Source organism: Dendropsophus ebraccatus, chromosome 11 (assembly GCF_027789765.1).
Source record: "Dendropsophus ebraccatus isolate aDenEbr1 chromosome 11, aDenEbr1.pat, whole genome shotgun sequence".
Taxonomy (NCBI): domain Eukaryota; kingdom Metazoa; phylum Chordata; class Amphibia; order Anura; family Hylidae; genus Dendropsophus; species Dendropsophus ebraccatus.
Window position 1 is genome coordinate 23573708 of NC_091464.1, and position 144179 is coordinate 23717886.

A 144179-nucleotide genomic window follows, 5' to 3' on the forward strand; every position below is an offset into this window, starting at 1 on the left:
CTCACACACTAACCCACCTGACTCCCATCCCCTCACACACTAACCCACCTGACTCCCATCCCCACACACACTAGCCCACCTGACCCCCATCCCCACACACACACTAGCCCACCTGACCCGCATACCTCCCCACACACACTAACCCACCTGACCCTCATCCCCCCACACACACACTAGCCCACCTGACCCTCATCCCCCACACACACATTAGCCCACCTGACCCTCATCCCCCCACACACACTAGCCCACCTGACCCTCATCCCCCCCACACACATTAGCCCACCTGACCCTCATCCCCCCACACACACTAGCCCACCTGACCCCTCATCCCTCCCCCCACACACTGCTCCCCAGGTTTACAATTCAATACAGTAGAGCATGCAAGGAGCAAGGCAGGGCTAAAGTGTGGTGCCGCTGCGGCTGGCTGCATCCAATGAAAGTGTGCGGGGCGACATCACAGCAGCATTCGGCCTGTCCGTGGAACAGGCAACACGGCGTGGGGTCAGGCCAGAGTGCGTTCTCGCTTCTGTAGTTTTCGCAGCGCCAGGGCTGTGATGGAGTCGGCATGCGGCAGCATACTTTTTTGTATGCAGCCGCGTGTCAGTGAACATGGCTACGCGTATCAGTGTCATAGGTTCGCCATCAGGGCCCTGGAGAGTCCTCGAAAACATGGATAGAGCCTAGTGAATGCACCCATTCAGACGACCCATGCCACGACCCCCCACCGTGCCGCGAGCCGCACTAGGTCATGTCTTATTTTTTGCGGTGCGGATCGTGGCAGGAATCCCCCACCACCACCCAGCAGCAGAGATGACAGGAGCACAGAAGACAACTACCCGCTTACTTCCCCATGCCAGCCAGCCCACATGATCACCGGTATGGGGGGAGTAGGCGAGTAGTTGTCTTCTGCGCTCCTCCGTTCATCGTGGCACGGATTGTGTGAATGAGGCCTAGGGCTGCATCCATCTTCTTCAGACACCAGTAATGAAATGTTGCACACCCGAGTTTGGACATCTCTTAGGCTGCATTCCCACGTTCCGTGATCCTGACGGATCACGGACGTGGAATGCATGTACTGGAGCCCCCCCCGCGCGCCCGGACAGCATCTGTAATTAGATGCTGGGAGCGGGGGAGACTGTATTCATAAGCGCCGCGCTGTAATGAATCAGCCGCACGGTGCTGTTACTACAGCGCGCCGCTTATGAATACAGTCTCCCCCGCTCACAGCATCTAATTACAGATGCTGTCCAGGCGCGGGGGGACTCCGGTACATGCATTCTACGTCTGTGATCCATCAGGATCACGGAACGTGGGAATGCAGCCTTATTGTTGCATTTCTTTCCTCTTTTTTTATTCAAGGGTGGGCGATGATCGCAGAGACTTGAGATATCTTGATCTGGGAATCCAGAAGCAGCACTAAGTTCAGTCTGGTAAATTAGTCACATTTAAAAGTAGAATATCTTTAGGGACAGGTGTTTACCCCAGAGACCTCCAGAAACACAGCTGGATATCAGACCAGGGCTGAGCAACTGATAACAAACAGAAACAGGAGTACCTGATGAATGATACTTTCCAGACATTTCCAGGTATTCAGGAGTGATGGCAAGGCTACGTGTCTTCTCTGATACTGTTTCGGCACCTGCGGTATCATGTCATGGCAATCATGACACAGCCTCCGTGTCATACCGGCAGTCTATGGGAGGACAAGTGCGCCTTCTCTCTCTGCCCCTCTCTGCTAGGAAGAATTGATATGTCAATTCTAACGAGTGGAGAAGCACAGAGAGAGGAGGCGCACAAGCCCTCGCATAGACTGCCTGTAGGACATGAAGGCTGGTGGGATTCCGTGGCAGAACTCTCCGTTTTACTCTGTGTGAACTGGCCCTTAGAATGGGAAGATCAGAGATTTTAATCAACAAAGTAAATCAATAAGCATGTACTCACCAGTGATGATAGGTGTACGGCGGCGCGGCTTTATTCCAGTCCTGCAGCGCCTTTCAAATCCCGCGCGCAATAACGTCACCACTCTTCTGATCTCTCTCCTGTCTCCATGTCTATTGAAGGCCGGAAGTCAGGCTCACCAATGGATCGGGTATGTGAAAATAAGGCCTTAGTTCCAATATATTAAAGAGGATAAGGCTAGAACGGTGCTGTCACGGGAAGCCTGTGCCTCGGTCCGTTTTTGCACCGTGGCCCAGTTTCTGTGTACGGCGCTATTCTATCCACGGGTACCAGGCCGGGGCTGAAGCACTTATTCTAAAGGAGCCGCATCATAGAGGGGAGGGAATTCCCTCCCACTGGGGGTGGGCCGGCCCGGTTCCGTGTAAAGCGCCGTTCTATCCACGGGTACCGTGAATCAGCATTTCTCCACTCCAATAATCCTCAAGTATCCCTCACAGGTCAGAATTTAAAGGGGTTATCTAGGATTACGAAACTGGAGCTTGCCTCCACTTTGGGTGTCACATTGCAATTAAGCTCCATTCACTTCAATGGAACTGATTTGCAGAAGCACACCTAAACTTAAAACAAGACAGATGCTATTTCTGGGGGGAAAAAAAAGTGACCATGTTTTTCTAACCTGCATAAACCATACAGAGAACACCTATGGTGGCCCGAGTTGGTGGGTTTCTCATGTTTTGGAGGCTACTTGTCACAGTGGCCAGGAGCGGTAACACTTACCTCCAGACACGGCAACCGGACCTTGGCTAGGACTAAGGCTACATTCACACGTTCCGTGCACCACACGGAAAACGGATGTAGAATGCCTATAAAGGAGTCTCCCCCGTCCAGGCGGAATCTGTAATTAGATGCTAGGAACGGGGGAACTGTACAGATATGTGCTGCGCTGTAATGACAGAGCCACGTGGCTGATTCATTACAGCGTGGCGCATATGAATACAGTTCCCCCGCTCCCAACATATCACAGATGCTGCCCGGGCGGGGGGAGAGTCTGTTACAGGCATTCCACATCTATGTTTCGTGCGGAACACGAAACGTGTGAATGAAGACTAAGATGAGTCCCACTTTAACCCCTTAAGGTCAAAGCCTATTTTCGTTTTTGCGCTTTTGCTTATTCCATTTTAAGTTTAAAAGTCCATAGCGCTTGCATTTTTTCACCTAGAGACGTATATGAGCGCTTATTTTTTGCGAAACCAATTGTACTTTGCAATGACAGGCATTATTTTTCCATAACATATGCTGCAAAACCGGAAAAAAATCATTTGCGCTGTCAAATTGAAAAAAAAACGAATTTGTTTTGATTTCGGGGAGTTTTGCATTTACGCCGTCCGTCCTATGGTAAAACTGACTTGTTATGCATGTTCCTCAAGTCGTTACGATTACTATGATATATAACACGTATAACTTATATTGTATCGGATGGCCTGTAAAAAATTCAAACCATTGTTAACAAATATACGTTCCTTAAAATCGCTCCATTCCCAGGCTTATAGCGCTTTTATCCTTTGGTCTATGGGGCTGTGTGAGGTGTCAGTTTCTGCGCCATGATGTGTTCTTTCTATCGGTACCTTTATTGCGCATATACGACTTTTTGATTGTTTTTTATTACATTTTTTCTGGATTTGATGCGACCAAAAATGCGCAATTTTGCACTTTGGAATTTTTTTCCGCTGACGCCGTTTACCGTGCGAGATCAGGAATGTGATTAATTAATAGTTCGGGCGATTATGCGCGCGGCGATACTAAATATGTTTATTTATTTATTTATATTTATAAAATGGGAAAAGGGGGGTGATTTGGACTTTTATTAGGGGAGGGGATTTTTTATTAATAAAAACACTTTTTTACTTTTTTTTTTTACTGTAACTAGAAGCCCCCCTGGGGGACTTGTATATAGACAGCACTGATCTCTCATAGAGATCAATGCTGTGTATATACACAGCAAAGATCGATTAGATCGGTCATAGATTACTATGGCCTGCTGCAGGCCATAGCAATCTATTGCCGAGCCGGGATCAGCGTCATTCCGACGCTGAGGCCCGGCACGGGCAGAAGAACGGATCTCCCCCCCGCGATCGCATCGCAGGGGGGAAATCCGTCCCACTAGACACCAGGGACGTGAGGTCTGAAGCCTCTAAGTGCAGCTGTCAGGTTTGACAGATGCACTTAGAGGCTTAATTAGCCGGCGCGGCAACGGGACCCGCGGCGGCTAATAGAGGCACTGCCCGGCTGCACGTGCCGGGACCCCGCTCTGAACACCCCGAGCGGCACCATGACGTATCAGATATGTCATGGGTCGCTAAGGGGTTAAACAACTTGTAAACTTTACTTAAAAAAGGTTTCTTAGTGCAAAACAGTTACAAACAGTGCTCAGGTACTTAGTGCAAAAATAATCAGCAATAATACTCCAACAGGTAGGTGAGTTAATCGAAGAAACAGTAAGGTAACAGGTGTCGGGCACCACATAGGAGGTCCCTTGCCTAAAGTACTATGTACTCTGCCGGGATGTTGTGAAGCCTCTCTAGAGTGTTGAAGAATCCTCGTTCTCACACATGGATGAGTCCCGGTTATCTCACCTAACCGCCTTCTGCCCCACAGTGTCGGGTTTCTGTCCTACTGGGGTAGTACGAGTCCCAGGTCCCTGCTCTGGATGGAGCTGGCTTGTAGTGTCCTTCCTACAAAGCTGAGCGTCTTGTTGGTAGAGAGCGGATTGCTGGCACTGTGCTCTACTGCAGGTCCAGTCCTGAATAATCCATCCCTTTTCTAAGGTGATCTACAGTCCTGTTTTGCAAGTATAATCCACGGTGTAGGCAAGAGTGAAGGCTTCCTTGTCTCCAGTTTCCCTAGGGGTCTACTCTAGCAACCCATGAAGGCTGGGTAACTAGTTGAAGGAATAACTATATACATGTCCTGCATGGCCTGTAGCCAGGAGCTAACTAACTAACTATAAAAGGGAAGTTGTTACTATAAGGCCGGGTTCACACTGAGCAAAACTAGTGGAATTGTCCGCCACGGAATGCCGTTAGCCTCCCTCTCATAATGTGAGTCTATGGGAGGCGCGCGCTGCTGTTCTCACAGCGCCTCTCCGCGCTGAAGAATGAACATGTTCATTCTTCAGTGCGGACAGAGCAGGAGCGTGCGCCTCCCATAGACTCCTATTATGAGAGGGAGGCTAACGGAATTGTCCACCGCGGAATTCCGCTAGTTTTGCTCAGTGTGAACCCGGCCTAAAGGGAAGTGTGTGTGTGTGCAGCTAGACCTAGTGTTAGCTGCAGCTGTGCTGTGGGAGTGTGGCATCTAGTGGTTGGACTAAGGAACAGCAGCCTCCTGTCCTAACCTGTGACACTAAAGTGATACACTTTTACCAAGGTGTAAGAAGGAAAAGAAAACACGTAGTGGGACACTACACACTGACTTTGATTGTATCACCTGTGAAATACATGACCTGTTGGGGGTACTTGAGGACTGGAGCTGAGACGCACTGTTCTAAATGGTTGGTAAAAGAAATTATTGGTTTAAGAAAAGTCTATGTGACCACTAAAGCCAGGAAATATGCACAGTGTTGGGTTTTGGGTAGTGTTCTCAGCAGTTGGATGCCAACCTAGGAAGTCCTGGATGTTTTCTTGGCCGTCCTAGGGTTGCAATCAACTTCTGCAGCTGTGGGCAATCGTATGCTGAGCGTTCAGGTTTGGAGAACGTTGCTGAACCCGAACAGTTTGACAGGTCTGCTCAACACTAGTATTCTGCCAAGAATTCTGGAGCAGGAGTGAAGGGAGGGGTGAGTATAATTTTTTTTAATTTCCTCTCCCAATCCCTACCCCTGCCATTTTCCCCTTTAACATCTCTAGTTTCCATAGTTCCCTTGCATTTGATTCTTCCCCACTTGACAATGGCCTAGCTGTAATACTTGCACAAATTAAACTCGCTCGCTGGAACTTCTACTAAAAGGGTGAATTCCTGTGAACCTGAGCATCTCTAGAATAACATTTCACAGCAGCGTTACTTTTGAAGCATTGTGCTTTTCACTTGTTTCCAGGAATACATACTTAAGGTACAATGGCTCAGCACGTTCTGCTATTTGAAGTCATTTTTTTTGGTGCAGTTTTACTCAGCTTGAGAAGATGTGTATTTTTCTTATTTGTGAACTGTACAAAAGAAAAGCCAAAATTATAAACCACTTACCCACAATTGAACCAGTAATAATAGCCAAGTACCTGTCAAACTGCTGGAAGAATTCTCTTCTGCATCAGGGCAGAAGAGGTGGTTCCAGTATAGGCTTATAAATGCAATGTATAGTTAGCATATACAAGAAACAATATTAACCCCTTAACGACATCGGGCGTAAACTTACGCCCTCGCGCCCTGGTACTTGGCGCATCAGGGCGTAAATTTACGCCCGATGTTTCCCCGATCGCTGCGTGTTCACACACAGCGGTCGGGGAAGATGGCCTGCTATAAATCATAGCAGGCCATCTTAGCTTCACGGCACGGGGGGTGGTTAACACCCCCCGTGCTTACGATCGCCGCTATAGGCTGATCAATTCAGATCAGCCAATAGCGGCGATCGGAACCTTTCCGGGTCATCGGCGAGCCGATGACCCGGAAAAAAATGGCGGTCGGTGCTGTCCGAGGACGGCACCGACCGCCATTACTGTAAAAAGTAATGGTGATCGCCGTGCCACCGGCCCGATCGCCGTGAACGGCCGGCCGTTCACGGCGATCGGGCCGGTGGCACGGCGATCAGGGTCCCACAAAATAGTAAATACCTGCCCTGGACACCTCAGCTAGGTAGCCGAGGGGTCCAGAGCAGGTATTTGTACATTACTCACCTGTCCCGGGCTCCTGATCGGCGTCTTCCGGGTTCGCGGCGTCCTCGTCTTCGTTCGGGTCTTCGGCTTCTTCCGTGACGTCACGTTCGGCTTCTCTCGGCTATTTTCGGCTCCAGCGTCGGCTTTTTCCGTATTTTGCGCTCTGCTGCCCTCTAGCGGCTGATATGTGTAATACACTTATCAGCAGCTACAGGGATGTTCAGAATGTAGAAATTTATTTATTTTTTTTTCAAATTTTTTTTTTTCTATTTTCCGCACCCTATCGCCGCTGAGTGTTGATCAGCATCGCACGAAAGTGCGTTGCTAATCAGCAACTCCTCCTTTTTGGCGTAGGGTGTTTTTTTTCTATATTCTACTGCCACAGTCTGCTAATAAGTGCCGCACATAAGTGCGGCATTTATCAGCAACTCCTTTGTTGGCGTAGGTTTTTTTTTTATACTTACTGTAAAAAAACACGTAAAAAACACTACATTACACCACACTACATTGAATAAAGTTTGACACTACACCACTACATACCCCATATACCAATCCCCGTATAAAGATGGCCCCCAGGGTGTTTTCGGCGTCAGAGGGATACGTTATTATTGCCTCCGACACCGAAACAGCCAGTGAGGATGAATGGGGGGGATCCTTCTTTCCTCCATTCATCCTCATCATCCTCATCATCCAGTGACATGTCTGGGGGTAGCGTAGCGTACGCTGCCCCCCAGACACGTCTTTTCCTCCAGTACCGTCCCAATAAGAGATGACGGTATGGAGTGAAATTCCTCTAGCTCTGTGAGCGTACCTCAGGGTACAGTTACAGATTTAGGGTACGTGCACACTGCGGAATGGCGAAGGATAACCCTTCGTGCATTCCCCAGCTGGCACCCGCCGGCGGACTGATGCGGGCGCATGTCTCTACCCGTGTCATAGACTCCATTCTATGCACAGGCGGAATCCGTCGTCCATCCAAAGAATGAACACGTTGGACGGAGAGCGGAATCCGCCTGTGCATAGAATGGAGTCTATGACACGTGTGGAGACATGCGCCTGCATCAGTCCGCCGGTGGGTGCCAGCTGCGGAATGCACGAAGGGTTATCTGTCGCGATTCCGCAGTGTGCACGTACCCTTAGAGTGTATGTAGGAAGGGACACCCAAATGCAGCCCCCAGATGCCCCTTCCCCCCCCCCATCCTCGGAACAAGTGGGAAGATCGTCCGGGAACTGATCTTCCCACTGCTGGATAAAGGTCACCACCTGTACGGGGATAACTTTTATACCAGCACCCCCCTCTTCCAGTCCCTCGCTGCCCTGTAGCTTGCGGCACGATATGAAAATATCAGTAGTAGTAATAGAGCCCTAATATTTAGCAGCCATGGAGCGGCCCCAGCGCTTCTGGATATGTGGGACCCCGTATCGCACCAGGACAACATTTTCCAGGTGACGTCCCCCACACTGGAGAACAGGAGACCCCAGAAGAAGTGCAGAGTGTGGTGTAACAGGGGGATCAGGAAGGACACCATTTTCCAGTGTGACACCTGTCCTGATCCCCCCGGCCTCTGCATACTGGATCGCTCCAAGGCGCACCACACGTCACTGGGGTTCTACATTATCTAAATTCTGTCCCTTATTCCTATTTCAGGGGTCACGTTGATCCAGGGATTATTCTGATTGCCATTATGGAGTCGGGAAGGAATTTTTCCCCTGTGATGCTGCTACTGTCGTCTGCCTCACGAGGGTTTTTTGCCTTCCTCTGGATCAACACAGGTTGAATTTGATGGACACCTGTCATTTCCAACCTTATAAACTAATAATTGGCCTATTATCCCCAAATAAATTAGAATGGTCCCTTTTCCCCAGCTAAGTAGGTATGGCCGCCATTCCCATTAGAGGAGGCCATGATGCAATTACAAAGCCTCTGTGCGGCCAGGACAGTAGAAACCCCCCACAAGTGACCCCATTCTGGAAACTACACCCCATAAGGAATCTAACAAGTGGGGCAGCGGGGATATGTCCCCCTGGTGACGGCCACATTTGGGACGTGAAAATGAAAAAAATTGTATTTTTTATTTTCTCGGCACATGTTCTACGTAAGTGACTGTCACCAGTGGGGTCCATATCCTCACTGCACCCCTTGTTAGATTCCTTATGGGGTGTAGTTTCCAGAATGGGGTCACTTGTCGGGGGTTTCTACTGTCCTGGCAGCACAGGAGCTTTGTAATTGCGACGTGGCCTCCATCCTCCATTCCAGCCTCTAAATGGCGCTCTGTCCCTTTGGTGACTTGCCCTGTGCCCATATGGCACATTATGCCCACATGTGGGGTATTTTCGTACTCAGGGGACACTACCCTACACGTTTTGTGTTCATTTTCTTTTTTAACCCCTTGTGGAAATGGAAAAAAATCAAGGCTAGACCAACATTTAGTGTAATTTTTGTAAAATTTTTACTCTAAATCATTAATCTTGTCATGATTTTTTCATTTTCACAAGGGGTTAAAAGATAAAAAAAAAACATTTAATATGTAGAGCAATTTCCCCTGAGTACGGAAATACCCCACATGTGGACATAAATAGCCATGCGGGTGCAGGGTAAGCCTCCAAAGGGAAGGAGCGCCATTTGGTTTTTGAAGGCTGGATTTGGATGGAATGGATTTCGAGGGGCCATGTTGCATTCAAAAGGCCCCTGTGTTGCCAAGACAGTTGAAACCCCCCACAAGTGACCCCATTATGGAAACTGCACCCCTCAAGGAATTTAACAAGGGGTGTAGTGAGCATATGGACCCCACTGGTGACGGACACAAATGTGGAACAATGTGGCGTGAAAATGAAATATTACATTTTTTACACTATAATGTTGGTTTAGCCTTGAATTTATCATTTTCACAAGGGGTTAAAAGAGGAAAAAAAAACTAAATGTGTAGAGCAATTTCCCCCGAGTCCGTAAATACCCCACATGTGGACATAAAGCGCCGTGCGGGTGCAGGGCAAGCCTCCGAAGGGAAGGAGCACCATTTCGTTTTTGAAGGCTGGATTTGGATGGAATGGATTTTGAGGGGCCATGTTGCATTCAAAAGGCCTCTGTGTTGCCAAGACAGTTGAAACCCCCCACAAGTGACCCCATTATGGAAACTACACCCCTCAAGGAATGTAACAAGGGGTGTAGTGAGCATATGGACCCCACTGGTGACGGGCACAAATGTGGAACAATGTGGCGTGAAAATGAAATATTACATTTTTTACACTATAATGTTGGTTTAGCCTTGAATTTATCATTTTCACAAGGGGTTAAAAGAGAAAAAAACACACAATATGTGTAGAGCAATTTCCCCCGTTTCCGTAAATACCCCACATGTGGACATAAAGCGCCATGTGGGCGCAGGGCAAGCCTCCGAAGGGAAGGAGCGCCATTTGGATTTTGGAGGTTGGATTTGGCTAGAATGGATGATGAACGCCATGTCGCATTTACAGAGCCCTCGTGCTGCCAAAACACTGGAAACCCCCCACAAGTGACCCCATTCTGGAAACTGCACCCCTCAAGGAATCTAACAGGGGGTGCAGTGAGGATATGGACCCCTTGATGACGGGCACATTTGTGCCATGAAAGTGAAAAAATGACATTTTTCCCTTTCACGTCACATTGTTCCACATTTGTGCCCGTCACCAGTGGGGTCCATATGCTCACTGCACCCCTTGTTAGATTCCTTGAGGGGTGTAGTTTCCAGAATGGAGTCACTTGTGGGGGGTTTCCAGTGTCTTGGCAGCACGAGGGCTCTGTAAATGCGACATGGCGCTTGAAATCCTTTTCAGTGAAATTCAGCTTCCAAAAGCCAATTGGCGCTCCTTCCCTTTGGAGGCTCGTCCTGCGCCCGCTTGGCACTTTATGTCCACATGTGGGGTATTTCCGTACTCGGGAGAAACTGCGCTACACATTTTTTGTCTGTTTTTGCCTCTTATCCCTTTAAGAAAATGAAAAATTGAAGGCTAGAACAACGTTTTAGTGTAAAAAATAAATTTTTCTTTTTTCACGCCATATTGTTCGGAAAATCTGTGAAGCACCTGTGGGGTCCAGATGCTCACCGCACCCCTTGTTACATTCCTTGAGGGGTGTAGTTTTCTAAATGGTGTCCCTTTAGGGGTGTTTTTTAGGTTTTGGCACCCCAGAGCCTCTGCCAACCTGAAGTGGTACAGTCAGAAATGACCAAATATAACGGAGGCGTTGAAATTCACTAGGCGCTCCTTTATATCTGAGGCTTGTGGTTGCGTCAAATAGCGCAATAGGGTCACATATGGGGTATTTCTATAAACTGCAGAAACGGGACAATAATTATTGGGGTGCATTTCTCAGGTAATAGGTTTATAATTATGAAAAATATTGGATTACAATAAAATCTCTGCACAGAAAATTAAAATTTTCAAATTCCTTACACACTTGGCTTTTATTTCTGTGACTCCCCTAAAGGGTTAAAACACTTTCTGGATATGCTTTTGCAGAGTTTGGGGGGTGCAGTTTCTGAAATGGGGTGCTTTGTGGGGCTTTCTAACATACAGGCCCCTCAAATACACTTTAAACCTGAACAGGTCCCTAAAAATATCTGATTTTGAAATTTTACTGAAAATTTGGAAATTTGCTGCTAATGTTTTAAGCTCCCTATTGTCTAAAAAAAATGAAAGATAGTTTAATAAATGCCGCCAACATAAAGTAGACATGTTGCTAATGCTATTTAATATATAATTTATGTGGTATAACCACTTTCTGTATACGCAAAAAAGTTTCAAAGTTGGAAAAATGCATTTTTTCACATTATTTGGGTTTTTTTCATAAAGATTTGTTATGAGTATCGACTCCAATTTACCAGAAATGTAAAGTACAATATGTCACGAGAAAACAATCCCAGAATCGGCCGGATAGGTAAAAGCATCCCGAAGTTATTAATGAATAAAGTGACACTGGTCATATTCATAAAATTTGTCTCTGTCATTAAGGCCATTTCAGGCTCTGTCCTTAAGGGGTTAAACGGGGTGTTCACCAAAATGTTTTTCATTTCAAATCAATCAAAATGTGCCAGAGATTTGTAATTTACTTCTATATAAAATTCTCAAGGATTCCAGTACTTATCAGCTGCTGTATGTCATGCAGAAAGTGGTGTATGTCCTGCAGGAAATGGTGTATTCTTTCAAATCTGGAGAGCAGGAGAGGTTCTCTATCGGGATTTGATACAGCTCTGGACAGTTCTTGACATGGACAGAGGAGGCAGCAGAGAGCACTGTGTCAGACTGGAAAGAAAACACCACTTCCTGCAGGACATACAGCAGCAGATAAGTACTGGAAGACTTGAGATTTTTTTTATAGAAGTAAATGACAAATCTCTGGCACTTTCTGGTCAAGCATCTACTACTCTTTCATGTTGCTTCTGATCTTTCCCTAACTAACCTCTGTGTCCTCTTGTTCTTGTGTTCAGTTTACTATTAAATACACCTTCTTGCTGAACCCCATTTCTTACTTAAGGTGGCCAATAAATGGTGGCTGACAGTTATCGCTCCTGTCTTCTCCATGTCCTCCCTATACATAAAAGCGTTCATCGCGCCCAATCATTCCTGTGTTCTCTATAGGGAGGGGAGGGTTAAGCTGCAGCCAGACTGCTCTGGCTGCATCTTATCACTCCAAGAACAAAGGGGTCAGGCAGTGATTTTCCATAAAGCCCCTATGGGTTGAGCGAGCTCCATACACTCTATACCAATGGCCGAACCAGCAGCTCAGGCAAGATGGCCATCCCAATAATCATGCACAGGAAATAAAATATCAGAAAATAAGAACAGAATAGAAAAGAAATATGTACATTATCAATATCTGGTTTTAAAGGAGAAGTCCAGCGTCTGAAATTTTTTTCAAAAGAGCTGGGGAGAAGGTGGCTGAACAGAACATGTAGGGTCCAGCCGCGGCTGCTGACTGGCTGAGCAGGCCTGACACATCCCGGCCCAGGTCCCGACTCAGACCAGAAAGCGGCCAGGGACAGCGGACCCCAGCACTGGAGCCGGGGAGGTAGGTGCATGCTGTTCTGTTTAGCCACCTCCTCCCCTGACTCTTTTGATAAAAAAAAAAAAATGGTGGATGCCAGACTTCACCTTTAGGCTATGTTCACACAACGTATATTTTCGTAAAATCACGGCCGTTGTTGCACAATGCAACAATGGCTGTGATTATTATGAAAATATACGTTGCCTTGCAGTCTATGGGATCCCGGCCGGAGCGTATACACATAGTTTACGCTCCGGCTGGGATCTCGTAGCGGCACCGCAAACAACTGACATGTCAGTTTTTTGCGGCCGCTATTCATTGAATAGTGGCCGCAGAAAACCATGTCAGTGCTCACTGTGGAGCAAGCCGCTGCGGCTGCTCGCTCCATAGTGTGCAGTGGGGAGTTCTAATGTGGACGTGCATGGATGCTCCTGCATCAGAACTCTGCGGGGCTAAAGATCATCCGGCCGGGACTGCAGTACCGGCCAGGATGATCTTTTCAGAGACCGTCCGTTCCATGACCCGGCCGGGTCACAGAACGGTTGGCCTAATACTGCGTCTGAGCATAGCCTTAAATAGTAACCAAAAAATAAGTGGAACGTTTCCTTTTTGCCGCACAATTTACTGTTTATGGGGCCGGGCATATATTTCCTTGTTGCTACGACTTTCGGCATCATGCTCACTGCCTTGGACTTGCCGATATTGGTGACTCATATGAAGTGTAAAATGGAAATGGATGAATTCCATATTGGATTAAGTCATACGAATCCTTTCTTACCCTGATTCACATGACTGTGTGCATTTACCACTGGATATATTGAATAGTTATTAACATAGGGATCGTATAGCTGGAAAAAGAAATGCCATAGATGTAACAGTTACAAAAACCATATAACAGTGAATGTACAAGCACACAGATTTTACAACGACCAAACAAATGCAGATACATAGTAACAAGCAATGCAAACAATTCTTAAGCTGACAAGAGCAGACAATCTATGAATAAATAGGAGTGCACAAAAGCTAAAACGGGCTGGGGTAGAACAATGGGTGAGCAATCTTTGGAAAATGAAAAGTGGAATCTGATTGGCTGCTGGGGGCAACTGAGCCAGCTTCACTTTACACCATGTTTGATAAATCTTCACCATGGTTCAAAACCCTATTGCACATTCTGTCCACCTACTTTTGAACCACCCTGTGTGTGTGTATATACAGTATATATATATATATATATATATATATATATATATATATATATATGATTAAGTCTAAAATTTCTGTATGTCTGTGGCCATTTACAGGAAGCAGAAGCAAAAAAACAAACATAAGTGTGAACATAGCCGAAAGGAAAACTAAATACAGAATATTAAAGGGGTTGTCCAGTGTAGTGTTTTCGATCAACAACTCTGTGAATTTTATCTTCTTGCTTCTGTTCCGCCATACAAAGCTGCACACGGTAGCTCAATACACAGCTGTAGTCCTTTATATCTGTACATACACTACACACTAATGTTTGCCATCTACATTTACACTTTTTATCCATGATCACTGTGCAGAATCTCATGTAGGCGAATGCTGGACAATCCATTACCCTCTACAGATTTGGTTGATCTCAGTAGGATCCGTGAACTTTAATGGAAATCTAATGTTGGGCTTTTAAACTCTCAGCAACTAAAGAAGTGACAGGATAGAGTTTTCCTGCTTGATCCTTTTGTTTCCCCTCGAGATAAGAGGCACCATAAACGTCTGGCAGCAGATTTCTTTTCTCACTGAAATAACCTACATACTCATTTAAAGAGGAAGTCCCATGATTACTAAAATCGGCAGGAGGGGGGTGAGAGAAAATAATAAAATAGTAAACTCACCCCCTGCCCTGTGCCTCCATTGCGCCGCCCCCAAGTCCTGTTCAAAGTCATTTTCTGATGGAAATGGGGTATGTCACGTCCCCGGCTCTTCCAGCAGCAACGTCAGCAGCGATTGCCCAGCCAGCCAGTCAGTGACTGTGGCGGTGTCTTACCCCAGTCACTGATTGGCTGAGCAGGCAATCACTCAGCCGGGGATGTGACGTTGCAGCTAGCAGAGCTGCAGGACCCTGGTTAATGTCAACAGGACCTGGGAGCGGTGCTACGAGGCACGAGGCAAGTTTACTTGTTTATCAGGAGTGGGGGCTGCCCAAACCATCAGACCGTCACTGTTGTGATCATGATTTTTCAAAATGTTCAAAGACCACGATCAGCCGACATTGTGGAAGTCGGCTGATAGTGGTCTTATAATATGAGATATTACACCAAACAATTATCGGCCGGCAATGGCTTGGTGTAATAGGGCCTTTAGAGTTGTATGGGCCTGTAATACAGCGCCCTAATCTATAGGGTGCTATTATTGTACTGTAGTGCTGTATCTACACCATATACCGGCCCATTAACAAATAGTATCGGTTATCTGTCCTGATGGCCTTATGCACAGCAGCATTCTGTATCCATATAACATGGACCCCAAATAATATGCCTGTAGCTTACTATAGGACACTATTGTTCTTCTTTGTACCTCTGATCATACCAGGCTCCAGTGGAGAACTGTGAGAATATCTCTGTAATATAAAAATGACAGAAGCCTCATACAGTGTCCTACAGAGGCACCATATGGCAGTATGGAAAGTATATGGAACACATGACACTATTATTAAAGGGGTACTCCGGAGAAAAAGTTATCATATCAACTAGTGTCAGAAAGTTATACAGATTTGTAAATTACTTCTATTTGAAAATATCAAGTCTTCTAGTACTTATCAGCTGCTGTATGTCATGCAGGAAGTGATGTATGCTTTCCAGTCGAACACAGTGCTCTCTGCTGCCACCTCTGTCCATGGCAGGAACTGTCTAAAGCACAAAAGGGTTTTCTATGGGGATTTGCTACTGCTCTGGACAGTTCCTGTAATGGACAGAGGTGGCAGCAGAGAACACTGTGTCAGACTGGAAAGAATACACCACTTCCTGCAGGACATGCAACAGCAGATAAGTACTGGAAGACTGGACATGTTTAAATAGAAGTAATTTACAAATCTTTATAACTTTTTGTCACCAGTTAAAATAACTAGAGATGAGCGAACCTGCCGAGGTTCGGGTTCGTATGAACCTGAACTATCGTCTTCTGACTGCCGCTGTCTGGCCGCTCCGTGGAGAGGGTGGATACAGCCGGAGGACCGCCTGGAAAACTGAGATACATACAAAACTGGCTGTATCCCAGTTTTCTAGGCAGTCCTCCGGCTGTATCCACCCTCTCCACGGAGCGGCCAGACAGCGGGAATCAGAAGCCGATAGTTCAGGTCCATACGAACCCGAACCTCGGCAGGTTCGCTCATCTCTAAAAATAACCCCCCCTCCGGGGTACCCCTTTAAACCCTTATGCACATAGCAGAACATAGCACATAGCACAATGAATACAGTGTAGAGAAGCTACATGCGCCCATTATAGAGATAGCCAATGTAAACATAAAAACAATATATACTTTATTTTGACATTTGGTGGTTTAGTGATGAGACTTTTTTATAATCTTTTTTGGTCACCACCTTTAAACTATTTCAGTAAAAGGGTTAGAACATTTGTCCCTAAAATGCTTTTTTTTTTATTATCGACCAAATGATCTTCTAACAATAGTTATTTAATGGCCGTCCTTTATATATCTCCCAAGGGAGCCATTTATTGGTGTCTCTTTTGTCTCCAGTTTACCTCCGTCTTACTATCTAAGATGATGGCAGCTCAGGTCATTACACCATTGCTTTTCTATGTGATAAATTTGCCACATTCTTCTGTTGGGAAAGTTAGCAGAGGGACAACCAGAGAGAAAATAAAACCCTCACTCTCTGGAAACGACATTATGAGGTGAAGACAATGGGTGGTCTCTACAAACAGGGCTCGGAAGATTGAATGAGAGATCAGGAAGGTCAGCGTTCACAAATTAATGGGAAGACACCGTACCAGCTCTCTGTTTATTCACTTCTCCGACACAAAGCCAGTGTTTTCTTTCTTACATTGTGCGGCGCTTCATTTAAATGTGAATAGAAATTATTATTTTTTTATGGGGGGGGGGGTTAACTTTTTTTTTATACGTTAGATATTTTTCTTTAAAGAAAATGGACTGAAAATTGTAGGATATAAAGGCGATGGAAATCTAACCTTCTCACAGTTTGCGTTTTCTAATACATTGATAGGAGTGTAGAACAATGTATACCTCCCTGGTGGATGTCATATGGACACTCTTTGGCCATTCATTGGACCCATTCAGTGTATGCATCAGAAGCCATCTATGATTTCTGTTAGGGTGAGTGCACATTATTAATAATAAAGAAGATTCTTAGCGGCACTCACCATATATCCACCTTTATTGATTAAAACGCATAACAGGACACATGTGGAGTGCTCCTTCACCTGCCGGTGAAGAAGCGCTCCTCATGTGTCCTGCTATGCGTTTTAATGAATAAAGGTGGATATATGGTGAGTGCCGCTAAGAGTCTTCTTTATGATTTATACTATGGACTGGTATGACAAGCTGAGCACTACCTACACCGCTATATCTGTGGACTGGAATTAACTCCTGATCTGAAAACAACTTATCGTATCCTGTGACTCCTGTTCGTGAATGCATGGATCTACTATACAACAGAATGCAAAAATTGTATCATATGTCATAGTGGCAATAAGAGATGAGTGAACCGAATCTTACGAACCAAGATTTTTTGAACTTTACGATAAGTTCAGTACCGAACCGAACTTTTTGCAAAGTTTGTTAATAGTTCTTAAAGATGGCGGATGCACAAATTATTAAACATAAAAAAAAGGTTAATGTTCACCTGTTTGCGCTCCTATGGGTCTCCGGTGAAACCCATTGTCTTCTACTTTTTTAATGTAATAAATTGGCACTTTAAGATCTATATGATCTGGTCGCTTTATTTTAGTATCATGATCACAACACCCTGTTTGCAAGAAGAAGTTTGGCTTTTGTGATTATTTTGTGTGTACTGAAGTACCTTCACCCCGCAGGACTGGTGGAGAGGGTTCAGCTCTAACGCAGGTGCACCAGTTTTCCATATTGACATATGTGCATAGGGTTGTGCCTACGTTCAAGCACTCCATAAGTGTGGGTAGTGTTAAGCGAATCTGTCAAAGTATTTGGGTTCAACAACTTTTTACAAACCCGACTACTCTGCGTTTGATTCCCTGCTGCTGCAGATGTTGGATGCAGCTGTCGAATACAGCTGCAGGTAATACCATGATGAATTTGCAGGAGAACATTGCCGAACCCAAAGTTTTTGACAGGTCCGCTAAACACTATTAGCAGCTGAAAGTTTCTTCTTTAGATGGTCTCCCCAAGATCAGTGATCTGTTTACTTTATTGGTCTACTAGCCATTGCTCCCGTTAGCCAGAATCCTACTCCACACTGATGAGGGGCAACACAGTGAAACAGCTGTCTGTTAATGGATACCTGGCTTTGGCATTTCTCTTGTCATATTTTCAGACTTGTAGCTGAATTGAATATTGACTGAAAGGGCCACTTAATATGGTGGTTTCCCTACTGGAGCCGCACCTTGGCCGGGTCCTTCCCTGGAGAGATATCTGACTAGTCCTGTGTTTTGAGACTCGTGACTGAAGCTCTGTGGACTTTTTTGCTACACTACGAGAGGGCCTCCAGCTATCTTTTACTGTTCTGTACCCTTATAGGATGCCCCTTTTGTGTAAAGGATTAACATATTCTTTTATACGTATAAACCTGCCAGCCCAGTGTATTGGTTACTCTGTCCTCCTAAATATTGTTTTACTGGCTTTTAACACCTGCATTTGAATTGGTGGACTGAGGTTTACATTTTCAGTTGTCTTCACATTAGAAGTTTCTTCTTCTTCTTCTACATGTCAGGCAGCAAAACAGAGAGCTAAGAAAAGCAAACACACCCCATGACAAAATTAATTGCATATCAATGAGTCCTCAAGTGATAGCTCTGCAGCTGCTACAAGGAGGACCCTCCCGGGAGTCATGTTTAAATTCACTCCCTCGACCCAAGGAATGAAAGCTCTTCAAGAATATCAACTATCCACATTACCAAGAATATTTGTAGAAATAACAATCAGCACATATAGTATATTAGCAATACAGAAAACCGTAGGCAGCTTTTTACCGTTGGATTGAAGCTCGAGTCCATGCAATTCTTCTATGTTTTATTCTTTTCTAACTACAGTGGTACCTTGGTTTAAGAGTAACTTGGTTTAAGAGCTCACAGTTTTTCAAAATTGTGACTTGGTTTAAGAGCATTGCTTTGGTTTAAGAGCTTCCTGTACTGGGTGGGAGGGGGAGTGGGGGAGGGGCATGGTCTGCATAGTGGGGTCTACAGCCCTGTACTTTGACCCAGGAAGTCTCCCTCACCTTCCAAATCATGGCAGATCCACTTCAGGCTGGGGCTTACATCAGGGGACAGGACTGTGGGGGTAATCTCTTCATAGCTGTAACCCCTCTCTCCCCGGACAGAGAGTGCTGCATGTATGTACCCACATCTGTCCTGCTCATTCCTTTATGCTCCCTGCAGTCTCTGTCAGCCCTTGTGTTTCCCATCCTCTCCATTACTGTACAGTAAGTTATAATATCACATATTCTGTTGTTTCTGAATGTTTGTTTCATTTGTTTTACATGTTATTCAGAATAATAAATCATTATTTTTGGGGTGTGGAACCAATTGTCTGCATTTCTATAATTTCCTATGGGAAAATTTGCTTTGGTTTAAGAGTGGATTTGGATTACAAGCTCGGTCCCAGAACGAATTATGCTCGTAATCCAAGGCATCACTGTATATACTAAAGTTCCCAGTACAAATTATAGTGTCAGCATAAGTCTGGGTTCACACTATGTTTTTGCAATCCATTTTTATTTAATCCGTTTTTGTAAAAAAATGGCTGAAAAATATGGATGGCAAAAGAGATGCATATGTTGGCATCCGCTTGGATCCATTTTATCATCGACTTCCACTATAAAAAATGGATCAAAACGCATCAGATATTTTTTAACGTACACAAAAATGTAGCTGACCTTATTTTTGTGTATGTTAAAAAAAAAAACATGCATATTGATCTGTTTTTTTTTTTTTTTTAATAATGGAAGTCAATAGAAAAATGGATCAAAATGGATGCACACGAATGCATCAGTTTTTTTTTGTTTAAAAGCGGGTAAAATAAACGGATTGCAAAAACGTAGTGTGAACCCAGCCTAACAAATATGACAAAAATAAATAAATAAAACCTTTTAGGTATTTTCATGACTTGCAAAATGGAGCCGTAACAGAGCCATAAGAATGAGGAGTTTAGAGGGGTATCTAGCCTTATAAATTTGATGGCTTTGATATGGTAAGGGCGATTATCATGTGAAAAATAATGTACCCTACTTGTATTACACATCCCAAATTCTACTTAAGAAGAGAAGCTTTATCTGAATCACTGAATTCTTACCCCAGGTCTGGTAACGGACAATAGGTAAACAACATTTAAAAAAGAAATAATATTTTGCAGCAGCCTATGAGCATTGTTAAAAGACAATGGGGGACATTTATCTAACTAATTGCGCCTGTTTTTAGTCTAATATATCGAGCTCAAAATAAATCTAATATGAATTTATGTAGCTTTTTTAGACAAGACTATCCAAATTAGATGTGACTTTTTGAATAAGATTTTTTGTTGTTAATTAGATCGAAAGTGCGCCAGAATTCTTTTTTAGCTAAAAGGAGGTTGGATGCAGCCCTAGGGACTCCTAAACATGGATATAGTGTTATAGGGGGAGATTTATTAAACATGGTGTAAAGTAAAACTGGCTCATTTGTCCCTAGCAACCAATCAGATTCCATCTTTCATTTTCCAAGGAGTCTGTGAGGAATGAAAGGTGGAATCTGATTGGTTGCTAGGGGCAACTGAGCCAGTTTTACTTTATACCATGTTTGATAAATCTCCCCTATTGTGTTCCCACTTTGGGCAAAGACGGCCGTATTGTTACATAGACTGCCGCTAATAAATCCTAAATTGTACAAATGGAAAAGCTGCTGGATTTTTAGAACATGACTCTTTGCATGCAGGACAAATCTTTCCGTTTTATAATTTGTTCATTGCCCTTGGAACTAAATAAACCACTAAGTTAATTCAGTTTGCTAACTAAGATCTGTCCTGGGGTCCGTTCAGCAGGTGATGCAGTTATTGTCCTAAAAAAGAACTTTCAAACTTGCAGCCCTGTGTCAAATTGGCGTGGCCTATATTACCCATGCTCTAGGATTGCACCGCCTCTTCTTTGCTCCTCCTCGCCCTCTTCATCATTAGGAATGCCCCTAGAACAATTTCTTCTAATCATTACCTGTGTGAACACGGAATGAGGAAACAGATGAGGAATAGGAAAAATCCTGCCTAGTAACATTCCTAATGAGGAGGGTGGGGAGTAGGGTCGGAGAGGCGGTGTAATCCTAGGGCATTGGTTCTATAGGCCATGCCAATTTGACACAGGGCTGCAAGTTTAAAAGTAGTTTTTAAGGACAATAACTGCATCACTTGCCAAATGGACCCCAGGACAGATCTTGGATTAAAAGCAGCTATCCAAAGGTACAAGTGGGTTGGGGGGGCAGATTGTGGGTACAGATTGTGAGTCTGATGGTCCATCCAAAGGAAAAGCTATCAATATTTGATTAGTGCAGGTCCAACCGGTGACAAGGTAGTGGCGGTGCAAGGTACTGTACCAAGGGTTCAGTGAATGTGACAATATTACACTACTTACAGCATCTGCAGGATGCTCACTACTCAACTATTGATGGCCCATCCTGAAGATAGGCCATCAGGTTTTTTTTAAGCTTAATAACCCTTTAAAGTTGTATTCCCATCTCAACAACACAGGTAAACTTGTAGAACTTGTCAAGATAAATAATTTTGCAAACTGGCCTACTTCTCCTGAAACGCTGCTCTTTCCCCGAGTTAAAGCGACTCTGTACCCACAATCTGTCCCCCCCAAACCACTTGTACCTTCAGATAGCTGCTTTTAATCCAAGATCTGTCCTGGGGTCCGTTCGGCAGGTGATGCAGTTATTGTCCTAAAAAACAACTTTTAAACTTGCAGCCCGTGCCAAACGGGAGTATCTGTGCCCTAACTTTTTACCACCCCTCCGTCCCTCCTCCCCACCCATTTCATCATTAGGAATGCCACTGAAACATTTACTCCTGTCTGACCATTGCACAGGTATCTTAACGATCCAGCCAATGTGCCGGGCTGACACAGGTGATGAATAGGAGAAAATCTGCCTGAAGCATTCCTAATGATGAGGAGGGTGGGGAGGAGGGACAGAGGTTGTGCCAGCCTAATGCATCCAAAAATTAGAGTCGTGGATCCACTGAACCGTCACTAGCGATGGCACTAACCTCACCAGGGAGCGGAGTCTAAGGGGCCGCTGGTTTACACCAGAGCCCGCCGCAAGGCGGGATGGGCTTGCTGCGGCAGGCGACCCCCAGGTCGCTACCCCTGGCTTGGTTGCTAGTGACGGCAGGCGAGGCGTGGCAGGAGCAGTAGGCAGGAGATAGTGCAGGCAGAGGTCTGTAGGCGTAATCGCAGGTGGCAGACGGTACTCAGGGACAATAGGAAGGCAGCGGACAGGGACTAGGGAACGAGTAGCGAACAGAAACAAGGAACAAGGACTGAGGTCAGGAACAACAGGGAGCTGGGCCAAACGCTATAGGAAGCATGTAGAGGCTCCAACACGAGGGACAGGGCATGCTGGGATTTATAGGGAGTGATTTAGGGCCCTATTCCACCGGACGATTATCGTTCGCATAATCGTTAACGATTAACGATCTCAAACGACCGCTATTGCGAAAGACCTGAAAACGTTCACTCATTTCCATGGAACGATAATCGTTACTTATGATCGTAATTGCGATCGTTTCTTCTTCCGTATTTATTCGCTATTGCGTTCGTATCTATTGCGAACGACCGAACGATGTCTTATTCAATGCGAACGATTTGCGAACGTTTTGCGAACGAGCAACGATAAAAATAGGTCCAGGTCTTATAAAGCGATCAACGATTTCTCGTTCGGTCGTTAATCGTTACTGCATTTCAACCGAACGATTATCGTTTAGATTCGAATGATTTTACGATAATCTGAACGATAATCGTCCAGTGGAATAGGGCCCTTAGTGTAACTTCCAATTAGGGGCGGACTGGCTCTTTAAATCTGAGACAGCCGGCACGCGCCCTAGGAGGCGGGGACGCTGCTGCAGCCGTGACAGTCTATAAATCGCCTATATATATATATATATATATATATATATATATATATATATAAAAATATATACATACATTAGATAGATAGATAGAAAGAAAATAGGTAGATAGATTGATTAGTTAACTATATTAGTTAAAATAGGAATACAAGGGGTTAGCCAGGTTCCTGCACTTACTGCCAGTCATTGCTGTTATCATACTGAGCGAGAAATTAAAAGTATCATGTTATTGTTATATGTTGTTCTATGAATGGCACAATATGGCAAAAAAAAAAAAGAAGCGAAAATCCTTTGGGCAATAAAGGGTTAAAAAAAATGACAACATAAAAAAAGTTGATTGAACCACTTTATGGATCTAGTTATGTTTCTTCTTTTTGTTTCTAAACAAATCCACCATCTGGGATTGTGCTGATACTCGCTGCGTCCATTGTGTGCAGGTCACAGGTAACCTGATTGTGAATAGTGAGGTAAATTATGGGCGGCGGGGGATGGGGAGAAAAGAGCTCCAGTATGTATAACATGTCATCTGGCCATAGGCAAATACAAAGTGGAGCATCATTTGTCTGTTCTCCTTTATACAATGTGACATATTGTTCGTTTCATACTTGAGCTTTTATAAGACATGCAAATAATCTATCTATACTGTACATCAAAGGGGAGGATAAAAATAGCTTTCAAATCAACTGGTGTCAGAAAGTTAGATAGATTTGTAATTTACTATTATTTAAAAATGTTAAGTCTTCCAGTATTTATCAGCTGCTGTATGTCCTGCAGGAAGTGGTGTATTCTTTCCAGTCTGACACAGCGCTCTCTGCTGCCACCTCTGTCTATGTCAGGAACTGTCCAGAGCAGCAGAAAATCCCCATAGAAAACCTCTCCTGCTCTGGACAGTTCCTGTCTTGGACAGAGGTGGCAGCAGAAAGCACTGTGTCAGACTGAAAACATTTCCTGCAGGACAAACAGCAGCTGATAAGTACTGGAATTTTATAAAAATAGAAATACACTCGGACCTGGTTTCCATACTAGTTAATGTGATCGCCCATTGTTTATTGTTTAATTGCTGTGTATTATGGAAGGGACTCTCAGGAGCTCAATAACATCAGTGAGAGCACTGGGGGTAAATATAGGCCTGTTTATTGTTGTATTGTTCAGGGAGACATGACGCCTTTGTATGTTTGCCCAGAAAACCCCTTTAAATAATGCTGATAATAACAATATTTATTTGTATAGCGCCAACAGATTCCGCAGGACTTACCAACAGATTCCACCGCGCTTTATATAGGTTGGTAAAATACTTCTATTAAAAAAAAATCTCAAGTCTTCCAGTACTTATCAGCTGCTGTATGTCCTGCAGGAAGTGGTGTATTTTTTCCAGTCTGACACAGTCCTCTCTGCTGCCACCTCTGTCCATGACAGGAACTGTCCAGTGCAAAAGAGGTTTAGTATGGTGCTCTGGACAGTTCCTGACATGGACTGTGGTGGCAACAGAGAGCAAGATTTTTTTTAACCCCCTCCCCTTCGCAGGACGAACCGCCGCAATCCCGGCTGCTTACTACAGCAAAGCACAGGACCACAGCGATCGGCGGCACCCGCTGATTAGGACAGTAAGATGCAGCTGTCAAACATGACAGCTGCCTCTAACTGCCTTGTGTGCCCCTCTCCCTGGTGTCTAGTGGCCGGATCTCCCCCCGCGATGCGATCGCGGGTTGGAGATCCGGTGTACTGAGCCGGCCGGGGCTCAGTGTCGGAATGACGCTGATCCCGGCTCGGCACTCCATGTATGTGGTCTGCAGCAGACCATTATAATAGAACACCGATCTGATGGATCGGTGCTCTATTATATATACAGCATTGATCTCAATGGGAGATCAGTGCTGTGTATATAGAAGTCCCCCAGGGGGATCAGTGCTGTGTATATAGAAGTCCCCCAGGGGGATCAGTGCTGTGTATATAGAAGTTCCCCAGGGGGATCAGTGCTGTGTATATAGAAGTCCCCCAGGGGGATCAGTGCTGTGTATATAGAAGTCCCCCAGGGGGATCAGTGCTGTGTATATAGAAGTCCCCCTGAGGGCTTCTAATTACTGTGAGTGAAAATAAAAAAAAATGTTTTTATTAATAAAAAGCCCCCTCCCTAATAAAAGTTTAAATAACCCCCTTTTCCCATTTTGTAAATAAAATAAATAAACATATTTAACATCGCCTCGTCCGTAATCACCCGAAATATTAATCACATTCCTGATCTCGCACAGTAAACGGCGTAAGCGCAGAAAAATCCCAAAGTTCAAAATTGCGCATTTTTGTTTGCATCAAATTCAGAAAAATTGTGATAAAAACCGATCAAGAAGTCGCATATATGCAAGTAAGGTACCGATAGAAAGAACACATCATGGCGCAAAAAATGACACCTCACACAGCCCCATAGACCAAAGGATAATAGCGTTATAAGCCTGGGAATGGAGTGATTTTAAGGAACATTTAGTTTTTTTGAAAGGTTTTTATTTTTTATAAGCCATCAAATAATGTAAAAGTCATACATGTTACATATCGTTGTAATTAGGTCTTAATTTGAATTCAAAATTCAAAGTCATGTCATTTCTTTGGGTGGAACATTCCGTGCATAAACTCTGCTGTGTGTACGAGAGAGGAGAAATCCCATAGAACTCAATGGGACATTGCACTTTTCATATTTTTCAGGCGGAATTTAAAGTGGAAAACATGTAAGATTAAGCATGGATTCAGCTTGAAATTCCTCGCCTATTCCTCAGTGTGAACATACCCCATAAAATCGGTGTGCCAGGTGTAATAAATCACTGGAATTCTACTGCATAATACATCTGTGGGCCAAGAACAACGGTCCGGTGTGACATGGTCGTTGTAGGAGACGGATACTGGCCTACATGCCGGATCAGAACCTGCCTGGAGGAAACCCAGGCAAACACAGAGAGAACATACAAACTCTTTGCAGATGTCGCCCTTGCTGGGATATGTACCCAGGCTCCCAGTGCTAACCACTGAGCCACCGTGCTGCCCATCAGTCCTTCTTTGCCATTTTCTTCCTCTCAGAGTGTGGCAAAGTGGTGCGGTTTTAGGCTATGTTCACACAAAGTATAAACATCGGCCATGTCAAACAACGGCCGCTGCTTGGCACGTTCCTGCGGCTGATATTACCACATTGGCCGCAGGAACATTGCGCTCACCAGAGATGAGCCCGACGCCCATAGAGAATGACGGCTCCGACGGGGATTTCTCGCCGGCAGGATGGGGACCGAGACTTGGAGAGGGGGTAAGTATAAGGGTCTCCACCGGGGGTCGGGCGAGCTTCACCCCAGCAGCCAGGGTGACAGGTCCCCTTTAACAGGTTTGCGGTTTCCCTGCGCTCCGATAACAATCGAAGTCTACACAATGTACGGCCGTCAGAACAGCCATACATTGTGTGAACGAAGTGGGAACAACGGCCACAGATAACTGACAATTAAAAAGTCAATTATTTGTTCGGCCGTACGGGAACAACAGACGTTGTTCAATACGGCCGTTGTCTCCTATAGAGTTTAATGCAGTGCATTATTTTAAGGCAAGAGTGTGTTTTTTTTAATGGCCAAACGGCCGTTCTTCTCTTTAAAATTACGCTGTGTGAACACAGCCTTACAGCCATTATGTAAGTCACAGTAAAATAATGCATTGTTACCATTAGTTACGTAATTCCAGTAAAAGAACATTTTTTTATGCAATTTCGTAAAAACCGCAGCAAACCCACAGTGTGAACGCAGCCTTTACCATAAACAACCTGGCCTTGCTACTAACACAGCAAAGACTGGCTTGGCTCTAATCATGTGAGCAAAGAAACGCAGCAAAAACGCAAATGTGGGGGGAGAGAAGGTTTTCATGGCCTCTGAAGCACAGTCATCTCTCTCTGTCTCCCCCATTGACCTCCATGGAGCTGACCTCCTAACACCATCACACTATGAGACTGTACAGTCCACAGAACTTGGCCGGGCCCGCGCGCATGCGCACTCTCCCTCCACGCCGTGTCCGTTCACGTCATTCAGCGCGCTCCGAGTCTGCTCGCTCGTGACGTCACCGGGAAAGTTCCATTAGCAAAAAAAAAAAAAAAAAAAAAAAAAGGCTCAGCCTCCTGTGCATCGATTGGTAACGCCTGCGCCGCTGCCTCCGGCTTCCATTGGTCGGGGCTGGCTGTGTCGCTGGCCGTAGAAGCTTCCCGGCGTCTCGGTTCTTTCTTGTCTTCCAGAAACCGACCCTCATCCCCCGGGAACCGTCACTCGGGGCCGGCACACCGACTGTGGCGCGTTGTGTGGGAGTCCGGCAGCTTTCCTGGCCCAGTAACGGAGACCGGGGGAGAGGGGAGGTGATAGCAGAGGAGCCTGATAGAAGAGTCGGGGACGGGAGGTGACGAGAGTCGGACCACAGAGAGAGCAGGCCTGAACCATTCGGCTGCGGGGGACGCCGCTCATCCATCCCGGAGCTCCGCTGTTCTTCGGCCTGATCTCGGAGGTGCCGGGGCGGCGAGACACAAGGCTTCCTCCCCGGGGTCTGATGATGAACCCGCGGCGGGGGTCCGGACCTTCCCCGGCAGCTCCTCACACCAGCGGCTGAGACTACCACCACACCAGCGGTCAGTATCCCCCCCCCCCGGGTCTGTCTGTAGGGGGCGCCGCATCGGACGATAGGGATCGCTCCTTTGTTACCGGCGGAGGTCGCACTGTCTGATCGCTGCTGTGATGTGGGGGGTGACACGTCCCGGGGATGGATCGGGCTGTGTCCTTGTGTCACCCGGTGCTGCCCTCCTATAGGCCCCCATAGGAGATGTGTGAGGTGGGAGAGAGGGGGAACACAGGAGCAGCCGCCACATCTGTCTGGGGGGTCTGTGGGGTCCTGTCTGGGGGATCTGTGGGGTCCTGTCTGGGGGATCTGTGGGGTCCTGTCTGGGGGATCTGTGGGGTCCTGTCTGGGGGATCTGTGGGGTCCTGGCTGTGAGATCCTTGGGGGGGGTCCTGGCTGTGAGATCCTTGGGGGGGGGGGGGTGTCCTGGCTGTGAGATCCTTGGGGGGGGTCCTGGCTGTGAGATCTGTAGTGTTGTAGTCTTGTGGCTGTGGGATCCTTGGGGGGTCCTGGCTGTGGGATCCGTGATCAGTGGGATCCTTGGGGTCCTGTCTGGGGGATCTGTGGGGTCCTGTCTGGGGGATCTGTGGGGTCCTGTCTGGGGGATCTGTGGGGTCCTGTCTGGGGGATCTGTGGGGTCCTGTCTGGGGGATCTGTGGGGTCCTGTCTGGGGCATCTGTGGGGTCCTGTCTGGGGGATCTGTGGGGTCCCGGCTGTGAGATCCTTGGGGGGGGGGGTCCTGGCTGTGAGATCCTTGGGGGGGTCCTGGCTGTGAGATCCTTGGGGGGGTCCTGGCTGTGAGATCCTTGGGGGGGTCCTGGCTGTGAGATCCTTGGGGGGGTCCCGGTTGTGAGATCCTTGGGGGGGTCCCGGTTGTGAGATCCTTGGGGGGGTCCTGGCTGTGAGATCCTTGGGGGGGTCCTGGCTGTGAGATCCTTGGGGGGGTCCCGGTTGTGAGATCCTTGGGGGGGTCCCGGCTGTGAGATCCTTGGGGGGGTCCCGGCTGTGAGATCCTTGGGGGGGTCCCGGTTGTGAGATCCTTGGGGGGGTCCCGGCTGTGAGATCCTTGGGGGGGTCCCGGCTGTGGGATCCTTGGGGGGGTCCCGGCTGTGAGATCCTTGGGGGGGGTCCTGGCTGTGAGATCCTTGGGGGGGTCCCGGCTGTGAGATCTTGGGGGGGTCCCGGCTGTGAGATCTTGGGGGGGTCCCGGCTGTGAGATCCTTGGGGAGGGGGGGGGGGGGTCCCGGCTGTGAGATCCTTGGGGGGGTCCCGGCTGTGAGATCCTTGGGGGGGTCCCGGCTGTGAGATCCTTGGGGGGGTCCCGGCTGTGAGATCCTTGGGGGGGGTCCCGGCTGTGAGATCCTTGGGGGGGGGTCCCGGCTGTGAGATCCCTGGGGGGGGTCCCGGCTGTGAGATCCTTGGGGGGGGTCCCGGCTGTGAGATCCCTGGGGGGGGTCCCGGCTGTGAGATCCTTGGGGGGGGTCCCGGCTGTGAGATCCTTGGGGGGGGTCCCGGCTGTGAGATCCCTGGGGGGGGTCCTGGCTGTGAGATCCCTGGGGGGGGGGGGTCCTGGCTGTGAGATCCGTGGGGGGGGGGGGGGTTCCTGGCTGTGGGATCTGTGATCAGTGGGGTCCCGGCTGTGGGATCCTTGGGGGGGTCCCGGCTGTGAGATCCTTGGGGGGGTCCCGGCTGTGAGATCCTTGGGGGGGTCCCGGCTGTGAGATCCTTGGGGGGGTCCCGGCTGTGAGATCCTTGGGGGGGTCCTGGCTGTGAGATCCGGTCCTGGCCTCGTGGTAGCACTATAATACAATACTATAACAAAGCCTTTCTCAATGTGTGACTGAGCAGACATGCTGGGAGTTGTAGTTGCACTGAGCACAGGTTGGGGATAACATTATACTGTATTGTTTGTTCCTGAGAAAGCTGTGTACCACTACCCCCAGCATGGCGCACATTACAGCTCCCAGCCCTATTACCCAGCTGTGTAGCATCATAGAGTGAAGCCGGGGATCACCGGTGTGCTGCTCCTCCGCAGCCCCCCCAACTATGCAAAAACTATCCCATAGGCTCAGTGATGGGGGACACAATTCCTTCTTTATTTAGTGATCCATAATAACAACGGACACAGTCACGGCCAGTCAGTTATGATGCAGTCTACATTGTTATTATGCAATTACCCAACTTTCCTTAGAGGGCAGATGTGCTGTAATCCCTCCTGGAAAGCTGTGTGACGTCTCCAGCCGGATCAGTGGACGTTCTTGTCTCTCTGATGTTGTAGACTTTGTGGTGGTCAGTGATATGCCTTCTAGGTGGATAGCCAGAAATAGACTGCTAACCCAGCGGAGGAGGAAGGTGTTGTGGCAGCGGGGTGCATTACCTCCCAATATTACATTGCGGCCCTGCAGAATGAATTAGTCACTTTGTCCTATGTGCTGGATCATTCCAGTCTATGGAAACTTCTTATCAGCGTCTGCTATGATGCGTGTGGCTTCCTTAGATCATGAGCTGCTTCGGTGCCAGGCGGGGAGCGCTGCAGCTGGGGTTGGCATTTCATAATTCAGCTCCTGTGTGGTATTTCACACTCAGGTGATTGCATAGATAGAGGCTTCCTGTGTTGCTGTTATTTGTGGCTATTGCTATGCTTGTTGGTATAGCCCTGAGCTCTGTGAATAGCCCATTACTCAGTGGCCTTGTATACCCCCCGGGGTGATGGAAGATCAGGGTATGTGACTTATAGTGCATGCATACTAATGGGTTGTATTGCTGTGTGCGGGAGAGACGGGGAGGGCTGGATGAAATGCACAACTTTTTGGAAACTTTTAAAAGCTCTTGTAAGATTTTGTACATTCACATTGCTAAACAGTCACAGGAGCAGCGTCCTCTATACCCTGGGATTAGATGGTGATCTGAACCCCCTTTCTTAGCTGCCATTCAGGGTGATGCCCAGAGAGAACCCTGTTTTTTAGCCTAATCCCCCCCCCGCAGTATTATACTTTTACTGAAAGAGTAGTAGATGCTTGGAACAAACTTCCAGCAGATGTGGTTGATAGGCAGGCCTACAATAAACCTATGATAAACATATATCTATCCTAAGATAAGAAGGGAAATACTAGATGGGCCAGGTGGTCTTTTTTGGCTGACAATCTTCTATGTTTCTGTGTTACTATATCACTAGGAAAAGCTGCCGTTCAGAAGCCAGGTAAAGCTGGACAACAAAATCAGGTGAAGCTCCTGACTGTCTCTTGTGTATGGGGCCTGCAGAATTGCCCTTTTAAAGGGATAGTTCACAGTTTTCTTTTAAATCATCTGGTATCTGAAAGTGCCAGAGGTTTATAATTTACTTCTATTAAAAATCTCCAATCTTCCAGTACATATCAGCTGCTGTTTGTCCTGCAGGAAGTGGTGTATTCTTTCCAGTCTGACACAGTGCTCTCTGCTGACACCTCTGTCCATGTCAGGAACTGTCCAGAGCAGCAACAAATCCTTATAGAAAACCTCTCCTGCTCCCCAGACTGGAAAGAAGTCACCACTTCCTGCAGGACATACAGCAGCTGGTAAGTACAGGAAGACTGGAGATTTTTAAATAGAAGTAAATTACAAATCTATATAACTTTCTGGCACCAGTTGATTTGAAAGAATTTTTTTCTTGGTGAACAACTCCTTTAAGTCATGTTGGATTCCATTGTGCTCCAGTCCTATGTAGTAGTATATAGACTTCCTTGGGATCGGCCTCTATTTCCATATCTCCTGACGCGGCCGGCTGTATATAGCTTTCTCATTGTGTGTCAGGTTCTGTACGGGTGGCAATGTCTCACAGCCCTCCTCAGTAACCTCCAGTCCTCTCAGTTATAGTTCAGGGAGTTTAGCTCTGAAGCCAGAGGTCGTGACTCTCCTTGGTGCTTGTTTGTCAGAGGCGGCTGTAATCTCTCGGTATCAGTCATCTGCAGGAATGATTGACAGCCCGGCGGGGTGAATAACATTTTATCTGCAGGATTGTAGTCACAAATATGACATTTATTATTTATCCCCCCCCCCCTTCTTGTTTTCTTTGAATAGACATTTCAAGTTCTATGTCGGGAATAGTCATTTCCTTGGCAACCTCTACTCTGGGTGGTGTTACTTCTTACAGGAATCTGCTGTCGGCACATTGTCTTATGGCACTTAGGGGGTTAACAGCTCATTTCTTAAGGGCGAGAGCATTTTTTTTAGCCATATTAGGGAGGCAAGTCCTGGCCAATCCTGAGGGCCATCACTTCTGGCCAGGGCTTGCGGCCGTCATACAGGCCCTCATGTACACATAGGGCTTGCTCACAGTTATAGAGTGGGGTGTGCATATATATATATATGTCACCTTGTTATAGAAACCTGGTACTAATGTACTTAGATCATACAGGTTAGAGGGTTCCTGACATGGACATGGACAGACGTGGCAACAGAGAGCAAATTGTAGTTTACTTCTATTAAAGGGGTAGTGCGGCGCTAAACAATTATTCACAAAATAACACACATTACAAATTTATACAACTTTGTAATGTATGTGAGTGGCCCCCTTTCCCGTGCTCCCCCCCCACCCACGCCGCCACCGGAAGTGTGGTGCATTATACTCACCACATTTCGCGTCGACCCCCGTCCGGCATCTTGGGACAATGACGTGGTCTTCGGGAGGCCGTCCGAACCGCTCCATCCGTCCCTCATGCCGGCCCCTCTGCCGCGTCATCAGCAGCTCAGCCACAGTTATGACGCGACAGAGTTGGGGGCGGCATGAGGGACAGATGGAGCGGTTCGGCCGGCCTCCCGAAGACCACGTCATTGTCCCAAGATGGCGGACGGGGGTCGACGTGAAATGCGGTGAGTATAATGCACCACACTTCCGGGGGCGGCGTGGGTGGGGGGCAACACAGGCAAGCAGGCCATTCCCATGCATAACATACATTACAAAGTTGTATAACTTTGTAATGTGTGTTATTTGGTGAATAATTGTTTAGCACCGCACTACCCCTTTAAAAAATGTCCAGCCTTCCAGTACTTATCAGCTGCTGTGTGCCCTGCAGGAAGTGGTGTGACACAATGATCTCTGCTGCCACCTCTGTCCAGAGCAGTAGCAAATCCCCATAGAAAACCTCTCCAGCTTTGGAAAGAATACACCACTTCCTGCAGGACATACAGCAGCTGGAAGTACTGGAAGACTGGAAATTTTTAAATAGAAGTAAATTACAAATCTATATAACTTTCTGATACCAGTTGATCTGGAATTTTTTTTTTGCCGGCGTTCTCCATTAGGTGCCAAAAATACAATTTTTTATAAGGATTTGCATTTTAGACAAATTTGCTGCCGATTTTCCACACGGAAGTTTGGGTGGCAAATCCACCAGTAAAGTAGATGTGGTCCTGGAAATCTCATCTACATCCAGTGAAGGTTTGTTGCACCTTTGTCATGAGTTTTTGCCATTGAAATAAATAGGAAATATAAAATCGTCGAGTCTTCCATCAGGTGTGCGTGTACCCCGCTCCTTCCCGTGGGCGGACACCAGGACGTCTACGCCGCAGACAGTGGGGGAGATTTATCAAACATGGTGTAAAGTGAATCTGGCTCAGTTGCCCCTAGCAACCAATCAGATTCCACCTTTCATTCCTCACTGACTCTTTGGAAAATGTAAGGTGGAATCTGATTGGTTGCTAGGGACAACTCACTTTACACCATGTTTGATAAATCCCCCCCAGTGACTTCATGACGCTGTCCTGTCAGTAAAGCTATATATTGATTCCTTATAGCCGTTACATAAGTTGTAAAGCACACGCCAATAAATGGTATGGAGCCACCCATATGCATTACATTCTGGAAGCGTAATCCATTGATCATCATGGGGGATGGGGGCTCATTAAATCGGACATGAAAAACAAACATGGCCGCCATGCCTTTGTCAATGGTAAGGTGGTTGGTTGGTAGGTAGCAGCTGCCATAGAGCCTGTATGTTCTCCCCCATCTTCTGATAGATTCCTATTAACATACTAATAAGGGAAAACTAGGGAAAGCTTTGAATAAAAGGCCCCTTTAAATAAGCTATGTATACATAGGAGAAGGTACTTGACACAAAGGGCTCGGTCAGCCAAAGAGGTGCTTGGCTGGAAGCTTATAGAGCTTGGGGAACGACATACTTTTTTTTTTTTTTTTCTTTCATTGACGTACGGATCTGACATTGGGCTCGGAGAGCTGCGACTGCATGTCAGACACTCGGGTTGCCAAAGCAACTAAACAATGCCCAGTGAGTATCATACACGAGTGATGGGACCCGATGGCAGGTAGGGAGGGGTATACCCGCCAAGTCCGAAACAATTCATATAATAGGTTGAGGACTCTTTAACCTAGGAATAGGGAACCTTGGCTCTCCGGCTGTTGCAAAACTACAACTCCCATCATGCCTGGACAGCCTTCGGCTGTCCAGGCATGATGGGAGTTGTAGTTTTGCAACAGGTGGAGAGGCAAGGTTCCCTACCCCTGCTACCTGTTGAGTGCTCGGCCACCAGATCGGTCACCAGATTTGCTGGTATCTGAGCTTCAAGGGATTTCTCATCTCTGTGGATGTTAGGAGTCACAGCTGGAGAGCGGCTAATATCAGGAGCGTCGGAGTGACGTTCAGCTCGCTACCAATGAAATATACCGCAGATTTATTAGTCTCCACAGAAGATTAGAATCCAGATTAGTCATGGAGTCTGTGGGTCAGGTCACTTCTTGTATAAAAGGGTGGCGGTTTTTTTTTTTTTTTTTTTTTGAGCATCAAGAATGCAGCCTTCTTCTAGGAAGTCGACTTCTCCTCCTAGCAGGACATTCCTGGCTCTTGTATTTAAAGTGGCTTTGAGAACATCCCCCCCCCACCCCCCCGAGCTCTAAACCCCCACCGCCTTCCAATTGTTTATAGTGAAACCTTTTCACCGACGGAATAATTGTTTGTGAAACTGTAGCAGCCGCACTGAATCTCTGGGTTTATTGCCAAAATGTCAGGAGCTTGGATTGTGAGTGTTGGTAGCCGCCATGAGTCAAACCACATCTTCTAATGTTTACCTGGATATTGTAAATGGGCATGCTACTTTATGGGTCTGTGAACTAGAACTTTAGCATGGCTTTAGTGATTCGCCTCCTCCGGACAGTGGGAGAGCCGGCCGCGTCTTGCGGGCTTGTCCCTTCGCCAGGCGCCTAGTAAGATACTCGTATCCTCATATTCTTTCACACTGTTTAAACGCCATCATTTGCGTCTTCTTTTTCTTTTGGTTTTATAATTCATTTGAAGGGGAACTCCAACAATTTTTTTTCTTTCAAATCCACTGGTGTCAGAAAGTTGTAAAGATTTGTAATTTACTTTCTTCCGGTACTTATCAGCTGCTGTGTGTTCTGCAGAAAGTGGTGTATTCTCTCCAGTCTGACACAGTGCTCTCTGCTGCCTCCTCTGTCCATTGCAGTCAATAGCAAATCCATATAACAAGGGTAGGGAACATTGGCTCTTCAGCTGCTGCAAAACTACAATTCCCAGCATGCCTGGAGAGCCAAAGCTTTAGCTTTGGCTGTCTAAGCATGGTGGGAGTTGTAGTTTTGCAACACCTGAAGAGCCAAGGTTCCCCACCCCTGTCCTATAGGGAACAGTTCTTGCTTTGGACAGTTCCTGACATGGACACTGTCCAAAGCAAGAACTGTTCCCCATAGGGCAGGGGTACGGAACCTTGGCTCTCCAGGCATGGTGGGAATTGTAGTTTTGCAGCAGCTGAAGAGCCAAGGTTCCCTACCCTTGTTATAGGGATTTGCTATTTACTGCAATGGACAGAGGTGGCAACAGAGAGCACTGTGTCAGACTGCAGAGAATACACCACTTTCTGCAGGACATACATCAGATGATAAGTACTGGAAGACTCATCATTTTTAAATAAAAGTAAATTAGCATTCAGCTACCAGTGGATTAAAAAAAAAAATCACTGCAGTACCCCTTCAATATGAAACCTGACTGTGTAATCCACTTTTCTAGCTCATCTCTAGCATAGACAAGCAGCCAAATAATCTATATATTGACATTCGCCCTAGCTAGTTCACACAGCTAATTGTTAGCAGACAATAGGGTTAAAGGGGTTGAGCGCACTGATGACAATGTGATGGGACGTGACCGTCATCGATCACCTGTGGTCAGATCCCCTGCAGGGTATGAAGCATTACTACAATCCTGTATACTGATGTGGGGCGAGCCTAATGCTTTCTGGGGTGCCCTGCCCTATGTTCCCATAGAGGTAAGTTACTGCATTTATTGATATTAGGACAGCATGGTTCATACTAGTGTATTCCCAGGGGCTCCCAGCTCTATAACATGTTACTAGAACAATGCATTCATCTTGCAGTAGGTGGGCTTTCACTGCCTTAGAGGGGGGTCTCTCTCCTTTGAGTTTCATATATATATTCATTATTGCAGAGTGTTTGGGTATTGAAGGTGTAAATTGGCTCCGGTAAAACCACTTGCTATGCACATATTTTGCAGGCGACATTTCCATGATTACATCTGACCTGAGCTCGGGCGCTCTGCCTTCCTTTCAGTTCCTTTGTTTTCGTCTCTTGGGTGATTCATTTAGTTCAGGTTTTATTAGCTAAAATAAAGTTGTGTTTATACGGTGTCTCTTGGCCTAGGAATGCATAGTGGGCCATAGGTTCCCAAAGAGAGAGACATGCTTTATTGAGGGTTTTTTATAAAAAAAACAAAAAACAAAAATATATATATATATATATATATTTGTGTGTGTGTGTGTATATGTATGTGTGTATATTATATATATATATATATATATATATATATATAATATTATAATATGCAAAAAGTGTCCAGTGGATAGTGGCAGGCAAGGGTTTATTCAGGATTAGAAAAACATAGCTGCTTTCTTCCAGAAACAGCATCACCCCTGCCCTCTGTGTGTGTTTTGTTATAGCTCAGGTACACTGAATGAGTGGAACAGAGTTGTAATACCACACTCAACCTGAGGACAGGGGTGGTGCTGTTTTTGGAACAAGTAGTTATGTTTTTTCTTATTCTAAAGAATCCCTTAATTTTTATTATTTTTTGAATCTAAGCAGCACCCTGGTTGGAGGTCTTGGGCTACTGCTTAGCTTTTTCTTTGTATCACCTTTCCTAAAGGGGAACTATGATGAACTTTTAATTCAAATCAGCTGGTTTCATAAAGTTATATAGAGTTTTGATTTACTTCTATTCCAAAATCTCAAGTCTTCCAGTACTTATCAGCTGCTATTTGTCCTGCAGGAAGTGGTGTATTCTTTCCAGTCTGACACAGTGCTCTCTGCTGCCTCCTCTGTCCATGTCAGGAGAGGTTTTCTATGGGGATTTTCTACTGTTCTGGACAGTTCCTGATGTGGACAGAGGTGGCAGCAGAGAGCACTGTGTCAGACTGGAAAGAATACACCACTCCCTGCAGCACATACAGCAGCTGATAAGTATGGGAAGACTGGAGATTTTTAAATAGAAGTACATTGCAAATCTATATAACTTTCTGGTACCATGTGATTTAAAAGAAAAAATAATAAATTGCGGGAGTACCCCTATAAGTCTTGAGCGGACATGGCTCATTCATTTGGGCAAGGATTGTAGTAGTTTTTGCATCTCCTGCCAGCTGTAGTGGGCATACTACGTCACAGAACGCGTTTACAAGGCCGTGTCGGCAGTGTGGTACTAGCAGGGCTATGCTGGTGGAACATGTTCTGGATGTATTCCTTAGTTTGGAGTTTCTCAGGAATCTGGGTGGGGGAGGTAGATCTGGACTAATCTATTATTACATATGCAATCTTTCTGTACACTGCTCCTTTTTGTTTGTCAGAATCCTCCCCCCTTGTTTCCTACCGGGCTGGAAATAGCAGAATGCAATCTAAGGCCGATCACATTACTCCCATGTTTCGGCCCTAATCTGGGGGATGTGTGCTGTCCTCTAAGCACTTGTTTGTTATAGGCAGATAGCAGGCTGATGCAGCTTAGCTGCGGCCGTCCCTCCCCATCTCCTCCATGCACCAGCTTCTTTATCTGTTCCACTAACACATAATGTGGCACCCAGTGTCTGCACGGTCCCATCCAGTACCCCCCCCAACCCATTCATCTTGTGTTATGAGAACATCCAGATGTGATTTGTGGGATGGAAGCAGCAGAAATCTGTTCAAAGAACTTTTGTTTTCCGCCTTTGATCAGTAGCCCCTCACTGTAAGGCCTGTGGTCTCTTCTCAGGTTACTCGCCTGCACTCTTGTTATCTAATCCTAGAGCTGGTATATCACATGGGGGCTCCCACTTGTTGAATGTTTAAAGGGGTAGTTAAGCAAAAAAAAACAAAAAAAAAAAAAACACTTTTCTTTCAAATCAACTGGTGCCAGAGACTTCTAATTTCCTTCTATAAAAAAAAAAAGTATTCCAGTACTTATCAGCTGCTGTATGTCCTGCAGGAAGTGGTATATTCTCTGCAGTGTGTCACAGTGCTCTCTGCTGCCACCTCTGTCCATGTCATGCCAAATCCCCATGCCAACCTCTCCTGATCTCTCCAGACTGGAAAGAATACACCTACTTCCTGTAGGACATACAGCAGCTGATAAGTACTGGAAGACTTGAGATTTTTTTTTTATAGAAGTAAAGTACAAATCCCTGGCACCAGTTGATTTGAAAGAAAAAAGTTTTTGCTGAACTACCCCTTTAACTAGGAGCTCACAGCTTTAGTAGTATACATGATCCCGGTATATTTTACTTAAAGAAAACGTTTCCTTATTTCCTGGACGTATTTTTTTTCCGTGCAGCAGCCTCGAGAACAGCAGGGTTGCTGTAGCTGCAACCTATCACTACTTTGCAGAAGCAGCAACTCTTCAGGGGAGAGTGGTTTCCATGGACGGTGTGTCCCTATGTATTACTTGTCTCCGTGGCTGTATCCTCTGCATTGTGTGAAGCTGCAGATGGTGGCACGCTGTGTCTATATGGCGGCTGAGGACAGCGGCTGAGCTGTGGGCACTGTTGTTGTGCGTGACTGAGCGAGTACAGCTCTTATGAAAACCCATGAGTGTTGTTTGTTCAGGATGTCACAGTTATTTATTTATCTATGGAGTCATTTGCCAGCCAAATAGTTGAGCCGCGGCCTGGGAAATGACTGCCGCAGCTTTCTGTCCTCTCGCTTTTTACATCCTTTTCCCATATTTCAGTACTGGATGATTTGTCCTCTTTTTTTTAGTTTTTATTGTGGTTCTTGGCCAGAAATCCATGAATGAGCAGCCGTGAACAAGGTGATTTATCAGAATTTGCAAGTGACAAGACGTTTCCATAGCATTCAGTTGTTTCTGTGACCAAGCTCACGGCGTTCAGTCAAATATACTGCAAAATATTCCGAAACCTAGCTAGACTATCCGTATACTGCCTCATGCCCCTGTTATCAGCGTCACATGATCCACCAATACATAGCCTAGTAGAAAACTCTAGAGCCACCTATAGGTAGCTACCCAGTAGTTGGTGTCTGACCCATTAAAGGGGTACTCCAGCAAAAATATTTTTCTATAAAATCAGATATACATTTGTAATTTACTTCTATCCATACTTATCAGCTGCTGTATGTCCTGCAGGAAATGGTGTATTCTTTTCAGTCTGACACTGTGCTCTCTGCTGCCACCTCTGTCCATATCAGGAACTGTCCAGAGCAGCAGCAAATCTCCATAGAAAACGTCTCCTGCTCTAAACGTTAACTATACTGTTGGCACTAAAGTCAGTGCTTATAGATTTTCTCTTTTGTAATTTGTTCTTAAAACCTAATAAAAACATCGAACCAGAAAACGTCTCCTGCTCTGGACAGTTCCTGACATGGACAGAGGTGGCAGCAGAGAGCACTGTGTCATACTGGAAACAATACACCATTTCCTGCAGGACATGCAACAGCTGATAAGTACTGGAATGCTTGAGATTTTTAAATAGAAGTAAATAACAAAGCTATATAACTTTCTGAAACCAGTTTATTTGACAGAAAAAGATTTTTCACTGGATAACCCCTTTAAGAGCACTAATTTAGAGGGTGGCTACCTATAGGTGATACTAGTGGGGAGGGGGGCAGCTAGATTTCATACTTTTTAGAGTATTGCCAATAAGGCCCCCCTTACTAACAGAACTTTCATAGCATAAAGTCATCTTGACTAGAGAGGATTGCGACTCAAGCATGCTCTAGTCCAGGGGTGGGGATCCTTGGCTCTCTAGCTGTTGCAAAACTACAACTCCCATCATGCCTGAAGCTTGAGCTTTGGCTGTCCAGGCATGATGGGAGTTGCAGTTGTGCAACAGCTGGAGAGCCAAGGTTCCTTACCCCTGCTCTAGTCATGCGGCACTTAACTCCCGGTGGCTGAAGAAGTTGGATGCAGTCCTAGAATACATGGATAGAGCCATACACGGAGCGATTTTTCCGATTAACGACTAACGATAAATGATCGCAAATGAGATTGTTTATCGTTAACCTGAAATCGTTCACCATATTACTCAGGACGATAGTCGTTAGTTACAATCGTTATTGGGATCGTAACTATGATCGTTTATTCCTCCTGATCCCAGCAAAACAATGAACAATGAGCAATTACACTGAACGATTAGTGAACAAATGCGAACGAATGTGGAATTACAGCGAGCGATTAAAGGGATAGTGCGGCGCTACACATTTATTCACTAAATAACACACATTACAAAGTTATACAACTTTGTAATGTGTGTTATTTAAAGTGAATGGCCCCCTTCCCCGTGTTCCCGCCACCCCGGAGGTGTGGTGCATTATACTCACCAAATTACTGTCGACCCCGGCCGCCATCTTGGGTAGATAGTCCTCTTCGGGAGGGGGTCGACAGTAATTCAGTGAGTATAATGCACCACACTTCCAGGGGTGAGGGGAACACGGGGTAGGGGGCCATTCACTCATATAACTTAAACGTGTAGCACCGCACTACCACTTCAACGATAATTTTAGGTTCAGATCTAAATCAACGATCACCAACATGATTTTCCGATCGTTGTCTGCAATTACACAGAATGATTATCGTTTAGATTCGAACAATATGCCAATTTCAATCGTCCCGTGTAAGGCTGGGTTCACACTGCGTTTTTGCAATCGTTTATTGCAAAAAATGTGTCCGCTAAAAAAAACGGATCCGTTTTGATCCGTCTTTTTTACAATATAAGTCAATGGAAAAACGGATGCACACAAATGCATCCGTTTTTCATCCGTTCTTTTGCAAAAAATGTGTCCGCCCCAAAAAAAACCTTTTTACAATTGAAGTCGAGAGAAAAACAGATCAAAACGGATGCATACAAATGCATCTGTTTTTCATCTGTTTTTTTTGCAAAAAACGGATTGCAAAAACGTAGTGTGAACCCAGCCTAATAGGGCCTTAAGTCCTGACGTAGTCTCCATCTTTTGAAGTGGGACCAGCTGCTGTTACTACTGCTGAGAAGGAGGATAAATGTTGGGCCTAGGCCTGGTTTTCCCTGTGCTGGGACACAAATCTAACCCCTAAAGGTCACTGTATAATGTGACTTGGTGCTTTAAGCTTATACTAAGTGGTTTTACAATGTTTATTTGCAGTTGTGTTCAAACTATATGAGTAGTTTATTATTGGTTCTTGCTCCTTTTTGTACCAGTAGTCTTGGGGAAGGATGTCCTAGTTCAGGGATGGGGAACCTGCGGCCCTCCAGCTGATGCAAAACTACAACTCCCATCATGCCTGGACAGCCTTCGGCTGTCCAGGCATGATGGGAGTTGTAGTTTTGCAAGAGCTGCAGGGCCGCAGGTTCCCCATCCGTGTCCTAGTTGAACCTGCCCGCTCAGCTGTACACCCACCCCATAATCCATGGACGAGCTGCTTGTTCCGGCCCTCTCTTCTGCTTCTTCCCTGTCCAGTGTGGCCCTCGGTAATGACAGCTCGGCATATACCACCCTATAATTATCCCTATATTTACAGTGCATACAGCTGGGAGTGTGGAGCCGGCCCCCAGCACTGCCAGTAAGAGGGCTCTCGGAGGTAAAGACCAGGCTTAGCGTGTTTTATGGAAATACAGATTGAAAAACAGAGCCCTTCTGTGACAGGAAAGGATTATCCTTGGGTAAAAATAGACCAGGGCAAGATTACGTAACTTGTACATTATAAATAATTTACTGATACATCATAACTCTTTCTGCATGGACATCATGGGGGGGGGGGTGGTGATGGGGGCCAGGGCAGAGATCCCACTGGAGGAGGCTGCTAGAGGAGGCTATAAAGGGTTACTCCAGCAAAGAAAAATCTTAACAATCAACTGGTGCCAGAAAGTGGCAGGAATTTATCATTTACTTCTATTAAAAAAAAAAACAAAAAAAAAACGTGTCTTCCAGTACTTATCAGCTGCTGTATGTCCTGCCGGGAGTGGTATTCCTTTCAGTCTGCAGAGCAGGAGAGGTTTTCTATGGGGTTGCTAACATGGACAGAGGTGGCAGCAGAGAGCACTGTGTCAGCCTTGAAATACACCACTTCCTGCAGGACATGCATCAGCTGGTAAGTAATGGAAGACGAGATTTTTTTTTTCTCTTAAAAGAAGTAAGTTAGAATTCTCTGGCACTTTGATGGCATTTGATTTGAAGGATTTTTTTTTTCTTGCTGGAGTGCCCCTTTAATACCATACAGATATTGATAGTACATGTATATGTGTAATGTTACTTTCCTGTATTCCTGTGAAGGTGAAGATGTTGGTATATTTCTACTGACTCCCCAGTAAGTTATTTTTGGTGGTCGCCCCATGTGAGCGGTCACGGGCTGTGTCAGATATTAAGGCTAGGTTCACACTGCGTCTTCAGCATTCGTTTAGCAGATCCGTTTTTTTTTTTTTTAACGGTCAAAAAAGTAGTGTCAACAGTACTTTATTGTGCGTTAAAAAAAAATGCATCCGTTTTGATCCGTGTTTTTTTTTTTTTTTTATAATGGAAGTCAATGGTAAAACGGATGCACACAAATGCATCCGTTTTTTGCAAAAAACTGATCCGTTAAACGGATACTGAAAACGCAGTGTGAACCTAGCCTAACCGACTTCCGTAATATTGCTCAGTCCTCCCTCACATAGAACATGCACTGCCCTATATAGGCAGTGGCTATGGCAGAACTACAGCAAGCCCACCGGTGTCATTCCTATAAATGGGTGACGTCTAACCTGGGAGCCCTCCACAGCAGCCCTGCTCCGGTCGGCAGCCTGGATGAATCTGGATGAATTAAAGGGATTATCCAGTGCTACAAAAACATGGCCACTTTTTCCCCTCTCTTGTCTCCAGATTGAGTGGGGTTTCAAACTCCGTTCCATTGAAGTAAATGGAGCTTAATTGCAAACCGCACCTGACCTGGAGACAAGAGAGTGGCCATGTTTTTGCAGCGCTGGATAACCCCTTTAAAGCCAGTTCTTTTACATTGAATTCTTTCTGAGAAGCTAAAGTAGGTTCCTATTTGCCTCTGATAACTCGCCTTTGTTATGCTGTGAGATGTGGCCTTCACTTGTGTGACTGCGAATAGGGGAGGAGGGCGGCGTGTGATAGGAAAAACACGAGCACTTCCTTTGAATGTCGCCACACAGCTGCGCTCTCCGCATTCAGCCGGTGATAATGGAATGGCCCCCACAGGACACTGGTTACTAATTTCCAGGGGTCACATTAATTCCTATTAGAGGTGGCCACCACTGCTCTCTGACCTCCATGTTAGACTCCCATGTTATTGGCTAGCCCCAGTCCCTGCCAGGTAATAAATGCTGGGGGGGAATTACAGGATGGTTTGGAAGCTACAGGCTCCTCTGTGATCGGACGCTGGGGGCTCCTCTGTGATCGGACGCTGGGGGCTCCTCTGTGATCGGACGCTGGGGGCTCCTCTGTGATCGGACGCTGGGGGCTCCTCTGTGATCGGACGCTGGGGGCTCCTCTGTGATCGGACGCTGGGGGCTCCTCTGTGATCGGGCGCTGGGGGCTCCTCTGTGATCGGGCGCTGGGGGCTCCTCTGTGATCGGGCGCTGGGGGCTCCTCTGTGATCGGGCGCTGGGGGCTCCTCTGTGATCGGGCGCTGGGGGCTCCTCTGTGATCGGGCGCTGGGGGCTCCTCTGTGATCGGGCGCTGGGGGCTCCTCCTGTGATCGGGCGCTGGGGGCTTCATCCGCCCCGATCTTTTTGTCTTGCTGAGTAGCTGTAATTCCATTCCTTACATTGAAGTGTAAAGCCTATAAAAGTCAGTCATCTATTTATATATTCATGGGGGGTCTAGGAGCTGGTGAAGAGGGGGATAAAGTAGCAGTCAGGGGGTAGGTATTCAGCTGGAATTACACTCGGCCTGCCTATTGCTGTGTACAATAAACGTTATGTCACTTTCTTATGGACACTAGATGAGGGCCCAGTAGATTCACCTTAAAGTTAATCTCTATTGACTACAGTTTAGGCAGGTGTTGGGTCAGGGCGACACATGGTTAATATATCCATCTGGGCATCCATACAGAATTTTTTTTTTTAATCATATGCAAAAGAAGTGGTTCCAAGTCCCTGAAATGCCTCCTTGATCCCCCTTCCATCCCTGTGCATCTCTCTTTGTTGGACAATCAGCTGGAAGCACATACAGGGATGAAGGGGGGGCAAGTAGGGGTTCCAGAGCCCATCAGACGTATACATTAGGAAGGTTTCCGTAATACATGAATGTAATACGTATAGTTATACAGTGGCATCTGTCACCCGTAGGCTGCCATTGAAGTGTGTTAATTAACATGCATGGACGGCCAGTGTGAGTACGCGGGATGTGTATGGCGATGACCACTATCTTGGGTACTGTCGCAGAAGGAAACGGTTTGTTCAACTTTCAGATGCCTTTTAAAACATATTGTGTAAAAGTGCACAGATGTGATGCAACACCACTGAGGAGTTACAAACTCTGGAAATGTGTTTGTGTTTCTTAAAGATGGTGCGGCCCTCTACACCCATCACTATGCCTGGGCTATGGCTGGTAACCTTGTCCTAGGTTTATGCTGTCCTATGTAAGGGTACTATCAACTAGTGACAGAAGCTGAACAGAATGATGGATCACTTACATTCTTCTGTATAGCTGATTTGGAAAGATCTTCCTGAATAACATGGACAGTAATTAGTCCTCTCCTGTTATGTGCGTGTGCTCAGTAGTACTGGATATTTATGAGCACCAGCACTGGCAGTTATCTATATATACTTTGTATAGGTAGACAACTGTCAGTGAGCAGCCAGAGGGGCTAAGTTAGTGGCGCTGCCTAATGCCCTTTCTCCTGCATATTAGGAGAACGGCTAAAGAGAAAGATGTAAGTAATACACTCATTTCTGTCACTAGTGTATGCTGCCCTAATTTAAGGCGGCATACACCTAGTGACAGATTATGTTTATGGTGAAGGTGGGAGAGAACTATGTGGTGGAGGAGTGTAGCTGGCATGGCTGACATCAGCATTATAAGGCTACACCCTAAGGAGGTTCTTCAAGAGGATGGACCACCAGGTACATCCTCTTTAAGCTGAACCCACGTATCGAACGGCGCAGAGGTACATCCTCTTTCACTCTGTGCAGCTGCTCTTGTGTCAGTAACTTTTATTGTTGTTGTTGTTATTAGTAGTAAAGAATAATAATAATTAACAGTAATAATAATAAAGATAAAATAAATAAAATAATAATAATATAAATAAAATAATAATAATAAAATAAGTAAACTTATAATAATAAAATAAGTAAAATAATAAAAAAATGAATTAATAATAATAAATATAACAAATAAACAATAATTATCTTCGTCATGTTTTTTTTTTTTTACGTAATTGGTATTTCCACTTATCACTTTGTAGCTGCGCTTGTGGATTTGGAAAAAATATAGATGCGTTGTTGTAAATTGAACAATGTGGAGCTCACAGTGAATGGTTTTAGGAAGTCTCCTTCCACAGAATAGCAGATGGGGAAAAAGCTGTGTGTTTAAGCCGTCTCTATACATGTCAGGCCACAGCAAAATGTCATCCCCTAGGAGGTCGGATCCGTGTAAATTCCTCTTTCGTGCCCCTAGAGAGCTTCTATTTGGAAAAATAAACATAAACCCTTCCATGCTGAGAAATAGTTTTCTGGCCTCTGTCCGGTCTGACCACTTTGACCGCTTCCTCTTTATTTTTAGATAAGCCAGAATCCTAGATATTGTCAATTAAAACAAACACTGGAGGCCGCTTGCTGCAGCTTTCCTTTCCTGCTCCTCCAAGGTTATGTGTGTGCGCATGTTGCTGCTATTACTCATTGTACACAATGTACAATAAGGCTAATGTGGTCTTCCTTATGTTTTTCAGGTATGGCATCACAGCTGCAGGTGTTCTCCCCTCCTTCAGTATCGTCCAGTGCCTTCTGTAGTGCAAAGAAACTTAAAGTCGAGCCTTCTGGCTGGGATGTTACGGGACAGGGTAATAGCAACAAGTATTACGCACACGGCAAGAACCTCTCAGTCGCTCAAGGGCACGCAAGTTCATCTCACCAGGTAGCCAATTTTAGTTTACCTGCCTACGAGCCCAATCTCCTCATCCCAGCCACCGCAGCCGAGCATATAGTGGTAACTGCCGCCGACAGCACTGGCAGCGGCCCTACCACCTCCTTCCAGAGCAGCCAAATCCTAAACCACAGAAGCAACGTTTCTTTACTGGAACCGTACCAAAAATGTGGACTGAAAAGAAAAAGTGAGGAGGTGGACAGCAACGGTAGTGTGCAGATTATTGATGAACGGCCACCTCTGATGCTGCAAAACAGAACCGCGGTGGGTGCCGCTGCCACAACCACCACTGTAACCACTAAAAGCAGCAGTTCCAGTGGTGAGGGGGATTACCAGCTGGTTCAGCATGAAATCTTGTGTTCCATGACCAATAGCTATGAAGTCCTGGAGTTTTTGGGCCGAGGGACTTTTGGTCAAGTGGCAAAATGCTGGAAGCGGAGCACAAAGGAAATTGTGGCTATTAAGATCCTAAAGAACCATCCTTCCTATGCCAGGCAGGGTCAGATAGAGGTGAGCATCCTCTCGCGCCTGAGCAGCGAAAATGCAGACGAGTACAACTTTGTCCGCTCGTACGAGTGCTTCCAGCACAAGAATCACACTTGCCTTGTTTTTGAAATGTTGGAACAGAACTTATATGACTTTCTGAAGCAGAATAAGTTCAGTCCTCTTCCGCTGAAGTACATTCGCCCCATATTACAGCAGGTTGCCACTGCCCTGATGAAGCTGAAGAGCTTAGGGCTGATACATGCCGACCTGAAGCCGGAGAATATTATGCTGGTGGATCCAGTACGTCAGCCTTATAGAGTGAAGGTGATCGACTTCGGCTCGGCCAGTCATGTTTCTAAAGCAGTGTGCTCAACCTACCTGCAATCTCGGTACTACAGGTAAGGCTAGTTTTACGTTTCCTATGATGCCAGCGTGTTTGCTGAGAGTGGGTAATAACTGAGTAATAGCCGTGACATCGATCTTCTTCTTTCCCCTCACTTACACTATAGAGTATTATATTGTATGTGATAGAACAGCAGTCTGTCTCTTTCTTTTCCCACATCTGATGACATCTTTCCCTTCTGATGACATGGCAAAAGTTTTTTTTTTTGTGACATGTACTCTTTAAAGGGAAACTGGCAGCGTGGATATGCATATATTCGGTTCTGGGATATACATATATGCGTGCTGTCAGTTTCCAGGCACCATCACAGAAGCAGTGGTTACGAACCCTGCCGTGAGCGGCGGGTTCTCCTGACTAAAGTGTATGGGGACCTTTAGCGTTTCTAAGTGTTTTCCATTCATCCACCATTATATAATCACTATCTTCCTGTTCTAGAACAAAGCATAGTAAAGGAAAATTACTGATAAATCCACCAACCAGCTGCAGGGTAAAAGGGCCCACCATCTTCTATAGCAGCCAGGATTGGTGGAGCTTGTAGGTTACAAACATAGTCACACAGACCAGTGTCCCTGTCTGGTAAGGACTGTAGATACATATAGATTATGATTTTAATCTAGGTGTCTCTGACAATCGGTTTCATAAGTTTACAAGTGTCTCCACTTCAGAAAATGACAGTGTTAAATGGATGACCTATTTTTTTCTTTTTTTTTCTTTTAAGTAAACTTTCTCACCACACCTAGTACATGGCAATGAATGCAAACAAGGTTATATAATAAAGTGACTTCAGCCTCTAGTTCTCTTGCATAACAGTAGGTGTGCACCGGCTGTAGTCGCCTCTGGACAATACTGAGCGGCCAGGCAGCATTTCATGTTTCTGGGCAGTTCCTCACACTATGTATTAAGCTTAAAGGGCTCCTGTACTGATATCAGTGGCTTACAGGGCGTCAGTACATCAAGTGCTTAGACTTTATAATAGGCTTCCTGTGGCCAGAGCTGACAGTAACTGGACATACAGGTGTAAAGTGGCATACCCTAGTGACAGTATTCTGATGGATATGGCAGCAGAGACTCAAAGCATGATGTGAATGGGGCCAAAGCTGCGGCTTGTAGATATGGATATCCTCCTGCTTCACAGCCACCTCCTCCTTTTGCAACCACTTACATGTAAACACCCCAAGGGACATGGACATCATAAATACTGCCTGATAACCAGCCACACAACTTATCTATCTAGTGCAGGTTAGTGGTGTGACGCACAGTTCAAGAGGCCATTGTCTCTTACAATACTCAGTACATTTCCTCTTGTTATTGAGGTTTTAGTTAGTGTAATTCACATGTCATCTCTAATATGTAATGTCTTCTCCCCTTACCATAATGGATGTGTGGTCTGGGCAGGCTGCTTCTCCACCAATAGACAATCCACATATCTCATCTCTCCCAGCTTATACATAGAAGCATTATGTTACTCTCTATCCACAAAGGATCTCTCAGCTGCAATACACAGTCCACTGTGTACACTGTTGACACTGTTAGGACAAGGAGACATGTTACCTTTCATATATCAGTCTGTGCTTCCAGAAGGTAGAAAAATCGTCTGTGCACAGTGTCAAAGAAGCTTCCCTAAGTCCCTGAAGTGCTGCAGGCTTGAACGCCTCCTTGCTCCCCCTCTCACTCCTCCTGCTTCATTGAGCCTCTAGCAGGGGATGGGAGGGGGGAGCATGGAGGCGTTCTAGCTATTAAGGAGTTTTGCAATGCCTCTTTGACAATTTGCATTGGAGGGTGAAAGATTTGGACCATTAAATGCAGTTGAAATATTCACTTCTTCAATATTCATATTCTTCATTCAAGGCCGTTCTATAAGGAGCCATTTATTGACCAGATGTTCTTAGGGATAGCTATACCTGAGTATTGCTCCATGTAAAAGGCCTTGTATTCATCCGACTAACCAGTAAAAAAACGCTGGTCACTCAATCTCGTCTCTTATCCAGGCGTAAAAATCTTTCATGCTGTGGATGGGTAAGATGAATGGCCACATGAGTGTTCCTGTGTCTGTTCACTACCAACAGTTGCCCTGAGTAAATTGCCCTTTCAGCGATTGCCGATTGGTGCTCATAGTAGGCTATAGTATGTCCATATAAATGGGCCATCAGTCATTGAGATTGGCGGCTTGTCACACAATCAGCCATAACATTTGATTACTGGTAGCTAAAGAAGTTGGATGCCTGGAAAACATGGATACAGCCCTAGGCCATAGGCTATATCCATGTTTTCCCGGACTCCCTAGGGCTGCATCCAACTACTTCAGCCACCAGTAAGCAAATGCTGCACGCTCTGGGTCGGACAAACCAGACCGTGCTTGAAGTTCGCTCGTCTTTAAACAAAACCACTAAAATAAATAACATTATCTTGTGCCAGTTGGGTGGTTTTAATGTTGTGGCTGGTGAATATGTTCCACCCACTCTTTTATAATATCTATTCATCACTTTGTGGAATGAGACGTGAAGACTGTGTGTCACATCCACCTCCTCTCTGGATGTCTGGGATACCTCAGCCACACGTGTTGTAAAGCGTTCTGCTGAAAACACATAAAGTAAAGCAATCTCTTGCTCTCCAGTTTCAGCCGTGTAAGGATTATGACTTTGAGGTGGCTTTCCCACCTCTTTATGCTGAGCACAAGCTCAGGCAGAGTCATAACAAGGGACAGGATTGCTGAACTCCACGCTTCAAAGCTTCCTAATGTGGGAGAAGCCGAGGCGCTGGAGCGGCGGTGGGTGAGGACGCTGCATGCTGATGCAGGTGCGGAGGCTCACACATCGACAGGCAGCCATTAAGCTACATGGCTTGGGGGTTCTTAAGTAAATTCTAAGACGGGCAGTGGTTATATAACTCCTCTTACTCTTATGTTATACTCAAGAGGTCATGTGTCTGGATACAGTCAGTGCTGTGTGTCTGACCCTAAAACCTGCTGTGTAGTCACAGTACAGCTTAAAGGGGTTATTTGCGTAGGTAAAACTTCAGCCCCATTTCTCTCCCTAATAGTCGTGTGAAGTTGCCACTGGATTGTCGGCGACATCACATGGCTAGTGGGGGGGGAGCAGAAGGCCAGGTTTTTACTTCATTCGAAGGGCTTGTGTGGAAACACAGCCTTAAAGTGGCGGCTAATCCAGGGATGGGGAACCTTCGCCCCTCCAGCTGTGGCAAAACTACAATTCCCGTCATGCCTGGACAGCCCCCCCCCCCCCCCAACCTACTCCCCTGTGCCAACTGGCCTATTTGTTCACCAGAAGTGGCGCGGACTACACTGCCTTCTTCTCCCGGCAGCATAGTCCTGGCCACTTTCCGGCCTGCACAGGGGAGTAGGTGAGTAGTCAGAAGCAATGACAGGAGAGCACATTTTGCGCTCCTGTCCTCTCTGCTGCCGGGCGGTGGGTGGGTGGGGGGGCAGCACTACTAGGGGATCCATGCCACCATCTTTCTCTGGATCGTGTGAATGAGGCCTTAGATTAAAGGGGCACTCCAGTGAAAATCTTTCTTTCAAATCAACTGGTTTTAAAAAGTTATATAGATTTGTAATTTACTACTATGTAAAAAGTATTCCAGTACTTATCAGCCGCTGTATGTCCTACAGGAAGTGATGTATTCTTTCCAGTCTGACACAATGCTCTCTGCAGCCTCCTTTGTCCATGTCAAGAACTGTCCAGAGCAGCAGCAAATCCCCATAGAAAACCTCTCCTGCTCTGGACAATTCCTGACATGGACAGAGGTGGCAGCAGAGAGCACTGTCTCAGACTGGAAAGAAAATCACTTTTTTTTTTTTTATTAAATCACTGCATTTCTAGATGACATAACTTTCATTAGTACTCAGTGCTTTTCATTCTTCGTTCACTTCAGTTCTTCTTTAACCCCGCAGAGCTCCGGAGATAATCCTCGGGCTGCCGTTTTGTGAAGCAATAGACATGTGGTCCCTGGGATGCGTCATAGCGGAGCTGTTCCTCGGGTGGCCTCTGTATCCAGGTGCTTCAGAGTACGATCAGGTAATGCTTTACTACTTGTGGTCACATGGTCCATTCTGGCGACGGTTTTTACGTAAGGGAACAATGGGATTCTTATAGTAATGATGAACATGTATACGGGAATGTCTGTACCTGGCCAGTACCAGCAGTATATAGACACACGGCAGGCCAAGTGCAAACTATAAGGTCAACTGAGCATTCCCCAGCCTGAGTGCCTAAAGGGGGGCTCCTGCCACTTCCCTGATAGACGTTCGGGCATGGAGGATTTCAACCAACAGTGTCTGGCAGCAACTTACCCTATCTCTCCCCACATGAACATTTGCCTGTGCCAGACATCTGTAGTATGGAGAGATCAGGGGACATTGTAAGTGACTCTTCAGCCAATCCGGCTGGCAGGAGGCTGTTATGCTTTCCTTATTTTAAAGAATCACTTTAATTTTTTTTTAATCTAAGCAGCATGATGGTTGGGATACTACTTTGTTTTTCTTTGCATCGCCTTTGCTAAAGGGGTACTCCAGCAAACATGTTTTTCTTTCAGATCAACTGGTGTCAGAAAGTTATATATATTTGTAATCTATTTCTAACTAAAAATCTCAAGTCTTCCCGTACTTATCAGCTGCTGTATGTCCTGCAGGAAGCGGTGTATTCTTTCTAGTCTGACACAGTGCTCTCTGTTGCCACCTCTGTCCGTGTCAGGAACTGTCCAGAGCAGCAGATCCTTATAGAATACAAAACAATTTAGAGGTGGCAGCAGAGAGCACTGTGTCAGGAGAGAATACACCAGGTTGTGCAGTGCATACAGCAGCTGATAAGTATTGGAAGACTTGAGATTTTAAATAGAAGTCAATTACAATTCTATATAACTTTCTGACATTTTGTTATCCTGCTGAAGTTCCCCTTTAAAGTACAAAAAGCTTGTTCCCTCCTTGCGATGTGTATACACGGAGTAGATTACAGATGCTACAGGCAGGATATAGGAGTTGGCCGTTCTCATTGTGTAAATTCCTGTTGTTACCTCCAATCTGGGTTAGTCAGTGTGGGGGGAGAAGAGCTTCTTGCCTGTAGCACAGATGGGCTGCGGTAGTGGCGGCTCCCAGCTATCTCCTCAGTCTCCCCCAGCTCTGTGTGTAGGTGTCCCTGGTACAGCATGGCTGGTGTTCTGCCAGTGCTCTTACATCATACTCTGCATGAATATGGATGAGATCACCTCCAGTATATTTCCTGGAGACAGAACTTTCCATCCAGGTGATCATCATAAAATGGGATGCCAGGCCGCGCTTTACTGTACAGCCATAAAGCAGGCTTATAGAGGCTACATGTATGGTAAGCCTGGTGACCGTCATGGCTGCGGAGACCCACATCTGGCACTAGCTCATTGCTTTGAATTGTTCGTCTGTCTTTACGTTTAGTGCGGATTATACTTTTCTTTCGAGATCTTTTTTTTCCCTGACATATAAAGCGATCATCCACTTAACACCAGCAGTAGGTGTAATGTGTGAACCCACAGCATTACTTCACCTGCTATTGTCTGGCTCCTCTAAAGGTTTACTTACTCTTTGTGTGTTTTGTCTTATATTTTTTTCATTGTCTTGTAATTGCAGCATTTGTACTGTGCTTATGAGAATTGTAGCTGGAAAGATGCAACAGAAAATAGGATAATAAAACCACCTTTATTCTTCACAGCATTTGGAATAAGTACAAGGGGAATAAGTTTCTTTCAGATCAACTGGTGTCAGAAAGTTATACAGATTTGTAATTTACTTCAATTTAATAATCTTCCTGTACTTATCACCTACTTTATGTCCTGCAGGAAGTGGGGTATTTTTTCCAGTCTGACACAGTGCTCTCTGCTGCCACCTCTGTCCAAAACAGGAGAGGTTTTCAATAGGGTTTCACTGCTGCTCTGGACAGAGGTGGCAGCAGAGAGCACTGTGTCAGACTGGAAAGAATACACCACTTCCTGCAGGACATACAGAAGCTGATAAGTACTTGAAGACAGCAGTTAATGCTGCACGGGCAGGACTGGGCACGCTAAGGGGGGTTGTGCAAGCGCACTCCACCATCTGAAAAAAAAAAAATTTGACATGCCACTTTGGGTGGATGGCGGAGTGCACTTGAAACATCCTATTGAATCAATTGGACAAATTCCGTTGTGTGAACGGCCCCCAATGTGGCAATATGGTGGGAAAATCTGGGCCAAACATGCATCAAAAGCACCATGTGTAAAGAATCTATATTTCCTGTTTGCACCTTCTGTGCCCACGTAAAGGGTTGGTTACAATTTTTCAACCATAAAGTGTCTGTGGCTATTAAAAACGCCCAATCTGATCTTTAGAGTATATTCACATGCAGCAAATTTGTTGTCGCGATTTCTGCCCCATTGATTTGAATGTGATTTAAATCCATGCCAACCTCATTTATATTCCTGGCACTGGTTATAAGGTACGTTTTCTGCCACAAACCCCCTCTGTGTGAATACAGCCTTATGGCCCTATTCCACGGAACGATTATCGTTCGTTTTCGGACGATATCGACCGCTACGGACGATAATCGTTCCGTGGAATAGAGTGCAACGATCAGCCGACATCGTTCATGTCGGCTGATCGTTGCAGTCGCTTGTTTTTCAACATGTTGAAAAACAAGCGACTGATATAGCAGCGATCTGCTGCCGTCGCTCCGTTGAATAGGAGCATCGGCAGCAGACGCTGCTATATCCTATGGGCTGCCCGGACGATCAGCGATCCTCCGAGCAGCCCCCCCGCAGCTCCCCGCCGCCCCTCCCGCACTCACCCGCTCGCTGCAGCCGCGTTGAATAGCGGCGACAGCGAGCGGGGAACGAGGAGCAAACGAGCGCTAATAGCGCTCGTTTGCTCCTCTAAAACGACCCGTGGAATAGGGCCATTAGGGTTGACTTCATCAGGGGAAATGGTTTTTTGGACTTGTACCAGGAAAACAACCAATTCTTTACTTTGGCAAACACTTATCAGCCCGGAATTACATGTTACCTTTAAGCTCAACAGAAGATGAGTAGTAGTCACCCGGAGCAGGGGATATAAACAACCACTAGACATCCCCGGGGCCGCTTATCTCCAGTGGGAACAGGAACAATCCATCCTGTCAGATGGTTGTTTTCCCATAGGGCCCTCTGTGTCTGCCAGGCTCCTATGCATTGTCCTATCTATACTTATCTTGAAGATTGAAGACAGTGCTTCAGACGCTGACGGACTGCGGCTGACTCTATGGTTTTTTTCTGCAAGGTCCTCCCAGCTCTATGTAGATGAGGGTCATTTGGATCCTGACATTCGAGTATGGACAGTTGTGAGTTCTAAAGGTCCCCATACACCTTAGACTTTAGAAAGCCAAACCCACCGCCTGTGACGTATTCAGACCTCAATCTAAGGTGGATGAGGCTCTACCGAACAACTACCGACAGATGTGGTCGGTGGTGATAGGGGTCAGCTGTCATGGGAAATCACAGCCGACCCCTTTGTTCAGAGAAAGACCAGCCGCAGCTTGAGCCTTCTCACTGCAGCCTACTCCTCCTCTCCCCATAGAGAATACAGGAACCCTTTGCCCTGCCGAATGCTTCTGTTTATGGAGAGGACGCAAGACATTCGGCAGTCAGTTATTGAAGGTGTTTGAGGGTGCAGCGCTTTTCACGTGTGTAGTGTTTGGGGTGCAGGGTGGTGCACCTGTGTGTAGTGTTTGGGGTGCAGGGTGGTGCACCTGTGTGTAGTGTTTGGGGTGCAGGGTTGTGCACCTTACTGTGTGTAGTGTTTGGGGTGCAGGGCGGTGCTCCTTACTGTGTGTTGTGTTTGGGGTGCAGGGTGGTGCACCTGTGTGTGGTGTTTGGGGTGCAGGGTGGTGCACCTGTGTGTGGTGTTTGGGGTGCAGGGTGGTGGAGCTTACTGTGTGTAGTGTTTGGGGTGCAGGGTGGTGCACCTGTGTACTGTGTGTGGTGTTTGGGGTGCAGGGCAGTTCACCTGTTCACTGTGTGTAGTGTTTGGGGTGCAGGGTGGTTCACCTGTGTACTGTGCGTAGTGTTTGGGGTGCAGGGTGGTGGAGCTTACTGTGTGTTGTGTTTGGGGTGCAGGGTGGTGCACCTGTGTGTAGTGTTTGGGGTGCAGGGTGGTGCACCTGTGTGTAGTGTTTGGGGTGCAGGGTGGTGCACCTTACTGTGTGTAGTGTTTGGGGTGCAGGGCGGTGCTCCTTACTGTGTGTAGTGTTTGGGGTGCAGGGTGGTGCACCTTACTGTGTGTAGTGTTTGGGGTGCAGGGTGGTGCACCTTACTGTGTGTAGTGTTTGGGGTGCAGGGTGGTGCACCTTACTGTGTGTAGTGTTTGGGGTGCAGGGTGGTGCACCTTACTGTGTGTAGTGTTTGGGGTGCAGGGTGGTGCACCTTACTGTGTGTAGTGTTTGGGGTGCAGGGTGGTTCACCTGTGTACTGTGTGTAGTGTTTGGGGTGCAGGGTGGTGGAGCTTACTGTGTGTTGTGTTTGGGGTGCAGGGTGGTGCACCTGTGTACTGTGTGTAGTGTTTGGGGTGCAGGGTGGTGCACCTTACTGTGTGTTGTGTTTGGGGTGCAGGGTGGTGCACCTTACTGTGTGTAGTGTTTGGGGTGCAGGGTGGTGCACCTTACTGTGTGTAGTGTTTGGGGTGCAGGGTGGTGCACCTTACTGTGTGTAGTGTTTGGGGTGCAGGGTGGTGCACCTTACTGTGTGTAGTGTTTGGGGTGCAGGGTGGTGCACCTTACTGTGTGTAGTGTTTGGGGTGCAGGGTGGTTCACCTGTGTACTGTGTGTAGTGTTTGGGGTGCAGGGTGGTGGAGCTTACTGTGTGTTGTGTTTGGGGTGCAGGGTGGTGCACCTGTGTACTGTGTGTAGTGTTTGGGGTGCAGGGTGGTTCACCTGTGTACTGTGTGTAGTGTTTGGGGTGCAGGGTGGTTCACCTGTGTACTGTGTGTAGTGTTTGGGGTGCAGGGTGGTGGAGCTTACTGTGTGTTGTGTTTGGGGTGCAGGGTGGTGCACCTGTGTGTGGTGTTTGGGGTGCAGGGTGGTGCACCTGTGTGTGGTGTTTGGGGTGCAGGGTGGTGGAGCTTACTGTGTGTAGTATTTGGGGTGCAGGGTGGTGCACCTGTGTACTGTGTGTGGTGTTTGGGGTGCAGGGCAGTTCACCTGTTCACTGTGTGTAGTGTTTGGGGTGCAGGGTGGTTCACCTGTGTACTGTGCGTAGTGTTTGGGGTGCAGGGTGGTGGAGCTTACTGTGTGTTGTGTTTTGGGTGCAGGGTGGTGCACCTGTGTGTGGTGTTTGGGGTGCAGGGCGGTGCTCTTTCTCAGAGGATTTCTTGGAGTCTGCACACAGCTGTTGGGTGGCACCTGTGTGTTAGAACATTAAGTAAAACCTCCTGTGTCTGTACATGACACCGCACAGCACACATTACTCACAGGCTTTATAGTGAAACCACTGAGAGATCAGTATGTCCTCTGAGATGGGAGCTGCGGTATACATTGCAGATGGTGATACACTAGGTGCTCCTCATCTTACTCAGTGATGTGTGCACTCCCATCGCTGTAGCTGATCTATAGGATTATTATTTTTATATGCCTGCGGTTTCTTTATTGCTGTAAGCTTACATGGGAGGATCCTGCTTGTTGTTTGCCTATGTGAAGCCACTACCATTACACATCCTGCACACACTGTCTGTAACCCTATAAGTAACGCTCACTACTTCTCCCCTGTTCTTATGCTTTCTCCTATAGATGAAGAAAGGTATAGCTGGTGCATAGATTATTACATTCTCTAGCTGATATATACAACATGAAGGATCTGTGAAACACAGTGCCCATAACTCCCCGAATAACAGGAATATTGATTTGTATCCGTAGAAATAACATGCATGTGCTGCCGAGACTAACCTACATTGGGTAACCATTATAAGTGGCTTCCTGTACATACATGTGTGTGTTCATGGGTCAGGTCAATATGTGAGCCGTCTCCTGCATCTGTCTTTCATAAATCAGACAGGGGAGGGAAAAGAGCTACAGTTGTACTATTCCATTAAAGGGAAAGTAACCGCAGGTTATAAGAACCTAAACTACTATTATGTTCCAATAAGGAAGAAGGTAGTTTTCCCTCATCCTCAGCACCATTTTCATTAAAGGGATAGTTCAGCAAAAAAAAAAAAAAAAAAAAAAGATTCTTTTAAATCAATTGGTGCCAGAAATTTGTAATTTACTTCTATTTTACAAAATTGTGTCTTCCAGTACTTATCAACTGCTGTATGTCCTGCAGGAAGTGCTGTATTCTTTCCAGTCTGGAGAGCAGGACAGGTTTTTTGGGGGGATTTGCTACTGGTTTTAACAGCTCCTGTCACGGACAGAGGTAGCAGCAGAGAGCACTGTATCAGACTGGAAAGAACACACCACTTCCTGTAGGACGTACGGCAGCTGATAAGTACTGGAAGAGTGGAGATTTTTAATGGTACTACTGCACTTAGTGCACCGATCCCCCTTGTCCACCCGCTGCCATTAGGTGCTTTGCAGTGATGTCACTCCGGCCACTCATCACTGTCATATGGGCTTGCTGCCGGATCAGCTGCTCTGTTAAACCGAAAGTTCAGGTCTTCATGCATAACAATATAACAATACAATACATTAATAAAAATTTTCACCTGACTTTTGAGTGCTCAGAATTAATGGCCAGAACAAGCTCTCCCCGTCTCTTGGCTGCAGGAAACGTGCTCCATAGACGCAGCAAGGAAAGTAACAGGGAGAGAAGTGGTTAACTGAGCACTTCTCCCCAGCCGTCATAGTGTCTCAAGCTTAGTGCAGCTGTTTCCGGGAATAATTATTTTAGCCTCTATGGCAGTAGATCCAGTGGTGGATGACGGTAAGTGACCCTAGGTTTCTATGTGATCTGCAGTTGGGGTGGGCAGTGAACCAGTAATGACCTGTCAGAGCGTCCCGGTATCTACCTGTCAGCGCTGTAAATGATTGTCAGGGCAGCCGCAGCCGCCAGGCCTCTGACACACTTAGTAACTTTCCAGAGGAAATCTAGCTTTCAGTGGTTAAAAATAAAGGCCTGTAGTTGGGTGGTTTCCCCTAAGTGAGGATCTGCCAGTCTTCTGAGAATCCTATCTGTGCTGGGGGTGGGAAGATGGCTTGTTTTCCTTCCCTGCACTCCGATATGATTGATCGAAAATAGCTCTCCTCCTGACAGCAGCTCTGGCCATCTTATCTGCCTGTGCGCCGTCTCCTCGTGTGCCTGTGCCCCCTCTCCTCGTGTGCCTGTGCCCCCTCTCCTCGTGTGCCTGTGCGCCCTCTCCTCGTGTGCCTGTGCCCCCTCTCCTCGTGTGCCTGTGCGCCCTCTCCTCGTGTGCCTGTGCGCCCTCTCCTCGTGTGCCTGTGCGCCCTCTCCTCGTGTGCCTGTGCGCCCTCTCCTCGTGTGCCTGTGCGCCCTCTCCTCGTGTGCCTGTGCGCCCTCTCCTCGTGTGCCTGTGCGCCCTCTCCTCGTGTGCCTGTGCGCCCTCTCCTCGTGTGCCTGTGCGCCCGGCCGCCTCTGCGCCCCGTCCGCCTCTGCGCCCCGTCCGCCCCTGCGCCCCCTCCCCCGTCCGCCCCTGCGCCCCCTCCCCCGTCCGCCCCTGCGCCCCCTCCCCCGTCCGCCCCTGCGCCCCCTCCCCCGTCCGCCTTCTGTATTCCACATCACAGCCGCTTTATCTTCAGACTCTGAGCTGAGTGCTTTATCTGTTGTATCTGTGTGAGGAGCTCAGGCTGGGGTTTTATTGTTAGCGTCAAAGGCTTGTGCTCCCAGGTTTATTTACTTTTAGTTGGTGACTTGTTCCTGTCTTTTTATATTTGGTCACATTCATAGACGTCGGTATGTGAAGTCATTTTACCATCATCTGATCATGTTTCCCTTAAAGTGAATGTACCATAAGGTACATTCGCTTTAAGTGTTGTTTATGAATAGAATGGTGCTGTGTTTTTTTTTTTTTTTTTTTTGAACCACAGTCTATAACCAAGCACCGACCTGGGCTGAAGCACTGGCGGTGGCAGGAAACCTGATGGTCCTGGTCCTAGCAAAACTTTGGGGACTCACAGTCACCCACAGAGGTTACAGCATTCCGGGTCCCTGCCACAATTGCTCACAAGCTCTAGCGATTTATGGTCCTATTGCACAAAGCAATTATCGGCCGTTTATCGGCCATTATCGGCGATAATCGCTTGCTCCCACTGATCAGCCTGGTTAATAGGGCCATTAGTAGTGATCAGGGCTGCCCCACCACAGGAGAGGAAGAGACGGGCTTGGGGTGGTATCCTTTTCTGTTTTGTAATAGATTACCAGGCTGGCTTGGTATTTCTTCCTCCGATACAGAAGCACAGGTGGCCGGGAGACCTGATCCTGAGAAGGCAATTGCTCATTCATCAGCTGATCCCTGAGCTCATGCCACCCTGACAATCCTTAGTCAGACTCAGCAGCACATCCCCCTGTGTATAGACTGGATGTGTGGGGGACAGTCGTGTAAGTGAATGATCCAGCAATCCTTTTTGCAGCCTTTCACTTGCGGTTTTTAGGCGTCACACTTTTTCAGGCTTTGTTCACACTGCCCTACTTTGGCCATTTGACGGCCGGCATTTTTGAGGCCAAATAACGGCTGATATTTTATAATGACGGCCGTTACTTGTACAATCACAGCCATCGTTCTGTAATGACCACTGTCCTAAAAGACAGCTGTCAAATGGCCATAAGAAGATGATGCGTGATCATGGTGGTAGACCGTATTCAATTTATCATCCTTGTGCCAGCTATGCATCGGGAGAAGGTGCAGACTTTTTGCTGACGCACGCTCTGCTTACCCCATGGTTGGGGTGGGGGTCGATTATCGCTGGTAGAAACACTCTTGTGGCTGATAACCGTCCCATGTAAAAGTGACAGTGATCTGCTGAGGATGTCGAAAACGCCCAATCCTCTGCTGCTCATGTCTTCAGAGCAGGCTTCCATTATCGGCCACAGATCTTCCTGTATAAACAGGGTTATGTGTGGCTGATAATAAAGGGAAACTGACAGCAAGGACAAGTATATATTGGGGTCTGGGATATGCATATATCTCTGCTGTCCAGATGACAAGCAGTGCATACTTTACCATCCGGGCTGCTTGTGATCCGGCATCCGTCTCTCCCATCTTCTGGCCGCTGCTGTATGTTCAGACCGTCGCCTCCTTCAAAATGATTGACAGCAGGAGTAGGCGGGGCCTGAGGATACAATACTGTAGAGCAGGATACCGGATCACAAGCAGTGCACTAGGTATGTAAGCACTGCTTTTTGTTTTTTTCATCCGTTTTTCTAAAAATAAAACATGCATTTGTGTGCATCCTTTTTGATCCATTTTTCCATTGACTTCCAATATACAAAAAGGATTAAAACGTTTTTTTTTTAAGTACACAAAAGTAAGGTCAGCTACGTTTTTGTGCACGTTAAAAAAAAGGATGCGTTTTGATCTGTTTTTTTTTTTTTTTTTTTTTTTTTTTTTTTTTTATAATGGCAGTCAGTGGAAAAACAGATCAAGACGGATGCACACACATGCATTCGTTTTTATCCGGGTTTTTTTTTTTTTTTTTTGCAAAAATGGTTAAACGGATTGCAAAAAAAATAGTGTGAACCCAGCCTAAAGCCCCTATTCCACGGGTTCACTGTTAGGAGCAAACGAGCACGGTCAGCGCTGGTTTGCTCATAGTTCCCTGCTCGCTGCCACCACTATTACACATGGCAGTAGCGAGCAGGTGAGTCGAGAGGAGCTGCGGAGGGGCTGCCCGGGTGATCGCTAGATCGTCCGGGCAGCCCATGGAGGATAGTCCTATTCCATGGAGTGACTGCAGCAGATCGCTGCTATCACAGCCGTTTGTTTTTCAACATGGTTGAAAGACAAACGACTGCAACGATCAGCCGACATGAGTGATGTCGTCTGATTGTTGCCTTCTATTCCACGGGATGACAATCGGCAGGATACGGCCGGTAATCGTTCCGTGGAATAGGGTAATAGGGTAAATCTGCTGCTCACCTAGGTAGTTGTCCTGAAAGCGAAGTGGAAAGTGAAATCAGGCCCAGCTATGTACTGAGCCTAAAGTACCGAGCTAAATGGGAACTTTTCTGGAGTTCTCTCAGCTAGGTGTACATAGGAAAGGAAGAATCTCTGTTTATTAAATGAATTTAAGGCTTGACGTCAATCGCCGTCCTCCAGACAATAAGAGAAGTGCTTGTTTTGGTGGAGCGGGTGAATAAGGGGCTTGTCAGGCCGTTGCTTTCTCTGACAGATAATCTGGATGTGACAGATCCCTTCTCCTCTTCCCATCATCCTGAAACGTACAGAACCCTTAATGGCGTTTTCATTTTCAGCTGTTCTTTTTTTATAAGAGGCTTTTCAAGGTCGCTCGCTTTCATAATAAAACTATAGCTGCAGTCTAAGAGCTGTCATCGCCGCATGCTAAATTGCTGCCATTATTGTGTGTTTCAGATAAGGTACATCTCCCAGACACAAGGACTTCCTGCAGAGTACCTTCTCAGCGCTGGAACAAAGACTTCCAGATTCTTCAATCGAGACCCAGATCTGGGCTACCCATTATGGAGGTTAAAGGTGAAATTAAATGGCTTGTTCTTACATGTCATATGCACTTGGTATGGACATGGACGTCAGCAAATGACATCTTGTAGTGCATGTTGGTTCACTATAGTGACTTCCATGATTCATAGCAGCATATGTCTATGGCGGGTGTTTGTATGCAATCTGCTACTTTTAAAGGGGTTATCCAGCGCTACAAAAACATGGCCTCTTTTCCCCCACTCTTGTCGTCAGGTGTGGTTTGCAATCAAGCTCCATTTACTTCAATGGAACCGAGTTTCAAAACCCCGCCCAAACTGGAGACAAGATTGGGCAAAAGTGGCCATGTTTTTGTGGCCCTGGATAACCCCTTTAAACCCTTTACGAATATATTAAATTGCCTAAATTGTCACTGTCGTATTTATTTATTTATTTTTTGCAGAAATCAATAGTAAAGGTGATTTTAAGAAACTTTGTAATTGGGTTTATTAGGCAAAAATGCCATTATCTGCATTCAAAAAGACTTTCCCCAGGCCCCCCCCCCCCTCAGTCACTGCTCATTATCAGGAAATCGCGACTTATACATCAGACGTGCCCTGTGTAACCTATGGAGAGGGGGTGGGGAGAAGGGAGGAGGGAGTTTAGTCGGCAGCAGAGAGCCAAGAACAAAGGATTACATAGTGGGACCTGTGTGAAAGCCTTTATTCAGAGGTCAGAGAGATCAGTGCTGATGTCAGACGAGATAACCCGGTGATGTAGCTGTAAATTAACTCTTTGTTGTCCTGTTTTGGTGCCTCATCTCCCTCCACCCCTCCCCATAGAAAATAATTAAGACAGTGGGGAGAGCTTCAAACTGCTTTTTCATGATAAAAATGCCTTTTTTGGCTAATAAACCCAATTACTAAGTTTCTTAAAATTGCCTGGACTATTGATTTCTGCAAAACAAATTTAAACGACATGTACACTTTAAGAACTAACTATCCTTTCACCTCTCCCCCCTTTTGTAATGTATATTCTTTTAATGCAGGGATGTCAAACTCAGGCCCTGACGCTTTTGCAAAACTACAATTCCTATCATCCCCGGACAGCTAAAGCTTTAGATTTGGCTGTCCAGGCATGGTGGGAATTGTAGTTTTGTAACAGCTGGAGGGCTGCAGTTTGACACCTGGGTTGTAATGCTATTTAGAGGGATTACATTCATATAGTTTCCCCTTAGCAGTAACATAGAATGCTGAATCTATGATGCCATGAGTAATCTGTATGCCATCCTATAAAGCTACCATTTATATTAGCAGTACATTGAATGTTTTCATTGTTTTTTCTCTATCTGTAGACACCAGAAGAGCATGAAATGGAAACTGGAATAAAATCCAAAGAAGCTCGCAAGTACATCTTCAACTGTTTAGATGACATGGCACAGGTGAGTTGTGGAGCACAATTTACTGCACAGAAAGGGGTACTCCAGCAAAAATACTCCAGCAAAAAAAATAAAATCTTTTAAATCAACTGGTGGTAGAAAGTGCTAGAGATATGTAATTTACTTAAAAAAAAAAATTCTCAAGTCTTCCAGTACTTATCAGCTGTTGTATGTCCTGCAGGAAGTGGTGTATTCTTTCCAGTCTGGAGAGCAGGAGAGGTTTTCTGTGGGGATTTGCTACTAATATCAACAGTTCCTGATATGGACAGAGGTGGCAGCAGAGAGCACTGTGTCAAACTAGAAACAATACACCACTTCCTGCAGGACATACAGCAGCTGATAAGTACTGGAAGACTGGAAGATTTTTTTTTTTTTATAGAAATAAATTACAAATGTCTGGCTTTTTCTGACACCAGTTTATTTGGGGGAAAAAAATTGCTGGAGTACCGCTTTAACAATGAATAAAACTGGTTGTAGCTCAGGTTGTTGGGACTTGCTGAACTGTTCGGGTTCGCCAACATTCTCCCAACCGGAACGCTTGGCTTTTGACTCCCAGCGGCTGGAGAAGTTGGATGCCGCCCTGTTTTAGGTTCCTTCTTTCTAATGACCCTGAATGTACTGTTACATAGCTGTGTTCTTCTTTCCTCTCCCTCTATAGGTGAATATGTCGACAGACCTAGAAGGAACAGATATGTTGGCAGAGAAGGCAGACAGAAGAGAGTATATAGACTTGCTGAAGAAAATGTTGACTATTGATGCAGATAAGAGGATAACTCCGATGAAAACCTTAAATCACCCCTTTGTTACCATGAATCATCTGCTGGATTTCCCGCACAGTAACCAGTAAGTAGGAGCGTTACCAGCCGCACAGGGACATCCTGTTCAAGGGTACTTCCAGGAAAATTCCAGCTGTGTTCTCTTCTAGATGACACATAATGCTTTATATTTCTCTGCCTGTAGCCATGCTAGGCACATAGGAGATGAAAGGGAGTTTGCAGAGGTTTTTTTAGATGTTATGTTTAACCCTTTCACGACCTGGGGTCATTGATTCCTCAATGCCAAGGTCGTTTTTAGACATCAGCTTATGGGACCATAATGTTTCTATAAGCTGATGTCCCTATGTCTGCCCTCTCTCCTCTGTCCCCTGCCGCTGTTACAATCTTGTGATAGCAGCAGGGAAGAGAGGGGAGGGGGCAGGGCGCCCGGCGCGCACCCTGCTTTCCCTCCCTCTCCCTGCTGTCCTCCGTAGCCAGGCTATCATGGCTACCATCGGGGCTCTGCGATCACTCTGTAGAGGGAGAATTCTCTGTCAGGAGCCCTATAGATGGTGCGGACGTGCTGACTGCAGTATCTGTAGGAATAACTCTCAGCATCGGAGCTCTGCTCCAGTGCTGAGAGTTGCAGAGGGTCCCTGGCTATCACTGATAGTCGGGACCCGCTTCGGATGACACAGGCGCAGAAGCTGCGCCTGTGTTATCCTCGATCATAAATTAACGCCGCTGCAGCATCAGGCATAGACAGCAGCGATGTTCCAGTGCTTATCAGCTGCTGTATGTTCTGCAGGAAATGGTGTATTCTTTCCAGTCTGGAGAGCTGGAGACGTTTTTTTTTTTTTTTTTTTTTTGCTGGATTACCTCTTAAACATGCTTCTTTCTTGGAATAATTATAGTTTGTTCGTTCTCTTCCACAGTGTAAAGTCATGTTTTCAGAACATGGAGATATGTAAAAGAAGGAACAATATGTATGATACAGTGAACCAGATTAAGAGTCCTTTCACCACTCATGTGGCCCCCAACACAAGCACAAATCTGACTATGAGCTTCAACAACCAGCTGAACACTGTGCACAACCAGGTAGGTAGCTCCTCGGCCATGGCCGCTGCACACTCTCACTTCCTTGGCTACAGTCTTGGTGCTTATAAGTTCAGGTCATATGTAACTCCGGTAGCATCTAATGTGTTAACTCTTTGTATGAGTAGTAGTAGTATGAGCAGTAGTAGTCACAGTAGTAGTAGTCACAGTAGTAGTTGTAGTAGTCACAGTAGTAGTTGTAGTAGTCACAGTAGTAGTAGTCACAGTAGTAGTAGTCGTGGTAGTCACAGTAGTAGTAGTCTCAGTAGTCGTGGTAGTCACAGTAGTAGTAGTCTCAGTAGTCGTGGTAGTCACAGTAGTAGTAGTCTCAGTTGTCGTGGTAGTCACAGTAGTAGTAGTAGTCACAGCTGTTCATTTCACACAGCTGTTATGGTCACATGAGTGTGACTGGTTCTGGAAAGTAACCAGCATTCTTCCATTTCTTTCTCTTTTAGGCTAGTGTACTGGCGTCCAGCTCATCCGCTGCAGCCACCCTTTCTCTGGCAAACTCTGATGTTTCATTGTTAAATTATCAGTCGGCGCTTTACCCACCATCTGCTGCTCCGGTGTCTGGTGTTGCTCAGCAAGGAGTTTCTCTTCAGCCTGGAGCGACCCAGCTTTGCACCCAAACAGATCCATTCCAGCAAACCTTCATAGTTTGCCCTCCAGCATTTCAAGGTATCTAGTGTGTTTTTATTATTTTTTTTTTATTTAAGCCCCAACGTCCAATACTTCTGTTAATTATGTATTTGTTTGAAGACCGTAAGGGGGGCGTTCACATGTTCTGTAACTACGGCCCATGTATCGCAGAACCGGAATCACATGATACATGCCGGGAGCTCTGAAGCAGTTGAAATGTTTGCGCTACTATACTGATAAGGCGGCACAGCTGTATCAGTACAGTAATGCGAACATTGTTTCAGAGCTCCTGGCATAATAATTATTAGGGATGAGCCAATTTACGGTAAGAACGAAACAAAGCGATTCGTCAGGATTGGGCGGCAGCTTGTCAGGCTTAGAAGTCTGTGCCAACGACCAGGAAAAGTTGGATCCAGTCTTGAAATGCTTGGATCAAGCATTTCCCAGCACCTGGGGAGGAGCGTCACAGACTTTGAAGCCTGACAAGCTGCCGGTCGATCCTAACAAAGGGTTTTCGTTCTAACCGTAAATTTGCTCCTCCTTTATAATTATACATGATGCCAGGAGTTCTGTGGTTCCGGTCTGTAGTGCATCATCCGTGCTCAGACCATAATCACAGAACATGGGAATGTCCCCTAGAACAGGTACCCAGCCTATGGTTGTCTGACCACATCCACACTAGATACTGGCATAAAGGGTCACAGTACAGTTTTCCCCTTTGTGTAACCAATCCTGACTTGAAGCAGTGGCAGAGCAGATACTTAAACTGCTGCTTGTGCTTGAATGGGGCAGTATTGCAGTTCATGGTGCCGAGAGAGTGTAGAATGGTTGTGCCCCTTTATTCTAAGGGCTTGTATAGGACCTTCCTCTTTGTCATGAAACAGACCTCTTACAACAAAAGCCAGGTTGACAATCAGCTGATCACCACAGGACTGACCTCAGCTTTTCTAGACTGCTGCAGAGGGAAATGTAATATTACTTGCTGTCCATTTAAGTGAACTGCTGCCAGCCAGACACACTTCTGGACCTGGCCTTCTATAATGGGAGCCGCCCTCTATGATACCCATATTCAAAGGGATCAGAGACAAACCCTTCAAAGGTATATTCACATGTAATATGTATATATTATGCTGCGGAGATCTGCAACATATATGGTATATGGGAACATACCCTAAAGGTGTTATCCCAAGAGGAAAAGGTGTCCATTAACTAGAGAATAGCAGGATAACAAGCTGATTCCTGGGGATCAGCCCCACAGATCATGAGAATGGCGGTCATATGCCCTGTAAGTGAATAAAGCAGCAGCCCCAATGGTCAGCCACTACTCCATACATTGTCCACGGGTCTTGTGAACATCGCTGAGCGCTGATCTAGGCAGTGTTAGAAGTTCTTATAGCAGGCAAATCAAGCTGTGGTCAAGCACTGGTGTTTTACAGGGGCATGTCTAAGGTTTTCATTGTTCTGGGTCTCACTGCTTAAAGTGTCACTATCGTTTTAAATTTTCTTTTGCAGAAATCAATAGTCCAGGTGATTTTAAGAAACTTAGTAATTGGGTTTATTAGCTGATATGCAATTTTATCATGAAAAAGCAGTTTGAAGCTCTCCCCCCGTCTTAATGGTTTTCTATGGAGAGGAGAGGTGGAGGGAGATAAGGCACCAAAACAGGGCAACAAAGAGTTAATTTACAGCTACATCACCGGGCTATCTCCTCTGAAGTCAGCACTGACCTCTCTGACCTCTGAATAGCGGCTTTCACACAGGTCCCGTTTTGTAATCCTTTGTTCTCTGCTGGCGACTAGTCTCCCTCCTCCCCCTCCCTTCTCCATAGGTTACACAGGGCTCAACTGATGTAAAAGAGTTGAGATTTCCTGATAATGAGCAGTGAATGAGAGACAGGAGGGAGGGGGGGACCTGGGGAAAGTCTTTATGAATGCAGATAATGGCATATTTGCCTGATAAACCCAATTACAAAGTTTCTTAAAATCGCCTGTACTATTGATTTCTGCAAAAAAAAAAAATATGACACTGACACTTTAAGAAGAACAAGCTGGTAAAAGTGTACAATAGTGGATGTTACTTCCTTCCGGGCTAGCAGCAATCTCTGTCCAGACTGTTCCATTATAAGTCTATGAGGGCCACAGGGCGGAGTGAAGGTCACTACTGCGCGATGCTCCCTACTCATTCCGATTGTGTTCTCACAGATAAGACCCTCACCAAAAGCTGATGCACTTTTTTTAACAATACATTGTGTTTGAAGATTTCTGTTACTTTCTGTTTTTCCAAGCTGCTGGTCTTCAAGCAACCGCCAAGCATTCCGGTTTTCCTGTTCGGATGGACAGTACGGTTCCCATTGTACCCCAAGCCCCTGCTGCCCAGCCTCTTCAGATTCAGTCAGGGGTCCTGACACAGGTAATTCAGGGAGAATGGGAAATTTGTGGTTTGGCGGGGTGGAGCCATTCCTAAGGGGTTGACAATAAAGGTTCATACATTTTCTCATCAGCTGGAGCACTTGTTGCAGTGTGGACACCAGTGTTTGCATGTATAATCCTTGTTAAGCTAGAACCATGCTGCCGACATCCACCTCCCACTTGTCCGTGTGGTTTTATCTTTACCTATACAGATTTATTGTTACTGTATTACCCCTTACACCTCCATGAATTCTGAATTGACTAGTTTAATTATTATTTTATATTTTAGTATAATTTATTGGTATAGGAACCATCCAATGACTTATTGTTGAAGCTTTCAGGGATATTATTTTCCTTGGTTTTGCGTGAACAAACTCCTGTCTTCAAGAAGTTTCCAGTTTCTTTGGCCAGTCGCTGTGTGAGTCACAACTCCAGAATTTCTGGCACCCTCTTTTTTTCTTTCTGATGTCCTCATTAGAAAAGTAGTCCGGGCGTGCCTAGGATTTCAGGACTAGAATATGGATTTGGCCACGATTGCATCAGGTCATCCTGAGCTGAAGTTCTGGTTTCTCAATTGTGGAATGGCGTTTTTTATCTTCAAGCTGACAGCATTATGAGTAGCCAATAAAACCTCCCGTAAATGTGTCCACACTGGTAATGGAAATACGTCAGGAAGATTGCCCAATCTGACCTCCGCTAAGGGAGGACGTCAGATGTTCTGTCCATATAAACCATAGTCGCTTTAGTGTCCTAGTGATTTATCATCATACGGTTATATAAATATATAATCTACATATTTAAAGAGGTATTCCACTGAAATCTAATGTTTAATATGTTGCTGCCCTGGCATAGAACACAACAAACAGGCTATTCTTACCTTTCCATGGTGATCTCCTTCGGGTCCTGGCTGAACTATCCAGTCTCCACTTCCAAGACTGACGACTCTGGTAGTGACAGCCGGCTGACTGAGGCAGGACAGCGCCCTGGCTAGTAATTGGCTGAGTGGGCTGTCACTGCCGAGTTGAGTCCGTGTCGGAATTGGAGACTGGATCGCTCAGCCGAGGACCCAAAGATGATGATGGAGGACGTCCGGGGAGCACAAAAAGGTAAGGATAGCCTGTTTGTTATGGTCTTAAAGAGGTTATCCAGCAAAAGTCTTTTTTTCTTTCAAATCAACTGGTGTCAGAAAGTTATATAGATTTGAAATTTACTTCTATTTAAAAAATCTCCTGCAAATGTCCTGCATGAAATGTTTTCTTCTCAGTCTGACACAGTGCTCTCTGCTGCCACCTCTGTCCATGTCAGGAACTGTCCAGAGCAGCAGCAAATCCCTATAGAAAACTTCTACTGCTCTGGACAGTTCCTGTCTTGGCGGCCAGAGATGGCAGCAGAGAGCACTGTGTCAGACTGGAAAGAATACACAATTTCCTGCAGGACATACAGCAGCTGATAAGTATGAGAAGATTTGAGATTTTTAAATAGAAGTAAATTACAAATCTATATAACTTTCTGAAATTAGTTTATTTTTGACAAAAAAAATGATTTTTGCTGGAGCAGCAACATGTTAAAAGTTTCACGTCCGCTGAATACCCTTTTAATATAGTGTTGATAGATAAACTACCCACTCCCACATCTCCGTGCACCATTTTGGATCTCTTTCCTCCGCGTTCCCAGCCTGTGATCCCTCTGAGGTAGCGTCCATCAGCACGGTGACAGTGATGTATACTGTGCACAGGAAATCAGTCCATTACTAGATAAAGACATGCAATTTTAGAGAAGCCATTTATCTTTCCGAGCTGCGTTTCCAGCCATGTCCTTACAGCGGACCCAGAATGAGCCATTTCACTGCTCCGCATCCACTCTCCTCAAGCTAATTGTGCCCATCTGAAAACTGATCACGGCTTACGCACGGCCATTGATCTCGCAAAGTAATTTGTCTAAAAATACATCAGGCAGCTTTTTGTTGGAAGGGGAAAAAATGCCTGGAATAAGCTGTGTTTCATTGAGTTTATAATGGAAACATGACCTCAGAAAACAGACTCCTGGAAACTGAATACAGACTTGTGAATCAGCCGCCCGGGATGCCAATAATAGAGTACAGTAATGGTGCAGGTGGAGGACATTTGTTACATTCTCTATATAGTTTCCTTTCATTCCAGCCTTGTGACTCACTTTCTAGGCTTTAATTTTTCTTCTGTGATCATTTCCATCAGCTATGTATTAAAGGCGATGAGCTAGCGTTACTTATGGTTGCTGGGCAAAATGTCACCTATCGTGCCTGTCACACAAACATCTGAGTCGCCTGAAAGAAAGATGCCGTAGGCACTCTTTACACCTCTTAAAGGGACGCATATAACCTGCTAATATGTCCCTACAGTGCCCGGGGTGTTGAGGATGAAGATAAGTTTGTAACCTTCATCCTCTGTGCAGTTTGTAGTTAAAGGAAACCAATAACCCCAGTTGCATAACTGTATAAAGCTGCTGCTGCAAATGGGGCCGGTATGTGCCACGAGCTGCACATCAGCTTTATACAGTGATGCAGGGAACCAAATCAGCTGATTTTGGCTGACTGGTTCCCTTTAAATCCCAAGTCTAGTAAGTCAGTTTGGTGTCTTGGAGCGAGACTACCGCCTTCGATCACCTTCAGTGACCCATCCAGCCGCTCACCCCTATCAGCTGGTCGGGGTGCTAGTCCCGCTTCCAGGGCACCAAACCACACAACTAGCCTCGAAATTTAACTACAAACTACATAGAAACGGTGCCGAGGGTGAAGGTAAGAAACTTACCAGCCTGTGTGTCATAGGGACGTATCAGCAGGTTAGATTCTTCCTTAAAGTGACACTGTCACCTCCTTTTTGCATTCTGACATCTCTACATAGGTGTAATGAGTAAATTTAGCGTTTTTCATACCTTATTTCATATCATACGTCATGGTGCTTGTGGCATTAGCGCCACTTAGCCCCGCCCACAATGTCACAGTTCCCCCCGCTCCCTCGCCGCCATTGGAACAGGCTGGCCGAAAGGTCTAGACCCCACCCCTTTACGTCAGCCAACCAATGGACGTCGAGGGGGGCGGGTCCAACTGTGCCTTTATGGGCGGGGCTAAGTGGCACTAATGCAGTGAGGCCATGCCCACTTAATACAATCTGCAGTTGATAAAAGGACACTTTTTACTTGGAACAAGCACCATGACGTATGATATGAAATAAGGTATGAAAAACGCTAAATTTACCCTTTACACCTTTGTAGAGATGTCAGAATGCACAAAGGGGGCGACAGTGTCACTTTAAGCCAACTTAAATCTTACCTATGTTCTTTGGAAGATTGCATTGACATCTGTAAGGGGTTTTTTAAAATTTACCAGCACAGTGCTCTTTGGTATTGACCAGATTGTTCAGCTAAGGCTACTATTAGACAGGCCGATAGGGGACCGATAACAACTGCTAGGTCGTTGCTCGTTTCCTGGGCCTATTACACGGCCTGATAATCGTTTAACAAGGGTTGCAAGGACATCGTTACCGATGTCCTTGCAGCCCTTGCTTAGATTTGGCAGATTATCGTTCCGTATAATAGTACCCTAATTTAAAAGTGACCTTTTAGTCCACGGGTCTTCAAACTGCGACCCTCCAGCTGTTGCAAAACCACAATTCCAATCATGCCTGGACAGCTAAAGCTTTGGATTTGACTGTCCAGGCATGATGGGAAATGTAGTATTGCAACAGCTGGCGGTCCGCAGTTTGGAGACCCATGTTTTAGTCAGTTTATACTACTAGGGGCAAGCACTGAAAGACAATAAGGGCAATTCTACAAACACAGCTTACTAGGAGATATGGGGTTCTCTAAGGAAGTGTCACAATCACACGTTAAAAGGGTTATCTGGCATTATTAAAAAACAAACAAACATGCAGCTGCTTTCTTGTAAAAACAGCACCACCCCTGACCCTAGTATGTTTGTGGTATTACAATTCAGCCTAATTCACTTTAATGGAACTGAGCTGCAAACCCACACCCAAAGGGAGGACAGGAATTTTGCTGTTTATGGAAGAGAGTGGCCATGTTTTTCTAAACCTGCATAACCCCTTTAATAGTTGTATGTCCTGCCACAATGTGGGAGCAAGTATGCAGTAAGATCCACTCCGGGCTGTATTATGGCAAATGGACCAGCATCACCGCAGGCAGATTTGTGACTGTAGTGTTGGCATTTCACTGGCGTCTAATTAGTGGGGTGGGTTTGCTTTTCCTCTTTTATTAGTTCTCTGTATATTGGCTGTAATGGTTAGATGTACTATACATGCTCAGGCCTTTATGAAGGATACATTTCTGTTTCTGTAGCTGTTGCTATTTTATACCTATGTTTCTAGTGGCGTACCCTGTGCATATAAATATATGTGTATTTGTGTTTCCGCACACAGGAATGTCTTATAGTCTCACCCTTTTTGTTCAGCGTGTGTTTGCTTCCCCCCCAACCTCTTAATCTGTCTCGGACTAACCTATTGAATCTCTATAGCACCCGATACTCTGAGAATTTCCTCCATTACAGCCTCTGTAAAGCCCTGGCTTTATTATAACACACATTCAATTCGCTTTAGACAATTGCAGAAATATTTGACTTGACCGTCTTGCTAAGGTATACAGGGACGTTGGGTTACTGGTTTGTTGGCCGTCACCTTTGTATCTATGCTGGTAGCACAGTAGGGGGGCTGCTGTAGCCTAGCAGACCACATACAGAAGGGTAACAACATTATTCAATAACTTATAATGGTAAGTAAGAGCACGGACATGCCACTAACCTCGAATTGTAAGAGGTATTCACATAGAGCCAGTCAATAACATAACATATACCTTTGCATGGTAAAGTAAAAGTGCATGCTCATAGGCTCAGTTCACACCAGGTTCTGGCCGTGTGTTACAGGTATACATGTGACATGTGAAAAACTGTTTGCTTAGCAATACTGTGATGTGTTCTTCTTGGACCCATTGACTTTAATGGTCTAATTGTAGTCTAATAGGGGGAGATTTATCAAACATGGTGTAAAGTAAAACTGGCCCAGTTGCCCCTAGCAACCAATCAGATTCCACCTTTCATTCCTCACAGACTCTTTGGAAAATGAAAGGTGGAATCTGATTGGTTGCTATAAAACTGAGCCAGTTTTACTTTACACCATGTTTGATAAATCTCCCCCATAGTGTCTACAGTCACGTTCTTTGTCTGTGCATCACTCACAAGCGTGGTCTGCGGCTTTTTTGACTCCCACACACAGTATACGTTTAGGAAGTAGACTGAGAATTGTCACTGTTTACCACATTCGTCCCATTAAAGTTAATAGGTCCACCGATAAGTGACATTCTGTAGGTCTGGCAGGTTTCCAACCAGTATCTGAGATGTGTGGCCACAGAGTGTTTGGATCTTGAGTGAGTTAGTTTACGTCATTTGATACAAGAGAAGTTTTGATCAGTCAGGGTCTCGGGGCTGAGACCCCCTCCAATCCTTTAGTTTTAGCTGGGTGAATGGCATGGCTGATTACCAGACACAGACTCCATGAACTACAAAGGAGCCACGTAGAGTGAGCACAGAGCCAGACAGAATGCCTACCATGCCTTTACCCGGCTATGACTAAAGATCAGAGGGGGCCCCAGCACTGAGGCAGGTCTGTGCAACATGTCAACATGTTACCGATGTCCTTGCAGCCCTTGCTTAAACTGCATACATTACCTATCCATGCTGCAGGACCCCTCTTGCGGTCTTCTCCCTGGGTCCCGTGCGCTGCAGCTTCAGATCAGCCTGTCTTAGCTGACAGGCTGCTCAGCCAATCACTGGCCGCGGCGGTCCCGGCCAGTGATTGGCTGAGTGGCCTGTCAGCTAAGAAGCTGCAGCGCACAGGACCCGGGGAGAAGCAGAGTGCAGGAGGAGCCCTGAACCATGGATGGGTAATGTGTATATACTTTGCAAATCGTCAGCTGCCGGCCATGCACCGCTATTACACGTAGCAGTTATAGGTCCAAACCTATATCAATGATCAGCCGATGATCGTTGTCAACAGCTGATCGTTGTGTATATTACTCGGAACGATAATCGGCTGGATAGGGCGATTCGGTAATCGTTCCGTGTAATAGTACCCTAACACTCGCTCCCCTTCCTATTCAAACGGACTGATAATCCAGCAGGGATTGAAGGGGAAGTGAGTAGGCCTTTTTAGCCCCCAGCACTTCAGCAGCTCGGGGAAGCCTGTTTCACACTTTGTACCAGAGAATAAAAGCATGTTTCCTATGTTCTGGAAGCACAGCTGGATCTATGAAAGGTACCATGTGTCTGCTTGGCCTGACGGCTCTCTAATAATGTCATCGGATTAAAATTTAAAATTGTTGCTGACCGATTTCCCTTAGCATCCCATAATAAGCAGATATAATGTATTAGATGTCTATCACAGTTTGATGTTTGTGGATTTTTATGTTCATTTATGGTATAAATAGACAATGCCAGGCCTTTATTGCTGCGGCAGGTTGGTTGTAAAGTTTATAGGTGCAATATTTCACATGGTATTTCCTCAGTAGTTACTGTGTATATATAGGATCGTAATGGATAGCTTTAGTTTATACCAACAATAAAGCACACAAACTTGTAAACTCTAACAGATGTAGGGGGGCCGGTTGTGTAATACAATAGTCGTGGAGGAGCTGTATATGGCTGCCGTATTGGTCTAAAGCAGTTTATGCACATGGAGATGAATTTTTTTTTTTTTGCACTTTCATTGGTAGCGTAAGTAAGGTATAATGCCCAATATAATTGTATTGTGGCAAATAATAGTCAGTCCAGTTGCCTCTGTGTACTATGAACTCTGAACATTTAACATAGCATTATCGCTACTAGCAGGAACATACAGTGGTCTGCTCACAGTTCATAGTTTTTGCTCTGGATCTCATCACCGGTTGGGTTTTAAAGGGGTTATCCAGCGCTACAAAAACATGGCCACTTTAACCCCTACTGTTGTCTCCAGGTCCAGTGTGGTTTGCAATTAGGCTCCATTTACTTCAATGGAACTGAGTTTCAAAACCCCGCCCAATCTGGAGACAACAGTAGGGGGAAAGTGGCCATGTTTTTGTATCGCTGGATAACCCCTTTAAACTATGCCGCCCATTGAGATGTAATGGTGATCCTTAAAGGACAACTCCGGCGCTGATAGAAAAAGAAACTGAACTGAAGCTCCAGTTGGTGTCTTCATTTTCTTCTTCACTTACTGGTTTGGGCTTTCCCATAATGCACTTTGTCTCCTGTGATGTCTAACTGACACTGTAGAACTGTTAGATGGCTTACATCTGGCTCAGTCAATCAGAGCTCAGCAACCTGAGTCATCTTACAAAGGGAGGCTGGCCTAACAGGGCTTAGACCCGCCTCCCTCTTGATGATGTCATTATCACAAAATGGCTGCAACAGAGCAGCCTGGGGTCAACAGTCATTAGGTAAGAATGAGTTTACTTCACTTCCTGGTGGGGGATTGAGGGAGGAAAAGATAGGGAAGGGGGGCAGATAGGTGATTGAAGCATATTACAAAGTTATATAACTTTTTGTAATGTGTTTCAATTACTGGGGAAAAGCTTTTCACTGGAGTTATGCTTTAAGAGTTCAACTGATTTTTTATTTTTTTTTCCATCACTACCAATAATCATCGGGGGTAATAAATAAAAACTGTAAGTTGTCCTTGGCAGCCAATCACAGCACAGCTTTCACTTTAAATAGTAAAAACATAAATAGTAAAAAAAAAAAAGAAAAAGTAAAAACATCAGGTAGTTTTTATTTATTCCCCGCCAATGTCTATTTACCAGTTTGATTTTACAATCCAATTTGGGGTGGGGGTGACTTTGAATACTTTGGACAGCACTGGCATGAGCTCTTTATAAGGTTTGGTGAACAAAGCCCTGTCTGCTTTAAAGGGAACCTGTCACTAGTTTCATCTACCAGTATCGTGGTATATAACAGCCACTGACTGATAATATAAAATGTAGTATTTTTTATTTATTTTTTCAATTCAAAACCCTGCTCTTTCTATGCTTTCGGAGTACAGTGTGTGGTCTCGCTCCATGGTTAGAAGCAGACATGGCCGTCGCTGGTTTGGACCACCCACTGGACTCTTAAAGACCAGAATGAGCTGAGATTATAATAATAAATATAAGGTTATACTTTCATTTATGAATCTGCTCCGCTCCTCCCGCTCTGTAACATGTTACCGGCAGAACAGGCTGCTGGCTCAAAGTGATAAGTTCCCCTTAACGTTTACAATAGATCAAGAATTTTTCATTAAAGGCCACAAAGCTCCATCTACCGACATCATATCACAGAGCAGGTTGTATGGAAGTGACTTAGTATAACACTTCATTCATTTAATTCTCCATCGGTTCTGGACTTGGGAATACAGTAGACAGTGCGGGGCAGTGATTGGCAGCCTTCTCATGAGCATTTATGCAAGGGAGGCTGTGAGTCATGATGAGCCACGCCCACTGGACTCCCAAACCCAGACGGAATTTTTTTTTAAATCAATAAGCTACTAGTTAAATTAAATCTTTTTATACAAGATTATATATCAACACCAGCCGGTAGATCAGACTGCAGTTTTATGGTGACAAGTTCCCTTTACGTAATTTATGGAAATTTTTGAGAGTGGCAGAATAGCTGGTTACAGCCGGGTATCCTTTATGAATCTAAAATAATCTGTGCCACCTGCTATCACATGCCCGTATGAGGCAGGGGACAGTCATAAAATCCCTCCATAGTCCTGGATATATATGCCTGAGGTTTGCTGGAGAGGTACTCTTCCACACACTGGTCATCCCACATGGCCGTTCTCATGGTACTGTTAAAGCCTATATCCTGCTGTAAGTACACTGTTTCACTCACCTCCTAATCTACGTTTCAGGGAAGCTGTACCCCACTAATGGTAACAACTCTTCATCCACACGTAGCCACCATCACGCCGCAGTATGCGGTACCCTTTACCCTGAACTGCGCAGCGGCCGGGCGGCCGGCGCTAGTTGAACAGACTGCTGCCGTACTGGTAATTTTGTTTCACTTGATTGTGTACACTAACAGTCTCCTTCTTCTATATATATATGTATTTCTCTGTTTTCCTTTCCTCTTACCGTAGAACGTTTCCGAAGAGCATGGAAGCATGAGCTCCATCTTGTGGCTGTGTTCTTGCAACATTCTAAGCGGCTCGTTCTTAATGTCTACTTTTTTTATTTTATTTTTTTTTCCATTTTATTTCCCTTCCTAAACGATTGCCACGGTGCTGTCTGCCTCTTATGTTTCAGCCTGGCTTTCTTTAAAGCAGCAGTTCCAATGAGGGGGCTAAATTACAAATTTACTTCCTACAAAGCAGCTTTTTTTTTTTTTTTTTAAACTTTCATTCTACAAACCATTTTGACTGAAGGTTTCTATCATAGCTGACGTTGAGAAAACTTTTGATTTACTGACATCCCACCGTAATACACCATGTAATCTCCAGCCATATAGTCAGGGCAGTAGGACGGTGTATGTCTGAAAGAATCCTCAAAGGCTGGAATGAATTAAAGCTATAATAATTTTGTGACAATTTTTTGTGTCCATATTGCAGTAGTTAAGAGAATCGAAACGCATTGTACCATCCATCTGCCTATGGATGGGAAGAGTGGCTTTCTCCTTTATGTGATGCGACTATACATTAGCCGGTATAATACCTTCTTTACCATGTGGTAAACCACATGACTAGGAGCCCACTGTTATTCTTGCATCTGGCTAAACAAAAGGATTGAAAGCTATAAAAATCCACGCACAATTGATTTGAGGAGAGTAGAATTGTTAACCTGTAAGACATCTCTCGAAGCCCTCAGATCCCGGGGCAGATCCTTCATACGGTTACCGAGTATGGCAGATGTCTCGGTAGCTCTGCGCTGGGCCGTGACGGATGTCGCTTCTTTGCATGCAGAAGTGAAATTCTAGTTGCTTTTTTTTAATATTATTATTTACTTGCTTGTTTTGAACTTAACCTTGCCTGAACAACAACAGTGCGCTGCTGCTGACGCCTCCGACGTTGACGGCTTCCCATCTGTATGGAGTTCTAATCAATGGCTTCAGCAGTCCTTTAACCAACATACCCCCCCCCCCCCCCCCTCAAATCTTTATGCAGCCATTAACCCAATCAATGAAAGAGCTTGTTCTGTACCCTCAATGATATTGCTTTTCCACAGATGCTGAAATTCTTGTTTGAACTTAAAGGTGAGCTCAACTTAGGTTCAGAGAGAGCAAATGTTTGGGATTCATGAGCATTTCTCGGTTAGGAAACTCCACCAAAAATGTGACCTTTTATAAGACCGAGCCAATTACATGGTATTTCTCCATGCTGCGTATACTGGTAACGTCCTTAGTGAGTACACACTAAGTCAGTATGGATCTCATTCCTTAAAATGAATCACAATTTCTTCATAAAGTATAACTGGTCAAGTATTGCTTGACTTAAACACTACGTCCAATGATTAAGGACGTTACTGATATCACTACAAACAAATAAAACGTATGCCAAAATGGACTTAGATGGTGTTGCTTCCTGGTCATAAGACCTGGACCATACTTATGCCGCCATTAAAAATTATGTTGAAGAATTAATATTGCCATTGGGCTTTTAATACATCAAAAATGTCTGCGCTTTCTTCTATATGAAAGTCTACGTCTGTGGTATAATACGTTTCCAGATGTAGCGTGCACCAAGTAAAAGCAGTATTTTGGACCCAAAAATTCTCGATTACCATAAGCTAAACCTGGGGCCTGTGTAGATTAGATATGCGGGACACCAGTCGCTTCAAAATAATCCCTGTAAATTCTCCAAAGATTTCCTTTCTATCTAGCAATCTAACTGTAGCTCACCTTTAGTTTACCAGCTAGCTTGCCAATGGATTAGGTTGCCTTTTTTTACCGCTTTGCCTAAGTTTGCATTACTCCATTGCAGAGCTTTTGCATATTTTTTGTCCTTCCCTTGTCGAAGCAGTTTCGTCGCTTGGATCGCCAGATCTCTGCCTCATTTGGGATGTTAGTTCTTGCTATGTATTAAACTATACGCTTTGTCTTGTGCAGGTGTTGGCTTATTGGAAAGAAGCATGGTGTGATTTAACTTTTTTTTATTAAACTTTATTTTCTCCCCTTTTTGGCTTTTAAGTTTCTTATTTATTTATTTTCGGCTTTACATATCTTGCCTGGAGCGGCGTATTGTAAGACAGGGATAGGTCACTTGCAGAAATACTTTTGGTATCTTGCCAATTTTCCATGGGTTGTGCTGCAGTACATAGTCTGTGCCAGCTAAAACAGAATAAGTATGGAAATCAAAACATTAGCACCATTGCTACCCAGCTTAAGTGTGTTGTGTGTGTGTGTGTGTATAAGGAAACAGTCACCTCTGATGTACTTATAAAACAACTGGCACGCTCACTGCTCATCCTTTAGCATGGGACCAAACTTTCCTGTCCAGTCGTTCTGTCCATTTGCAGAGTCACAGAGGAGTTGCTGTGACACTGATGATGCCTTTTTGTTCAGTAGAATATCTCTTTAAGGGTGCGTTCACACCTACAGGATCCGCAGCATATTTGATGGTGCAGATTTGATGCTGTGTTCAGTTATTTAAATGAAATCTGCTGCAGATCTGCTGCAAATCCGCTGCGGATCCGGTAAGTGTGAAGTACCCTAAAGGTATGTTCACACTGAGCAAAACAGGCGAAAATTTTAAGCAAAACCCACGCTGCAGACTCTGCTCAGAATCCCGTGTGCCTCACTATCTCACTGTGATGTCTCGCGCGCCTCCGCTCAAAGAATAGCCTTGTCAATTCTTGGAGCGGAGGCGCACAGGGCATCACATTGAGACAGTGGGGCAGGAGGGATTCTGAGCAGAGTCCGCAGCGCGGGTTCCGCTCGGAATTTTCGCCTGTTTTGCTCATTGTGAACATACCCTTAAAGAGGGTATACTCCGCTGAACATAAATTAGGCCACCAGCAATGAGATGCCTTATTTCCTGTCCAGTCGGGCAGTGTTTTTAGAAGAGAAAAAAAAAAAGAATGCTTACACATTGACAGAGTAGTGGCTTTCAAGCTATTGCAAAACCAGAACTCCCAGCATGCCCCTCATCGGGGGCTTTTCAGCTCTTGCAAAACCAACAGCTGGAGATAAATGGTGTATGTGAGATTTCCCATGTGAATGCAGTGCACCTGCCAGTTACCAGCAAAGCCTTTCAGTTCTGTCTTGAGGTTTTTCTGCATCTTGGTGATAAATGATGAAGCAGTAGTATCGTGAGACGTTCGGTTTCTTGGTAGCACTGCTGTATCCTTGACAGGGAGTTCATAGCAAAACCAGGTGTATAATTGGCTAATTGTAGTGCTCCAAAAATAGCGGATCAGGTGTTTTTCAAACACTCCTTCATGGCGTTGGTTTGGTTTTGCATTAGCAGATACGATTGTTAAAGGGGTTATCCAGTGCTACAAAAACATGGCCACTTTCCCCCTCTCTTGTGTCCAGATTGAGTGGGGTTTGGGACTCAGGTCCATTGAAGTAAATGGAGCTTAACTGCAAACCACCCCTGGGCTGGAGACAAGAAGGGGGCAAAGTGGCCATGTTTTTGTAGTGCTGGATAACCCCTTTAACCACCTTCTCTGGCAGTTTTGTTGGATCTCACATGCGTCCAGTTATTTCATCCCGTTCCCTTTCGTTGCTGGTATAAGTATTAGTGTACATAGCTTACCCCACCATAACCAAACAATGAGGAGGCTTACTTGTGAATGGGTGGATAGGGGTTAGATGGGCTTAGTTTTATAGTCAATAGGTTGGTCACACACCCTGCCCTGCAGCACAGCCCGATTCATCCTCTGATCTGCCATTTTCTCCAGCCTTTCCTCTGCAAGTTGATAATCCTCTGTCCTTAAGACGAGTTTCATACTTTGCTTTGAAGTGAACTAAGTCCGTTCTCTTTTTTTTTTCCCTCCTTTGTGTTTTCCAGCAGGCATGGCCTGGTGGGACACAGCAGATCTTGCTGCCATCCACGTGGCAGCAGCTTCCCGGAGTCGCCCTTCACAACTCCGTGCAGCCAACAACCGTGATTCCTGAAACTATCGGAAGTAACCAGCAGCTCACAGACTGGAGGTAAGTCCCCCGATTCAGTCATACTAGATCTTTCTAACAAGGCGGGAACATAGGGACACATCCATTAAGATGCGCCCCAGCGTATGCCATGACAAAAGCCCTGCTCACTTGATGGGCGGGCAGGGGGGTACGGCAAGGTGGGCCTGATTTATCATTACGCCTGGAAATAGGTGTAAATCATGGCAGAAATCTACACTTGCCACCTCTAAATAAATTCGGCAGGGTGAATGGAGTCAGGTCTTTATTTAAGACCAAAGTACATGTATGTCGATTGATTATTATTTTAATAAATCGCCCCCGTAGAATATAAAATCCTTTTTTTTTTTTTTTTAATTCAGTGGGAGTTGATGGGTGATGTATACAGCATACATTTGCCTAGTTATGTGCTACATGTCCCAGCTATACATCCAACCATGTTCCTAACATAGGTGCTGAATGTGCACAACATATGTAATGTGAACAAAGCCTTACTCAGCTGGCCTAGTTTCTCAGCTCTATCAGTTTGGCAGAATCTAAAACTTTTCAGACAAGAACACGCCCAATGTTCTGCTATATACAGTCTCTGTGCTAGTGATGGTCTGACTGTATTACAGAAACACCTGGTTGTGTATGAAAGCCCATAATGTTAGGCTGAGTTCATACTGCTTTATTCACCGGGAAAGTTCCAGGCCAATATGTCAGATGTATTTATGGGGGAGATTTATCAAACGTGGTGTAAAGTGAAACTGGCTCAGTTGCCCCTAGCAACCAATCAGATTCCACCTTTCGTTCCTCAAAGACTCTGGAAAATGAAAGATGGAATCTGATTGGTTGCTAGGGGCGACTGAGCCAGTTTTACTTTACACCATGTTTGATAAATCTCCCCCTTGTGTTTTTTTTGGGGCAGGTGTACGCCTGTATGCCCTTTTCTGAACCCATATAGAATAAAGTCTGCCATGCTGTTTCATACCATACTTTATAGTATGAAGGTTTAAAGGGGTGACAGATGTCGCTGTATAGTTAGAGAAATCCTCCTGATTTATACCTCCGACTTGCACTGTAAATACAGTGTGAACATGTGCCTAGTATAATATCTAACATCACTGTTATCTGGCATGGTTAGGCGCCCAACGTCTGCATATGGGTGCAACATTACAAAACGTAGGTATTTTGCATATACTAAAAATGATTTAAAAAAAAATTAGAAATCTTCTGCTGTAGACATGAGGAGATTGATGTACTTAGAGTATGCTTGTCTTTCCTGTATTAGAAATGCACATTCCCATGGAAACCAGTATAGCGCACTGATGCAGCAGCCGTCATTACTTGCCAACCACGTGACCTTAGCTGCAGCTCAGCCTTTAAACGTTGGTGTTGCGCATGTTGTTCGACAGCAGCAAAACGGAAACATGTCGGCAAAGAAAAACAAGCCACAGCAAGCACAGAGTAACGCCAAGTAAGGGGCCGCTTTACTAAAAATCCACTGTCATCCTGTTTTCTTTCATACATCAAATACCATGTTACAAAACGTAAGGTCATTGGCTATTTTACTCCATCAAGCACCATAACTGCAGCACAGGCAAAAAGCTCAAAAACATAATGAAACCATTACAGAAGCATTTTTGGAAGGTCCTGAGAGTTCCCATGTTCTATAGTTTTTCAAAATTTTTGTGTAGTCAGTCAGTGTAGCTTGTTGGTACTTTACAGTCAAGTCACATTCATTTGGCCTCCAGCTAATATCCAGAGCAAAGCTATGGTCAAACAGGTTCAAGTCTGGAGGTGGGGGCAGATCAATCAGGCAAGAAAACAAATGTATCCATATAGGCAACACTTTTACCAATTGGTATCGGGCCAATTCTCAAATTTAAAGGGGTTATTCAGCGCTACAAAAACATGCCCACTTTTCCCCCTCTCGTCTCCAGTTCAGGTGCGGTTTGCAATTAAGCTCCATTTACTTCAATAGAACTGAGTTTGAAACCCCACTCAATCTGGAGACAAGAGAAGGGGAAAAGTGGCCATGTTTTTGTAGCGCTGGATAACCCTATTAAGTGAAAACTGAAGCCTTTTCTGCAGGTGTAACTTAGCAGAGGTGCAGTGACCCTCCGTCTGCTTCAGAGCCCCGTATGCAGTTGGTTTGCTGTTTTGTTTGGTAGCCCCGAGTTCATTATTACGGCAGTGAGCTGCTTTACTGTAGTGTGTGGGTTTGCCCTCGCACACCTTCATAGCGGATAATCACCCCCCCATTAATGACACATGGTGCTTTGCAGTTTTCACCTGGGTGTCATTCGTCGACTCGTGAAATTTTCACCAAAGCAGAATGCAATCAGATTGTTCCAGAAACACTGCCACCCTTGGCCCGAAAGCCAAAAATCTTTTTTTTTTTTTTTTTTTGTAACTGATAAATTGCCTGTTAAATTGCAAATGACGGCAATGAGGCATATGTGTGTGGACGGCCTGTTGCACACCTTACGTAGCCACAAAACCAACTCCCGTCACATGACTTCCTTCATAAGCTACGTGCTCCAAACATCGAAATAAGGAAGTGCTCATAAATATGTGACTTAGCTGTGTAGTTGAAGCCTTATTTTTATTGCCCTGATAAGTTAAATTTTCCAATGAAAATTTATGCCTTAGTAGTGAACTATCATAAGGCCCAGATTAGATACATTAGGGATTTCAGCCAACAGTTTTAAAAAAAAAAAAAAAACAACCTTGATGATATTTGGCCTGTGAAGGTTGTCTTTCATCTTGGACAATGATGATGTAAGTTAAATCTACGAATCAGACACAAGTTATTGAGCCCTGCCATGACTGGGCTTCCATTGATGAGATCCACACTCGTCATTTGGGGTGATCCACTACAGCACTTAAAGACCACGAAAAGTGCATCACGGCAGATCATGTTCACTCATGTCATGGAAAGCTGTTGATGGTAGAAATTGGTCACGTTTGGCCTCTTTGGCCATCTAACATGCTCAGGAGGGAGACAAGGGGTGAGTTGTATCAAAACTAGTTAAAAGGGAAATTGGGAAATTTGCAATAATTTTTTCTAAATTTCCTTCTGTTCTGCTGTTACTACTTCTAGTCGTGTCCCATCATGTCCCACTTTGTCCCATCAGCCATCTTCTCATGTAGTAATATGCACGTCACATTATATAATATTACACTATAGTATTATGTTGATTAGAGGTGAGTAGGGTCTGAACCCGAGTGTGCAACATTTGTTTAGCGGTGGATGCCACCCTGGGGAGTCCTGGAAAACATGGATACTGCCTGTGGCCTATGGCTGTATCCATGTTTTCCAGACAACTTCAGCAGCCACCGCTAGTTAAACGCTGCACGCTCTGGATTGGACGAACCCCAGCATGTTTGGAGGTTCCTCAACTCTAATGTTAATATATATTGAAAACCTAAATATATTTGATTTTGGTTCTGCGCACCTTGGGTTTTATCAAATCCTGACTTCTTGACATTTTGCAGGACCTTGTCTGCTTTGGATGTCATTCCATCCCAAGTGTATTCGCTGGTTGGAAGCAGCCCTCTTCACGCCTCCACTTCTTACAACCCTCTTCTCCCAATCCAAGAGCAGCGACAACCCATAGTGATCCCAGATACTCCCAGCCCTCCTGTAAGTGTCATTACAATCCGTAGTGATACAGATGAGGAAGAGGACAGCAAGTACAAACCAATAAGGTAGGAATAGCTCAGAATGAATGAGTACTTGCTCATACCACTTGATGCTGAAGTTCTCATTAGGGTCTATTCCACCGGCCGATGGGGGCCCGATCAATAATGTAAACGGGCCTATTGGGCCTATTACACAGCCCGATAATCGTTTAGCGAGGGCTGTAGGGACATCATTACTGATGTTCTTGCAGCCCTTGTTTAAACACCATACTTTACCTAAGCATGTTGCAAGTCTTCTCCTGTGCTCCTTCTTCCTACCGGTCCAGCGCGCAGCAGCAGTGTCTGTGCGGCCTGTCTGAGCTGACAGACTGCTCAGCCAGTCACTGGCTGTGGCAGTCCTGGCCAGTGATTGGCTGATTAGTCTGTCTGCTCAGTCGGGCCGCACAGACACTGCTGCTTCGCACTGGACCGGGAGGAAGAAGCAGCACAGCAGAAGACCTGCAACATAACATGCTTAGGTAAGGCATGGTGCTTGTAAAAAGCTTCACTATTCCACACAGCGATGTGCGGTCAGTGCCCAATGATTTTAGGTTGTCTCTATTCCATGGAACGATAATCGTCTGAATCGGTCCGATTATCGTCCTGTGGAATAGGACCCTAAGATAAATTCATCTTGTCATTATAACATTTGGCATTTTAGTTGAAGCCAAAGCTCCTTCTACTAATTGTCAGTCTACAGCTCTATGACTCTTTGCCTAGAAGGTTGTGGTTATGTACTTTGTAATACAATTGAATGAACTTTTTACATTTTTATTTATTTTTTTCAGCTCCGGCTTGAAGATGCGGTCTAATGTGATCAGCTATGTGACCGTCAATGATTCCCCGGATTCTGATTCCTCTGTTAGTAGTCCATATCTGACAGACCAACTTTCTACTCTTAATGGAGTCAATGGTGTTTTTGAAGTCCCGGGTGGCAGAGGACCCCACACACAGAGTTCTAGTTCCCGTACAATTATTGTCCCTCCATTAAAGACACAGCCTCACAATTGTAGTCTGGACAACCACTTGTCAGGTAGGTTACTATTCCATTAGGTTTTAAATATATTTTAATATTTGCTAAGGAGCAATTTAATATTTGAAAGTATTAATAGAAATCGTTCTGTAGGGCCGTACTCCTTATGAGCGGCAGCGTGCATGCTCAGCCACAGTTCTGTTCACTCGCTATGGGACTTCTAAACAGTTCAGGTAAAAGTCCAGCATTTGCCTTTGTAGTCCCATAGAGAGTGAAAGGAGTGGCAGGCGGGCATGTGTTGCTGGCGGTCCATTCACTAGCAGAGCAGCGAGGGACCTCTGTTTCCATGATTTACAGTGAATATAGTCTGTCTTGTAGCGGGGGAGATGTGCAACTGCAGCTCAGCTCCTGTTCACTTAAACGGAACCTGGGCAGCAGTTATAGGTCATCAAACTCCATTCACAATGTAGAGCGGACACCGAGCAGCAGATCAGTGCAGGTTCTGTGGAGTTGGCATCCCGCCGATCAGTCTTTTTTGCTCACAACGTGCATGGGGAGAGGTAAGTGTCTACTTGTAATCTGTTTTCCGCCCTCCCCCTGCAGGCTGCCGGCTTTTAGAAATCGCTGGACTTCTCCTTTAAGTAAATGGATACCAAGGGGGAGATTTATCAAGCATGGTGTAAAATGAAACTGGCTCAGTTGCCCCTAGCAACCAATCAGATTCCACCTTTCATTTTCCAGAGTCTTTGAGGAACAAAAGGTGGAATCTGATTGGTTGCTAGGGGCAACTGAGCCAGTTTTACTTTATACCATGTTTGATAAATCTCCCCCTTAAAAAATGTGTATTTAAATTCTAATATATTAAAAAAAAAGTTAAATTACTAGCAAAAATTTGAGAAAGTAAAGAACCTCATGAAGTATAAAAAATGTTTTAAAAAAAAGTTAAATACAATGCTCTAATATCCAAAAAAGCAAATTTCTAGCAGCAATGTGGATTAGAAGCTTGTCTTTTATTTGCAATGCGGGACAGTCACGGAACAGACCTAGTTTACGCGTTTCTAGGATGAGGACTCTTAGGACTCTGAAATACTTTTTTCCATTCTCTTTTCAGGTATTCTGGGCAACTCTGGCAAAGTGAAAACGTCTTCATCTTCAAGTGGACAATCATCTGGTAGTTGCATCTCCCAAACAGGCTATCGATCCCACCGTATGGTAAATGGAGTGCAGCCCCTAAACCTCAGTCAGGTAAGCTGCGGCTTTAATCATCATTATATAATATAGGTCACAGACGTCTGTAGAGCAGAATAATTTACATTGAGTTCAGGAAATAGCTGTATGGAATGTGAATGGAATACCTCCGGACTAGAGAGGAGCGCAACTCGAGCATGGAGCTGCTCAGTATTTGGCTCCCGTGTGCTGAAGAAGTTGGCTGCAGCCCTAGGGAGTCCATATTTTCCCAGACTTCCTAGGGCTGCATCCAACATCTTCAGCCACCGCTAATCAAATGTCTAGCGATCCGACTCCAGTTACGCTCGCTTATCTCAACTCAGGTCCACATCATTTAATTGTACTAAAATTCCTAAAATCTGACATTCAATGATCCAGCACATCAAGGAAACTAGAGTGTTGAGATTATATAATCTTGAAACTTTGATTGATACTGGCAGACATTTGTGCCGCTTTCTTAAAGTGTCAGTCATATATATATATATATATATATATATATATATATATATATATATATATATATATATATATATAAAAAATTATTTTTTTTTTTTTTTGCAGAAATCGATAGTACAGGTGATTTAAAGAAACTTTGTAATTGGGTTTATTAGGCAAATATGGCATTATCTGCATATAAAAAGCCTCACTCACTGCTCATTATCAGGAAATCTTGACACTTTTACATCAATTGGGGCCTATCTGTTTTATGAAGAGGGGGGGGGGGAGGAGATTAGTCACCAGCAGAGAACAAAGGATTACACAGCGGTCAGTATTTAGAGGTCAGTGCTGACTTCAGGGGAGATAGCCCGGTGATGTAGCTGTAAATTCACTCTTTGTTGTCCTGTTTTGGTGCCTCGTCTCCCTTCACCCCTCCTCTCTCCATAGAGAACAAATGAAGACAGGGGGGAGAGCTTTCAAGCTGCTTATTCATGATAAAAAAATGCATTTTTCTGCTAAAAAAAAACAATTACAAAATTTCTTAAAATCACCTGTACTATTGATTTCTGCAAAGAAGAAAAAAAAAATTAAACGACAGGTCCAATTTCGGTGAGATTTCAGTTCTTTCCAGCACCAATCCAGGTCTTGTTTATGCTGTACAATTCTTTAGATCGAGCTCAAAAGTTGTGAGAAAAGATGAAGCTTTATTGTTTACATTTATCCCCTATTATTACCAGTACGCCGCCTTGCAGAGTGCAGGCTGGAAACAGAATCCTTTTGCACCAAGGTAATGATGTGATCCAAGACATTTTATTGATCTGTGTTCATATTTTAGAACCAGCAGCCAACCTCCATGGGATCCCAAGAACGAAGCATAAATCCTGCTCCTCGCAGACAACAGGCCTACGTTGCTCCGCTCCCATCGATTTCTCAGGCACCCTTCACTTTCCAGCACAGCAGTCCATTGCATTCCTCTGTGCACCCTCACCTTGCTGCAGCTGCATCCGCCACCAGCCACCTAACAAGCCAGCCTCATATGTACACGTATGCTCCCACCACTGCTGCCTCCCTGGGGTCCACCACATCCATAGCTCATCTATTCTCCCCTCAGGGCTCCTCAAGGCACACGACGTACGCTACTCATCCCAGTACTCTGGTTCACCAGGTCCCGGTCAGTGTGGGACCTAGCTTGCTGACCTCTGCCAATGTGGCTCCTGCACAGTATCCACACCAATTTGCAACCCAGTCTTATATCAATGCCTCTAGGGGTTCTGCAATCTACACTGGATATCCTTTAAGTCCAACAAACATCAACCAGTACTCCTACCTATGATCCAGAATCCGGAAGATTTTTTTTTTCTTTTTTTTTTCTCGAAGACTTGACTGTTAAGCAGCAAGATTTGCTAGAAGCACGCTTGGAGGAAAAGGGGCTCTCTTCCTTACTGACTGCATTGTTGTAGTCACATTAAACTTGTTCAGTGTTAATTCATTCTGTGGTTATGTGTATCACATGTCTTGTAGCATCTTCTTTCCCGAGTATAGAATCTGCGTTGCTGAAGATGGATAGCTGTGGACTGCAATAACATTATCCACTGTTTGCTGCATTTTATCCTTAGCGTTTTAGATCAAATTGTTTTAGCTTTTTTTTAATGTTTTTTTTTTTTTCTTTTACATATAATTTTTTGGCGACATTCAAGCTCGTGTGATAAATGAAGTATTCGCAGTGCTTTTTGATTATCTACTTTCGATCCGTAGTTATATACGCCTTTTATTGTTATGGGTATCATTATTATTTTTAGATCTTGCTTTCAACTGATTTTCTTTGCTTCCCACAAAGTATTTGTATGGTAATAGCTGCTTCTTGGACTCGATGCACAGCAGAATCCATAGTTTTTCTTTCAGTGGATATACATAAGACACTGGGGCATATTATGCAATTAATTTTATTTTATTTTTTTCAAAATAATCATGTGACATGTAGCTGTATTACTGGACGTGGCAATATGATATTGGTATTTAGGGAAGTTTGATTTATTCATTTGATTTTTGTTTCTGTAATGTACTAAGGAATCTAGCATGAAACTGAACTGTCTAGACAACATATATATCTATATATTAGTATATAGCAGCGTATGGTTAGCACCATTTAAAATCAGACTTGATGTTTTCTGTGGTCAAAGTAATCTCATAAGGTAAGCTCTCTTACATAGGCCCCAGTGCAAAAATGTGTCTGCTTTGCCGAACATCCCTCTCTGTAAATGACCTTTAAATTTCCGAGCTCCCGTAAGGCTCCCCAACCTATGTGTCACATTTTATATTGCTGTATTGGTAAGCTGGACACGGTTAGCCAATCACAGTTTTTGTTAGCCCAATTTAGGAAATTGGGGACAAACTTTTTTTTTTTTTCCCCTCTTTGGTGCTTGGCCTTTTTAGAGTGTTTTGCCTCATCATATGGCAGAATCTGGAGGTACCATGTAACACAAGGGAGGCCGATCCCTTACAGATTCTACAATAATATATTATGCCTCTTACTATACTGAAATTAAGAGAAAGCAATTGGCTATCATATTGATAAATATGTAAAGTTTTACATAGCAAAAGTTTGGATTGGTTGCGGTCTGTTTTTTCAGATCCCCCCACCAATCTCTAGAACCAACAAGGGAAATAAAGTGCTTGCTAAGTGCGGTCACATGTTCCATGAATTTGTCTGTAATTGCAGAGTCTGTTGAGTTAGAGTTCTATTGAGCTGTTCACACCATCCATACGAATCCGCAAAGGACATGTCCTAGTGTGGACAATAATTGGGGAACAGTTAGCCAATAGAAGTTTATGGGATGCGTATTTTTTGCCGCCTATGTTACAAATGTTACATGCCTAATGTCTGCATAAAATATAGGTCACATTAATTGAAGCTATGGTCTTCCCAGAGCGACAGCAGCGGGTCGCTGCTATTTTAGTCGTTGAATGACTAAACAATGTTGAAAGACAAACGACTGCAACAATCACCCGACATCGTTCATGTTAGCTGATCGTTGCCTTATATTACACAGAATGATTATCGGCCGTAGCGGCCAATAATCGTTCCGTGTAATAGGTCCTTAAGGCAGGCAGCTTTGCCAGTAGTGTTCATGGAAAAAAAATATATCTACGATTTTGTGTACACCCCTCCTGTGCACACCTGTGTGTTTCCATGGTCACAGACTACAAAAACCCTGTGTAGTCTGGTACTGTAGCCCTGTTACTACTTTAAATCCTTTATCATTTTGATCTTGGCTTTTAGCAGATTTACCAAATTCTTTAAACTCTTAAGCGTGGTTTATTTTTAGCTATTTAACATACTATTTCAGTTTGGCCTCCTGTACTTGGAGTGCCTATTCTTTGTTCCTACAATGGATTTACTGGTATATGACTTCCATTGACTAAACTAAAAATCATGTGTAAATGTATTGGATTCCCTATTGTAGCATAATAAAACAATTCTAAGTGTTTCATATGGATAATATAGCAAGGAATTTGGGATCCGACTGCTTTCTCTAAACTTCAGTATAACTTGAGGTTTTAACTTTCCCCAAGTAGGTTATGAAGGGTCTATAAGCTTATAATCTCAAGACCATTCTTAACCACTGTTATTTATAATATCAGTTCTATGGTGGAAATTTAAAGTGCGTCCTATTTTCTTGGACCACTCATGTCATTTCAGGCGGGGCTGTAGATGTAAGAGACTACATGCATGCTTCTGATCTCCTCTTCTGCTATGTGGCCATGGACATTGGTCTCTGTAGTCACTCTTGCTCGTTCTAGCATGCCTTTTGTCACATTTTTGCTTCCGCTTATTAGAAGTGGGAAGACAAAAAAAAAACCTTTTATTTTCAGGTTTCTTACGGACTCTTTTAGAAGTTTTGTATTTGTGGTGTTTTTCTATTTTACATAACAAAACATGTATCTTCTGTCATTCGAAGCAAGCAGAACATACAGACCGCTTTTCCAGCATCGGCGTCTTACTCGCCCATGCTTCCGAAGTTTCCAATTGGTGTCTTTGTATTCCCAACTGTTAGTGATTAATACTTGAATCTATCTGTACTTTGTGTCTGTCAGTTTTTTCGGATTTGGGGGTGGGCGGGTGGCTAGCGGGGGCGGGGTCTTTTTTTATAACTATATATAAATATATACACACATTGTTTTGTTTTTGTTTTTTTTTTTAAGTTTTATTTTCCTCCTAATTCTTTTGTTTGTAAACCAAAATAAATTGTGGGAATGTATGTGAAACAGTTAGAAATGATCACTGTAGCACTGAGTATATATATATGAAAAAAAAAAAAAAAGTATATATATATATATATATATATATAAAAATGTTTGAACCATGCTCACATAGTAGTGAGTATATTAAAGTAAATCTGAGTTTTTTGCACAGGTATGTATGGTGAATTGTCGTTTTCATGTATGTCCACTTAATGTAGTGCCTTAAATGCCAACGTAGTGATTAGTTTACAGTATGCTTGCCTTATTATAGGGCTGGCAAGCCCCATTTCGACTAGAAGCAATTCTTTAAACGTAGACGCAAGCGTCCGATAAGGCTATAGGGAACTGTAGTGCTGGGTTAATATTCTGGAGCTGCCATTTTGATTTCCGACCCCCTCTAGTAGTAAAACCTACCGATTTTTTTTTTTTTTTTTTTTTTTTTTTTTTGCTTTTAGAGTTGTTGCTTCTAACAGACACACGAACTGTTAAGTGTTGTAGACAAAGCATTTCACTTCTTTTTGCTCAGTCGACGATGTAGGTTTTAATAGTGAATCATTTCATTCACACGTGCAATTACATCCCCGTTTTTACTATTCCCCCCCCCCCCCATCCCATATAACCGGACCTTGTGCTTGTCAGTCGGTAAAATTCCTTGTGAGACTATGTATACAGGCTAGTTATAGGATGTTATACCAAAGAAAGCTTTGTGTAGTAAATGTATTGTGCAGACTGGATACCAGTAGTCCATGTCATCGTATAGAGCATGTGAATCTGAGATAGCTTTAGAGTTTCACTAGGCCGATCCAGCTTTTCTGCTTACACCGGTTATTTAGTACGTCCTATAGTCGATACCCCAGAGCCCTATATGACCGTCTCCGTAAGGTCTGCCAAGACGTGAAAGTATTAAAGGACGAACCAGGAGACAATGCGTGTAGATTTAGCTAATTACACTGTGCATTCCCCACTATGAGAACGTCCGGGACGTCGGCGCCCGACTAGGTTATCTTCTCCCTAAGGAGCGTATTTGTTTCAGCCCCATAGGTTACCAGCACCTGCAGTTTGCTGCAGTTTATGAAATTCAGGGATAAGGTAATGAAATGTTAGCGAGTCTATAATACACTGCCAAAAAGGTTGTCTACCACCTTGTGTCATTCACGCTCCCTATAGATGATTTTTGCGACAGTTGTATTTGTGTGAGTGCAGGTGGCTCATTTTATACATTGTACATAGAAATAACGTGTAAGGAAGAGGCGAAACACAGCAGGAGTTCTGTGAGATTCTTCCAAGTGTATTTAAAGTGGAATGGCCTTTTTTTTTTTTCCTTCTTTTCCCGAGCTTGGCTATCATGCTGTATATATTTATGGCTCAGTGTTTTTTGGGAATCCCATATTGACCTTATAGCGACATAGGATAGCTTCTGTTCTCGACTATGGGTTGGACAGTTTTGTTTTTAACTTGTTTATATTCAGTGTGTATATAAGGTTTCCGTCATCCATTATGAGCTCATACATCGATTTCTTTTAACCTTTAACAGATCAGGTCATTGTTACTTATGTATTTGTAGAATCAAGGTATCTTCTAATGAAGCCTATGTTCCCCCCTCCCCCCATATATAAGGTTCGGTTCTGATTATTAGCATTTGTATCTATTTTACATTGAACACTGAAGCTTTTTTTTAAAGGGATTGTCTGATGACGAAACCTATTTTTAACTAATAAATAAATATATTTTGTTAAATAACATCATTTTACTACCTTTTATGCTTTCCTTCTGCTTTTAATACAAACTGTCTGCTCTGTCTTCAGCCAAACATCTTATCAGGGGTACGTTGTGTAACGGACTACCTGTTACCGGTCTAGCCAGGAATTCAGCCAACTCTTAACTCCCTCCTACTATGTGTTAATATATAGTCAAGAAAACCTAGTGGGAGTGATAGAGGTGGCTGAAATGCTGACTAGTGTGTCCTGTACATGGGAACATCGAAGATAGTCGGCAGAAAAAGACCACTGGGTCCATCTAGTCTGCCCTTTTAGTATTTCCCTTCTTATTATCTTAGGATAGATATAGGTTTATCCCAGGCAGGTTACTTTCAGTTATTGTAGATTTGCCAACCACATCTGCTGGAAGTTTGTTCCAAGCATCTACTACTACGTCCTCTGTTGGAAATAGGTTTCATCATTGAACGAAACCTTTAAAACACCTTCTAACATCAAAGACGTAATGACTGCTTAGACTTGTCGGGATTATAAGAAGGGGCTTGTCATTGTATTAATTGTATCGGTAACATAAGAAATAAAACATTCCTGATGTGTACATTCTCTTGTATTGCATATCTTGCAGAACTTACTACTAAGGGCGACCATTTTTTTCCCTTCCTCCTTTTAGTTTTATGTTGATCACTACATGTAGCAGTACATAATACCCTATGTTAGTGTTTTTTGCTTTTAATCATTGATATTGCAATGTATTTTTCCTTTTTTTAATATATGAATTGTGTTTGATATGCTAGTTGCTGTGTTGGAACCTTAACAATTCATATTTTATGACTGTGCTTTTTTTTCCTTCTTCCTTTTTTCTTTTATATAAGTATATATTATTTTTTTTTCCAAGGGCTGATAAGCTTAGCTTCTTGGATATTGATCTGTTTGTGTTACCGGTGTTCGGAGGGTTTATGTAAAATCAGCTGTAAGAAAACAAGAAAAAAAAATAGATATTTAAAATTTATTACTAACTATATGGGAGAAGGGTCCATTGTGAAAACATAGTTTATCATTGGATTCAATGTTTGTCTTTGGTTTTACAAAGTAGCTTGTATTTTATGTATTTTCTACGTCCTACAGCAAAATGTTTAGCAATTGAAATGCATCAATAAAGAGGGGTAATTTTTCTTTACTGCTGTGACTCGTGCTTATTGCTGAATATGAATACATACAGTATGTGAGTGCGTGAGAGGGTTATTTGTATCTGCGAGAGTGTGTGTGTGAACGCGGGTATGTGTATAGTGAGCAAGTAGAAGGTATGTAAATGTTCAGTGTATTTGTGTATATAGTAGTGAATATGCGCTTGTATTTGAATGAAATTTGGCTGAAGCGACTTGTACGTGAGATGATCGGGTTCAATAGGCTTATTATTGCCCATGTTAAGCCCCAATTACATGGACCAATTCAGAGGAGCAAGCGAACCTTTGAGGTCAGCGCTCACTTGCTGCTGCCTCTATTGCACATGCCAACAGCAAATGGGTACGTACGTGCGCGTGGCGGGGGGGCGGTCTGCCCAGACAACTGTTAGATCATCCAGGCAGCCCATAGGACATAGTGGCGATCTGCTGCTGCCACTTCTGTTCCACAGAGCAACGGCAGCAGATTGTTGCTAGGCTGATTGTTGTCTTTCAACAGGCTGAAACACAATCAGCCGACATTGTTGGCTGATCATTGTCTTCTATTACACAAAGCGATTAATTGCCAAATACGGCCAACAACTGCTTCATGTAATAGGGCCTTTTAAAGGCACAGGTGGCGTCTAAGAAAAGGATGAAAACACATGAACCCACAGGTGAAATTTGGCACCGAACTACTCCACGAGTGTGCCGTGCATGGCTGCTGCATTACGGCGCCATCATGCATTTTCACCAAAAGACTGGGTTCACACTACAGAATCCGAGCGGAGAATTTCCGAATGATTCCGTAGCGTGCCTCTCCGCCTGTGCCATATACACCATTCTATGCATGGGCGTTTTCCGCATTCTGACGAAAGAATTGACATGTTAATATATGAGACAGCAATAATTTAGGCAGCTTTTTACTACTTAGTATTGCACATCTAAAGGGTACAAACTTGAAAATAGCAGCCTGAAGATACCGCAGATAGCCCAGAAAGCTGTCCCTGTCCCTTTCCCAAACTATTTATCTTTTCGTCTAAACTTCTGAGCTTCCCAAAAAACGTAGTGCAAAAGGGACATTTGCTTTTTGATTGAAGAAGGGACAACACCCGTCCTTAATCTCCTTATCTGTACCAAAATAAGAGGCAGCTGTTGTCCACTAACTTTATGAAGGAGCTGAGCTCCACAACTGAGGTTGTAATTTGAGGGTAGGTTCACACTACGGAATCTGCGCGGATAAGTTCCATCGGATTCCGCTGCTCGTACCCGTTCGCGGTGGTGCGCATATGTGCATGTGCCATAGACACCATTCTATGGCCGGTCCGATTCTTCATTCCGCCGAATGAATTGACACGTCAGTTCTTTCGGCAGAATGCAGAATCGGCTCAGCCATAGAATGGTGTCTATGGCACATGCAGATATGTGCGCCGCCGCAAACGGGTCCAAGTGACGGAATCTGCTGGAACTTATCTGTGCGGATTCCGTAGTGTGAACCCACCCTTAAAGGGAACGATTGTGCTGAGATTGTTCCCAGCTGCAAAGTATAGCTCTGCTGTGCAGCTCCCCGAGCGTACCAGCCGCAGCTTTACAGGGGGGGGGGGGGGGAGCTGCCCATGGCTAGTCACAGCTCTTAAAAACCAATGGTATATAATTTAATCAAACCATATTGCCTCTTGTACCACGTGCAGGTCCTCTGGCCCACATGAGTCCCTACACTAAATCAACACTCTGTCGGTCAGCGACCGCCAACCCCGCAAAGCAGGTGCAAGCAGGGAAGGGAGGCCACAGAATGACCCTGCCACCCCACTGTCACAGGACTGGGGTGTATGTTGGTCAAGGGATGAGGGGCAGGGGGCCTGGGGGTGTATGCTGGTGAAGCGATGGGGGGCAGGGGGCCTGGGGGTGTATGCTGGTGAAGGGATGACTGGGGTGTATATTTTTGTTATTTAAACTATTAATATTGTGAAATCATGTTTTTTTAAGTGACACACTGCCAGGGTTATGTGCGTTTTTGGTGGGTTTTTTAATGAATTTTGACACACCAAGCTGAAAAGGTTGCCCATCACTGGTGAATACTATTATAGTTTTGGATAGTAAGGGGTTAATGATAGCTCTGGCCAGGACAGTATGCAGTTAGTGTTGCAGGTGGCTCATAACATGTAGATTTTCTGCGAGAAGGCCACATAAAATCAGACTATAGCATCTGGCATAGGTGTGTACTCCAACAGTACTCCATTATGTCCGTAATGCTGTAGTTAGGTGGTAGCTTAAAACTGAGGGTTCACAATACACTATATATTAATGTGCATCCTGCTGGAATAATGGGATGAGATACTGTGGATGTCCTGGTGTCTGTCCGTCATGTTATGGAAGTTCCCCCATATTCCACTAGGTGGTGCTATAAAGTTTCACAATGTCAATGTGATGGCAGTATGTGATCCAGCAGGAAATCTATTGCTTTCTGGTCGTGCACATAAAGCAGTAAATCCAACCACACAATAAATAATTCAATCCTTGTTCAGTCTCATACATAGATGGTTTCTGTTATCTTTATTGCACATGGTACCATTCATTATGTAAGACGCAGCAAGCTTTATGACCTGACGCCTGATAACATGGATGAGGGGTGGCATAATGTGAATTCCCTATAAATTAAGAACAGAATGGTATTATATGTTATTATATGTTAACATATTTATATGTTGACATATAAATATGTTAACATATTTATATGTCACTCATATGTATGTACAGCACTGTGCCTATAATTAAAGGGGTATTCCGAGTTAAAATAACATCGCCTATGCACAAGATCGATAGTTAAAGTGACACACCAGTGCTGCACTGTGTCCCTTTAAGGGAATGTGCATACTACGGAATCCCGATGGAACACTCGTTGCGGATTCCGCAGCTGGCACCTGCTCGCGGATTTCGGCGGACGCGCATCTCTGCTGCTCCCATAGACTCCATTCTATGGTTTGCCAGATTTCACCATCTGCCCGTCTTCGCGAGCTGTGGAATCCATGACGGGATTCCGTAGTGTGCACATACCCAAAGTCAGACTTTGAGTAATAACACAAAGTCCCATCTTAGTAATGGACGGCTTTAGACAGCTTCCACTAGTAATTAAGTTAGTACAGTGATTTAAAAAAAAAGTGCAATATACCAGCAAAAAAAAAGGTTGTTTTTTTTAATTGAAATAAAAAAAAAAAAATACCTCTCCTTGGAGTACAGAACTACTGTCTACTGTAAGTGTCTGCCTTTTCCGCAGATGGCAACAGTTTCCACCAGTGGTTAGGAGTAGAGATGAGCAAATCACTGCTCCCACAGAAAAGCACCCACAATCCTCCCTCCTCTCCGCTCTGTCCCTATCTCTCTGTATTTCTCTCCCTTCTCTAACTGCCTGCTGCAACCTGCTCTCCACTATACACAGCCGACTGGCCGCCTCCCGGAAGCCAATCACATTATATAGGTATAGATAATCCCTTACTGTGGCCGCCATGTTGATGGAATTTGTGAAGCGCTACAAAGCTAATTTATTGCCTGACTCGCAGTGAATTAGAATTCGTCAGATTCGCTTCGCTTATCTCTAGTTAGAAGTTAAGGCAATATCTTATTTTTGGCATTAAAGAACAGTTTTTTTAGACGGCCGTCAGTTTGGCGCCAAACACATCCACTTTATCCAAATGACGGTCTAAAGTTCCATTCACTTAGAGCAAGCATATGCTTCATTCTACTAAAGGGTTAACTATATGCATGTTTTTTCTTTTGTCTGCCACCTGCTTGAGAAACCAGTCTGTCAGAGGTTCTTCCCCAGTTAACCTATCACAGCTTAGCAATTAAGCTAAAAGTGTCTTTTTATTTCCCTTGGCCTATCAGGGCCTTGATCAAAGTCTTCCCAAGTCTCCTGTCCAATCATGGACCAAGTTATCTCAGGTCACCTCCACCAAAGGAAAACATATAAGGGTGGTCATTGTAGGCCTGGTGTTTGCGTCAAGTTGTACTCCCCCAGTAGTATATAGCCCCCCTGTGCCCTTCCCCAGTAGTATATAGCCCCCTGTGCGCCCCCCCAGCAGTATATAGACCCCCGCTTTGTGCTCCCAGTAGTATATAGCCCCCCTGTGTGCTCCCCCTCCCATATAGCCCCCCCGTGCGCTCCTCCCAATAGTATATAGACCCCTGCTTTGTGCTCCCCAGTAGTATATATGCCCCTGTGCGCTTCCCCAGTAGTATGTAGCCCCCATGTGCGCTCCGCCAGCAGTATATAGACCCCCGCTTTGTGCTCCCAGTAGTATATAGACCCCCTGTATGCTCCCCCTTCCATATGGCCCCCCCTTTGCACTCCCCCAATAGTATATAGACCCCCGCTTTGTGCTCCCCAGTAGTATATAGCCCCCCTGTGCTTCCCCTCCCATATATCATATAACATAAAAAAAACAAAAAAACACTTATACTCACCTGCAGTGCTGGCGCTCCCCCCTTAAAGGCTGTCGGCCGGAGCCCTGTGCTACCACACTGGTTGCACATAGCAAAGGCCAGCCTGCTCGGGGGGCCCTTTGCAGATGCACCATTTGCTCTGCCTCCACCCAGCTGTATGGCATCGCAGTGCCACGATCGGGGCCACAAGATTCTTTGCCCGCTCACTGTCAGTGAGCTGGGCATCGGGAAAGGGGGGCAGCACAGCTCAGTATACAGGTATACTGAGCTGCAGCAGGGTTCCGGACAGCTGGCCTCCGTGGTCCGCCAGGTGAAGACCCCTGAGCTAGCTACAAGTGTTGAGTGAACTTGACCAACTTTTTGGGTTTGCCAATGTTCTCAGAGCCTGAACGTTCAGCAGTTGACTCTCAGTGGCATCTAACTTCTCCAGCTGCCAGGAGTCAAATGCCGAGCGTTTGGGTTCAGAGAACATTGCCAGACCCAAACAGTTTGGCAAGTCCGCTCAACAAGTGCTGCAGCGGTACTGCAACAACCCTAACTCCTGCATTACACCATCTAGAAAACCCCTTGGTCACTACAAATATAATAAAGTTTTAAGATAATTATATATATCTAAACACAATTTTACACCATCTCGAGAAGTTACACTGTTTCAGTACACCTAACTACATCTGACTCCAGGCTACAAGCACTGTCTTAGGCATGGGTCTCCAAACTGCGGCTCTCCAGCTGTTGCGAAGCCACAACTCCCATTATGCTTGGACAGCTTTGGATTTAGCTGTCCAGGCATAATGGGAAATGTAGTTTTGCAACAGCTGGAGAGCCGCAGTTTGGAGATCCATGGTCTTAGGTATATAAATTCCCTCATTTGGTACCAATCTGACGTGTTCTCTACAGGGCCTGCAACAAAGTCCTATGAGGTCCGGAATGCTCAAGATGGTGGAGGCCGCAAGGCACCAGATTTCAGGTGTGAATCCAAAAGGTAATGGTTGCCTGAGACAGTATAACCACAGGAGAGCCACAACTGCTGGCACAACCTCTCCGCCCTTCCTCCCCACCCTCCTCATCATTAGGAATGATCCAGGAACATTTACTGCTGTTTGAGCTTTGCACAGGTGTAGTAACGATCCAGCCCATGTTCATTATACACACAGGTAGGGAATAGGAAGCAATCTGCCTGGAGCATTCTTAATAATGAGGAGGGTAGGGGAGGAAGGACAGAGGTGGGTGCCAGTCTAATGCATATACAAATGTAAGCCCCGGCCGTTAGACACAGCGCTGCAGGATTAAAAGTTATTTTTATGACAATAACTGCATCCCCTGCCGAACGGACCCCAGGACAGATCTTGGATTAAAAGCAGCTATCTGACGGTACAAGTGATTTGGAGGGGTCAGATTGTGGGTACAGAGTCGCTTTAAGATTTAGATCACAAGCACGATCTCGGAACGAATTATGCTCGTAATCCAAGGCACCACTATATCTATCTATCTATCTATCTATCTATCTATCTATCTATCTATCTATATATATATATATATACTCTAACATGCAAAGTTAAAGGGGTTGTTCAGGATAAATTGATAATTGGGCATCCTGCCGGTGATATGTAAGTGATCCCCCATGACTGCCGAATCTTGGGGCGCCCATTTTCCACCGCTATCAGTGTATTGGAAACATTCTGTGAAGTCCCGCTCCCTCTAGAAATGGCTGGTCAACATAGACAGTATAGGATCTCAGTTAAAACTATAGCTCCCCTGAGGACCTAATTCACTAGGCCAAAAGTCTGTTGCCCTTGATCCCTGGGGGGTCCCGTGGTGATGGGGACTCTAAGCAGTTTCCCAGTTTGCTCACCCAACACCAGTGCTGGGGGATCCCAAGCATAGACTAGAAACATACTGTCTTAGACAGTCTTACTTTAGTATTTTTGCAGAATGTTCATTTAATCCATATGCCATGCAAAATCCTAAAACGTATCTGCAAAAACTAAGCTGACACATCATCACTACAGTATGACTTCAGTTCTTTTTACTGCTTGTGGTAAAGCTATTAGGAAAGATGCATTTACCTATTTTAAATGTATTTGCTTTAGAATTCTACAACTCAGAGAAGACAATAAAAAAGGACTTTAATGATGATTTTCTCATTCATGGGGCTGAATTGGACAGGACCCAATACCTCTATGAACACGTCCTCACCCTCTAATTTCAGCTTACAGCTCCTGTGTAATTTCCAATTACAGTGAGTTCTGAAAATCTTAAACCTGAGATATGAGGGTTTCATGTAATTTTCTGGTTATCTTGTAGATCTAGTTTCGATAGAACATACTTATAGATTAACACTGAAGCCTAGTTTTCTAGCTCAGAAGCATTTGTTTGATGACCTCAGTTTTTCATCCTTCACATCTGCAGCCCTGCTTGGAAAGATGCCTGAAATTAATATCCACAATGTCTTTCCCTTATAGAGTTGCCAGAACACCCACAGCGCAAAACATGGCACCAAATTTTCCCAGTTAAGTTTAGACAGACTTGTCAACCATATAACTTTATCGTTCACAAAGATCCATGTAGAGATTTAGTCAGCATTATATAATCCATAATTACATTTAACAGATTCGACCAATCTTACAGGAGTCTTTATTTTCTGCCAGGGGTCGACTGTAGAGAGACAAAAAGAAAGTAATACCCTGTTCCCTCACAGCTCCCACTCCTGTTCATCCCTGGTCCTGTATTGCTTGTCTTGTAAGCTTGACTGTAGTCCTTGTATAAGTCGGTGGGTTGTTGTAGATGTCAGCAGGTTGGAAGCATGTAACCTACTGCTATGTCCCTATAACACATAGGACTCTAAGGATGATCCTTGGCGCTGTTTTTGTGAACTTTGTAGTTTATTATTTACTATGTAAATTAGGTAGTTTGGTAGCACTGGGGGAACTATCACTTTTAGTGCACTGATCTGCCCTGGCTGGGCCAACCCTCCTAATGAATGTTGTTGAGGGAGGTAGTCCCACCCCCAGTGCACTAAACCTTCTCAGCAAAATATCTCATAAACGACAAAGCTCCTGAAAACTGTGCTGAGGATTAAGGTAAGAAAATTACCTTCATCCTCACCACCCTGTGTGCTATAGGGACATGATGCGTCTAACCTGCTGATAGTTTCCCTTCAACCTGACAAGCTCTACAAGTTTACCTTTGTTAGTTTAAGTAGAAATTCCCCTTTAACACCCGCTGCAGCATCCATGTCACACAGTGCTTCAGGGTTTACAGTATACATATCAAACTCTTTAATTCTGGCTTGTGGATATGACTGTGTAGGGAAGAAGAGGAACCATAACCTATTGTCAGTTGTGTGATTACCAGCTTTATAATAGAGATTTATTGTAGGGACTGCACGTGGTACATGAGGCAATATGGTTTTATCAAATTCTATACCAACATCCTGGCCTTGGTTTTAAATGTAGCCGAGAGGCATTAGTGTCAGCGATAGGTGTGAGGTGCAGCAGCTCCTTCTCTCCATGTCCATGTTTATAATAGAGATGTTACCTTTCATTGTTAGGCTACGTTCACATTAGCGTTTGACCATCCGGCACTATTCCGTCTACCTTTTCCGTTTTAGAGTAAGCAAAACGCAAACTGTCGGATCCGTTAAAATCCCCATAGAGTCCCATGCTATTTTAGTGTGCTCCGTTTGCCCTAATTGTGCTCCGTTTGCATGCAATTCATTCAAGATCCGTTTTTTTGAACGGAAGAAAAAATAGTGTTTGCAGTATTTTTCTTTCCGCTTAAAAAAACAGATCACGAACGGAAAGTGCACTTGCGTTTTTTTTTTTACATTGTAGTCAATGAGGACGGATCTAAAACGGAAGTTATTTCCGTTCACATCGGGTTTTTTTCATCCGTTTTTGCACTGAGCATGCGCAGAAGCAGCAAGAAACCAAAGAAGAAAAATAAACGGATAGAAAAACGGATGCTGACTGATGCAAACGGATGTACAAAAGTCAGTTTTTTTAACCCAAAATACAAACGGACCATTAAAAAAGATGAACATTTTGCAATCAGTTTGCATCAGTCTGCTGATCAGTTTATGCTCATCCGTTTAATTAATATAGACGGATCCGTTAGAAACAAAGAAAAACGCTAGTGTGGCCGAGCCCTTAGTTGCATTGCGCTTTGTAACTGCATCATGTCAGTTTCCAATAAAAAGTCATGGAAGAATTTTACTGCAGTATTGGAAACACAACCTGTGTATTTCCTCCCCTATTCTTCCCTCTGATAATAATTAGATGACATCTGACCCAGTCCCAGTTTACACAGCAGAAGCTAGCACTGTATCTCTACAAAACAGGAAATGGCAGGCATATGTCTGAGATCAGACCAGGAAAGGAGAGACAAAAATATACTAATAGAAATGAAAGAAAAACGTTGTGGGCCCTACTGTACTTTTTTGTTAACCCAATTAATTACACATATTATTAGACAATATTTATTAAAGGTTTTTTTTTTTTTTTTTTAAATTTGTGGCCTGGCCTGCACTGCAAAGCGGTATACTTACCGCCTCTGCTCCCCCGCTGCTGCTGGTTTGCTGAGCTTCAATCCGTGCAGCAGTCCTCTTCTTTACTAGACCTTCTGTGCCGACTGGAAATGCCCACTTAAGGCTCTATAACACCAAGAGATTATTGGTGGTATTTGGCTGATTATTGGCCTTTACGGACATTAATGGCTTGGTGTTATAGCTAGAGTTAGCATGCATGATGTCGGCTGATCCTTGTCTTTCAACGTGTTAGAAAACAACGATAACAGTGTACTGTAGCTCGGCAGATCTAAAGATCCTTCAGGTAGCCCCTTCCACAACTCTCCGTACGCCCCCTATTCTTACCTTCTCGCTGTTGGCCTGTGTGATAGTGCTGGCAGGGAGCGGGAACAAGTAGCAAGCGAGCGCTGATCTGACAGGTCAGCACTCCCTTGCTCCTCCAGATCGTCCTGTGTAATAGGGCATTTATTGGCTGATGAAAATTGGCAACATAGAGGTCAGCTGATGGGTATCTTCTGTATATGAATTGTAATCCCTGATACTCTCGGCTGGGGTTTCTCCACTAGTGTCTGTTCCTCGTAGTTCCTCTGGGGCAGGCCTTGTGTTAGCTGACACGCCTTCTCTAGAAGAACAAAGGTCACAGTCTCCTCCTCCGGTTCCTCTTTCCGTGGTAACTTTCCTTGGCCCCGACCCCATCCCTTCTGGGCCCTTACTGTGGGACGAGGTAATGGAGCTGAGCTTCCAATGGTAATGTAAGAAAAGGTTGGCTCCTCAGAGGAAGGTATGGGGCACAGATCTTCTGATCATCACCAAAATAGCAAAGAACAGGGAGCAGGTGATGGGAAACTGGCAGCGGTAGGGGAGCAGGTCAGCTTCATTATTTTCAATGCAGTCCCGGGCCACATAATAACCCCCTCCACCCCCGTCTGGACAACTCCTTATAAAATATTCTGTATATTTTGAAGCTTATTTTTTCTTTAAAACGATTTATGATGTGTTTCTATGCATAGTGCATACATAGTGGAAAAACATATTTGAGAAGGACTTGGTAGAGAAGGGGTTGGAAAGAGTGTTTAGCGATTGTCTTCCATCTGGATGTAATTATGTGAGGAGAATGGAGCTTTGCTGTGTCAGAAATCCCTCCTACAAGGAGAAGTAGCCAGGCATTCCAGAGCTGTGAGCTGGAAGCAGTGCAGGAGAACACCACAGTGCCCAAACTCTTCTCACAATCGCTTAGAGAAAGTCTGCTGGAATAAGAAGCCGCTACGAATCCACCAAAGGAGGAAGCCAAAGATGGCTGGGATTGTGGCCTGTGTGCTGCTTGCTTTTGTCACTGTAGTTAACTCCCAAGTTCAGACTGCATTTTTGGAGTACATGCAAACAAGGATGGGATCTTTAGAGGTAAGTGAAACGAGGCTGATATCAGAATATTATTGCACGGGTAACATACTATGGTGATGGGTAACATGGTTTACAGTAAACGGTGTAAGTTGTTGGACAGTAGCTGTTATATAGTAGAATGCCAGTTTGAGATATAGCATAGTGTATTAAAAAACCTGTAAAAACATTTAAAAAAAAAAAAAAACTTTTTTCATTTGTGAAGCTTAGCTTATGTAGAACTTTTACAGATTTATAGTTTCCACTATCATCTGACAGCAACAGGCTACCTGGGAGTACATGCTGAGAGTAGTAGTTAGAGCGAGACGGGTCAGAGACAACTAGAGAATCAATGATATATTGTAATCTTAACAAAATAATGAGAATAAATTGTTGCTTTTATACTGGTTAGGCTAGGTTCCCACTGCGTTTTCAGCATCCGTTTAACGGATCAGTTTTTTTGCAAAAAACGGATGCATTTGCGTGCATGTCCGTTTTTCCATTGACTTCCATTATTTAAAAAAAAACGGATCAAAACGGATGCGTTTTTTTTTACGCACAATAAAGTACTGTTGACACTACTTTTTTGACCGTTTAAAAAAACGGATCCGTTAAACGGATGCTGAAAACGCAGTGTGAACCTAGCCTTACAGATGAGTAGAACTGCTCGATAGGAAAACTAATGAAACATTTGGATCACATCTGAGGGTCAAAGTGCATCTATATAATAAAGTCACTACTATCTGAGTCCGCTATAGAAAAACTGGAAATGTGTATCTTAAATATAATGCTATACTATCTAAAATATAATGCTCAAACAACAAAGTAGCAGGAAATCTTTGAGCATAGAAAGGATGTCCTCCCATATAAAGTTACATTGCACACTCCTCTACGCTACATACCTTATACATACAAATCCCCACATATACTACTTCTTTATAGATGAATTAGGGTCCTATTAGACAAAGTGATTTTTAATGATTAAAGACTAACGATAAACGATCGCAAACGAGATCCATACAAGATACTTGCAAAATCACAATGTAGAAATAATAGCGAGACGGCACTCACCGGATTCAGCTGGATGCTGTTTTATTTGCAAAATTCACCGAATACAAATGCAATGGCATACAAGGCAGTGTGTAAGGGCACTCCACTAGTTTTGCTCAGTGGGAACAGGGCCTTAGACAGTCATTCTACTGTAGACTGTTATATTGTTGCAAAGTGCTGCCAAGTATAGGCTTGTGGTAGATGGAAAGTACAGAATTTCTCAGACTATTGACCTTTGAACTTTTTAGGTTTGTAATCTCTGATTCATCATAAGCTGAAGAGCAAATGTGAACATGTCAGGCTCTAACCTGCTGAATAGTCACTATTTAGTACATTACAGTAAAGTACAGGTCCACATCATTTATCAATGTTCTCCATAGTTCATGAGACGTGTATGTGATTCAGAGACACACTAGACGGACACATTATACCTACAGGAGCTTCTAGGACATTCCATCTAGGTCCATAGGAATTAGCATGGAGTTGGTCCCCCTTTGCTGTTATAAGACGTCCACTCCTCTGGGAAGACTACAAGATTTTGGAGTGTGTCTGGACTCATCTAGAACACACATGTCAATCCCTGGCTCGCAGTGCATTGTTTTTGGCCTGCCGAGAAATTGAATTGATTTCCTAGAGCTAACCCACCCACTATTCTAATATAGGCAGTCTGGACCGCTCGGATCGCCCACATTATAATCTGCTAGGCTACAGCCAGTTTTAAAGGGGTACTCCTGCGAAAATCTTTATCTTTCAAATCAACTGGTTTCGGAAAGTTATATAGATTTGTAATTTACTTCTATTAAAAAATCTCCAGTCTTCCAGTACTTATTAGCTGCTGTATGTCCTGCAGGAAGTGATGTACACAGTGCTTTTTTCTACCACCTCAGTCCGTGACAGGGACCCTGTTGGGGGTCTAAGTGGGACCTTATTAAGGGCTGACTACTATTGGGGGACTGGCTACTATGTGGGAAACTATTGGTGCAGCTGGCTACTATATGGGGCACTATTTGGGGGGCTACTTTATGGGGAACTATTGGGGGGCTGGCTACTGTATAGGGCACTATTAAGAGGGCTGGCTACTATGTGGGACCCTACTGGGGCAGCTGCCTACTAGTGCAGCATATAACGACAGTGACACTTTAAGCTTCCTCTACCTTTGTATACTTTACATGTCATAGCAATTTATCATATTATTTATCATAAGGCACAGCGCTGTGAAACACACGCCACTCTGGGTGGGTTTGAGGTCAGGACTCTGTGTGGGCCAGTTAAGTTCCTTAACACCACAATTACCCACCCCTGGCTTTATGGACCTTGTATTGTACAATGAGGCATCCAAGGGACCTAGGCCAACCTATGAACGACAACCCATAGCATTATCCTACAGTCACCAAACTTTACAATTGTTACAATGAAGTCAGGTAGGAAATTGCTAAAACTCCTGGTGCAATTACACAGAGAGATTTATCTGACAGATTTTTGAAGCCAAAGCCAGCAATGGGTTTGAAAAGAGGAGAAATCTCAGTCTTATCTTTATGACCTGTTCTCTGTTTATAGTCTGTTCCTGGCTTTGGTTAAAAAAATCTGTCAGATAAATCTGTCTGTGTAAACACATCATCAGACTTATCCATCAGACTGCCCGATACAGAAGAGTACTCTATCACTTCATAACACACAATTTCACAGCTCCAGACCAGTAGCAATATGCTGTATATTATTATATCCAGTGCTTGACATTGTGCTTGGTGATACAAGGCTGCATGCAGCTGCTCAGTCATAGAAACCCATGCCATGAAGCTTCTCATGCCCAACCTTTGTGCTAATTGTAAGAAAGTTGGTGACTTCACTGCTACTCAGCATTTGTTGACACTGCTCTGTAATTGTACTTGTTCTGTAGTTTTACATGGGCTGCCCCTCCGTGGCTGTGTTGCTGTTTCTAAACTTTTACCACTTTTTTAATAATGCTACTCCCAGCTGATCATGAAAAATCTGGGAGGAAAGAAATTTTACCGACTGATTTGTTACAGCATGTTACAATACTGATAGGTTGCTAAGCTGCAGAACCAGGCTTCATCCACCTTAATAACGGCTCCCCTACTCAGCTACCCCCGGGACTTAATGGAAGGGCAGACATAAGAGACCTATAACTACTTTTTACTAATTATTACCAATTAATAATAATTGGTAATAATATAAGCTTGTATCAAAGTGAGGAAATGAATAACTACTGACTGCAACAGATAGTTGTAGTAGTAGTTGCAGGTTGAGGGGGCATCTAGACACTTAAGTTGACTGCTATTGGTAGGGTTGCAAGCAAACTGATTTATAGAAGCCATATACAAGCAAAAACCCCATATACTAGACAACACAGTCATACAGAGAAAATCAGAATAGGCAGTGGCCATGGTCAGCCTGAAATACTGATTGGGGGGGGGGGGATTCATCAAGGTGTGCTCCTGGTGTACGCCATGGAGAAGGGGCAGATTTGGCCCTATTCCATGGTGTATGCCAACTGTATTCCCCACTCGCCTCAAATATGATTGAACGAGGTAATTGAGGGATTCTAATAAATGGAAAAACGATGTAATGATGCAAATACAACATAAACACTCACAGTCTACCTTTACTTAAAAGCAGAATACAGTTATGCAACTTTACATCTGCTTGCTTTAATATGGATTTTTCCCTTCTGCTATTAGAATTTAAATGCAGCAACAGGGTTTCTTAAAGAAAACAGCAATATGTATTTAAAGAGGAACTATTAGCAGGTTAGATGAACCTAAACTGCTGCTATGTTTCTATTGTGCAGGAGACGCTAAGGAGGAAGGTATGTCTCTCTTACCTTTATCCTCGGGGCCGTTCCTGTGCACTTAGTCCTTCACTTCTTGGTTAAGTAAGACTGTTAGGAGCACTGCCCCGCCACCCATAGCGCCATACTGCCCCCAGACAGCCCACCCCTTCTAATGATGACAAATTCCTCTTTTAGCAGTTAATATTAAAGGGGTACTCCAGGCTGGGGGCCTTTATTGCCTATAGCCGTGTCCTAGATCTCGCCGCTCCAGTCCGCGCTGCCCGGCTGCTTCCTGGTCTCTGCAGGGGCTTGACACGTGACCTTTCAAGTCCGCTCAGCCAGTCAGGTCATGTCACGTCTCAAGCCTGCGTCAGTGACCAGGAAGCGGCCGGGCAGCACAGACTGGAACGGTGCGATCCGAGACACAATACTAGAGGTAAGGGGACATCATTGCTCTCATCCACCTCCTCCCCGGCCATGGGCAAAAAGCCCCCCAGCCCGGAGTACCCCTTTAATCAGTAATATAGTCTCCTATGTTTGCCTATTTGTTTTTGCTTTGCATTTATTCATTTATTTTATCTTTAACTTATTACTTTTTGTAAATAATTCTTCATCTAGATTAGGAGTATTGTTATCAAAAGGAAACTGTCAGCAGGTTAGACAAATCCAATCTGGTGATAGCTCCCTATTGAGCACTGGGTGCTGAGGATGAAGGTATTTCTCTTACCTTCATCCTCAATGCTGTTCTCATGCAGTTTGTAGTGTAATCCTGTGTCCGGTTTGCCGTTGGGAACAGAGCACTGATCTAGCCCGCTCCACTGATAACCATTAGAAGGGGCGGGTGAGTCGGGGACAGACTAGCGCTCCGGTGTGGTAGCCCCACCTCCTGGATGCAGGATTACACTACAAAGTGCATGGGAAAGGTGCGCCATTTGTGCAATAGGGACACATTAGCAGGTTAGATTCATCTAGCACGGTGCTATAGAATGTTCCAGGCTGCAATGTGTGACCTTTCCTTCCCCTTTTTTGCCTTTAGTTATTTGTAAAGAGTCTAATATGTGTGCAGCCACATTAAAGATCAATATGTTCATCATAAAAAAAATTCCATGTAGCAGTGGTCAGGGAGCGGCCCTTAGAGGTCTATGTAATTACATGCACATAATCACTTACAGGGACTCTCGATTTTACAATCCATCTATAATCTGTAATAAGCAAGTATAGAAAAGCTCTCCAAGTAATCATAGTTATATATAGGTGTATATACCCAAGATGCACAACTGACTGCTACCGCCAAGCACACTGATGTATCAAAGCGTACACAGCTCTCCAAGAGTCAAAGAGTAAAATCATCCCAAGGAAGGCATATGGGTTCTTTAAAGAGGTTATCTAGCATTAGAAAAACATGGCCACTTTCTTCTAATAGAATCAATGGAGCCGCATCAGAGAGGGGAGGGGGTTTCCTTCCACTGGGGGTAGGCCGACCCACCTCCAATGCTATAGGCCAGGCCGGTGCTCGGTGATAGACTGGCGATGTGCGCAGGAAGCGGGCCACAGTTCCAAAAAAGGACCACAGCACTCCCGTCCCTGAGCCAGTGTTGGTCTATTCATGGTAAAAACAGAAAAGCAATGTACCGCTGGTACATTCGCTTTAAGATAAGTGATGACCAAAAGACTCAAAAATGATATCAAGAATCCAACACCAGGACCTGGGATTGGACTAGCTGAATTTAGCAGATAGACCATATCAGCAGGTAAAGGGGTAAACCAGAATACAAGGCTCAAAAGAATGGATAAACAGTAATCCAATGGCCGAACAAGTTCACAGGTATTTTGTTGGGAAGCATTAAAGAATTACAGCACTGACGGTGTTCCTGAAGGGGTTATCCAAGATTAGAAAAAGCACAGGTACCTTTTTTTTGTGCCAAAACAGCGCTGCACTTGTACCCAGGTTGTGTGTGGTATTACAATTCAGCTCCATTTACGTCAACGCAACTAAGCTGCTAAAAACCCAAACTGAGGGCAGGAGTGGTGCTAATTCTTGAAGAAATGTTTTACTTAGAATGGATAACTCCTTTAAATCTACCACCCTAGTACTTGACAGAACACTGACCAGCCCCCCTGGTGACCATAACAACCCCATGTACCATGCACCACCGCAGAGCAATGTCTGGTTCCATAATGTTATTCTTCTCTCTCAGTATTTTAACCACACTGTTGCCACGTCCGTACATATTTATTAACCTAATCATTACCCTCATATATAGCTCCAAATAATACATTGTATGGCCGCAGGAAAGAATTGCGCAATGGCACGATCACAGCAGTCGCTACAGCTCAGAACTCCGAGACTTCAAGAACCAGGTCCTGAAGATGCTGGAGAACATAGAAAAAGAGCGGGACACAGTAAGGAATGAGCTGGAGAACACCAATGTTCGGTTGGACCGGCTAGAACGAGAGGTGGACTACTTGGAGACTCAGAACCCAGCACCACCATGTGTAGACATAGACGAAAAATTGACAGAGCTTCACCTCCAGAAAAAGAAGAAGAAGGAAAAATATGAAAAGTTAACAGGTAGAGTTTTCCTTGTAAATGTTTTGTGACAACCCTTGCATGTATTTCTTGGAAAATGGAAATCATACTCTTAGGGAAGGATTTATCAAACATGGTGTAAAGTAGAGCTGGCTCAGTTGCCCCTGGCAACCAATCAGAGTCCACTTTTCTTTCCTCACAGATGCTTTGGAAAATGAAAGGTGGAATCTGATTGGTTGCTAGGGGCAACAAGGCCTATTCTACTTTACACCATGTTTGATAAATCTCCCCCATAGTTACTTAACAATACTTAACCTAATCCCCATTAGATACTAAACTTTACTTCTTTGTTTGTTGGAACAGTCTCTTCAGTTTGAGAACAGGAAGTTAAAACCCACTTTATGCCAGTAAAACAGTTCACTAAATCCGCAGTAGACGCCGTAGACTAATAAAGTTGGGGGTGTTAACTATACATACATTTTTGGAAATGATTGCATGTGTACCGTAAACTCTCAGGGGTTAGTGGAACCTACCTCTCATATTATAATAGGTTGTCCCAAGGCCGAGACTGAGGAAAATGTGGAACCAGATGAGATCCTGACTCCTCCTGTCAACCGGAAGCCATGTAAGTGGGTTCCATTAACCCCATTTCATTTTTTGTAAAAAAAAAAATATATATATATTCCATTTCTGTCTTTAAAATAAAATTTGTCTCACATTTTAGGGGACAAAGTACTGCCTAAAAGTTTCTTGTAACTAAAGTGTAGTCACTAGATACTGTTCATCAATGGGGTTTTCCTATTTGTTTAAAGGGATATTCCGTTTAGGTAAAATTCATGTTGAATCATCTTCCATCCTGTAGTCCAAAGGATTTTTTTTCATACTAGTTTTTATATTTTAAGTCTCCTTTCCCCAGTTATGGGCTGCTGCTTTCTGCTGAAGACACAAAAAACTGTGTGTGAGCTGTTCTCTTCGTCTCTGCTCTTAACCCCCTCCTCCCCCTTACCTTCTGAAATGGCTCATGTAGCCAGTGTTCCTGGCCAACTTTCTCTGCTCTCTGTAATGACAGGAGGGTTAATCTGAGGTCAAGTTGCTGATGACCTTACTGTGATTAACCATCCCTGGCGTTACAGAGTGCAGAGACAGCTTAACATGGACACTGTTTACATAAGCCATCTCAGAAGGGAGGGGGAGGAAGGAGATCAGATTGGAGAGTTAACAGCTCACACGCAGTTTTCTGTGTCTTCAGCAGAAAGCAGCAGGTTCAGAATTGGGGGGCAGGAGACTGATAAGATATTAACAAATATGGAACAAATTTTTGGTCTCCAGGAGGAGGGATGATTAAGCATGTATTTTACCTGACTGGAATACCCCTTTAAATTTCAAAGCCTTGCTATTATAGAGGTATATTACTTTTACATGACTTTCCCATTTGTGATGTTTTCGTCTCTTATAATCCCTCTACTTTTGTAGATTGCACTGACACTATTTCTCAAGTGAACGCCATGAAAATACTGAAGCGCTTTGGAAGCAATGCTGGGCTTTGGACAAAGGACCTTGTTGGAAATTCTGAGAAAGTCTATGTCTTTGATGGAGCTGGCAATGATACTGTGTTTGTGTTCTCCCGTATGAAGGAATTCACTCTTTCATCTTCAACACGCAAAGTGCCAAGAATCAAGCTTCCTTATCCATGGATCGGCACTGGGCATATTGTTTATGGAGGCAATTTGTATTATATACGGCAAGATGCGGAATTTCAACTGATAAAATTCAACTTGACTACCAAAATGGTAGTTGACAGTGCTGTCCTGCCCATTGAAGATAATGTACCAGTATATGGACTGTCCAAATTCAACTACATAGACATAGCGGCAGATGAAGAAGGTCTCTGGGTCATTTATGCTACCAAAGAGAACGAAAAGAACATCTGCTTGGCCAAACTAGATCCAAGCAACCTTGGCATTGAGCAGATGTGGGATACCCCATGCCCAATCGAAAATGCCGAAAGTGCTTTTGTAGTGTGTGGCACTCTGTATGTCGTGTATAACACCAAGCTGCCAAGTCGCTCTCGTATCCAATGTGTCTTTGACGTGAGCGGCACCATATCAAGTGAACACGTCCCCGTTGTTTATTTTCCAAAACGGTATGGATCGCATTCCAGCATGAAGTACAACCCCAAGGAAAAGCAGATCTACGCTTGGGATGATGGATATCAGATCCTATACAAACTCAACATGAAACCTAAGGATGAACTGTATTAGAGGTGACAGTGATATTATTTTACGTATCTTGTCATTTTAGAAGATGCCTTATAACTTGGGTCATACACATAATACTCCTCACATGAACACCTAACATAACATTGAGTTCTTTTTCAATTATGTCCTTTGTGTTTTCCTGTCTGTTTATTCTAACAATAGAAAGTCTATTCAATAATGCTGAATTAGAATCAGTTGTCACCCAGAAATGTGACCCCTTCACCTATCTCAGTGTAATAACAGTATACTTTAAAGGAGAGGTCCTTTATTTTAAAATCCAGCAGGGGCAGGGGTGAACATCATAAGGAACAACTACTTACCTCTGTCCGTGCCTGTGAATAGCCATGCCGGAAGGCCCGGGACCCCTGCTGGAAAGCATTTTACCCCAGAGTTGTGGTGACGGGACAACTAGAGATGATTGAACATCAGGAAATCTTAGGTTCGATCGAACTCGAACCTTCTCGAACCTTCCGCATTTAATTCCCGATGCCTTCCCACTCCATGGGGAAGGAGGAGACTACCTAGGCTGTATCCCTTTTTTTCTCCTCCTTCCCCACGGAACGGAAAGGCATCGGGAATCAGATTCAGATGGTTCGAGAAGGTTCGAGTTCGATCGCACCTAAGATTTCCCGATGTTCGATCATTCCTAGTTACAACTTGGTGGAGGAAAATGCCTGACTTTGCTGAGGGACAGCTCGCTCAGCCAATCAGTAACTGGAGCGGTGTCCTGCCCCATCCCCTGACTGGTTGAGTGGGCTGTCAATCAGCCGGGTGTGATGTCAGCTGAGAAGATCCCAGTGATCCAGCAATGGGCGGGTACAGGTACAGATGATTAGTGAAGGTTATAATATGACCCCCCTATCCCCGCCTCTGCCTTTTCCAACAATAATTGCAGCTCCGGACTTCTCCTTTAATATAAAATAGGGTTTAATAATGACGAGTCAATGTTAGTATCAGTGCCGATTACTCTATATATGTACCTTGAGTACTTTCCACCTGTTGACCAATGAACGATTAGTTCCGAGCTCACTGCAGTATTCTATCTGTATATGTTCTAAATTGTAACAATGATACCTTATGTTTAATTTATTAATATTTCTTTATAGTGTTTAGATACAGACCTCAAACTGCATAGACATAGAGCTGACAAATATCTGTACCCATAAACACAGTAAGTTTAGAAGCCAATCACTGGCCCTACGTACAGGAAGAGACCCCTGAGGCCAGTGATTGGCTGGAGCATCATGCATGGCAGAGACACCAGAGCGGTGGGGATGCGGGAACACTGCTGAGTTAATGGATGAGTAAAGTTTTTGTTGTTGTTGGCCCAAGCTTGCAGGAAATTTTTTGTTAATTTTTGTTTGAAAAACCCCTTCAAGCAATTAATTATTGTGGACCAAAAAATTTACATGAAATTAAAATTAGGCTTTCACTTTAAAGAATAGTTAATGTCAATGGGTATCTCCATCTCAGCTTGTTAGCCCTAAAGGACAACAAGCTGAATTCTGGGGTTTCGACCACTGATCCTGAGAATGGAGAAACAGAAATGTTTGTTGGTCCCACAGAGGATGAGTAGAGAGCAGACACTCTAGGCCACTCTTGACACAGTGCTGTTTGAAAGTTGTCTTTTGGGGCAATAACTGCAACAGCTGCTGAACAGACCCCAGGACAGATCTTGGATTATAAACCTCTTTCTGATGGCAAAAGCGGTTTGGGGGGGGGGGGGGGGGGGGGGCAGATTGAGTCGCTTTAAGGCTAGGTTCACATCTGCGTTTGACTCTCCGCTTCAAATCTGGTTCTCTAATTTTTTTGGGCAACAGACATAACTAAAATAATCTTCAGTAGGTTTTTATTGAGATCATTTTGCATCAGTTGGGCTCAGTTTTATCCTGTATGTTTGTATTCTGTTCTTTTTAACAGAAAAAAAACCCCACTTGTCCTTATACAAATTTTCATTTCAAAGGAAAGGGGAAAAGTCAAAGATCACATGGGGTCTGACCTCTGTAACCCCCGCTGATCTCCGTATCAGGCCTTGGTTTCTTTTGTTATGAATAGAGCGGTGGGTGCGGCACGTGACCCGCGGCTCTATTCATTCCTATTGTGCTGCTGGAAAGAGCCAAATACAGCGCTCATCCGGCTTACTCTTCTCTTTCCGGCAGCTCCATAGAAATGAATAGAGCTGCGGGTCACATGCCGCACTCACAGCTCTGTTCATAACAGAGAAGCTGGGACTTAATACAGATAACTGCGGGGGTTACAGAGGTCGGATCCCCCGTGATCCATGACTTTTTCCCTATCCTAGCCAACCTCTTTAACAATTTGTCCTTCTAAAAACTAGACATAAACTATAATAAGACCCCAGAAGATATGTTATACCTTAACACTTCTGAATTGGATATTAATATACATCTTTTAAGTTCCTCCACTATAGCTGTACTATCATATGCACTGATGACCTTTGCTCACTTTGATCACTCTTTGGTGCCATCATTCCAAATTGTAATCCCCCCCCCCATTGTGGCCTATAAAAGCTGTGAAATACTGGTCTATGTAATTTGTGATGCTGCTATATGAAAACTTTGCAGTTTATTCCTCTATGTATGTGTTTACAGCCCGAGTGTACAAAGTCCTTCTAGATATACGGAGTGTTCAAGTATTATTTGCTTTCCTTGAGTTATTAATAAAAAAGTGAATGCTATACAAGTATAATAGGTATTGCTGTGATCTCATTCTATTACGTTCTCCTATTTTCTACACATTGTCCAATCTTTTTTGTATATTTTATATATTTTTAGAGCATGAGAAGAAACTAGAGCATCTGCTGGAAGTCCGTGCATGTTCATACAAATAATCCTTCTAGTTCTGAAAACAAGAACCAGGGTTTTGAATTGTAGCCCATGCACAGTGAACCATTGAGGCCAATGCCAAACCTGGCATCTTCAGTGCATGTGCACATCAATCACTAGGGGCACTGCTCTCTACCTCTAGGGGGCCCTCTTTGTCTACAAAACAGCTAGTGGGTGGGGAATTGGAGAGGAGGTGTTGCAGCCCGAGGACTTTGTGAACATATTATTGAACTCTCTCAGACAGTGCTGGAGGTTTGGTACTGTTGTACCGAGTGACACATACACTTTCAGGCTATGTATACACAGCGGACGTTATTTGGCACTCAAAACAATGGCCATTTTTTAAAATGGAAATGGCATATTTGACATGAACATTATTTCGACAGCCGTAGCAAACGGTCATTGTTCATCAATACATTGTGTGAAACAATGGCCGATGTTTGTGTTGACTTCAATGCAAATAATTCCAATATGAAAAGAACAAACATTCTTTTCATAAAAAGTTTATTGTACAAGTAAAATAATTAATAGCCATGTGCACATTGCTTTGTGTAATATGTTAATGTGTGGAGGACAGTGGGGAAGTGACCATTTATGTGGGCACCTGCATGATAATTAAGTCGTGTAACCACGATTTAAGGATTAGGCTATGTTCACACAATGTACTTTTTATGAAAAGAACGGCCATTTTTTTTCCAGTTTACACATTGGCCGTTCTTTTCATAATGGAATTATTGTTATCGAGGTCAATGCAAACAACGTCCCTGTTTGGTATTGAACAACAGCCATTGTTTGGTATGGCTGTCAAAATAACGTTCATGTCAATTATTTCTGATCGTTGTCCATGGACTTCAATACAATTTTAATTTAAAACAACGGCCATTGTTTATACATTGTGTGAACATAGCCTTATAGTATATTGTGTAGCAGTCAGCCTGTCCAACTCTTCCAAAATATACTAATCACTTTAAATGGGCGCTGTCACTATTGATCTGTCATCAGACATGTCAAAAGTTAATGATCACCGTGGGTCTCACTGCTGGCACCCCGCACTGATCAGGAGATATAGCCGGGGAAAACATAGCAGGATCTTTAGCAGATCTGATGGCACAGACTGTATACTGTGATTAGTTACATTGAGATCTGCAGCAGATCATGTACGTGTGAATGGACCCTAAATAGGGATAGGATGGTTACTCATTATATTGCTTTCATAATCTGCACTAAAGATATTTCCAGAAATATGAGCACACGTGTAACCATATCCGTCAGTGATTAGAAAGACAGTAGTACTCTTCAAAGCTCTCCATACATATGGTAATACTCAATTACAGAAACCTCTGTAAGAATATTAGGCCTGGTCGTCAGATGTCCACATCTTCTGACAAATACAAATGAAAAATATTTTCCTGTCAGGAAGATAACTTCACTTTGCATAATTTGCCCCACTTACTATAAAATAATAAGGAAAATTATAAACATATTATATACATACAGTATATCAGTATATGAGTACAGGACGGACAAAGTACAACTGTTTGGCTGAGAAGGTCATGCTAACAAAGGACACACACACATACATATGTATACATACATATAAATATATTTTTTCAAAAGGATGTATATATTCATATAAATCTATCTTTTTCAGTGCTATACCCCTTTAACATGACGCTTCACTTTTCTAGGATCTCACACTGTCAAATTAAAAACAAATGTTAAATTGAAAGCTTATGCAAGAAAGAAAGTCTGCTTTACTGTTATGTAAACTATTCTTGCAGTGCTGGGTATCTTAACCTGTCACTGAAAAACACCATTAAAGAGGCACGGTCCAAAAAAAAAAAAAAAAAAAAGAATAAATATATATGTAAATTTTTTTTAAAATCAACAAGGGTTGTGATCGCAAGCAGTTTTGCAGTATACTCGCTTTATGTTTATTTTTCATAAGTTCTCTATGTTTAAATCAACTGTCATGAGCTGGGCCACGCACTCGGCTCCCGACACTGCCGGCATGCGCCCGCCTGGCAGAGCAGCTGGTGGCATCCCTAGTGATCTGCTCAGCCATTTGCTAGGAGCGGATTGACTGCGTCCCTAGCAACCGGCCTGGTTGCTGGAGGCGCGGCAGTGCTTCCTTTTGATGTGGCCGTGGCTTCACCACCCTGGCTGATCGCCATCAGATGTGTGACAAGTGGCAGGTACCGCCAGTCAGAAGTGTGTATCTGGCCTGGGGCTGGGACTCTAGGCCACATACAGTAAGTATCCTCCTCTACCTCCTGTTCCTTGCCTGCCATAGTGCCTAGTTTACTAGTGTGTCTTGACCTAGCGTTCCCTGCATTGTGGTACTTGGTATTCTTACTTTCTGGCTTTTGGACTTTTGACTTCTCTGTTGGATCATGTTTTGTACTGCGCCACTGACTTCACTATGCAATGCTAGACGCTACAAGGAGAAAAAGTCGGGGATTAATCCCAGCCCACGCCAAGAACCACTCTACAAGGTGCAGGGCAGTATTCCAAGGTACAGAGGAACTGACCTGGATAGAGCAAAGCTACTGTAACAAAGGTCTACGTCTCGAAGGTCTTGCAGCGCAGGTAAACCCGGAAAATTTTGGACACTTAGCTTCACCCAAGTAACCACGACTGGGGCTTGTGTCATCCTAGTAGGACGAGTACCTCAGCACTGTAGGGCAGAAGGTGGTCAGACAACACAGTCTAAACATAGGCATAAGTATCTCTCTTTCTCAAGTATCTTTCATGAATATGCAAAAGAAGAGCCTGTGGAGCCTCATCAAAGAGTCTCGAAACACAGGAATAGCCAGATATCCCTCCGGGAAGGACCAGGTATCTTTCGAGTATTCTTCTCTCTAAAGTTCCAGCAGAGCATAAGTACTACCTTGAGTTGGAACTCCCTTGACAAGCTCCTCTCCTCTTTACTGCTCTACTCTAAACTATACAAGTACCGCAACATCTAGTCGAAACACTAAAGTCTGTATCCAGATAAGCTATTTACTGCCAAAGTGTTCTGTATTTCTAAGATACTGTCTAGTAAAGCTGTTATATTTATTCTACTGGGACTTAGGCATTATTACACCGGCACCAGCACCTATACACCTCCGCTACACACCTTGGGTCATTTTCCCCTTTCTGTTGGTGGCGTTACTGATAGTCTGGGTGGGTTATTTTCCACTCAGGACTACCGTGACAGAAGCCCAAGAGACCCATCACAACCTGGCAGGTCACCGACCATTGGGAAACAGTACGAACTGGCTATATATATATATATATATATATATATATATATATATATATATATATAGCAGGTACCAACATCACACCTGTGTGCTGAACTAGCACTGGCGTCACAACAATACCATCACTGGCCAAGTACTGCTCACCACAGTAGTGCAGCCATGTCCGTAGTATGGACGTGTGAACAGGGCCACTGAATAATATTGTTCCTATGCGGAAAGAACTACGGATGTGTCAATAGGGCCTTACATTCTCTTAATTTCCATCCATTTTTCCTAAAATAAACGAACACATCTAAGATATCTGCCCAACTAATATCCCCGCACCAGACCTAACTTGCATATGGGGAAGAAAAACGCTACCCCCCTCCCCCCCAAAAAAAAAAAAAAAAACAACTGAGGCAAAATGTTGAAAGTTGCAGAGAAGGCACTCCAATTGAGAAGCCCAAGCCTGTGTGAAAATAAGTGTGATCGGCACTCATTTACAAGGCGTTCACAAGGCTCGATCGGTCTTGTAACTGTTGGTCATATGTTCCTTATTACACAGAGAGATATCAGCATCTTCGACATGTCAGAATGATCTGTTTATCGGCTGTTTCCTTGCCCCATTATACAGGGGGATACTGGTCCTTCTAATCCAAGTTAGGAGCAGCGATCACAATAACTAGATGCACAGTCCCAGCCGGGTCGACTCTTCCCCAGTCTTCACCAAACGTAATATAGACTTAAGGACAGCATCTCTTCCAGTTATTCAAAGTTTATTTCGCCATATTAGCATACAAAAAATGCGACGTTTCGGCCCGTATACACTGAGCCCAGGTAAGGCTGGGTTCACACTATGTTTTTGCAATGCTTTTTTTTTTCTTCCGTTTTTCAAAAAAAGATGGATGGAAAAACGTATGCAATCGTGTGCATCTGTTTTGACCCATTTTTCCATTGACTTCCATTATTAAAAAAGATGGATCAAAAAGCAATCGTTTTTTTAACCATTACACAAAAAACGTACTTTACCATTCATTTTTTTTGTACATAAAAAGAAAGGATGCGTTTTGATCCGTTTTTCTCTTATTACAATGGAAGTCAATGGGAAAACAGTTCAAAACGAATGCACACTAATGCATCCGTTTTTCCACAAAAAAAAAAAAAAAGGGATTGCAAAAAAGTAGTGTGAACCCAGCCTTACATGGACATATTCATGTTTCTGCCAACTCTGGAATAAACTTATAAATTTCCGGCATGTATTTTATTTCTGCTGTTTATGGTTTTCGTCCATTTGTGTAGCTGAGAATAAAGCTGCCATGTGGCTCCAATAATACTTACCCGATAGCATTACTGTTTTAACAGCCCAGGCTTGACCGCCAGTCGGGGTGACCGTTCTCTCATCAATTAGTTACAAGTAAAGTGTAAGGTATAAGAAGGTGTCTTGTTTTGGAAAATAAGTCATAGATCATCATGATCTTCCCCACAATACTTGTCACTTGGGCCTAGAAGAAGATTGTATATACAATGCTCTATTGTCTCCCATTACAACATGAAAAGTTCATTGAAGGGACAGAACTGTCAGCACAATAAAGAAGGTTGGATTTCGCCTCTTTGGATAGTCGAGATCTGTTGAAACTGACATGGAAAATAACAACTTGGCCGTTTGCAGATGGTGAGAGCAAGGAAAGAGGAAAAACACTAATACTCATCACATTCTAAAAATGTAAAAAACAAAAATATCCTCAGGAAACAGATAACGTACAGTATACATGAGTGAGCAATGCAGATACCTTACTGATGGAATCTTACTAAATTATTAGTAAAATTAATTCTGTAACATATCTTATCAGAGAAATAGTCTTCCTTCTTCAGTTACATGGCTGCCCTCCCCCTCCTCAGGTACAGTGTATGGGACTGTCCCATGACTCCATGACAGAGAAGAGTCAGACGTGATGAAATTTTACTGCCTGATCCCTGTCAGGCAGTCAGAATGCAGTTTACCCCTCCCTATAGAAAACACAGGATTTATGCTGAACATTAGCCTAAATTATTAGTAAAAGGAACTCTGTAATATATCTTACCAGAGAAATATTCTTCCTTTTCCAGTTACATGACCGTCCTCCCCCTCCTCGTGTTTGGCCAACATAAGTGTAAAGTGTATGAGACTCTCTCGTGACTCCATGAAAGATAGGAGTCAGACGTGATGGAATTTTACTGCCAGATCCCTTTGTTTTAGGAAAGGTAAGCTGCTGCCAGAGCAGTCAGTATGCAGTTTAACCCTCCCCATAGAAAACACAGGGACACTTGTCCATGCTGAACATTGATGTTTATGGAGAAGACGGGAGCGATAACTTTTAGCCAAATGATTGTTCAGCTACAGTTATTGAAGGTGTATGGCCTCCATAAGAAAAAGATATCCTCAGCAGGGTGAAGATCTGTCTTTATTACACATCTATCAGTTATTCTGAGCTGCTTGCCTTCTGTCGGATTGCGCTCATTCGCCCCCCTCAGAGATGGAGGACATGTGACCTGTGTATCTTCTTGGGCGTGGTTTGTGGGGGGTTGCGGGAGGCAGGGGGCCGAGTTGTGGGGGGAACATTTGGGGTGTGGGTGTACAAAATGGTAAGAGTTACTATTTTAATGTAAGAACTACAGGGATGGGGTGTTCTGTGTTTTCAGAGAGATCAGAAACCTGGTGTGAGGGTGCATAGGGTAGTTGCAGGGCCGCTTTAACCAGAGGGCACATGGTGCACGTGCACCGGGCCCACTGGTTAAAGGGGCCCCCCCGAGCAGGCCGGCCGTTGCTATGTGCGACCAATGCGGTCGCACAGGGCTCCGGCCACCAGCCTGTCAGGGGGGAGCGCCATGGATGGGTAATCTACTTACCCCTCCATAGCGTCCCCATCAGGGCCCCGCCGTTCGCCGCTGCCCCCGCCCGCCGCTGCTGCGGCGCTTCAGCGCTGCAGCAGCAGCGACACTGAAAGAGAGAGAGCCATTGGCTCCCTCCCTGTCAGTCACTCTTGTGGCCGCACTTCCTGCGGTCACAAGAGGCCGCACTCTCCCTCTAGCGCCCGACGTCACTGGAGCGTCGGCGCGAGGGTAAGGGGAGTGCAGCCTCTTGTGACCGCAGGAAGTGCGGCCACAAGAGGGAAGAGAAGAGGAACGCGTGGACCTAGGTGAGTAACAGTGTTTGTTTTTTTCATAGTTATATGGGAGGGGGAACTATATACTATTGGGGAGCACAGGGGGCTATATACTATGGGGGGGCACAGGGGGCTATATACTATGGGGGAGGACAGGGGGCTATATACTATGGGGGAGCACAGGGGGCTATATACTATGGGGGAGCACAGGGGAGCTATATACTATGGGGGGCACAGGGGGCTATATACTATGGGGGAGCACAGGGGGCTATATACTATGGGGGAGCACAGGGGAGCTATATACTATGGGGGAGCACAGGGGGCTATATACTATGGGGTAGCACAGGGGAGCTATATACTATTGGGGAGCACAGGGGGCTATATACTATTGGGGAGCACAAGGGAGCTATATACTATTGGGGAGCACAGGGGTCTATATACTATGGGGGAGAGCACAGGGGGGCTATATATTATGGAGAGCACAGGGGGGTTATATACTATTGGGGAGAGCACAGGGGGGCTATATACTATTGGGGGGAGCACAGGGGGGCTATATACTATTGAGGGAGAGCACAGGGGGCCTATATACTATTGTGGGAGAGCATAGGGGTCTATATACTATTGGAGAGCACAGGGGGGCTATATATTATTGGGGGAGAGCACAGGGGGGCTATATACTATTGTGGGAAAGCACAGGGGGGATATATACTACTGGGGAGAGTGCACAGGGGGGCTATATACTAATGGGGGAGCGCACAGGAGGGCTGTATATAACTGGAGGAGCACATGAGGGGCTATATACTACAGGGACACCTTAAAACTATGGAGGCACAGAGGGGTGTAACTATGTAGGAGTACAGAGGGGTGTAACTACTGTATAGGGGTACAAGGGACCTAACTACTGTATGTGTTGGAGCCTAAAATATTTGTCTGGCAGATTCTGGAGAGAAGATTCACAGCCAGGAGAAGACTTCAAGGTGGCCCAGGCTGGATGGAGAGAAAAAGAAAAGCTGACAGACTCTGATCGGAGAAGATGCCCCCGGTGAGTCACTGGATGTAACTGCACTCTGTTATAGGGTTGTAGTGTTAGGGGTCATGATGTGGCGGTATTAGGTAATGGTATCATTGGTGATATCTTTCTGTTTTGTTCAGTGCAGTTTTTATGTAATATGTAATCACTGTATGGTGAAAATAGTGATATAAGGTAACTACTGTATGTATTGGGGCTCTTGATACAGTGTGGGGGAAAATTCAGTACATTATACAATGTGCCGAAAGGGAAGGGGGGGGGGCCACTCTTGAGGGCTGTGCACTGGGCCCACCAATGTATTAAAACGGCCCTGGGTAGTTGTATGGGTGGGTTGTTTATTCGGGAAGAAGGGGAGGGGATTAGGTGGAGGGGTGGTAACGTGGGCAGGTACTATAGACAGTTTAGCCCGTTTTAGGGGCATGCTGAATATGAAAAAGCAGGAACTAAAGATGGAGCTGACAGCAGTACTGGGGGTCCCTGGGGCCCTGGAACACCGCAATTTCACCATAAAGTAGTCAGGTAAGAACATCCTGGGACTTCCTGCATGGGAGCAACCAAAGGGAGAAATGCTATATAGAAATGCTATAAGGGTCAGAATTGGTTCCACTCTCCGAGAAAGAGGTGCTGCAGGCCTAGGGCATGGATGCTCTAGGCCACGCCACACTGACTCCCCGCCCTGCCATGCTGCATTAATAAAAGCAGTTTTACTTCAAAATGCTGTCACCGGGAGTAAAGCTGACCTCTGATTCGTACACTGCGTGAGGACCTCTACAATGCTGTACCGGTGGTTTGGGGTCGACTACATGCCAGTACCGTGTCACTTTAAGGCTGTTTACACGCTTCCTTAATCATACTAAAAATGAATATGTGACATCTAAGTCAATGGGTACCTGGGGGCCACCCATGCGATCTTGGCTTTATGCCTTTTTTGTTCTATGTGTATGAAAATGCATTGTTTTTTTTGTTTTTGTTTTTATAAACTATGTTTGTTTTACAGAATTTGGTGTCTGTGTCTCGTCTCCCAGGCTTGTTAGATACTATACGGATATTTTGGAATCTCGCTAGGGCTGGCCATGGGGCAGATTTCACCCACAACAGTTATACGTTAACATCCAAGTAAAATAACTCATTTGTACTTTCCCTCTATTTTTAAAGCTGTAATTATTCAAGAAAAACTTACCAGGTCATTGCGGATAAAGCAGATATGTTTCCACATCTGTGCAGAACTCTTCCATTATAGTCTTCAATTAGAAAATTAGTAAAGCCATGGAAAATGATGATTCTTTCGTTCTCCTTGCTTCTGGGCAAACTGACAGGAGAGAAGAAATGGAGAATTCCACATTCTAACACTTTAAATAAGTTGATCTAGGAGTAGTCTGGAAAGTTCTGATTTTCTTCCATCTTTACAGTGGTCCTGGCAGATCAATGCCACCACCACCACCACCACCACCACCACCACCGTGGTATAGCAGCATAGTATAGATGGGGAGACAGTGAGCTTGGAATGTACCATTTTCTATGACTTAATATAGCATTTCTGACAATGTAAGTCTATGCAGGGCTGATTCTAGGTTTTCTGCTGCCTAAGCGAAACCTGAAATGGTGTGACCCCCTAGCGCCCACACCGCCCCCTCCCCCAACAACCCTATTTAAAATAATAATTAAGTAAGGTGTGTGTTCAGAAAACCTGTAGCTTATAATAATAAATGCATACACAATCCAGCTTCGCCATGAATCACCCTGGTTAGGCGCTACCTTCCATCCTTGGTGAGGACAAAACATAAAAAGTTTGAAAGTTTCCAATTCTAAGACTGTGTAACCAATTCTTCCATCTTTATTGCTTCTCCAAGAATAAAAGCCCCTGATATATACAAGAGTCAATGCATCGTGACGACTCCTGATGATCCTATTCATGATCATACTATTATTACACCTTGTGCTCCATATAAAGAGGTAGTGATCACTTGTAGTGTAGTGATGTCTGACACATATATAACAATACCTGCAAAGCGTTTCCAGTCCTGACTTTTTTTCATTCTAGTCTTTGCTCAGTTATCATCTGCAGGTGATAAGTAGAGATGAGCGAACCTGCCGAGGTTCAGGTTCGTATGAACCTGAACTCTCGGCCTCTGACTGCCGCTGTCTGCCCGCTCCATGGAGAGGGTGGATACATCCGGAGGACTGCCTGGAAAACTGGGATACAGCCATAGCCATAGGCTGTATCCCAGTTTTCCAGGCGGTCCAACAGCTGTATCCACCCTCTCCACGGAGCGGGCAGACAGCGGCAATCAGAAGCGAGAGTTCAGGTTCATACGAACCCGAGTCTCGGCAGGTTCGCTCATCTCTAGTGATAAGGTCAATGAAATCAGTGGTATGTAGCAGACAATATCATTTATGGCCACTCCATAAAACATGCCGCCCTTTAGAGACTCTACAAATCTGCTGCCTGAGCAATAAACTAATTTGGCCTCATGGCAGAAATGACCCTGACTCTATGAAGCTCCATTGGCGGAATTAAGGCAGGGCATTAAAACATTGCAATTTGAAAATTGAAAATAAATTTTACATAAAAGAAGACACCTACAGTATATACCATAGCCCATATCAGCAGGCAACTTCTTCCTGTCTGCTCTTCCATGTGATGTTATACATTTGGACCTGTCATTTGGAAAAACTTTTGATATGTCATAGGGTCGAGTTCCATAGACATACATTAGGAGTTCGACTTATCACATGACAAAGTCTCTACTGGTTGTTCTCATGATTGGTATGGGTCTGAACACTTAGGCCGGTACTGATCAAAACTTTTGACATATCTCTAAGTTACAAGACTTGGTGAGAATACCATAAATGGGAAGGGGAATGGTGGTGCCGAATCTTGAATGCTCATCATGACACCAGTATAGGGGCTACTTGGGTGTATCTAGGTCCTTGCTCCTCACCGCTTCATGGTGACATTTTAACACAGGATCACTCACCTTTAGGTGAATGAGTTAACTTGTTCTATTGTTTGTTCACTGTTTCTGTCTAATCACAGGTGCCACACACACTAAACAGCCAACTACACTCTTGCTTTCTTTTCTCCCTGTACTTTACCCACTAATGAGAGTTAGACCCGGTTACCCCTATTTAAGTCCAGTTAGTTCCTAGTTGGGAGGTCTTCAGTGGTTAAGAGGCAAAAGAGGTTATTCTGTTATGAGAGATTTTAACCAAATGCACTGCTAAACCCACAGGAGGGGTAAGCTTCCTCAAGGGTACACCTTGTCAACGCCAGGGATCCTTCTCCATTATTCTCAGGACAGTTCTCTAGCAAGAAACTGATCCCCAGTAAGACAAAGACCGGGAAAACTAAAGTATCTTACTGATTTGTGCACGGCTATCCTGGGAGGTTTGGGGAAGTCTGCTACACTTAGGGGCCTATTCAACGGGAGAAGGAGAAGACCTGCGCCTGGACAGGTAATGTATGAAACAAGGGCTGCAAGGACATCGGTAATGATGTCCTGGCAGCCCTCACTAACAATTGTCGGGCCGTGGAATAGGCCCATTAAACAAGCCCCTATCTAGCAGATCGGCGTTCGTATACATTGTTGATCGGGCCCTGCTTGGCCCGTGGAATAGGATACTTAGTTGTAAAGGCCTGGGCTTGTATTACTGTCAGATATGTCAGATACTTTGATTTCTAAATGTAAGCACGATTCATCATCGTCTTCTTCTACTACACTCTCTTTTACACTAATCCCAGAAAAGTACAGTACTACATTGGACAAGGCTCCCCTAACACGGTCCCTATACCTGCACTGAACAAGCTCTACTTTCTTTACTACAACACTGTCAGCTGCACCTGTCAAGTTCTCTACCTTCTGTATTGCACTGAAGTTTTCCAAGTAAAGTCACTTCTGGTTAAGTGCTGTGGTCTGTCCTATATTTGTGTCGCCGCACCTGCACCTACACCCTGTCCTCCCTTTTCAGGTGCCAGTGCCCATGTGTCCAGGCGTGAGTATCAACACTCCTGGCCACCATGACAAGTGAACCCGAGAAACACCAAGCCCACCTGCTCTATAACACCACCTCGGCACCCTGGGCCATGGCACTGGGACCTACACTGATAATCATAATGGAGGACAATGGAAGTCTCTGAGCAAATGAAATAGCAGCATCAGTGCGCTCACTCACAGCTCCATTCATTGTCTATAAAACATTGCCAAGTTCACCATTCACCAGTAGTGGCCGAGCTTGTGGTCTGGATGTTGAGGCACATTTGCCTCCCTGTGGGGCAGTCAGACCCCCGGTAATCAGCTAGCTTTCCCCTACCCTGTTCTTCACTTTTATTCTTGGATAAACCTACAGTATTTTGGGTACAAAATCACAGGGAATTTTCTTTAAGAAGTAATTTTTGAAGGCACTGGGGGGGATTTATCAAACATGGTGTAGAGTAGAACTGGCTCAGTTGCCCCGAGCAACCAATCAGATTCCACCTTTCATTTTCCAAAGAGTCTGTGAGGAATGAAAGGTGGAATCTGATTGGTTGCTAGGGGCAACTGAGCCCGTTTCACCTTACACCATGTTTGATAGATCTCCCCCACTGTGTGCAATTTTGCTGCCCATTTCATGTCTCTGGATCAAGCTTCATAACATTTATTATTCATGGTTATTTATCCTGTGTCTGAGATCCATGCGGTGATAACTAAGCCTGAAAGCCCCTCCATAGGAAGAGTTATTGAACGCACAGACAAAATCATCAGAGCCCGGAGAGGCAAATGCTAAACTTTCTTTGATGTGTTTTATGTCAGAGCTTTAGATCTCTGCTTTGAAAGCCCCGATGTGTTGTAAATATTCTCAATAATAGAAAACGTCCAGTTTTGAATCTATCTATCATCTATCTATCTATCTATCTATCTCCTATCTATCATCTATCTATCTATCTATCTATCTATCTATCTATCTATCTATCTATCTCCTATCTATCTATCTATCTATCTATCTATCTATCTATCTATCTATCTCCTATCTATTATCTATCTATCTATCTATTTATCTATCTATCTATCATCTATCTATCTATCTATCTATCTATCTATCTATCTATCTCCTATCTATCTATCTATCTATCTATCTCCTATCTATCTATCTATCTATCTATCTATCTATCTATCTATCTCCTATCTATCTATCTATCTATCTATCTATCTATCTATCTATCTCCTATCTATCTATCTCCTATCTATCTATCTATCTATCTATCTATCTATCTATCTCCTATCTATCTATCTATCTATCTATCTATCTATCTATCTATCTATCTATCATCTATCTATCATCTATCTATCTCCTATCTATCTATCTATCTATCTATCTATCTATCTATCTATCTATCTATCGTATCTATCTCCTATCTATCTATCTATCTATCTATCTATCTATCTATCTCCTATCTATCTATCTATCTATCTATCTATCTATCTATCTATCTATCTCCCTCCTATCTATCTATCTATCTATCTATCTATCTATCTATCTCCTATCTATCTATTTATCTATCTATCTATCTATCTATCTATCTATCTATCTATCTATCATCTATCTATCTATCTATCTATCTATCTATCTATCTATCTAGCAAATGGAAAGTCCACGGCACTCACAAGGTTAACGGTGAAAAATCGGTGATTTATTGCATACAGCACTCCAAAATAAGACACGATTTTTCACCGTTAACCTTGTGAGTGCCGTGGACTTTCCATTTGCTATTTGCCATGTGACCTATGGTCAAGATCCAGGACCGCTGGCACCCGAAAGTTCTTTGTGTGCAGTGCTGCTTATATTTTCTGTCGTCTATCTATCTATCTATACAGCAATATACAGTATATTGCATATATTACTATGCTGGAACCCCCCATGAAATATAACAAGCAATCCTATGCCCACGATTTATGGGACATACTTCTGCTGCTTTCCACGGTCAGGAATCTGAACATCTGGTAGTGTGAAGCCACATATGATCTGAATTTCTGTTGTCAGAGGAAGAGGATGTATCTCCAATGTTCATGGCCAAATAAAGAGAAAACTTCCTAAGAGGCCCAGGCCTCCTGTATATTGTCTTCTAAGCGTTTATCAGCCTTGTCACTGAGAGAACACAGGCTGCTGTTAGCAAACTATTCATGCCCTTTAAAGAAGAAGAAGCAACAATAAAGAAAGTGGTTATCTGCGGTCTGTCTTGGGATCTGCTTTAAAATTTAGGAATTCCAATAATAATACTATCTAGGAAAGCTGGACCCACTTTTAAATAAAAAAGAAAAAAGAAAAGCGAAAGAGAGTAGCTATCGTAGTGTGGTGAGTTAGAAGTAGGTATAAAGAATAATGTACAATATGGTGTTCTCTCGCTTAAGCGTGTTATGCTCGTAATAGGCATAAAGGGGTACTCCAGCAAACAATTTTTTCTTTCATATCATCTGGTGTCAGAAAGTCCAAGAGATTTGTAATTTCCTTCAATTAAAAAAATCTTTAGTCTTCCAGTACTTATGAGCTGCTGTATGTCCTGCAGAAAGTGGTGTATTATTTTCAGTCTGGAGAGCAGGAGAGGTTTTCTACGGGGATTTGTTACTGCTCTGGACAGTTCTTGTCATGGACAGAGGTGGCAGCAGAGAGCACTGTGTCAGAGAATACACAACTTCATGCAGGACATACAGCAGCTGATAAGTACTGGAAGACTGAAGATTTTTTAAATAGAAATAAATTACAGTTATTGAGTTTCTTAGAAGTGCTTTTCAGCAGAAAAGGACAATTTATTTGACCCAAAAGCCCTAGAGAACACCTGAAACTAAGGACAAGTGCCTTATTGGTTACAATAGAACATACCTTAATGCTAAACAACAGTCTTCATCTGGACTTGCAGTCAGTATTCTCATTAAGCAGCACCACAGTCAACTTTCTGCTTACAGCACACAATAGGGCAGGGGTAGGGAACATTAGCTCTCCAGCTGTTGCAAAACTACAACTCCCATCATACCATAGCTCAAACTTTGGCTGTCTAGGCATGATGGGAGTTGTAGTTTTGCAACAGCTGGAGAACTAAGGTTCCCTACCCCCTGCAATAGAGTGTAACAGACTAGAATTCTGTGCATTTTATTGTATTGGGTCAGCTTGCATTTTATAGAAAACTCTCTAGATGGCGCTGTTGTAGATATTTTCTGGTCAGAATGCAGTAAAGCAGTAAAGTATATTCTATTCTATTGTTTTGTTATGTTTTAAATTCTTGAATTCGGATCTCTGCTCCGAACCTTCAACAATATTTGAATTTTTGTTTAATAACATAAGACAAAGGATAAGATTTTCATCCAAAGTGTGAATTATATTAAAGTATTCAAAAGTCACTAACTAGGATAGTTCTGAGAACATCCATAGAAAATAGAAATCCCTGGCAGTACTGAGGGTTAGAGACACTTGCAGATTCCTCCTCTGGTTCCCCAGTGGTGCTCAGGGACAGTAGATCAAAGCAATCACTGTTCCAATATACCAGTAAGGAGAATGCTCACGGTATGGCACCTCTGGGTAAAACCGCAAAACTTTATTGACACATATGGCTGAGGATATTGACCTTGGGAAACTAATGTTTCACGCTGCCCTCCTGGCTCTATGTCAGTTATGGGCAACCTTTTGAGCTTGGTGTGTCAGCATTCGGCAAAAATACGAGTATACCTCGGATGGTGTGTCACTTCGAGAAAAAAAAACACATAAACATAAGTTTAAATAACAAAAATATGTAATCGCTCCTCATACACTACCCTACCTGACCCCCATCGCTCCCCATACACTACCCTACCTGACCCCCATCCCTCCCCATACACTACCCTACCTGACCCTTCCACACACACACACTACCCCCTAACCCTGATCCCTCCCCATATACTACACTACCTGACCCCCATTCCTCCCCATACACTACCCTATCTGACCCCTATCCCTCCCTATACTCTACCCTACCTGACCCTTTCACACATGCACAATCCCACCTGACCCCCATCCCTCCCTATACACTACCCTACCCTTCCACACACACACACACACACACACACACACACAAACACAACCCCACCTGACCCCCATCCCGTCCCATACAGTACCCTACCTGACCCTTCCACATACACTACCCCACCTAACCCCCATCCCCCTACACTACCTTACCTAACCCCCATCCCCACACACACTACCCCCCTGACCTTCTTACCCACCTTACCTCCTTTTCCACACACACAATACCCTACCTGGCCCCATCCCCTATTATCCATTATATGTACAGCTGTGGAAATGCATTCAGCTGTGGAAATGCATGTTTTTCTCAGTTTTTTTCTTTTTTTGCATTCACCAACAGATCATCTTTTTTTAATAGTTAGGGCCCATTCACACAGAGCAAAAGAGGGGGAATTTCAAGCAGAGCCTGTGTCGCGGACACTGCTTGAAATTCCACCTGTTCCATTGAATCAATGAGATCTCTTGTGCGCCTCCGCAAATTTACATGTCAATTATTTGAGTGGAGAGCGGAGACCCATGACAAATCCCATTGAAACAGTGCTGATTGTGAACGGGCCCTTAGTGTGTAGTCAATGGGTTACATGGGTTGTCCATTTTATATTTATTTTATATATTTTTTATTTATTTTTATATAGTTTTTCTTTTCAGTTCATAGAATGGGAAATAATGCACTTTTCTTATATACTTTCATGGATGCATACTAGTACAATAGGCTCTAGTACCAGTTGGCAAAGATTATTATTATTCCTGAGTAAGGGTGTATTCACATGTAGCATATCTGCTGCTCCAGGTTTTATGAGGTGTAAATCAATATAAATAAGTAGCTGAACTTAGCATAAACTAGACTGTGCTATAAAACACTGCAAAATCAGCCCAAAAATCCATATAGAAGATTTTATGCTGATTTTGAGGTGTTATTTTCAGCATGGTTTATACCCAGGGCTGGACTGGCCATCTGGCATTTCAGGCAAATGCCATAAGTGCCGGTCCTCTCTGTTGGCTGGCCTGGTCCCATCTTCTTATACCTATGTGAACAATCCCTCACTGTGTATGTATTTGTATCTATAAGGCTGGGTTCACACACAGTATATTTCAGTCAGTATTTGGTCAGTATTTTGCAACCTCAACCAGGAGTGGATTGAAAACACAGAAAGGCTCTGTTCACACACTTTTGAAATTGAGTGGATGGCCGCCATATAACAGTAAAGAACGGCCATTATTTTAATACAGCATCCGTTGTTTTTAAATAACAGCAAATATTTGCCATTAAATGGCGGCCATCCACTCAATTACAACATTGTGTGAACAGAGCCTTTCTGTGTTTTCAATCCACTCCTGGTTTTGGTTGCAATATGAGGACCACAATACTGACTAAAAACCATGTTCACATGGCGTAAGAGACCGGCTGGTCTCTAAAAAGATCATCCTGGCCGGTACTGCAGTACCAGCCGGATGATCTTTCGGGCCGCAGTGTTCTGATGCGCACGCATCCGTGCACGCCCGCATCAGAACTCACCACTGCATGCAGGGCCGCTCGCTTCATAGTGTGCACTGACTGGCTTTCTGTCAGTGTCAGTTGTTTGCGGCGCCACTAGGGGTCCTGGTCGCAGCGTATACTATGTGTATACGCTTCGGCCGGGGCCCCATAGGCAGCAAGCCAACGTATTTTTCCGTATTAACTACGGCCATTGTTGCAATCAGCATCAACGGCCGTAGAAATCCGAAAAAATACGTTGTGTGAACATAGCCTAAGACTGTTTGTCTGTGTTCCTCAATCTGTGGCTCTGTAGCTGTAACACTGAAGCTCCCATTATACACTCCCATTATGAAAAGACACTCGATATTAAATATTTTCTATCCACCACCTAAGGTTTCAAGGTTGGATTGTGGCAGTGTTGTGATTGCTTTTTGCAGAGATGGGGACTAACACAGTTACTAGATATAGTCATTTCAGTGTATTCAGGGCCTCCCAATAATTCTCTCTTTCCAATAATTGGGGAATAGAAGTAGTGAAGGCGCCAATTTTAGAGATGGCATGGAGAGGCTGTAGGGGGAGGAGGTAGGCCTTCATTTATTTATTATGTCACTTGCTGTTGGAAACTCTACACCCGGCTGTTGTTGTGGTTACAGAGGTTGATGGTTTAGGATGGAATTGTAATGGTGGTGTAAATGTTTGTTATAGAGATAAGGACTAATAGAATTACTGGATATAGTAATCCCAGGGCATGGGAACTTTACTTTTTGCCGTCCTCACAATCAATGGAGCATAGAATTGACGAAGATGGATGATGGAGTGTGAAGGCTGTATAGGAGGAGGTGGGCATTGACTCAACACAAGTTTTGTGGTCAAAAATACTTATCCTGTAACGTTCCCATAACCAGCCAAGGTTACGTCCAGAACCCTGGTGCTTGTTTGTGTCTCAGGATGCAGTGAAAAGTCACAGAACATCCTGGCTATCATTCATTCAGCAGTCTAGTTGTTTTTTTTTATATATTTTATATCACTGTTTGAATTTTAATTCATTATCTATTTTGTAAGTTGGAAAATAAAATGTGGAGAGTTAGAGTCCTATTCCACGGGCTGATGGGGGCCCGATCAGTAATGTAAACGAGCGCCAATCTGCTAGATCGGCGCTCGTTTACTGGGCCTATTATACGGCCCAATAATCATTTAGCGAGGGCTGCAGGGACATAGTTACCGATGTCCTTGCAGCCCTTGTTTAAACACCATGCTTTACCTAAGCATGTTGCTGGTCTTCTCCTGCGCTCCTTCTTCCTCCCGGTCCCACGTGCAGTAGCAGCTTCAGTGCGGCCTGTCTGAGCTGACAGACCGCTCAGCCAATCACTGGCTGCGGCGGTGCTGGCCAGTGATTGGCTGAGCGGTCTGTCAGCTCAGACAGGCCGCACTGAAGCTGCTACTGCACGTGGGACCGGGAGGAAGAAGGAGCGCAGGAGAAGACCTGCAACATACTTAGGTAAAGTATGGTGCTTGTGAAATCGTCGGTCACCCACCTCGCATCCTTATTCCATGCAGCAATGCGCGGTCGGTGCCCGACGATTTTAGGTTTGAACCTAAATAAACGATAGCTGTCTCTATTCCACGGAGCGATAATTGGCTGAATCGGGCCGTTTCGGACGATTATCGGTCAGTGCAATAGGAGCCTTAATGTTAGACATTCTGCACCCAGCTTTTGTTGTGCTTGCAGAGGATGATATATTAAAGCGACACTGTACCCACAATCTGTCCCCCCCAAACCACTTGTGCTTTCAGATAGCTGCTTTTAATCCAAGATCTGTCCTGCGGTCCGTTTGGCAGGTGATGCAGTTATTGTCCACACAACTTTTAAACTTACAACCCCGTGCCCTATGGAAGTATCTGTGTCCTCACTTTGCACCACCCCTCCGTCCCTCCTCCCCGCCCTCTTCATCATTAGGAATGCCACTGGAACATTCTCTCCATGCTGAACATTGCACAGGTGTCTTAACCATCCAGCCCATGTGCCGGGCTGCCACAGGTGGGGAATAGGAGACAATCTGCCTGGAGCATTCCTAATGATGAGGAGGGTGGGGAGGGGGGACAGAGAGGTTGTGCCAGCCTAATGCATACACAAACCAGGCCACTCCCTTAGGGCACGGGGCTGCCAGTTTGAAAGTAAATTTTTAGCACAATAACTGCATCACCTGCCAAACGGACCCCAGGACAGATCTTGGATTAAAAGCAGCTATCCGAATGTACAAACGGTTTGGGGGGTCAGATTATGGGTACAGAGTCACTTTAAGATTGGGCTTTGATGGTCTTGTAAATGTTTATTATAGAGATTTTGACTAACAGAATTACTGGATATAATAATTCCAGGGGATGGCAACTTTACTTTTTGTTGCCCCTCAGATGGGGAACTTTAGTGCTACCAAACCGGTTTGACTTTGAACTATGAGATAAGAGACAGAACGTTAGATAACAATTAGAGATGAGCGAACCTGGAGCATGCTTGGGTCGATCCGTTCCCGAACTTTCGGCATTTGATTAGCGGTGGCTGCTGAAGTTGAATAAAGCCCTAAGGCTATGTGGAAAACATGGATATAGTCATTGGCTGTATCCATGTTTTCCAGACAACCTTAGAGCTTTATCCAGGTTCAGCAGCCCCCGCTAATCAAATGTCGAACTCTCGGGTTTGGATCGACTCGAACCCGAACCCGGTTCGCTCATCTCTAATAACAATCCATATAATTACATTCTGTGGGGGGGCTAACAATCGTTTTTTTAATCAAAAACTTCATCTAGTATGTAAACCATGCACCATGGAGATATAACACTAGGTGTCCCTGTTCTCTGCCTTATACTAGTAGTTGAAGCGTTGCTGTCAAATAAACAAACCTAACAAGTACACTGCAAACACTTTATATATCCCAGTGCTTAGGTCCGGGTGTTCATTGTATGACGGGAATAAACAAGTGTCTCTCAGTGATTTCTGAGCCGCAAAGAAGAGGGCCTTAATAAAGCTCTGCCTGATACTGAATAATCCTCCTACAGATAGCTTAGGTGGGATAGAGGAACACTCTCTGCATAATATACTTCAATAGACACAGGGCATGCTCCAGATCTTAGCGGGCTGATGTCTCCTTTCCTGGTCTGTGGGCTAAGAGATAAGGTTGACTATTTGGTGTCTCATTTCTGCAGACAGTCCACCGACTGTAAAAAGAAGTCCACACTCATCGCATCAGCTGAAAATTTGTAGTTTTATCCCATGAAGAGATCAAACACAGGGGAAGGGAGACTACATTGAGACCTAGGGGGCCCCACTGCTTTTACCCTGGAAACTGCATTTAACCATAAGGCCTCATTCACACAGACCGTGCCATGACCCCCTACGCGGTCCGGCATGGATCCCCCAATAGAAGTGCAGACACCCCCCCATCCCCGCCGCCCGGCAGCAGCACATAATCTGACGACTACTCGCCTACTCCCCCTGTGTCAGTTGAGTTACCGGAAGTGGTGTGGACTACGCTAACTAAGGCTATGTGCACACTGAGCAATTCTCGAGGAATTGTAGCTGAAAGTTTTCAGGCAGAATTCAAGCAGAATTTAAGCCCCCCATTGACTTCTATAGGATTCCTCTAGCAGATCTACAGCAGAAAATTCTGCTCGGAAATTCTGCAGTGTGAACAACAGAGCAGAAAACCCATTGAACACAATGGGACTTTGCTCTGTACATTTTTTACGGGAGGAATTTCAAGCTGAATTTCAAGCTGAATTTCAAGCTGAATTCCTCGCCTTTTCCTCAGTGTGCACATACCCTAACAGGAGGAATACCTACATGGGGCATGTATTATTTTGCGGTGGGATACTTACATTGGGTTGGGGGGGGGGGGGGCTTATTACCAGGGGAGATGCCTTACATGGGGATGCTATCTACTGGGGTGGGGGGTTGGAGCTAACCTATATTACCTACACTAAATACAATGGGATACCTACTGCATTGGGTGATATTACATACTTTGAGGGGAGCTAACTACTAGGGGGATTACCTATAGATGGATTATCAAATTAGGGGATACTATCTATTGGGGAAGCACTACCAGGGCGATTACCTACAGGGAGATGCCTATGGGGGTGGACACTAACTACTAAAGACACTAACTACTAGAGGTGATTTCCTACAGAAGGAAGCCTACATTGGGAATAATACATATTGGGAGAGTTACCTACAGGAGGATCCTAATTACTGTAGGGTTACAGGGGGGACCAAACTACTATATGGGGGCATAGAGGAGCCTAATTACTATACAGATGTACAGAGGGGTCTTAAGGGTGGGTTCACATGTACCGTATCGCAGAGAATTTGATGGTTTGGATCTGCAGCAGATTTGATCTAAATAACCGAACACATCATCAAATCTACATCATCAAATCTGCTGCGGATCCTGTACATGTGAACGCACCCTAAAGGGGAATTATCAGCCTGCTAATAGCCCTGTATAGCGCCCGGGATGCTGAGGAGGAAGGCCGTTGTTGCAAATCCGCAAGGAACTTACATAGTGTGACATAGCCTAAAAGTGTAAATCATCCCCCTTTTCCCATTTTATAAATTAAAAAAAATAAAAATTTGATATCACTACCTGCGGAATCGCCCAAACTGTTTAATTATGGGACTCCTTATCCTGCACGTTAAATGGCGTAAGCGCAAAAAAAAAAAGGCCAAAGTGCAAAATTGCACATTTTTAGTCACATCAAATCCGCAAAAACTGTACTAAAAAGGGACCAAAAAGTCACATATACGTAAACAAACTACCGATGGAAAGTGTGGGAGAGGAATAGTCTTATACGGTGAGTATATCCCAAACTCTATATTTTAACTGAAAAAGTTGGGGGTCGTCTTATACGCTGGAAAACAGTTGCTGTTTTTTTTTTTTAGAAAATAAGAGTATTTTATGGTATTGTTAAAAAAACTTTAATAAAGATTTTTCAATAATAAAAACCTATTGGTGAAATAATGTAATCTGACATTTTTGTTCTTCACTTTCGTATCTACTAAGATCGACATATAGAATTCCTGGCACATAGTCATTTTGCAGGTTGCAGGATTTAGGGCCTCCTTACTTGGTTATTAGAGGAACCATGGTTTACAGCTGAAATCCTCCTCTTCTGTCATGATCTAGAGCAGAAAAACATAGTGCTGAAGATTTCCCTGGTATTGATGTTCTACCTTTCGAAGACTAAGCCTTTAACTGCCGTAATACCGCAATTCTTCCATAACCGAAATGGGAAGATTGTAAAGCTGTCAGTAAGTGCTGCACATGACCTGACAACAGAATAAAGGAGAACCAGAAGATTGAGTTGATTTTTTGTGGGGAAAATACGTTATGTATATCTTTTCTTTACAATAATTTTTATTGGGAAATGCAAGAGTTTTATTATATACAGAACATATAATCATCTACTGTGTTTCCCCAAAAATAATTAAAATATTAATTTTTTGCTTCCAAAGATGTGCTGGGTCTTATTTTCAGGGGATGTCTTATTTTTCCATGAAGAAGAAGTCACATGCACAGTAGGAAAAGAGCGTATGGTATGGTAGCTTCTGGCCACTAGGGGCCACCACAGCCACACTTGTACAGCACAGCAGGGACACCGTACAGTATGGTGGGGCAGTTGACAGGATAGCAGCCAACATTTTTATCAAAGGGGATGCCTGATGAGGAGGAGGGTGGCCTTCTCGAAACGCGTAGCTGAATGCAAATAAAGAACTTCTTTTCACCAGAATGTGGAGTCAGTGTCTGGTAACATTGAGGAAACCCAGTCCAGACGGACTGCACCAAGCAAGCTACCGCTTTTATCACTTTTCTTTGTGCTAATCAAAAGGGAACTTATTAGTCGTAAAAAAAAAAAAACCTCTTACTAAAATCCAGGCCCGGAATACTGAATCACAGTGTTAAAATAGAGAACTCATTGTTAGGTATATGATCACATAGCACATAAATACTAATGGCGAGAATATGACTAATAAATAATCCTAATGGAGTTAATTGTTCAGAGAAGATTATAATACTAAAAGCTTATAAATTTCATATTTCATCTATTAAATGATTATTAGCTGGATTGATGCATAACTTCACAAAGATAGAGTTTTTATACAATGATTAAATAGTGCTTTTAAATAATTGGGCACTTGGTATTTGCTTCAATGAAATAGTGTGATATATTATTAGATTATGAAGTATTTAGCAGAATGTAGTATCAGAAAATGTTCAAATTATTTTTTTTACTGGTGTCGGAGAATGCCAGAGATATGTAATTTTATTCCAGTACTTATCAGCTGTATGCGCCGCAGGAAGTGGTGTATTAATTTCAGTCTGACACAGTGCTCTCTGATGCCACCTCTGTCCATGTCAGGAACTGTCCCAAGCAGTAGCAAATTCTAATGGAAAATCTCTCCTGCTCTGCACAGTTGCTGTCACAGACAGAGGTGGCAGCAGAGAGCACTGTGTCAGACTGAAAAGAATACACCATTTCCTGCAGGACATACAGCAGTTGAGACTTACTGAAAGACTTGAGATTTATAAATACAAGTAAATTACAAATTTATATAACTTTCTGGTACCAGTTGATTTGAACGGAAACTTTTTTTTATTTATTATGCATTATTTATATTAAATTTAAAGGAGTGTGTCAGCTGGCTCTCCTCCATATGGTGCACAAGTTAATTGAGATCGGCATAGTTTGCATAGCAAAAAGCATCGCTTTTACATAGCAAGAAAAATCGACCGTCTGAGCTGCACGAACGATGCAGGTATCCTTTGTGCACCCTTGGAAACTAACAGTATGGATATACATATATCTGTGCTGTAAGTTTGCAGATCACACAGCAGTACATACTTACCCTGTGCACTGCTGCTGTGATCCAGCATCCTCCTCTGCAGCTCTCTCATCCAGCTGCTGTATCTTTAGGCCAAGGCCTCCTCTGGCTGTCAATTGTTCTGGAGGAGACGGCAGTCTGAAGATGAAGCGGCTAGATAGGAGAGCTGAAGAAGAGGATGCTGGATCACAGAAGCAGTGCACTAGGTAAGTATGTACTTCTGTGTGATCTGGAAACTGACAGCATGGATACATGCATATCCGTGGTGGCAGTTTGCTTTTATCATTATTACAAGGGCTGATATTGTTTTCACAAGGGCTGATAACAATAAATTTTGAAGCATGTTCTAGACCAGGGGTACTCAACAACTTTTAGTGAAGGTCCACTTACCGGGGTCTATTGTCAGGCTAAGGCCCGAGCTGAACATCAGTAGGAAACATGTTTTGTTACTTTTCACAAACGTTGTTGAACTATTTACATACAGAATTGATGCTTATTACTGGGAAAACTGGCATTTTCTCTCTCACCAGCCCTTTAAAATTAGGTACAAAGGGGGTGACTGCCCCAGTAGTATATAGCCCCCCTGTGCGCTCTCCCCCAGTATATAGCCCCCCTGTGCACTCTCCCCCAGTAGTATATAGCCCCCTGTGCACTCTCCCCCAGTATATAGCCCCTCTGTGCACTCTCCCCCAGTATATAGCCCCTCTGTGCACTCTCCCCCAGTAAATAGCCCCCCTGTACGCTCTCCCCCTGTATATAGCCCCCCTGTGCGCTCTCCCCCAGTATATAGCCCCCGTGCGCTCTCCCCCAGTATATAGCCCCCCTGTGCGCTCTCCCCCAGTATATAGCCCCCCCTGTGCGCTCTCCCCCAGTATATAGCCCCCCTGTGCTCTCTCCCCCAGTATATAGCCCCCCTGTGCGCTCTCCCCCAGTATATAGCCCCTCTGTGCACTCTCCCCTAGTAGTATATAGCCCCCTGTGCACTCTCCCCCAGTATATAGCCCCTCTGTGCACTCTCCCCCAGTATATAGCCCCTCTGTGCACTCTCCCCCAGTATATAGCCCCCCTGTGCTCTCCCCCCCAGTATATAGCCCCTCTGTGCTCTCTCCCCCAGTATATAGCCCCCCTGTGCGCTCTCCCCCAGTATATAGCCCCTCTGTGCACTCTCCCCCAGTAAATAGCCCCCCGTGCGCTCTCCCCCTGTATATAGCCCCCCTGTGCGCTCTCCCCCAGTATATAGCCCCTCTGTGCGCTCTCCCCCAGTATATAGCCCCCCTGTGCGCTCTCCCCCAGTATATAGCCGCCCTGTGCACTCTCCCCCAGTATATATAGCCCCCCCTGTGCGCTCTCCCCCAGTATATAGCCCCCCGTGCTCTCTCCCCCAGTATATAGCCCCCCTGTGTGCTCTCCCCCAGTATATAGCCCCTCTGTGCTCTCACCCTGTAGTATATAGCCCCCCTGTGCACTCTCCCCCAGTATATAGCCCCTCTGTGTGCTCTCCCCCAGTATATAGCCCCCTGTGTGCTCTCCCCCAGTATATAGCCCCCCTGTGTGCTCTCCCCCAGTATATAGCCCCTCTGTACGCTCTCCCCCGGTATATAGCCCCCCTGTGCGCTCTCTCCCAATATATAGCCCCCTGTGCGCTCTCCCCCAGTATATAGCCCCCGTGTGTACTCTCCCCCAGTATATAGCCCCCTGTGCGCTCTCCCCAGTATATAGCCCCCTGTGCGCTCTCCCCCAGTATATAGCCCCCCTTGTGCGCTCTCTCACAGTATATAGCCCCCCTGTGCGCTCTCCCCCAGTATATAGCCCCCCTGTGGGCTCTCCCCCAGTATATAGCCGCCCTGTGCGCTCTCCCCCAGTATATAGCCCCCCTGTGCGCTCTCCCCCAGTATATAGCCCCCCTGTGCGCTCTCCCCCAGTATATAGCCCCCCTGTGCGCTCTCCCCCAGTATATAGCCCCCCTGTGCGCTCTCCCCCTCCCATATACATAAAAGAAACGAACCACTTATACTCACGTACGTCCTGTCTAGCCTAAGGCTATGTTCACACTACGTAAAAAGCACGTCCAAATTTCATAACAACGGCTGTATTTGCCCAGAAAATGGCCATTATTTTGCAAGTAACGGCCGTTGTTTGTGCAAATATGGCCGTTGTTGTGAAATATCGCTGTGTTTTTTACGTAGTGTGAACCCGGCCTAATGCCAGAAGTGGCTGTGGAGCCAAAAGTGATTGGTCCTGAATCATGGACAGCAGTGCTGTGACAGTGTGCATCTTGGAGAGTACAGGTTAGTTTCTTTGGTCTCGGGAGGTTGATTGTAGCTGATTGTAGAGTCAAAAACTTCCTATGTGGCATACAGCAGCTGATAAGTACTGGATTTCACTACTTTTAAGTAGAAATACTTAGAAGTATTTCTAACAAATTTGAAGATTGAAGGATAAACCTGTATTTATTTCCACCCTGGAAGAAATTTATTACGAAGATACACGTTACCTCTCCGTCTATGGGATTCCGGCAGGAGCGTATACACATAGCATACGCTCCGGTCGGGATCCCTTGCGGCTCTGCAAACAACTGACATGTCAGTTTTCTGTGGCTGCTATTCAGTGAATAGCAGCTGCAGAAAACCCTATCAGTGCACACTATGGAGCAAGCGGCTCCATAGTGAGCAGGGGGAGTTCAGATGTGGGCATGCACGGATGCGCCAGCATCAGAACTCTGCGGCTCCGTGACCCGGACGGTCTCTTACATAGTCTGCACATGACCTTAGGCTGTGTTCACATATAGTGTTTATTTTGAGTTTTGAGTGATATCTTTTTGACTATTTTGCTGCAAATTACACAATCGCAGTAAAAAAACGGCATCTTCTGTCGTGATTTTGACAGAATCATGGCAAAATGGCACAATTTTACAGCCCAAATAACAGCTGTTATTTCATAATGATGAACGTTATTTGTACAGTCACGCTCATTATTCTGTAATAACGTCTATTATTTGGCCTCAAAATGATGGCCATTCTAAAAGGCAGAGGTGAAACGGCCAAAAATAGACATGCTGGGTGCATAGCCTTTGGCTACATTCCCACTATGGGATAATAAGGCGACTGTCTGTTAATACCTTGCCCTGGCAATGACAGCTCACTCACTCAGCCAATCACTGGCCACATTGTTGTCCCGTCTCAGTCAGTGATTGGCTGAGCAGGCTGTCATTGTCGAGACAAGTTCATCTAAGAAGTGGCGGCGGCAGTGGTCAGCGGGGGATGTGGAGTCACGGACACTACAAGAGGACACCGGGGAAGTGTGATGAGGTAAGAAAATGATGTTTATCATATTGTATATAACTGCAGCACTACATGAAAAGTTTTAAAGTGCTGGAGTACCCCTTTAAACATTCATCATCTAGCAACATTAGATGATTTATGCAGTGTAAGTATTAGTAGGAAATGTAGGGCAATTGCACTGGGTAATCTAACCACCCAATAAGGTATATTATTGCATACCTATACTCAGTAGAAATTGCATACATTGCATTGTTAAGGTAGAATTGTCTTATAGTTGAGGATAGCCTATGAGGGATCTTGCATAAAATCTCTAGGGCTTGTCAGTGGCTTTGATCTGACAAAGCAATTGATGCAGCGTACAGATAGAGCTGCTATTTTGCATACTAGAGCCAAGCTTAATTCTCCCTGATTCCTTAGGGCCCATGACATTACATGTTATTTTTCACTATAATTGTTTTGGATCTTCAAGGAGCTCACCTTTATAACTCCAATATAAAATTATACATGCAATGTATTCCGGTTATGAATAAAATACTATTCATTGACAAAGTGAATATTTTAACCCTTAAGTGCTTCTTAGGTTTCTAGTCTGTCTGTTCTAACAATATACTTTATGCACAAAAGTACATATGAGCGAATTTACAGTAATAACGATATTTAAAGTGCTCTGTTATCTCTGCATCTCTGCCTTATAACTCAC

At 44.4% G+C, this 144179-nt stretch overlaps 2 protein-coding genes across 7 annotated transcripts; both read left to right on the plus strand.

Moving 5' to 3' along the window:
• The first annotated feature begins 27185 nt into the window (after positions 1-27185).
• HIPK1 (homeodomain interacting protein kinase 1) lies at positions 27186-88971 on the plus strand. 5 transcript variants are annotated; one of them, XM_069946064.1, is made up of 16 exons: positions 27186-27704; positions 46051-47128; positions 51044-51167; positions 61655-61774; positions 63072-63158; positions 63814-63998; positions 64846-65008; positions 65461-65683; positions 67929-68053; positions 76962-77099; positions 81057-81199; positions 82449-82634; positions 84659-84871; positions 85633-85877; positions 86929-87062; positions 88318-88971. In XM_069946064.1, the coding sequence occupies exons 2-16, from the start codon at positions 46053-46055 to the stop codon at positions 88813-88815; spliced, it is 3660 nt and encodes a 1219-aa protein (XP_069802165.1). In that variant the 5' UTR covers positions 27186-27704; positions 46051-46052; the 3' UTR covers positions 88816-88971. The 5 variants fall into 5 exon arrangements, with proteins under 5 accessions (XP_069802165.1, XP_069802168.1, XP_069802169.1 ...); XM_069946067.1 differs by having other exon boundaries at positions 81060-81199; XM_069946065.1 differs by lacking the exon at positions 27186-27704 and adding an exon at positions 44948-45036.
• A 15763-nt stretch (positions 88972-104734) lies between these two features.
• On the plus strand, positions 104735-115294 carry OLFML3 (olfactomedin like 3). Of its 2 annotated transcripts, XM_069945666.1 has the most exons (4): positions 104735-104965; positions 111075-111354; positions 111863-111937; positions 112786-115294. In XM_069945666.1, the coding sequence occupies exons 1-4, from the start codon at positions 104858-104860 to the stop codon at positions 113571-113573; spliced, it is 1251 nt and encodes a 416-aa protein (XP_069801767.1). In that variant the 5' UTR covers positions 104735-104857; the 3' UTR covers positions 113574-115294. The 2 variants fall into 2 exon arrangements, with proteins under 2 accessions (XP_069801767.1, XP_069801768.1); XM_069945667.1 differs by lacking the exon at positions 111863-111937.
• The last annotated feature ends 28885 nt before the right edge of the window (positions 115295-144179 follow it).

Excerpts from the sequence above, each read along its gene's own strand:
- HIPK1 (XM_069946064.1), top strand. The coding sequence starts at position 46,053 with ATGGCATCACAGCTGCAGGTGTTCTCCCCTCCTTCAGTATCGTCCAGT. Across the intron at positions 63,999-64,845 it reads GATTTCCCGCACAGTAACCA|TGTAAAGTCATGTTTTCAGA; the intron begins GTAAGTAGGAGC and ends TCTCTTCCACAG. Across the intron at positions 82,635-84,658 it reads CAAGCACAGAGTAACGCCAA|GACCTTGTCTGCTTTGGATG; the intron begins GTAAGGGGCCGC and ends GACATTTTGCAG.
- OLFML3 (XM_069945666.1), top strand. The coding sequence starts at position 104,858 with ATGGCTGGGATTGTGGCCTGTGTGCTGCTTGCTTTTGTCACTGTAGTT. Across the intron at positions 104,966-111,074 it reads CAAGGATGGGATCTTTAGAG|GAAAGAATTGCGCAATGGCA; the intron begins GTAAGTGAAACG and ends GTATGGCCGCAG. Across the intron at positions 111,938-112,785 it reads TCCTGTCAACCGGAAGCCAT|ATTGCACTGACACTATTTCT; the intron begins GTAAGTGGGTTC and ends CTACTTTTGTAG.